This window comes from Podarcis tiliguerta (genome assembly GCF_965153285.1).
Source record: "Podarcis tiliguerta genome assembly, chromosome: 17".
Taxonomy (NCBI): Eukaryota; Metazoa; Chordata; class Lepidosauria; order Squamata; family Lacertidae; genus Podarcis; species Podarcis tiliguerta.
The window spans coordinates 4444496-4588674 of record NC_139550.1 but is presented as its reverse complement, the minus strand read 5'-3'; the positions used below and the strand labels follow the sequence as shown (position 1 = coordinate 4588674).

Sequence of the window (144179 nt, the reverse complement as noted above, 5' to 3'; positions counted from 1 at the left end):
GGGGTGGTGGTATTGGGTTACTGCTTTTGGTTTGATTTTATACCGTATTTTTTGCTCTATAAGACTCACTTTTTCCCTCCTAAAAAGTAAGGGGAAATGTGTGTGCGTCTTATGGAGCGAATGCAGGCTGCGCAGCTATCCCAGAAGCCAGAACAGCAAGAGGGATTGCTGCTTTCATTGCACAGCGATCCCGCTTGCTGTTCTGGCTTCTGAGATTCAGAATTTTTTTTTTTCTTGTTTTCCTCCTCCGAAAACTAGGTGCATCTTGTGGTCTGGTGCGTCTTATAGAGCGAAAAATACGGTATGTTGTGGTCCTGTTGTGAACCGCCCTGAGACCTCCGGGTACAGGGCGGTGTATAAGCTGAATAAATAATAATACAGTGGTACCTCGGGTTAAGTACTTAATTTGTTCCGGAGGTCCGTACTTAACCTGAAACTGTTCTTAACCTGAAGCACCACTTTAGCTAATGGGGCCTCCTGCTGCCGCCATGCCGCCAGAGCACGATTTCTGTTCTCATCCTGAAGCAAAGTTCTTAACCTGAAGCACTATTTATGGGTTAGCAGAGTCTGTAACCTGAAGCGTATGTAAACTGAAAAGTAGGTAACCTGAGGTACCACTGTAAAATAATGAAGCCTTAAACGGCTCAGGACCTCAATACCTCTAGAACCGCCTCTTTCCATAGGAACCTACCCGGACCCTGAGATCACCTTCTGAGGCCCTTCTACGTGTGCCTCCTCCTTTAGAGGTCTGGAGGGTGGCAACAGGAGAACAGGGCCTTCTCTGCAGTGGCTCCCCATCTGTGGAATGCCTGGTGCCTTCATTACACACCTTTAGGCTCCAGGCAAAAACATTCCTCTTCAGCCAGGCCTTTGGCTGATAGACATGCGATGCCCTTTTAAAATGGGGAAGGGGCTTTATTGGGTAGCTTTTGTTTTTATTATGTATTTTGGGTTTTTATGTTGTGATTTTATGTTGCCACTGCCCTGAGACCTGCAAGTATAGGAAGCTATACAAATTTAATAAATCATAAAATAAGAAGAACTCTGCTGAATCAGACCAAATGCTCATTTAGTGTATCATCCCGTTTTTCAGGGGAGTGTGAACTCTGAAGGCTTGCTGCGATTCAGTTTGTCTATCATTTTGGAAACCACAAATTAGGCAGGTGCAAACTTTAAATGTGAACTGAATCGAATTTCTGCCGCCTGAGGTGGTTGGCACACTCTGCCTAATGGCAGGACTGGCCTTGATGTAAAAAAATTATATGCCTCAATTTTATTTGAAGGTCTGAAACGGCGTTGGTAAATAAGGGGAAAGGGAAAATAAATGCCGTGGACAAGCCTACATATCAAGTATGCACAGGGCTTAAACAATCCTGAATCCAGGGGGCCATTTTTCTGTTTTCCTACTGCTGTTTTGAAAGCCTTACATTTGTAATTGTTTCATAGTTTACAATTTCCGCCACAAAAAAACCCATCCTTCTAAACACCACAAAGATGATACATTTCCTTTCAAAATATGCACTCCGGACCGAAAATTATATTCCCGGAGACTCGAAATCATTAAGGTGACATTAAAATAACCTTTTGGAAAATTGTTCCGTAGAGACAGGCCTAACCTTTCTGCTTCCACTATATGAAACAAAACTCTACATGAGGCCACATTAGTGTTGACATTTTTGATCAATTGAAGAACTGTACAGCAGGACTCAAGGTACCTGGACACAAGGACGCCTCACTTACCGCAGGAGCTCAGATTAGAAATTCGTTAGCAAAGTGCTCTGCCTTTCAAAGAGCAAAGGTTTTCTCCATTGACTAAGCAGTCGCAGAAGATTGAGGAGAGGCTCAGAGATGCCATGGGGGATTAGGGTAAGCAACCAGTCAGGTGGACTGTGGTTACCCAGTAAACCATCCACTTCAGGGATGTTTGAGGAAATGGCTCTCTTCTCTAGGAAGCTAAGGTAAAGGTAAAGGTACCCCTGCCCGTACGGGCCAGTCTTGACAGACTCTAGGGTTGTGCGCCCATCTCACTTAAAGAGGCCAAGGTCCAGCACTGTCCGGAGACACTTCCGGGTCACGTGGCCAGCGTGACATCGCTGCTCTGGTGAGCCAGAGCCGCACACGGAAACGCTGTTTACCTTCCCGCTAGTAAGCGGTCCCTATTTATCTACTTGCACCCGGGGGTGCTTTCGAACTGCTAGGTTGGCAGGCACTGGGACCGAACAACGGGAGCGCACCCCGCCGCGGGGATTCGAACCGCCGACCTTTCGATCGGCAAGCCCTAGGCGCTGAGGCTTTTACCCACAGCGCCACCCGCGTCCCATCTCTAGGAAGCTATTTCTGCCTAAATAACTAGCATTGCATGCTCAGGACATGCAGAAGTGGCTGTGCAGCTAATCCAAGGCAGGGCATGGATTATGCATTTTTCACCACAATTGACTCATATGCAAAGTATGTTCCCCATTTAAAAAGCTCCGGTAGTACAATTCAAAAGGACCAAACTGCACATCGGCTTGTGTGTCCCCTTGTTACTCCCACCCCCACATGCGCACTGGTCTGATATGCTAATGCTGCCATAGTTATCAACAACAATAAAAAGCAAGTTTTCCATTAAAAAGTTAAAACTCATGGATATCTGCAGCAGCACCCATTGAAGTCAAACAAAGTCTTAGCATTAAAACAAATTCTTCCTAAAATATGTAGGTTTTTAAAAACATCAATTTTCTTCCCGAATATCTATCTAGAACCTCTCTCTCTCTCTCTCTCTCTCTCTCTCTCTCTCTCTCTCTCTCTCTGATATTGTGTGTGTGTGTGTGTGTGTATGCACACAAATATACATACATATTTTGAAAGATTTCAGATATCACAGACCCTCCAAGTTCCCTATTTTCCAGGGACGTCCCTGATTTAAAGAAGCCATTCCAGTTTCTGATTTGATCCCGGAATGTCCTACTTTTCCTTAGAATGTCCCTATTTTCACAGGAGAAATGTTGGAAAGTATGGAATTATCCGACCCCCGAGCTGTCTGAAGGGAATATTGTATAGGGAAGGTTTTTTTTAATGCTACGTGTTTTATTATGTTTTGATGTATGTTGGAAGCTGCCCAGAGTGGCTGGGGCAACCCAGCAAGATGTGTGGGATATAAATAGTAAAATTATCATTATGGAATGGGACCTCCCTATTTTCATCGGAGAAATGTTGGAGGGTATGATATCAAGAACTACATTACAACATTTAGAGAAGTGCTGAACCAGTAGATAGATAAGTTTTGATCAGCACATTAATCAGAGATGTGTAGACTGGGTCATTTCATACAGGAATCTGCAAAGATCAAATTCATTTTTTGGTGGTTGCTTTGGTCATTTGATAGAAAATCATGTATTGCTTTTTTGAAGATGCCAACGGTCACTGGAGAATTTCTAGGGGAAATAACAACAGCAAGCCACCTAATAAAGAAATCTATGGTGGAGAAAGCAATGTAATAAAAAAAGAACATGAGTAGAAGACTCTTTCAACAACTCTCTTTCCATATCTGGTGACATTTACTGTTCATCAAAAATTGATACGGCTGATTTTAAAGCACACTGAGAGAAGGATTCCCAGTGACACTGTCATACAATATGCAAAAAGAAAAGGAACAGGGTGATGGGCTGTTTGCAAGGTGCAGCTATTAAGAACAACTGGGCGCCAATTAAGAAAATTGTCATGAAACAGTTAAGGAAAAAATGAATGTAGTGCATATTCTTAAATAACTTCTTTATATATGGAGGCGAAGGGGAAGAAAAATAGTTCCAAGCTAACCATCTCTTTGTAATATTTTTGCATGACACAAAAAACTGGGTGTTGTAGCTTAGGCCAACCACCAACAGTCAACAGCGTTGTTGTGAAGATAAAACAACTCTTTGAGCACCTAGAAGGAAAGCTGCAATAAAATAAATATATGAATAGGTGGGTGGCCTCATTTCCCAGTGATTTTATAGGAGAAAGTACTTAGGCATTAATCTGGGACAGATTTGCAATAGGGAGGCCTGACCCCCAGGTCTTGGGATCACCAGGCACAAACCTGGCCCTACCAGTGGTTTTTTTCAAACTTGGGTCCCTGGCTGTTATTGGACTACAACTCCCATTACCACTGGTTCTGCTAGCTAGGGAGGATGGGAGTTGTAGTCTAACAACAGCTGGGAACCCAAGTATGAGAAACACCTCACCTACCCTCTCTTTGTCCCTGAGAGTAGGTTATAAAGGTAAAGGGACCCCAGACCATTAGGTCCAGTCATGACCAACTCTGGGGTTGCGGCGCTCATCTCGCTTTATTGTCCGAGGGAGCCGGCGTACAGCTTCCGGGTCATGTGGCCAGCATGACTAAGCCGCTTCTGGCGAACCAGAGCAGCGCACGGAAACGCCGTTTACCTTCCCGCCGGAGCGGTACCTATTTATCTACTTGCACTTTGACGTTAAGTTGGCAGGAGCAGGGACCGAGCAATGGGAGCTCAACCCGTCGCGGGGATTCGAACCGCCGACCTTCTGATCAGCAAGTCCTAGGCTCTGTGGTTTAACCCACAGCACCACCCTTATCCCTGAGAGTAGGTTATAAAAGGTAAAGGTAAAGCTACCCCTGCCCGTACGGGCCAGTCTTGACAGACTCTAGGGTTGTGCGCCCATCTCACTCAAAGAGGCCGAGGGCCAGCGCTGTCCGAAGACACTTCCGGGTCACGTGGCCAGCGTGACATCGCTGCTCTGGCGAGCCAGAGCCGCACACGGAAACGTCGTTTACCTTCCCGCTAGTAAGCGGTCCCTATTTATCTACTTGCACCCGGGGGTGCTTTCGAACTGCTAGGTTGGCAGGCGCTGGGACCGAGCAGCGGGAGCGCACCCCGCCGCGGGGATTCGAACCGCCGACCTTTCGATCGGCAAGCCCTAGGCACTGAGGCTTTAGCCCACAGCACCACCCGCGTCCCTGAGAGTAGGTTATACTTTTCTTCAAATGCTTTAATTCGCTCCTGTGGGCGCAGTGTCAGTGTAAAGCATTGCCGAGCTGGGGGTTATATCGTTGTGCTGAGTGGAGAGGCAGGGAATGATGGAGGGCTGCGTCAAGGTGCCGTATAGCTTGCAAGTCTCGAGCAAGCTAAGTGCGTTTGAGTGCTGCAAGCACACTTCAAGAAGGAGTACCTGAAGTGGTTATCAATCAACCAGACATTCTGAAGTTGTCGTGATGTCCTCTTCCTCTTTGGCCAAGCTCTCCTTCTCCTGGAAACAAGGGACTTTTCAACCATCACACCTACTCGGTAACTTCTGGTTGAGATTGAGTAATGCATTCTACATGGGGCTGCTTTGAAAAAAGCAGCTTTTATTAAGGATATTTGCTGTTACAAAACAGATAGACAGGGAAACGTACATCTGTCATCTCCACTTCTTTCAATTCATAGAGCCTTCTTCACAGTTCATTTACATTTAGTGAGAGACACTTTTGTCATAGACATCTTGCAACTGGGGGGAAAGAGAAGGGGGTGGAGAGAGATGGGAAGTGTGGGTCTCTCGTTTGGTTGCCAAGTGTTAGTATAGAGGGTTGTGGCAGCATCACATGCAGGCATAGGCAAACTCGGCCCTCCAGATGTTTTGGGACTACAACTCCCACAATCCCTAGCTAGCAGGACCAGTGGTCAGGGATGATGGGAATTGTAGTCCCAAAACATCTGGAGGGCCGAGTTTGCCTGTGCCTCATCACATGAGTATGTCCTTTGTTTGTTCCAGTGTTAGAAACTGAGATATGAAAGCCAGGAGCGAAATGGCTCTTTAAACCTAGGTTATTGGGGGGGGGGGAGAACGAATTCCTGTGCCCCACAAATAAGAACAAAAGAATATTAGGTTTGATTAATGGATTTATGGGGGGATGGGGAGATGTGGTGATGGCTTTGGTTTATTTATATTGTGATGTAATATAATATGGAAAAAACCAATAAAATATTGTATTAAATGCACCCCAAAAAAGAAATTCAAAATCTAAATATGCAATGAATGAAACTTCATTCATACATAAAATCCCCCAAAGATTACCAGTTGTAAAAATATTGCAACCATCAGGTAATCTCTTAAGAAGTTTCTTCTTCTTTTTTTCAACCTCCAAGACGGCATCAGAATTATTTGATCTTCTAAATGTAGCTACAGCAGTTCCAGGCAATGACGTCTCGGTTCAGTCCTTTGCTTGAAACCCTTATTTTTAAAATGAATTTTAATCCCCATCTGCCGAAGGTGCTGTGCAGATTTCCTTTGAACAGAAGAACTTCAAGATCAACAGGCTCCGTGTAATTTTCCATTGCAAGTACTTATTCTCGCCTTCCCTTACTGAAAGCTTAAAAGGAAAAGGCTCGTGTGGAAGGAAGGAAATCACTTTATTATTATTATTATTAAATGAATTTTATTAGTATTTTCCACACAACAACAACACGAAAGATATCAAAAAATAACAATACACAACACACAAAAATCAACATTCAAAAACTAAAAAAAAACAAAAACAAAACAAAAAAACAAACAAATCCATATCTTACAAGTTAATATTATAAACACTAAAACAACAAGACAATGACTTCCACCAATCCCACAGCACCTCCTTTATCTCTCATTGTATCTTCCTGTTTTCCTGTTTTCTTTATCCTCTCTAGCCTAACATCTAGATAGAAATCCTTCTTTCATATCCTTTCATTTCACAAGGTTATTCCAGACTCAGCCAGATTTCTGACCTCGAACCTTGACTTTTGAGGAAATCACTTTTCACATGACTGCGGAAGGGCTCCCAGGAACTGATGGGCACAGGCCCCAACAAGCTCCTAACATGCCTAGGCTTCAAGGTGGGGGAGAAAGGAACTAGGGGAAGTATCTCTGTGGAATAAATGGTAAGCATTTGCTATTGAATTGTAAAAGGTTTTAAGATTCGATATTTAGCAACATACAAAATGCACAGCAAAGTGGCCACACACAGGGTTTTTTATTATTATTTTATTTTAAACATTTGTAACCTGCTTGCCCTGTTCTACATGGAGTTGCTCAAAGTGGCTTAGAAATACAAACTAAAATGTAAAAGCAACAATGGTCCATCTGTCAAAACATGAATTATCAAGCTAAAAATAGCAGCAAAACAGACACACAAAGTGGGGGAGAGATAATGACCAACAGTTATTATGCAGCAAACAAAGGAAAAGCTGTTGTTGTTACTACTACAATTAACTTCGTATTCTGCCCTATACCTGTAGATCTCAGGGCAGTGGACAATACAAAGTTACAATATAAAAACACGAAATACATAATAAAAATAATTAAAACAATTAATAATGCTAGTGTATACAAACTAATAGGGACGCGGGTGGCGCTGTGGGTTAAACCACAGAGCCTAGGACTTGCCGATCAGAAGGTCAGCGGTTCGAATCCCCATGACGGGGTGAGCTCCCGTTGCTCGGTCCCTGCTCTTGCCAACCTAGCAATTCGAAAGCATGTCAAAGTGCAAGTAGATAGATAGGTACCACTCTGGCGGGAAGGTAAACGGTGTTTCCGTGCGCTGCTCTGGTTCGCCAGAAGCGGCTTCGTCATGCTGGCCACATGACCCGGAAGCTGTACACCGACTCCCTCGGCCAGTAAAGCGAGATAAGCGCCGCAACCCCAGAGTCGGTCACGACTGCACCTAATGGTCAGGGGTCCCTTTACCTTTACCTTATACAAACCAATAAGAAATACACTCCCCCAACAAATGCCCCTAAAAATCCCCCAGCCCGCAAATACAACATTCCAAATTAACATATAACTTTTAAAGCAACCTCACCCCCCATTCTTTTATGCAGACTCGCCCCGTTCCAAAAATGGGAAGGAAACCTAACTTCTTGCAGCAGAAAGTTCTATATGCAGGGAGTCGTCTCAGAAAAGACTCTCTTGTGTGTTCCCACCAACCTTCCCCCAGAAAATAACAGCATGCACAATAGGTGTGCAGCAGCTAATCTTAAACAATGAGCAGATTGACATGAGAGGAGAATAATAATAATAATAATAATAATAATAATAATAATAATAATAATAATAATAATATATTATTTATACCCCGCCCATGTGGCTGGGTTTCCCCAGCCACTCTGGGCAGCTCCAACGGAATATTAAAAGCGCAATAAAACATCAAACATTAAAAACGTCCCTAAACAGGACTGTCTTCAAGAAGCTTATAGTCCTCTTGGAATGGAAAATGTGCTTGGAGGTGTATGTGCGATGTCTGGTGAAGTTATATAAAGATTGCATTTAGCCCTGGAAGTGTTAAATGTATTTTTAAAAAATAAAATAAAAATCATTCCAGCACAAGAAATCTCAGAAACTGGAGAGACGGCTGAAGAGAATTTCTAGCAAGTGGGAATGAATGATTCATCGCTGCATCACTTCTTCCTTGTCTCTTCCCAAGATTAGCAAAGGCAGAACAGCAAAGGCCGCAATCCTGTTGCCACTTACCTGGGAATAAGCCTCACTGAACTCATTTATACATCCTTCTGATGTACAGAATTGCACTGTGAATTGTGCAGAGACAAGGATATCTTAATAAGGATATGATTAATGTTTACAAACTGACTGAGCTTGCTTTCTGTGGCAAAATAGGACAACGTATGCACATAGCCCTAACTAAACTTTAGTAATGATACAAAGGCAGAAAGGGTCTCAGTGATGCTGCAGAGTTTTATATTGAATGACTGACTGACATTCTCACAGCTCCTTCCAAGGGAAGAGCGAAGCTTAGTATGAAGGTCTCTTGGGGTTCACACATCCGCTGCTAACCTTTCACTCTTGCAAAAGCCTTTTTATCACAATGAGAGGTTGCCAAGTTCTTGATACTTGGGGAATGGAACTTTTCTGTTTTTGTAAAAAAAATCAAATCTGCCTTTTCTCTTCTTATTATTTGCAACTGTAAACCATTGGTGAACAGAACAAGTTGAATGCCTGGGGTCTCTACTCCTCAAGCTCTTCCTGACCCCAAGCACATACCACCTCAGGTGAGAAACTTCCCAGCCATAACCTGGTGGCTCATGAATTTTCAGCCCTTCTGCCTCAACTTGTGGACACTGAGGACTAAGCCACATGAGTTGCCAAATAATTACTGTATTATGCACCACTTTCTGTACTACAGTAAGGTTACCAGATGTCCCCGTTTCCCAGTGACAGTCCCCGCATTTACAAATCAGTCCCCATATAAAATCCATTGAAGTTGAAAAGTGTCCCCGGATTCATTGAAAAAAATCTGGTAACCTTATACTACAGTGGCACCTCAGGTTACAGATGCTTCAGGTTACAGACTCCACTAACCCAGAAATAGTACCTCGGGTTAAGAACTTTGCTTCAGGATGAGAACAGAAATCGTGCAACAGCGGTGTGGCGGCAGCAGAGTCCCCCATTAGCTAAAGTGGTATCTCAGGTTAAGAACAGTTTCAGGTTAAGAACGGACCTCCAGAACTAATTAAGTTCTTTACCCAAAGTACCACTGTATTTCACTTCAGACTGTAGTTGGGGCTGGCCATGTTATTGGAGGCTCCATCATATTTGACAAAAATATGCAAGCACATCAAAAACTGGCATGCCAGGGGAGAAGAATGCCAGCCTCTCCTCTCTGCTACATTTGCTTGCTATGTCCAGATAGGTAAAGGGACCCCTGACCATTAGGTCCAGTTGTGGCCGATTCTGGGGTTGCGGCGCTCATCTCGCTTTATTGGCCGAGGGAGCCGGCATACAGCTTCCGAGTCATGTGGCCAGCATGACTAAGCTGCTTCTGGCAAAACAGAGCAGCGCACAGTAACGTCATTTACCTTCCCACCAGAGTGGTACCTATTTATCTACTTGCACCTTGACGTGCTTTCAAACTGCTAGGTTGGCAGGAGCAGGGACTGAGCAATGGGAGCTCACCCCGTCATGGGATTTGAACCGCCAACCTTCTGATCAGCAAGTCCTAGGCTCTGTGGTTTATGAGTTATATGGAAAAGCAGGCTGCGTACAACCTGACCCATTTGTAGCACAAAAAGGTAGTTTTTCCTCAATCATAGTCATTCATGCTCATCCTCAACATGCTGCTTTCAATCTAGATTGAGTCTAGGTGCTGCCTTGCACAAGGGCGAGTGTGGTCGCTTGATGCATGTTTCAAAACACTCTTCACAGGAAAAGTCATGCCTTTTCCTCCCAGCACATGTCCCAGGTGAAGGTAGAAGGAAGTGGTGATTGCAACCCACAATGTCATAGTGGATACATCCCCCATTTCCGGGACTGCATACTTTTGTCTTCAAATTGACACGCTGCATGGTAACACAGAATCGATCAAGCTTTTACTCTCAGAATGAAACTGGTTTCTCAAGAAGCGTTTCCGGGGGCAAAATAAATATGCAATAGATCTAGGTTGTGTGAGGACTGTCTGGAAAAAGCAAGTATTCAGTCTCCATTGATTCTAGAATAAAATGTCAAGCACATGGGTCCAAGAGCTCTAATGTCCACAGATCATGCAGCTTGATTCTTTGTGCAGTGTTGTCTTGCAAGATGGTAACTCATTCCTCAGCCACATTACCCAGGGCAATCTAAAGCCCTCCTTGCTACAATGTCTATTTACTCTTCATTGCAAGAGGCAATATTCCCCGGCAACAGCTGCCGCTGGCTTCACCGCTGCGGCTGCCATCCCACTGCTCCTCAGAGGCAAAAGGAAGATACAGAAACATTCAGAAGCTGGAAAGCAGCCAATGCAGGAAGGCAGATTTGCTGCTCGCTGAAATGAAGGAGCTCAGGGAGCCTCACAGGGGTGCTGTTTGCTGTGCAGGGCACTAGTGGGCTCTAGCATGCATCAGAGTGCTTGCCTCCTTTTCCCCATGCATCATCATCATCATCATCATCATAATTTATTATTTATACCCCGCTCATCTGGCTGGGTTTCCCCAGCCAGTCTGGGCAGTCCGAACAGAAGAAGAAGAAGAAGAAGAAGAAGAAGAAGAAGAAGAAGAAGAAGAAGAAGAGGAGGAGGAGGAGGAGGAGGAGGAGGAGGAGGAGGAGGAGGAGGAGGAGGAAGAGGAGGAAGTGATCAAAAAATCAAACATTAAAAATTTCCTAAACAGAGCTGCCTTCAGATGCACAGTGTATATATTTGTAAATAAGCAGCACTAAAGGGATGGGGGTGGCGCTGTGGGTTAAACCACAGAGCCTAGGGCTTGCCGATCAGAAGTTTGATGGTTCGAATCCCTGCAACGGGGTGACCTCCCATTGCTCGGTCCCTGCTCCTGCCCACCTAGCAGTTCGAAAGCACGTCAAAGTGCAAGTAGATAAATAGATACCGCTCCGGCGGGAAGGTAAACGGTGTTTCCGTGCGCTGCTCTGGTTCGCCAGAAGCGGCTTAGTCATGCTGGCCACATGACCCGGAAGCTGTACGCCAGCTCCCTCGGCCAATAAAGCGAGATGAGCGCCGCAACCCCAGAGTCGGCCACGACTAGACCTAATGGTCAGGGGTCCCTTTACCTTTACCTTTTAAGCACCACTAAAGCAGGATCTCTCCAGGAAAACAGACCCTGCATTGGCTCTCTCCAGTGACCTTCCTATCAATCAGGGAAGAACAGGGCCCAATATATTTCTGGGTTTTTCAACCACCAAGACATGCACAGTTTCCAGCTGAATATTGATAGTGCCTTACAGGCAGAGTACCAGCCGTCCCAGATAAGAAAACTGCAAAGTGAGCATATTACGTGCCCAGAACCATCAGCGGACTTTCTCCTCAACTCATCTTGTTTACAGCGTGTCACCCTGCTTATTGCAAGGGAGCGAGATCCTAGAGGAAGGCAGCGAGGGTGAATCTCTTTGCTGTTTATCTTACTCCATCTGCTGGGATCTACTGTTCCTTGTATGAGCTCCTGCTCTTAGTGAGCATTAGTGAATCATCACTCTTCTTTAGCCAAGAGTCGGGAGAAGCCAGTGCCAAAAATGGGACTCAAGCTTTTTCCACGGAAAGCCTCATAAAACTAATCAATGGGACACCTGCAACTGAAAACCTCCAAAGCCAACTGAGGCTGCAAAAATGGCTCACAGGATTGAGCTCTCAGACAGCTTATCAGATCCGAGGGGCCAGTTGTGCCAAGTGTACATATGCCCTGGACAGCACACTTTGAGGCTTAAGCTATGAAACTTTAGCCAGTGCGGAGAGCGCTGGGAGAAAGAAATAAGCTGATTGCCATGAGACAAGCAGAGGCTGACAAGGAGATTCAATGGGAGTTGACCACTGACAAAGGATGACAGGGAAAGGAAGAACAATTTCCAGGACTGGCCCATCATGGAGAAAGTGGACCAAGAACCAGACAAATTGAGGATGGCATCTAGCTAATTCAGGGGCAGTGTGTGCAGACCCACACTGGTTTGGGGTATTTTGGTTAAAAGATAAAATACAGTCATACCTCGGAAGTGGAACGGAATCCATTCTGGAAGTCTGTTTGGCTTGCAAAATGTTCAGAAACAAAGGCGTGGCTTCCGATTGGCTGCAGGAAGCTCCTGCAGCCAATCAGAAGCCACGTCGGACATTTGGGTTCCAAAGAACATTCGCAAACCGGAACACTCACTTCCAGGTTTGCGGCGTTCGGGAGCCAAAACGTTCACGTCACAAAGCGTTCATCAACCAAGGTATGACTGTACTAGGTGTAATAAAAAGGAGAATTCCCTAGATGCCAAGATCAAGGTTTGAGGCAAGTACGCTTTGATGAAAGAACCCCAGCAGAGATTTAAAATGACAAAGCATGCAGCAAAGCAGAGCATGGAAATATAGGCTGTTAGACCTTTAAAAGATCTCCTTCTAAGTTGCTTCCAAAGTTCCCCACTTCTCTTAGTATAGAAAAAGACCACATGTTTGGCAAGCTCAAAAATGGTTTACTTACAAACTCTTCAAAGGTCAGATTTATGTGCTCTTCCATACAGCAGCAAGAAAACACAGGCAGTATAACTTCCAAAACAGTAAAGGTTTCTAAATTATTTGTATAGAAAAACCAAGATGGCTGGCTTAAGCTTGGAGCATCCAGCTTAGATCTCCATGCTGGTAAGGTTCACATGGTGGAATGGGAAGAACAAAGGCTTGATAACCCTTCCTTCCAAGGGCTAACCTAGCTAAGCCTGGCAGGACACCTTACTCTATGGTCTTAACCCCCATCATGCATTAATTAGACTTAAGCATGTTGGTTATATGAAGTTGGATATTCCACACAAACCTTACCAGGTCTTTGGCCAATTAAAAGTGCACTCTATATGACAGCACATCAATCTTAGTTTCATCTTCTTTACCCTAATATGCAGATATCTTTTGGGCTAGAAAGTTACACTGCAAAATTCAAAGAAGTGCAAATTTATAGGACAGCTGTGTTTTGAGTTTGCATGAAACATGAAACAATTTTCATGAAGTATGGATGGGGTAGGCTTGTGTTAGAATCCAAACCAGAGCAAATTTCTATCCCATGCCTACCTATGACATAGCACTATACACCATTATACTTGTACTTGGGCTATGTGTGGAGGAATTATTTTAATTAGTAACATTATGCTAATGAGTGGAAACCAAGCACTGAAAATTTTAACAAATCTATCTCCTCCTCGATAGCCATTGACTTGCCAGCATTTTTCCTCCTCCTGTCTCTCCTGATTCTAGTGATCTTCTGCATCGATGCAATCAAGGAAATTCTCCTCTGTTAATTAAAAAATAATTGCCATTTATCATAAATTGCCAAGTTTTCTTAGAACAGCACAGACTGCTTCCCACATCCAAGAGTCCCACAAACTCATGCACACAATAAAGGCATCAAATCCCTTGTAAGGCTTAGCAAATTGCGCACTCTGTCTCTCATTAGGTTTTTGGCGTTTTTTTACCTCCTCTTGTTCCAGAAAAGCTGTGTTCTTGAGTCAAATACAGCACATCAGTGGCTGAGACACACTAATTAAATTTCTGCAGTTGCAGTTGGGAATAGGAAGCCGAAGACTCTACATTAACTAATTCAGATCCAAAATGTGAAGGGATGCTAATTATTTTTGCTATTCACTATTCAAAAGGGATGATGAGCTACCTGGTATTTCTGAATTTGCTGTTTTGTTGATTATGCTTCAAGTGTGCTCCACACATCAGTGACTGATGCAAACCTAATGAAGTCAAAAGGTGCCCAAGTAAATTGCAGTCACAAGATGAAAATCCAAATGCAAGTGTTCATCAGCGGAAATAAATATCCAATTCTGATTTGTCAAAACAACTTGTGACTTCCCTCTCTTTTCAGACTTATCAACTGGTTTCCCTTGCTCATTGACCTCTTTCTGCCTAGCTGAAACTCCCTGGCCCCTGCCCCTTTCCCCTTCCCTCTCTGAATCCCACCCATTGGACTGTAAAGCCTCGGAGCTTTGCTCTTTACCAGTGCCCCATTCATTGAGAGGGAGGAGGAGGGAAGTGAGCGGCAAAACAGACCATCTAGGAGATGTGCATCACTCTACCTGCAAGGTTGGCAAACACAAAGCCCTCTGCACAGCAGCACACAGAGACATTTCCAGGTCGCCCCTTCTGCACATCACCAGCCATTGGTGCCAACTCCAGAGGGCCCTGGGTGCCTGGGCACCCATAAAATTTTCACTGTGGGTGCCCGGCCTTGGCTGCCCCCCCCCCACCACCTGCTGCCTTACCTCTGGCTCCACAGTGGTGACTGGGCTGGGGCTGGGGCCTCCACCGTGGGGTCTCTGTTGGAGCCCACTGCAGCCTCACCACCAACACAGAAGCAGGGAAGCGGCGCCTGAGAGCTGCTGGAGCTGGTGGATGAAATCCTGCCATTCTGAGATCCTGGAGCTGAAGCCTGGATACACGGTGCAAGGCAGCAGTGCGGCTGGTGGCAGTGCTGCAGTGCTGTGGGTGGCGGTCAGCTCAGCGGGATCCCACCTTCGTCGCCAGTGAAATATACTCAGAGTCGAGAGTGGATTTCATGCTCTTTATTCAGCTCATAGTGGTGAGCAGGAATGAAAGTTTCCCCAAAGTATCTGCTTTATATACATTATTTACACAATGGGCTGCACATGATTGGCTAATTCCAGAATTCTCCTGTAGGCCAATCAGGTTGTGGATTCACTTCCATCTGGAGCTGGATTGGGTGGCTCCTGCAGACCAATCATACTGCTGCATTGTTCTAGGACCAATCAGACTGCTGCATTCTGAATCCTATTGTTCTAGAACCAATCAGACTGCTGCATTTTGGGTCCTATTATTCTAGGACCAATCAGACTGCTGCATTTTGGATCCTATTCAACTCAGTACATAACACCCGATCTCTCCACTGCTTTGCCTGGCTTTGAACCTGTGAAGTGGCATCCTTGGTCCTACCCAGAGACACCTGTGGAGGGGCTCCACTCGCAGCTTCCCCTCTCAAGGCCCAGCAGAGTGGGACTGATCCATCCTAGAGAGCGAAGCGGCTCTGTCTTTGCTCACTTGCCAGGCCAAAATTGGGCAACCATGCAAGCATCATCATCATCATTTATTTATACCCCACTGATCTGGCTGGGTTTCCCCAGCCACTCTGGGCAGCTCCCTACAGAATATTAAAAACACACCAAAACATCAAACATTAAAAACTTCCCAATACAGGGCAGCCTTCGGATGTCTTCTAAAAGTCAGATGGTTGTTTATTTCCATGACATCTCATGGAAGGGTGTTCCACAGGGCAGGTGCCACTACCAAGAAGGCCCTCTGCCTGGTTCCCTGTAACCTCACTTCTTGCAGTGAGGAAAGGCCCTCGGAGCTGGACCTCAGTGTCCGGGCTGGAGGGTGGAGATGTTCCTTCAGGTACACTGACCCAAGGGCGTTTAGGGCTTTAAAGCCTGCATGGTTTGCTGAGGTGGGCAGGGGGTGGCAGGAGCCTCGGAGGGTCTCTTGGGTGGCAGCCTGACCTTTGGCTGGCAACCTCTGCACAGCAGCGGCGCACACATGTGATGTCACGACGTCACCACATGCATGCACCACTGAGCACCCACTGGCTGGGGCCCAAGATGAAGTCCATGATGAAATGGCTCTGCCAAATAAATTCTCTGTTCTCACGTTCAGAAAAGGGTTGACAAGCCCCTTTTTCTGAGCCTTGGTTTGTGCAGGAGAAAACAGTGGAGGTTCCTAGTGAATTGTGGTCCATGCAAACCCCTTTGATTGGAGACTTTGCTGGGGGAGGGCAGGAAGAAAGCTCTCTTAGGACTGTTGAGAATTCTGTTCCACCTTAAGGAACAGACATGGGATTGTTACGTGTCACATGTCTGTTTACATTCCAGCACAGCTTGCTGGGAACTTCCGTTTGTGTATAGCTTTTTGCTTTTAGCTGTTCTGTCTGAGACGACAAGAGAGAGAGAGAGAACATGTTTCTTTGTCCTGATTTATGATTAAGAAATCTGTAGTTGTAGTATTGCGGGAAGCGGGTGGCGCTGTGGGTAAAAGCCTCAGCACCTAGGGCTTGCCGATCAAAAGGTCGGCGCGCTCCCGTTGTTCGGTCCCAGCGCCTGCCAACCTAGCAGTTCGAAAGCACCCCCGGGTGCAAGTAGATAAATAGGGACCGCTTACTAGCGGGAAGGTAAACGGTGTTTCCGTGTGCGGCTCTGGCTCGCCAGAGCAGCGATGTCACGCTGGCCACGTGACCCGGAAGTGTCTCCGGACAGCGCTGGCCCCCGGCCTCTTGAGTGAGATGGGCGCACAACCCTAGAGTCTGTCAAGACTGGCCCGTACGGGCAGGGGTACCTTTACCTTTACCTAGTTGTAGTATGCTTCCACAAGCCTCACGCCTATCTGCTGATAGTGTGCCCTGGCTGAATATGTCACTGATTTATGTCGGTGATGGTCTTTGCAGCGGGATGGCTGGAAGGAGATGGCCCAGCCGGGGCTAGCCAGCTGGCCTCCTGGCCCTCTGCATGTCAACAAGGACCTGAGTTTAACTTCCAAGCTGCCAGTGGTTCATCCCAATGCTAAGGCTCCTGCCCAAACCAGGACTGAGCGGCAGAAAGCATAATATACCCTGTCGATCCAGGCATGCTCTGCTAATGAGCTAAGCCCTCTAGAGGCACAGTTAGAGCGCAACTTGTGGAAAATGTAAGCCACGTGACAGGCCCAATCAACCTCAGAGCTAGACCGGGGAACACTGAGATACCAGAGGGAGCCAATCAGCAGGTTTCCATCATCACCAGCTTCCTGGAGGGATTCGATGTGGAATGAAAACAGTCCAATGGGAAACAGCTAGAGAGCCTGTCGCACATCAGCATATCTATGTGGCAGGCAGCTTCCTCGAAGGCGACTCTCCACGCCTGGCATCTCACGCAGCTTTGCACATGACTCTTTTCCCTTTCAGTCATGCTGATCCATAGCTGGCAGATACCCTCCCTCTCCGGGTGGCAAGCTGCTTTCATCACACAGACGGCATTCACCGCTTCCCAGCAGCAGGCCTGCTCTTCCCTGTTCCTCACCCGACAATACAGTAATGGGGCAAAGACCCAAGGAAGAAAATGGGGGGAACAGAGTGCCTGCATCTTCACTGAGTGCTCTAGAGGGATGGTCAACCTGAGAGTAGCCTCGGTTATTTATTGGGAAGCAACCAAGTGCCCCACGGAAGACCTTACATTCTTCAAACAAAAACATCTTGGAGGTCCCAGGCCACAGGGAGGTTAGGCTGGCCTCAACCAGAGCCAGGGCTTTTTCACCTGTGGCTCCAATCTGGTGGAACGCTCTGTCACAAGAGACCAGGGCCCTGCGGGACTTGACATCTTTCCGCAGGGCCTGCAAGACAGAGCTGTTCCACCAGGCCTTTGGCCAGGGCACAGCCTGACCCCCTCCTTTGGCAATCCTCACAGAACTCTAGCCCAATGGTTGCCATTAATCGGATTTGAACTGATTTTATAATGAAATGATTTTAGAACGTTGTATTATTTTACTGTTGTTAGCCACTCTGAGCCCAGCTTCAGCTGGGGAGGGCGGGATATAAATTAAAATATATATATTATTATTCCGTCCAACATTTCTCCGATAAAAATAGGGACATCCCATTCAATAAGAATTTTTTTTTTTTTTATTCACCGCCCATCTGAGTGGGTTGCCACAGCCACCCTGGGTGGCTTCTAAAATATATAACAACATAATAAAACCTTAAACATTAAAAAAGAAACTTCCCTGTACAGAGCTGCCTTCAGATGTCTTCTAAAGGTTGTTCAGTTACTTATCTCCTTGGCTCAGGGGTGGCATAACTCCATACCCTCCAACGTGAACCAATGAGTCTCCATTCAGTTTGAAGAAGCTTGTTTCGTTCCTATGCTTGTTCTGCACATACTTACGTATCTACCAGGCTACCAGGCTGGGGCATAGACCTGCTGCACAAAAGGATATATACACAATGGCTCCCGCTTTGCAAAGACCAGGCTGGATTAGAAGGGATGGTATTATTCTCTTGCCCGCTTTGGATCAGGTTTAACGTCTGGGGCTTTCAAATTACAGGGCTCCTGCAGCCTGCCATTAGCGTGCAGCAGGAAGACTCTGGTTGACTGCAGCAGTGAAAATGCAGAAAAATCAAGCCCACCCTCCAACACTCGGAGGAATCGGAGGGAAGGCAGCAGGGCAGGAATGGGAAGAAATAACCACCAAAGAACACTAACAGTGCAATCCTAATCAAGTCTACCCAGAAGTACGTACTACTGAATTCAGTTGGGTTTGCTCTTAGGTTGGGATTGCATTCATTCTGGCCTACATGTTGTGTAGACATGTGTTCCATTGAAAGCTGGAGGCCAAGGGCAGCTGCAGGCAAGGGCTGGTGGCAGGCCTGGTGGCAGCACAGATTCACGGGGCAGGGAATGGGAGCGGATCTGGGGTGAGTTGGGGGAACTTTGCCTACAGCAGCAAATAACCAGCTCATAACCAGCCACAATGGCCATGACCAATGCAGTAGGTCAAGGATACTTTAGTTCTTCTCCTGTAGTCAAATATTATCAAGGAGCTGTCAAGGAGCCAGGTCAACCACTGGACAGGCCCACGGGATGCAATGATGCAATGAGCTTTTTATTAGCAGAAAATAACAACAAAGTACACTGGTACCTCGGGTTACAGACGCTTCAGGTTAGAGACTCTGCTAACCCAGAAATAGTACCTTGGGTTAAGAACTTTGCTTCAGGATGAGAACAGAAATCGTGCAGCAGCGGTGTGGCAGCAGTGGAAGGCCCCATTAGCTAAAGTGGTATCTCAGGTTAAGAACAGTTTCAGGTTAAGAACGGACCTCCGGAACGAATTAAGTTCTTAACCTGAGGTACCACTGTAGTGTGCTCTGGTCTGTCTTAATCCAGCTGAGATGTTGCTGAAACTGACTGCTCCTACCTCCACCCTTCCTATGCTAGCCTTTCACTCTGCATCCCTGCCAAGCAGACAATGGCTGTGTCAAGGGGGTGAGCTTCTCTGGGCCTGTGTGGCCCGTTGCTCAGCAACGTGCAGGACTCTTCTCGAGTGGGGTGTCAGATGGGGAGGAGAGCCTGCAGGACTGGGGCTGTCCTGCTGCTGTGTAGCAGGGGCAACCTCTGTCTGAATCTGCACTCACACTATGACTCTCAGCCTCTAACCTTGTTTTGAGAGCCAGTGTGGCGTAGTGGTTAAGAGCAGTAGACTAGTAATCTGGTGAACCGGGTTCGCGTCTCCGCTCCTCCACACACAGCTGCTGGTGACCTTGGGCTAGTCACACTTTTTTGAAGTCTCTCAGCCCCACTCACCTCACAGAGTGTTTGTTGTGAGGGAGGAAGGGAAAGGAGATTGTTAGTTGCTTTGAGACTCCTTTGGGTAGTGATAAAGCGGGATATCAAATCAAAACTCTCCTCCTCCTCCTCCTCCTCCTCCTCCTTTTGGAAGGGCCTTGATCACTCAAACTCCCTGCTACTAACACATGGGTAGGCAAACTAAGGCCCGGGGGCCAGATCCAGCCCCATCGCCTTCTAAATCTGGCCTGTGGACGGTCCACGAATCAGCATGTTTTTACATGAGTAGAACATGTGCTTTTATTTAAAATACATCTCTGGGCTATTCGTGGGGCATAGGAATTCTTTCATTTCCCCCCAAAAAAATATAGTCTGGCCCCCACAAGGTCTGAGGGACAGTAGACCGGCCCCCTGCTGAAAAAGTTTGCTGACCCCTCTTCTAGCACCTCTCAGCTTGCCCCTTCTGCAGACTGCCCAGGAACGCCCTCCCACCAGCTCTACCTCTCTTTCAAATCAGAACCAATGAAGGCGGTGAAGGTCCTGTGTGAGTGTCTGGAGGCGGTTGGAGGATGGATGGCAGCTAACAGATTGAGGTTGAATCCTGACAAGACAGAAGTACTGTTTTTGGGGGACAGAGGGTGGGCAGGTGTGGAGGATTCCCTGGTCCTGAATGGGGTAACTGTGCCCCTGAAGGACTCACAGCTGTCCATGGAGGCACAGGTCAAATCTGTATCCAGGGCAGCTGTTTACCAGCTCCATCTGGTACGTAGGCTGAGACCCTACCTGCCTGCAGACTGTCTTGCCAGAGTGGTGCGTGCTCTGGTTATCTCCCGCTTGGACTACTGCAATGCGCTCTTACGTGGGGCTACCTTTGAAGGTGACCCGGAAACTACAACTAATCCAGAATGCGGCAGCTAGACTGGTGACTGGGAGCGGCCATCGAGACCATATAACACCGGTCTTGAAAGACCTACATTGGCTCCCAGTACGTTTCCGAGCACAATTCAAAGTGTTGATGCTGGCTTTTAAAGCCCTAAACGGCCTCGCTCCAGTATACCTGAAGGAGCATCTCCACCTCCATCGTTCTGCCCGGACACTGAGGTCCAGTTCTGAGGGCCTTCTGGCAGTTCCCTCACTGCAAGAGGCCAAGTTATAGGGAACCAGGCAGAGGGCCTTCTCGGTAGTGGCGCCCGCCCTGTGGAACGCCCTCCCATCAGATTTCAAAGCGATAAACAACTACCTGACATTCAGAAGACATCTGAAAGCAGCGCTGTTCAGGGAAGTTTTTAATATGTGACATTTTAGTGTATTTTTCATCTTTGTTGGAAGCCGTCCAGAGTGGCTGGGGAAACCCAGCCAGATGGGCGGGGTACAAATAATAAATTATTTTTATTTTTATTTTATTTTTATTTTTTTTATTATTATTATTAGTCATCTGTGCCCTCCCTGGGGGGCTCTTCAGTGGGTGGCTCCCATTACTCTTCCTTAGCCAGCCTGTCCCTGCCATCTATGTAGTACTGGCACCATCAAGTGCAAGTAGCTCAAGCTGCCACATCAAACCTCTTCCCAGGTGAGAGCTTATATAAAGCCAAGACAGCATCAGTGACAACAAAAACCTTCCATTGATTTATCCTTTATTAGCTCTCCTTTAGCAATAGCAAACAGGCACTCGGCTTAAATTCTGCAGGGCCGGTAATACAGGCATACCCAATTTGAAGCACAGATGTGCAGTGGGGGGCAGGGGGCAGGGAGGAAGGGAAAGGGAAATATGGATTGCAGTTTTCCCCTCAATCGATATTGTTCCATCCTGCCAAGACAGCATGAATAACATGCCTGCTGGGAAGCACAGGGGTTAATTACCACTGGAAATGTACGAACTTCCCCGAGATCTATGTGACCAGGTTAGCCCAAAGACTGATTACCATGATGAAAAAGCCATTAAGATCAAGACAGTCTGTCTCGTGGCCAATCCCTCAGACAGAGTTCTTGGGTTCACCTTGACGATACACTGTTGATAAAGATGATACTTTCTCCCTTTTTCCCCCTAGCACACTCATTCGGCTTCTGCATTTTCTTGTTGGGAGTTAAGTGGTGATTTATTGCTTAATTAGGCACCATGAGCCTGGCATAATACAAAATTATGTGGGAATGCCTGCTGGACTTTGTAGAGACTGTTTACAACTGGAATCTACCATGGCCATAATTTTCTTTCTTTATATATATTTTTATTAGTTTTACATAAAAGGTATACATCATAAACATAATATTTTCACACTTTTTAAAAAGAGTAATTTCAAACCTTGAGACCTCCTCCCTTCCCTCCATGGGTTCCTATTCTAAATTTTATTCCTGCATCTTTTACTGTAATCTATATGTTATATGGAAGTGAGAGCTGGACCATAAAGAAGGCTGATCGCCGAAGAATTGATGCTTTTGAATCATGGTGCTGGAGGAGACTCTTGAGAGCCCCATAGACTGCAAGAAGATCAAACCTCTCCATTCTTAAGGAAATCAGCCCTGAGTGCTCACTGGAAGGACAGATCCTGAAGCTGAGGCTCCAATACTTTGGCCACCTCATGTGAAGAGAAGACTCCCTGGAAAAGACCCTGATGTTGGGAAAGATGGAGGGCACAAGGAGAAGGGGACGACAGAGGACGAGATGGTGGGACAGTGTTCTCGAAGCTACCAGCATGAGTTTGACCAAACTGCGGGAGGCAGTGGAAGACAGAAGTGCCTGGCGTGCTCTGGTCCAGGGGGGTCACGAAGAGTCGGACACGACTAAACAACTAAACAGCAACAACAATCCAAAATCCATGTTACATTACAAGTGTCATTGTATTCCTGCCCATGATTTCAAATGTTTACACAGTTATCTCTCAAATATGTTAGAAAGTCATTCCATTCTTTTAAAAATACTTGGTCTTCCTGATTTCTGATCTTTACCACCAGTCTTGCCATTTCTGCATATTCCATCAGCTTGGCCTGTCACTGTTCTCTGGGCGGTATTGTTGGGATACTGCCAGGGAGACAAAGTCCATCATAACTCCACGTTGTCTCCGGACGTCCATTGATCTCCCGTAGACACGCAGTATCGGCAATTAGCGACACGAGCTCCAGAAATAGCTTGTGACATTCCAGAGCCGTGCACGCTCTATCAGCTGATAATGCACAGCGAAAGATGCACCCAGGAGAGCATTATTTACAAGTTTATTTAGCGTTGATCAGAACAAAGAAAAACATGACTGCCTGCTTCAGTGTTCCGGCAGAGAGAGACAGAGAAACAAAAGCAAAAGCACAACATAAACATCCTGTGAAACAGGAAATATGCAGGCTGTGACACAAACATCCTGCTCCCTTTTAAGGTGGAACAGAAATATCCTAACAGGTTTATCTTTTTCTTTCCATCTCTGGGCAAGAAGCATCCTATGGCCATGGTTTTCAGTTACCATTGTCTTTCATGAATTTGTCTGTACCTAACTATTGCCGATTATTCACCAAAGCCAGACTAAATGTATTTCCATCAGAAGTACTAAACAGCAGACTGTCTGGAATAGGCCCGATCAGAATAGGCTCTGCTTATGATCCAAGGGTGTCAACTCCATGAAGCACATCGTACTGCACTGTGAGCAGTTCAAACAAGCCAGGGATCAATTAATTAAACCCCTATTGGTAAACCTAACTGGAAAATCCAAAACCTTCCACCTTAAGTACCTCCTTGGAGATATGTCAAATGATACTACCCTGGTCATGGCTCAGTTCGTCTCGGAACAGAAACATACATGCTCTGGATAAAACATAGTGACCGCCTTAGAATCCTTTCTTTGCATTTCTGTTTTACTTTGCTTTTGAAAATGTTTTTGTGAGTCTTTGGACGGAAATAAAGAAACCAGATCAGGTTATCATTGGTAAAGGAAATGCTTTGCTGGTCATAAACAGAGGTTTCACAGGACCCAGGACCCACATGCAAACAGTTAAGGAAATACAGTGGTACATCAGGTGAAGAAGAAGAAGAAGAAGAAGAAGAAGAAGAAGAAGAAGAAGAAGAAGAAGAAGAAGAAGAAGAAGAGTTTGGATTTGATATCCCGCCTTTCACTCCCTTTAAGGAGTCTCAAAGTGGCCTACATTCTCCTTTCCCTTCCTCCCCCACAGCAAACACTCTGTGAGGTGAGTGAGGCTGAGAGACTTCAGAGAAGTGTGACTGACCCAAGGTCACCCAGCAGCTGCATGTGGAGGAGCGGAGGCACGAACCCGGTTCCCCAGATTACGAGACTACCGCTCTTAACCACACCACCACACTGGTTAAGAACTTAGGTAAAACTTTAGCTAATGGGGCCTCCCACTGCTGCCGCGCCACCAGAGCACGATTTCTGTTCTCATCCTGAAGCAAAGTTCTTAACCCGAAGTACTATTTCTGGGTTAGCAGAGTCTGTAACCTGAAGCGTATGTAACCTGAAGCATATGTAACCCGAGGTACCACTGTAACACTGTGGCACTCCCTTTGGGGGCCCCTGCTTCTTGCAACTGGGACCTAAGGGAAAGACTTACTATAAAATCAGTAATTGCACAGGATTTTCCAGCCAGAAAGCACACGGAATCCTGTTTGAGGGTGCTCTGTCCTCAGCAATATAAACTTCATTATGAATGTAAGTGCATGCAGCAGCCTCATTATAGCACTGCGGCAGTAAGAGGCGTCTCTCTCCCTTCTTCTCTGCTGGAGCAGAGACAAATCTAAACTGCAGGCCTCTTGAATAGCCTGCAAACAGAAAGCCATGCAGAGATGAGGTCACATTCAAGCCGATTCACACTTTTTTTAAAAAAGCTGACATTGGTTTAAAAGTTGCTGAGTCCTCAGCAGTCAGCTGGAGCAGTAAGCAGCTTCAGAAGGGTGAGGTGGTCCAAGCAGAGTCTTACGTCAATACAGATAGAGCATTAGCTTAAAATCCTACAAATTAAAAAAGTTAAGAGCCTCAAATAAGTGAGTTTGAGAGGGCATTCAGATGAACGTTTTAAACAGCTGTTTGCACAAACCTTGCTTTCAGCAGTAAGGTAAAGGTAAAGGTACCCCTGTCCGTACGGGCCAGTCTTGACAGACTCTAGGGTTGTGCGCCCATCTCACTCAAAGAGGCCAAGGGCCAGCGCTGTCCAGAGACACTTCCGGGTCACGTGGCCAGCATGACATCGCTGCTCTGGAGAGCCAGAGCCGCACACGGAACGCCGTTTACCTTCCCGCTACTAAGTGGTCCCTATTTATCTACTTGCACCCAGGGGTGCTTTCGAACTGCTAGGTTGGCAGGCGCTGGGACCGAACAGCGGGAGCGCACCCCGCCACGGGGATTCAAACTGCCGACCTTTCGATCGGCAAGCCCTAGGCACTGAGGCTTTAACCCACAGCGCCACCGGCGTCCCCAGCAGTACAGGGCCCTAAATATCAGGAACTGGGAATAAATGGTAGGGCAGAATTATTATTATTATTATTATTATTATTATTATTATTATTATTATTATTATTATTTATATGCTGCCCATCTGATTGGGTTTCCCCAGCCACTCTGGGCAGCTCCCAACAAAGTATTAAAACACAATAAAACTTCAAACATTAAAAACTTCCCTGTACTTCTGAAGCTGCCTTCAAATGTCTTCCAAAAGTCATATATTTGTTTATTTCCTTGACATCTGACAGGAGGGTGTTCCACAGGGCTGGTACGACTACCGAGAAGGCCCTCTGCCTGGTTCCCTGTAACCTCACTTCTCACAGTGAGGGAACCGCCAGAAGACCCTCAGAGATGGCCCTCAGTGTCTGGCTTGAATGATGGAGATGCTCCTTCAGGTATACAGGGCCAAGGCTGTTTAGGTCTTTGAAGGTCAGCACCAACATTTTGAACTGCAACCTTTAACTGCTCTCTGCATGCATTTGTTTTTCTCTGTATAGAAGCTCAGCGTTGACAACTGGTGGGCTTAGGAATGAGGGAGAAAAAGGATTTTTGTTAGTATTTTAATGAGAAACTACCTAAATCACACTTTTTGAAACAATACATGAGCCCAAAACAAGGCTATCCTTCGAAATTTGCAGTTCACCACATTTTGTGACGCTGTTCTACAACCAAAGAATACATGCAAAAATACAGTGGTGCCTCACAAGACGAAAAGAATCCGTTCCGCGAGTCTCTTCGTCTTGCGGTTTTTACGTCTTGCGAAGCAACCCGATTAGCGCTATTAGCAGTTTAGCGGCTATTAGCGGTTTAGTGGCTACTAGCGGCTATTAAAGGTTTAAGGGATTAGCGGATTAGCTGCTAAAAGGCTATTAGCAGCTTAGTGCCTTAGAAAAAGGGGGTGGGGAGCGGAAAAAAATCGCAGGAACTCGCAAGACATTTTCGTCTTGCGAAGCAAGCCCATAGGAAATTCGTTTTGCGAAGCACCTCCAAAACGGAAAACCCTTTCGTCTAGCGGGTTTTCCGTCTTGCGAGGCATTCGTCTTGCGGGGCACCACTGTACTTATATTTGGGGAAAATGTACATAACAATGCCTGCATTCGTGAAAATAGCACCCACATTGCATTATATATGGGGAAATTGCTTGCAAAAATGCTTGTTATGAGATACACACTATGAGATGCATAAGTATGGAGAAGGAAGTGTGTCAACTGTCTCATGAATGTCACGGCTACTGCATCAACAGCACGCCAAGCAAGAAACTTGCAAATCACATCAACTGGAGCTAAGTTTCACTATTCTGACATCTGACAGGTGTCACAAAAGGCACAAAACCAATCTTTTCCCATCACAGCAATTATAAGTAACTGGTGACTGGGAGTGGTCACAGAGACCATAGAACACCAGTCCTAAAGAATCTACATTGGCTCCCAGTGTGACCTAGTCATTTTGACACTTTGGCAGCCTATTTGCAAATTAACAATTCCAAAACACAGATGTGATTTCACCTTCACAAGATTGAATATACTGCCTTCGGCTGTACTTGAGGGTTAATTTAAAAAAAATCCATTGGAAAAACGGATATGTCCCTGTGGAAATGGCAGTACAGTCGTAACTGGGATCCCACTCGTATGTTTTGGCATCCGAACACCAGAAACCCAGAAGTGAATGTTCCAGTTTTCAGTTACAGGTAGGTAGCCGTGTTGGTCTGCCATTGTTGTTGTTTAGTTGTTTAGTCGTGTCCGACTCTTCGTGACCCCCTGGACCAGAGCACGCCAGGCACTCCTGTCATCCACTGCCTCCCGCAGTTTGCTCTAACTCATGCTGGTAGCTTCGAGAACACTGTCCAACCATCTCGTCCTCTGTTGTCCCCTTCTCCTTGTGCCCTCCATCTTTCCCAACATCAGGGTCTTTTCCAGGGAGTCTTCTCTTCTCATGAAGTGGCCAAAGTCTTGGAGCCTCAGCTTCAGGATGTGTCCTTCCAGTGAGCACTCAGGGCTGATTTCCTTCAGAATGGATAACCAAAAAAAAAATTTTTTTTTATCATACCAACAACAAACTTAGTTGGTCTCCAAGATGCTACTGGAAGGAATTATTATTATTATTATTATTATTATTATTATTCTGGTTTGCAAACGTTCTTTGGAACCTGAATGTCTGGCTTGGTTTCTGAACATTTTGGAAGTCAAATGGACTTCCGGAACTTATTCCATTTGACTTCCGAGGTATGATTGTATTGAGTCAGTGGCTCATGTGCTTCTGACTTACATTCTTTATAAAGATTTGAGGAGTGAGGTTATTATCCCTCTATTATTGTCCATACCGGATCACTCAACCATTGCTACTGTGTCCTTACTTTTGAGCATATCACCATGATCAGGGGACAGCAAAGACTACAAGTTTTTAGCAGGGACAGTTAGAATAAGATCTATTATTTGATTATTGATGTAAAACCTCAAATGTATTTTCTATAGTTAAGTTTTTACCTCTATCTTTAGTACATTTTATTTTATTGCTATGGCTAGTGGCTGATGCAAATAAAGAGTCTTCTGATTCTGTTTCCTCTATGTTTCTGAGCGTGAGTTGCTGGGGAGCTTGGTTTTGCTGTTTGTAAGATATTTTCCCCAAACTTTCTGCTTTTTAAAAAAAGATACGAAATAAAAATCTGTATTATATTTCACTGCCGCTAGCAGCCTTGCATTTGGGTGAGAGGAGGGGAGGGTTGTTCAAACCGGCATTGTTATTAAAAACTTGCTTGATGTTCAGCATTCCCAGCTTCAGAACACGCTGTCTGAACAGCTCCTGCAGTATTTGAAGTTGGAAAAAAGAAAGAAAAGAAGAATCAGCTTCCATTTCTGAAGCTTTGGCATTCTTTGCTAATTCCAGGTCCAGGCTGAGAAAATGTGCCTTCGTTAACATCACAAGGCAGGAAGATTCCCGAAAGTGCCTGTCACTCACTGGCAGCTGGCATTGTACCAAGTGGGATATTTATAGCTCATGTATTTCCTATGCACGATTCTTTTCTCTCTTAATAAAAAGGAATGCCAAAAGGGGGGAGGGAGTAGAATGGGCGTTGGGCGCAAAAGCATCTCTCTCCCCACCCACGTATAATGTTCCCCACCGGTGTTTCTGCTGTGCTGCCTTTTACTCCAGCAGTGAAGAACAAACCGCCTTTATGATTCCCATAGAGGAACTAATTGGAATATCCCCGGCTTCTCCAACATGGTGCCCTCTACATGTTGCTAGAGTCCCAATTTTCTTCATCGCCCACCAATGGCCATGCTGGTTGGGGCTGATGAGATTTGTAGTCTGTCAGGGAACTGCCATCGGAGCGGGAGGCGGAGAGGAGGCTCCCGGACGATGGAGGAGAGGGTCCTAGTAGGAGGAGGGATAGCCCATCCGCTGGGGAAGGTAATCAGCGTAACACCAGCGGAGAAGGGGAGGAGATAGAGGAATCGGAGAGGTGGCTCCAGGACTCTTCGCAGGAGACCAGCGGGGAGGGCACAAGTGCTCCTTTGCCCACACCCACCTTGCGCAGAAGGCTTTCGCGCAGGCAACGGGGGAGGAGACTGGGCGTCAAACAGCTTTTATGTTGGAAGCGGTTTAAGAAACGCCCACTGACGGATTCTGCCAGCGACTGATGCAGCCACGGAATAGAGGCTGTCCTGACAGAAAGGGTTCAACCATGCAAGCTAGCCATGAGTAAAGGCAACTTACGCACAAGCAATCCCTAGAACCATTACATAGTCCAACAACATCTAATAGGTACCCAGTTGGGGAACCCTGAATTAGACTATGTGCCCAAGACAGTGTGGTGTAATGGTTAGAGTGGTGGACTATGACCAATAAGCAGTGATATATTTTTTTTAAAAAAAGGCAATACCAGGGTCCTTTATGGCAGTCTGGTGGGAATGTTTAGGCTTTGTTTAAAACCATCAAATGCATTCACCTCTTCCTCCAGCAGCTATGGACCTCTGGGGTAAGGTAAAAGGTAAAGGACCCCTGAGTGGTTAAGTCCAGTCAAAGGCGACTATGGGGTTGTGGCGCTCATCTTGCTTTCAGGCCGAGGGAGCTGGTTTTTGTCCACAGAGAGCTTTCTGGGTCATGTGGCCAGCATGACTAAACCACTTCTGGTGCAATGGGACACCATGACGGAAACCAGAGCATTTCTTCCCACCACAGTGGTACCTATTTATCTACTTGAACTGGCGTGCTTTCAAACTGCTAGGTTGGCGGGAGCTGGGACAGAGCAACAGGAGCTCACCCCGTCACGGGGATTCAAACCGCCAACCTTCTGATTGGCAAACCCAATAGGCTCAGTGGTTTAGACCACAGCGCCAACGGTGTCCCAAGTAACATGCTCTACGCTCATCTTCCTCCTTATTTAACCCTCAACTTCTTAGTTGTCATCTTAACCATACTGATCTATTATATCCTTTATATATAGTATAGCAATATTATGAACAACTGTTATTGCCTTGTGGCTGTTAATATCTTTGCAAAATATTTCATTTGAAACTCTTAATAAAAAATAGTTTAAAACCATTTGTTGAAAACATGCCTTACTAAATCCACAAAGGATTTTTTAAAAGAGGATTTTCACTTTGTTGTTGTTGTTGTTGTTGTTGTTGTTGTTGTTGTTGTTGTTGTTGCTTTTGGCCAGCCGACTCATTTCAGCTGTGCTGGGAGCCCCCATGGGCAAGCAGGGGCTTCTCCCAGTGTTTACACTGGGGGGGGCTGGTCCCCTCAAATATTTTGGAATGTAAGAGCCTGCTGGGTCAGGCAAATGAATGACCCGTCTTTTTTTCTATAATTTTTATTAAATCTTCTGTTTTACATTTTAAAATATTCATTTAAACAACCTTGAAATATCAGTGACTCCCCTTCCTCTCTCCCTGGTTCATTTTGCATAACATAAATCCTTGCATGTTTTACATAATGGAATTCAGAATTCCATTACTACATCCATCAAAACTTATTTACACTGTTGAATTTATCTTAATGCTGCCCACGTTTTCAAATATACACAATTTCCCCCATATATTCAATAAACATTTTCCAATCTTCTTTAAACGTATGTTCTTCTTGTTCTCTTATTCTATATGTTAGGTCCGCAAGTGCACATATTCCACCAGTTTAAGTTGCCATTCTTCTTTAGTTGGGACTTCACTCGTTTTCCATTTTGGGGCTAACAAAACACAGGCTGCTGTAGTGGCATACATAAATAACATTTTTTGACACCTGACAAAAAGGACTCTGGGGGTTTTTTTGCAGGGGAGGGAAAGTACTTTTAAACATTTTTTCAATTCATTATGAATTATTTCCCAGTGCTCTTTTACCCTTTTACAGCTCCACCACATATGATAGAATGCACCCTCAGCCTCATTGCATCTCCTGCACTTATCTGATTCAGTCTTATACATCCTATACAAGTCCACTCAAAGTTAGATACCATCTGTAAATCATTTTCAGGTAGTTCTCCTTCAAGGAATAACATGCCGTAAATTTCAGGTCGCTCTTCCAAAGTTTCCCCCAGAGATTAAAAATCTATATTATGTCCTATATCTATTGCCCAGTGTGTCATATCATAGAGGCTTTGACAAGCTGCCTTTTGTTTCCCCGTCTAATCCAGGATCCTGTTCTCTCACAATGGCCATTCAGATGCCTGCAGGAAACCACATTTATCCAATTAAACTTTTTATTGCACTAGCCATAGGCCATGGCATCATTCAGAAGGAGAACAAAAAGAAAACAACAACAATCACCATAAAAATCATCGGGCACAGAAATAAAATAAAATAAAATAAAATAAAATAAAATAAAATAAAATAAAATAAAATAAAATAAAATAAAATAAAATAAAATAAAATAAAATAAAATAAAATAAAATAAAATAAAATAAAATAAAATAAAATAAAATAAAATAAAATAAAATAAAATAAAATAAAATAAAATAAAATAAAATAAAATAAAATAAAATAAAATAAAATAAAATAAAATAAAATAAAATAAAATAAAATAAAATAAAATTATTATTTATTTATTTATTTATTTATTTATTTATTTATTTGTACCCCGCCCATCTGGCAGGGTTTTCCCAGCCACTCTGGGTGGCTTCCACAGAGACAAAAAATACACTAAAATGTCCCACATTAAAAACGTCCCTGAACAGGGCTGCCTTAAGATGTCTTCTAAATGTCAGGTAGTTGTTTATCTCTTTGACATCTGATGGGAGGGCGTTCCACAGGGCGGGCGCCACTACCGAGAAGGCCCTGTGCCCGAATCCCTGTAGCTTTGCTTCTCGCAATGAGGGAACCGCCAGAAGGCCCTCGGAGCTGGACCTCAGTGTCTGGGCAGAACGATGGGGGTGGAGACGCTCCTTCAGGTATACTGGGCCAAGGCCGTTTAGGGCTTTAAAAGTCAACACCAACACTTTGAATTGTGCTCGGAACTGTACTGGGAGCCAATGTAGGTCTTTCAAGACCGGTGTTATGTGGTCTCAGCGGTCGCCGCCAGTCACCAGTCTAGCTGCCGCATTCTGGATTAGTTGTAGTTTCCGGGTCACCTTCAAAGGTAGAGCACATTGTAGTAGTCCAAGCGGGAGATAACTGGAGCATGCACCACTCTGGCGAGACAGTCCGCGGGCAGGAAGGGTCTCAGCCTGCGTGCCAGGTGGAGATGGTAGACAGCTGCCCTGGATACAGAATTGACCTGCGCCTCCATGGACAGCTGTGAGTCCAAAATGACTCCCAGGCTGCGCACCTGGTCCTTCAGGGGCACAGTTACCCCATTCAGGACCAGGGAGTCCTCCACACCAGCCCGCCCTCTGTCCCCCAAAAACAGTACTTCTGTCTTGTCAGGATTCAACCTCAATCCATTAGCCGCCATCCATCCTCCAACCGCCTCCAGACACTCACACAGGACCTTCACTGCCTTCACTGGTTCTGATTTGAAAGAGAGTTAGAGCTGGGTATCATCTGCATATTGATGGACACCCAGTCCAAACCCCCTGATGATCTCTCCCAGTGGCTTCATATAGATGTTAAATAGCATGGGGGAGAGGACGGAACCCTGAGGTACCCCACAAGTGAGGGCCCAGGGGTCTGAACACTCATCCCCCACCACCACTTTGTGAGCATGGCCCAGGAGGAAGGAGCGGAACCACTGTATAACAGTACCCCCAGCTCCCACGGTCACGGCTCCTAAAATTATTTGTTGCATTAAATAGAATAGAATAGCAGAAGATTCTCAGGTAAGATGTGCCAAATTAAATATTGCAGGAAAGCCACAAGCAGAACCCGGGTGCAAGAGCAGTCTCTGTTCCTGCAGTTCAAATAACCACGCAAGCTTTTCCTTTGCATGTCAACATTTTGTGCCGTGAGATCTCCTTTTCCTTTGGAATCTGCCGCCCACCTTCTGCCTGAAGCCTTGTGAAAACAAAAGGCACAAACACCATGCATAATTTGCAATTAACCACAGCAGATCATGTTCTATTCCCCGCCAAAAGAAACCATGTGCCGTGTCCTCCATTGCACAAATGGCAGTAAATAAGATATTGAGAGAGCGAAGGACAGTCTAGGTAAGCAGAAAGGTTTAGGGCATTTGCTCCCAAAGTAATAGTGACATATCTTTTGGCATTTCTGCTAAATCCCTCTCTTGAGTTTTCATTTTCCTCTCCTGAGATGAAGCTGTGCTCTGGCAATGCAGGAAGAAGAACCAATTTCCCCACTTAACTGTTGTTTCAACCGAAGCTCTAGTAAGAAAAATGCTCCTGCGAGCTTCTTTTATGCATTCTCACAAAGAGGATCCAGTCTTCATTTGGACGGATTACATTTACATCCTGTCACATCCCGTTAGGTTGTTTACAGCCTTATGCAACTTTCTCACCTTAGCTGCCTGTATCACATCAGCATGAAATAATATAAGGCAACTATTAAGCGGGGGGGGGGGGGAGAGAATATTCTCTATAAATCAAACTCCCATCTAGGCAACAACTGAAGCAGCCTATTCACTTTTGTGAGGCGTAATATTCTGATAAATCACAGGCTCTATCTCTTTTATCCTACTTGCCAAGCATTCTCTTTTCTCCCTCAAGTCTCTCCTCAGATGTATTTTTTAAAAAACCAAGGCTATTTGAAATCACAATGGGGGTGTGCAACAAAAGTGTTCCAGTTTAGGCTTCCGGCCAATCAGCCATCCCCTTTTGCAGGATACCCTATTCCAGCTTTCCTGAATGCAGTGCTGTCCATATCAGTGATAGTACGACTCATGCAACACTTTGGTGATTAATATACACAGAACAATAATGATACATACTTTATCAACCTTCTGAGAAAAATACAAAACATTAAACAAAGCCACAAAGACTTGCAAACTACCCACCCTAAAATGAACTTATAATGTCTGGTCTCAATAGAGTTTTCAAATGCTTAACTCAGTCTTTTAGATAAGTTCATGAAGATACCAACAAAAGGTAAGTTCAGTGATATTCACAATACCGAGAGATACTAATAGAGTTGTACATAGATGTTAATAAAGTTGTAGACAATGAAATTGTAGACAGTTGGTGCCGGCATTTTGCACCTGTTTTACCCTGGCAGTCCAAGCAATCAAAAGGCCGCTGTTCGCCCCTGATGGGGCTTGCAGGTAGCACACTCCCAAGATAGTTTTCCCGGCTTCTTCAGTGGTCTAATCTCAAAGTCTAGATATGTATATTGATATTCACTGATAATAATTCAAACCAAATCTTATTAGAAATAGCTTAATGCACTTCTAAATAATCAATTAAATAAAAAATACATATTCATTATAAATAAAATCAAACTTAGAATCATAGAATCATAGAGTTGGAAGAGACCACAAGGGCCATCGAGTCCAACCCCCTGCCAAGCAGGAAACACCATCAGAGCACTCCTGACATATGGTTGTCAAGCCTCTGCTTAAAGACCTCCAAAGAAGGAGACTCCACCACACTCCTTGGCAGCAAATTCCACTGTCAAACAGCTCTTACTGTCAGGAAGTTCTTCCCAATGTTTAGGTGGAATCTTCTTTCTTGTAGTTTGGATCCATTGCTCCATGTCCGCTTCTCTGGAGCAGCAGAAAACAACCTTTCTCCCTCCTCTATGTGACTTACTACAGAGATTTACACATATCAGTGATGGCTGGTGCTCCTTGGGACCGGAAGGGAGGCAAGGAGCTCTAAAAGCAGATATAGCCAGAGCCAATGGCAGGTGGAGCCAACTAATTTTGGTTTTGTCCCCCTCCACCTCCCTGCTAAGTCCCCCAAGGAGAGACACTGAGACGGAGGAAGAGGACACTGTCCATGGTGCTGTCAGGAGTGGGAGTCAGGAGGAAGTTGGCAGTAAATCGTCTGGCATCAATGAAGTTAACTCTTCATTCAAGGAAACAAGGAAGACTCAGGAGGCTAGGCCTAGTGAGCACAAGAACTCGTCCCAGTAGATTTTGCTGCTGGGAGGCAGTTGTGAAGACTGAAGTGTCACTGAAATTCTACTCAATATTGATCCAGAGTAGATTCCAATGTATAGTTAGCAGAGTAAAAACTTAAACACGTTGCAGGATTCCCCAAAAATAGACCAGAGGCAATTGTCTTTCCTCCAGCAGAGCTTTGCTGCTACTGAAGGCAAATGAGCATAATGGTCACAAATCCAATACATTCAGGATTGGCACTGTCCTTAAGAAATCCAGTTGCAGCAGTCTTAACTTAAACTGACAATATCTTATAATAAGTCTAAAACCTTACACTAAGCATACAGAACACCACACCAGAAAGAAAAAAGAGAGAATGAAACCCAGGCTCCTTCTGGCCTCACTATTATAGTTAGCATGACCTTGACAGAAAGAGATAAGAGAACCAGTTTAAACCAGCTGTACTCAGCTTCTCTGAAGGGTTAACTCAAATAATAACCCCAACATCATGAAGTTTCTTTCACACAGAGAAGCTTCCGGGACCCTCTTGAATTAAGTAGAATAGGAAAGATCTCTGCACATCAGATCAATAATTTCTGCGCTAAGAAATGCAAGCTGACCTGAAGGCCCACACCTTCCCACAGTTGCCCAAGTGTCATCCTCACCTGGGTCCTTCCTAAGCAATCTGAGACTTGGTTGCCTTGCCTCTTTTTGCTCCGCCCTTTTCATGCGTCTTCTGGTTCTGGGAGACGAGGGGAAAGGAGCTGGTTGCAGCAGGAGGAGGAGATCCCTTGGCTTCTTCACCAGCCAGACTCATCTCTGCCTCTTGGCCTCCCTCCTCTTCTGCTTCAGCTTCTGCCTCTGATTCTAGACTGCTCTCTGTCACAGACTCTCCCTTCTCACTAAGTCCTGTTACCTCTTCAGCTTCTGACACCTCCTCCTCACAGTCTTCTCCCTCTTCTCCCTCTGACCACTCATCATCATCCCACCACCCATTGCCACAGTGAGTCCACTGTGAGATGCATGAGGAAGCTGTGTGGGTTCTGTGACCTCCCCTCTGATTGGAGTGGGAGCAGCAAGATTGCTTTAAAAAATACAGGCTGGGAATTACAGGTACCGAGATTCCAAGGGACCAGAAAATACTTTTTATGTACGCGACAACAGCCGCACGGGTGTTGCTAGCTCAGAGATGGAAGGAAGAAACAATTCCGACCAAGGAAGAATGGCAAACCAAGTTGATGGACTATTTTGAAATAGCAAAATTAACTGAGAAGCTCAGAAACCAAGAGGACAAGAACTTGAAAGAATGGGAAAAAATTATAAAATATTTAGGAGACCATTGTAAGCCGATGAATTTAATCACACTTGTATTTTAATCACACTTGTAAGGTAACCAAAAATATGGACAATTTAGATGGATAACAAAAAATGGATAACAAACTGATATGCAGTCGTAAACATTGTCATCAGGACCCATGGAGGGGATGGCGGTGGGTCCTGAGAGTCAGAGTAATCTCTTTATATGTTTCTTAAATTGTTTTTGTTATATGTTTACATTTTCTTAAAGTCAAATAAAAATTATTTACAAAAATAAATTTACAAAAATAAAAATACAAGCTAGCATATAAGCAGATCGGTTAGAGGAGGAAAAGTGTCCATAATTGTGGGTGGGGAATGCGATACCTTGAAAGGGCACTGGGGAAGGAGGCTTTTGGCTGAGGGCAATGTAATGATAGGGTTTATAATTTAGAGATATTCCCTTAGGATCAATGCATGGGTAATTTGAGGACTTGCCTTGAGGTACCATCACTGAGGCAGCTCCAAAGGCCTAAAGGTTGTTGCAAGAAGTTGGTCTTAGAGGCCCTGGTGAATAAAGTTGCATCGAGCAATTTCTCGATCCTCTAGTCTGTCTGCGGGCCTGGAATCATTACTGGTAGAATCTCCTATTTTATCCCCGACGGGGGCTCCCCTTCTAGAGGTGAGATGTTTTCCTAGCATGACGCGCATTACGCATGCACAGGAAAAGAATTATGAGGAGAATCTTCCACGGTTGCAAATACCACCGTCTCTCCCTTCCTCACACCCACCCACGCACGAAAGCATCTCTGACAGTCCCCGAAGAGATCTCCGTTCAGCCAGCCAGTGTAATCTGCTTTGCTCGCAAATCCCAACAGAGAAAACGATTGGGAAGGCTTTACGTGGTTTCCGCCAAGAAAGCTAAACACAAGCAGAAGAGAGGCCTTTGCAATTAAGGCCTTATTAAAAGGAACATGCTGCTGCCACAGATCAGCCACAGGCTTGACAGAAAATGTACAGGAGACAAAAAGGGGTTTTGTTTTAGATTAAGCACTCAGGTAAGTCTTGAAAGGGGTGTGGGGAAGGGGGGGATAATGCAGCAGTGTCAAAGACACAACTCTGTGTTACGGGTGCCACAATTCCTGTTGACAAATTTACATTATATATATATATATATATACATATATATATATATTTAAAATTACCCTACTTTTCAGATCTACTAATAATAAAAAGAAGCATGGAGGTGGGTATCTGTTGATGACACACAGCCAGAATTTGGGCTCTTGGTCAGTAGTCATGTGTAGGTTTCTTTATCTCCTCAGACTTATCCCACCCAACCTCTCAGTGGGAGCCCAGAAGAGCTAACCAGTGGTTTTTTTCTGGGGGGACGAAGGGAGACGCACACCGCTAAACATTTTGTGAATCTTTGTACTTTTGTTCATTTACTGTACAGCGGTACCTCGGGTTAAGTACTTAATTTGTTCCGGAGGTCTGCTCTTAACCTGAAACTGTTCTTAACCTGAAGCACCACTTTAGCTAATGGGGCCTCCTGCTGCTGCCGCCCTGCCGGAGCACGATTTCTGTTCTCATCCTGAAGCAAAGTTGTTAACCTGAGGTACTATTTCTGGGTTAGCGGAGTCTGTAACCTGAAGCGTATGTAACCTGAAGCGTATGTAACCCGAGGTACCACTATTTATTATTCCCGATTTGAACTAGAAAATGGTGGTTTTCTTGAGTCAAAATGAGAGTACCCCTAAACATATTTTTTTGTGGGGGGGAAGCACTGGAGCTAATGATGCGGAGCATTACAATCACAAAAAACCCAGTTAAAATAAAAATATCAAATAAAAACCAGAATAAAACAACATCAGCAGGATGGGCAGAATCATTAGTTGTGTCCCAAAGGCCTTTATGGACAAATAATCAAGTGTTTAAGGTAAAGGTAAAGGTAAAGGGACCCCTGACCATTAGGTCCAGTCGTGCCTGACTCTGGGGTTGCGGCACTCATCTCGCTTTATTGGCCGAGGGAGCCAGCATACAGCTTCCGGGTCATGTGGCCAGCATGACTAAGCCGCTTCTGGTGAAACAGAGTAGCGCACGGAAACCTTTTACCTTCCCGCCGGAGCGGTACCTATTTATCTACTTGCACTTTGATGTGCTTTCAAACTGCTAGGTTGGCAGGAGCAGGGACCGAGCAATGGGAGCTCACTCAGTCGCAGAGATTCGAACCGCCGACCTTCTGATCGGCAAGTCCTAGGCTCTGTGGTTTAACCCACAGCGCCACCCGCGTCCCTTAATCAAGTGTTTACATTGTGCCTAAATGAGGCAGTGGAGGGGGCAATTGAGCATCACTTAGGAGTCCCATAATCCCATGGCTACCACTGAATAACAGAGTCATATAATTGTAGAGTTGGAAGGGACCACAAGGATTATCCAACCCCCTGAAATGCAGGAATCTTCTGCCCAACATGGGCTTTGAACCCACAACCCTCAGATAGATGAAGAGTCTTGTGCTCTGCTGACTGAGTTACCAAGGTGGATCACACAGGAGACATGATGGAACCTTCTGCCACTTCGCAAGCAAACAGGGACTTTCTGAGACTAGGTCTCTGCATCGCTCTATGGCTTCATTTCCACACAGTGACCTAGATTAGCTGCAAGGATGTTGCTTGCCTAGAGTTGGGGAAACACTAACATCCCTACCATGGTAGACTGGCAGATTAAACTATTGGATTATGCAGAGGTGGCAAGAATGACTAGGAAAATCAGAAACTAGGAGGATCAAAACTCCAATAAAGAATGGGAGAAAATTATATTATATTTGACAGACCACTGTAAACACTTGAACTCTTTGGCAGGTTTTAAATAACTCTTCTAATGTTACATAGATTTTGGAGACAATGGAGGATTGAAAATTAGAAGGACTTATAGTATGCAGTTGGTAAAGTTAGTTGAAGAACCCACGAGGGGGAAAGTCTTAAGATTCGTAACAATCTCGTGTAATTTTTATTATTTGTGATTTTGAGTGTGAATGAATCTGTAAAATCAATTAAAAATCTATTTTTTAAAAAAAGATATAATGATTGCTGGTATCAAAATACAACTATTAATTCTCCTAACCCTTTTTGAAATGAGTTTAGCCCAGGTCATCGACTAAGAAGTCCACTAGAAGAGGAAGAATGTGCAATGGACCCCATAAACCTTTATGCAAAAATTGAATATTTATTTTATGTGCTTTGTTTGTGTGTTTTATCACTGCAATTCCATGCAAAATACAAAGGCTTAAAAACCAAACTAACAGCTAAAAGGGATCATACACTAGTTCTATGAACAAGTCCTTCTACTGGTGTAGCAATAAAAGTACTAGGACCTTTGCAAAGCTAAGCAAGATCTGATATGGTTTCAAATGGGATGGGGGAACTATGTGTTGAGATTCCTGCATTGCAAAGGGTTGGGCTAGATGACCCTTGGGGTCCCTTCCAGCTCTAAAGTTCCATCAAGAAAACCCCCCTCCCTTCAGCGGCATCAGCTCAGCCACCCAAAATATGGAGGGTCTTGAAACATGCTGCCTTTTCTCAAAGTTATTATTCTGCCTCTGCCAGAAATTATTCTGCTGCCTGCTATTTTACATTTTCCCCTGGGAACAAAGGAATTTGATCGTTTTGACTCCCACTCCACACTGAACAGTTCCTAAATAAATGGTGGGAGACCACAACGCAAGGCACTTAAGGCAGATTTACGCATGCAGAGAAAATCAATCGCACGCTGCATGGTGTCTCTTTCCTGGAGCTGCAACGTTGCAGAGAAAGGGGGGGGGGCGAATCTGGTGTCTGAATGTTTCCCTGTGTGGTTTTAAAAAACCTGCATCTTTACACAAGGGGAGAATGTCAAGGAGAAGACAAGGCTAAACTAGACCCCTTCTCTCCAACACAGTAGCTTGCCCTGCGCAAGAAGATGTTTTAACGATAATGAAGCCTTCATAGCATAGTGTGTAACCGCGTCGAGACCAAATCGGAGTGTGATGCTCCAGGCATCCCGCAGGGACCTTTCCAGGATTAATTAAATGATCACAGTGCTTCACTTACATCTATCCATTATCTCAGTCATGTTTACAACGGCCCTGCTAGTTTAGTCCAGTGCTACCATCAGCTCTATTTTTCAGAGGGGAGGGAGGTTGTGGGGAGAAGCATCTTCTTTGCATACAAAAGTTCCCACCATCTCCAGGCAGGGCTCTCCTCCCCCCCCCTGCCCCCACCCCCAAATCAGCTCTGGGGTTTGGGAGCTCCTCTGAGGAACTCAAAGACAGTGGCAATTGAAGAATAGAAGGTCACAGCTAGCTGGTCTGGTCTGGACAGCGGGCCAAGTTAAAATTGCAACTTTGCTTAAAGTTCCCCATTGGCATGGCATTGTTTAATGAAGGTAGGAGCATGCTTCTGTAACTGATGAAATGTACATATGCGCTGATCACGCCTCAGGTAGCTTATGCATATTCATAACTGTGGCGATCACACAGGGTCCCCGGATGTTTGAAGGTCTATTGACCCTTTGCCACCACTGTCATTGCTTTCTTCGCTGCCACCAACCCGTTTCGCACGGGTACGCACGGAGTCCAGACAGTTGTTAACATTAACAAATAATCAAGTTTATTTTTATCAGCATGAACAAGCTTATGGTTTCAGTTAATTTTTCTTGTCTGTTTCTTAATCTTAGTTTCTTTACTGTCTTATATGTTCCTAACAACTTCAAACTGATTATCCCAACTCCACCTCTATCTGACTCCACCTAACAGTTCCTCTCACTCCCTCACAACACAACTCGACCAACCCACAGACTATTCCTCCCTCTTCCTTCTCCAACTCCCAACTCTCAACTGACTTCCACACAACTCCAACTCTCACTCTGACTCCTCCCCTCTGTTTCCACTGGCCAATCACTTCACACTCATTTAACCCTTTCCTCCACCTAGGAGGCAAACGCCCCAATAACACGCAGTGTTCATGTGAAACTTTGCAGATAAAAATGAGCTTCGTGACTATGTATGGTGCGCAGAATCCCGAAGTGTTAACTCTCAGTGCCTCTTTCTCACTTAATCTTGAAATAAACTTTTAAAAAAAATCTCTCCACTCCTGGAAGTGATTTTATCGGCTTTTAGGTCACCCCAGGAACAGGGTCCTTTGACCCCCCCACTACAATATCCTTTCCCTGTCTGTTTCTTTTTAAGAAACAACTTATTACATCCAATAGGCCCAACCCCACCAAAAGTTATTTCACACGGCACATATTTTTGACACTGCAGAAAATGTGCCTCGCCGCGCATTAACGCACATTCCTAATGAAAAGTTTATATGCAGAAGTGCCTTTATGCAAATTTAACTATGCATCTTGAAGATTATTCTGGTGAGAGAAGAGCGTCAAAATGCTAGCAGCATAGGCGACTAAATGGAAGAGGGTTGCATTTTATATTTCCTTTCCAGCTGTGTCACAATTCTGTAGTGCCCATGTGCAGATTGCGCATGAAGAAAGAGAACTGGATGGCGCCACATATGGCCAGTGAATCATTGATGAGACTGAAGCACCCAGCCTTCTTTACATCCCAAACCCAGAAGCTGGATTTTTCTTTTCACAAGCTGGATGTTGTGATTCAAGGACCCGCCACCCGCTTGGGGATAAGAAAGACACATGGACACAGTTGTTGTTGTTGTTGTTTAGTCGTTTAGTCGTGTCTGCCTCTTCGTGACCCCCTGGACCAGAGCACGCCAGGCACTCCTATCTTCCACTGCCTCCCACAGTTTGGTCAAACTCAATCTGGTAGCTTCAAGAACACTGTTCCACCATCTCGTCCTCTGTCGTCCCCTTCTCCTTGTGCCCTCCATCTTTCCCAACACCAGGGTCTTTTCCAGGGAGTCTTCTCTTCTCATGAGGTGGCCAAAGTCTTGGAGCCTCAGCTTCATGATCTGTCCTTCCCGTGAGCACTCAGGGCGGATTTCCTTCAGAATGGATAGGTTTGATCTTCTTGCAGTCCATGGGACTCTCAAGAGTCTCCTCCAGCACCATAATTCAAAAGCATCAATTCTTTGGTGATCAGCCTTCTTTATGGTCCAGCTCTCACTTCCATACATCACTACTGGGAAAACCATAGCTTTAACTATACAGACCTTTGTTGGCAAGGTGATGCCTCCATTAAGTTAATGGGCTAAAAAAGGCCACAACTTTATTGATTACAGCATGTGAGAGGTATTGGCTTAGGCACTGCATAAAACAACAGAGCGTGACTCCACCCCCTGAGGGAGGGGTGAGTCTAACAAGGGTTAATCACCAGTGGGAGGAGTTTGTTGATGCAAATACAACTGTAAGCTCCTCCTGATGTCACCAGGGGTCGTCCCATGGCCCTAGCCACCAGCAAGGGCATCGGACAGAATCCGCGACCGCTGGATTCCTTTACCGGAATGCCCATAAAGTGGAGGAGTAGGCGATGGCCACACCCTGCCCTCCAATACACAAACATATTCCAATGCCTAACCGCCAATACCTAAAAGTTGTGACAATTTGCTACGAGGTAGGCAAAACACCAAGTGGCCGGTGCCAATTCGCCAGTTGGATAAAAATTCCTACCAGGTTCCTTGGCCAACCAAGGCGACCAACCACTGTCCATAGCAAGTGTTAGGTTGCGGGTTGACATAGCAGACGACACAGCGATTTCTCCAAAGCAGCTCCTTATTTTGTAAGCTGGAAGAGAACTAAGCTGAGGAGCTCAGTCAGCCTGCTTATATAGAGCTCCAGAACAATGTAACTGTTGCCATTTTCTAAAACTATCCAATCACTGAACGTCACTTTTCGATCCTTCATTTGCATAACTATCTACAGTATCCCCCTGCTGGCCCAGGGTGAGAACTTCAGTACATAACAGCAAGGTCAAGAACGAAGCAAAGAACTAAAGGGAGGGTGGGTGGGTGATCCGACGAAAACCAGCAGCGGAATGAAAGGGAAGTGCTGCTGCGGCTAAACCCCGCCCCAAGCCTCCACCTGATTGGTTGGCTACCTGGGGACGTGGCACGGCAGCCAGGCCAGCTGGAGAGGGGCTGGAACGGCCCCTGCCAATGTGGGAAACGGCTCCTGCTCACAACTCCTCCCCTCTGTAAGGAGGAGAGGCTTTGTGATCAAAAAGAGAACTGAAAATATCAGGTGGACGATGCACAGGCTAAAATGCCCTTGACACCCATTTTGAGCACAAAGGCCTTTGGTGATGCTGGCAACCCTGCTTTGCTTTGACCTTAAAACGCTCCATTATTTCTCCAGAGCAGGACCTGCCTCTGTCTGAAAGCCCCGAGGAAGGCTATCGATTCTCATCTTGGCACAAATCAGCGTGCTAAGTACAGAGAAATTGGGTCCAGCCTTCCATTTGACCTTGCCTTGCCGGTAATTACAAACTGGTTCCATAACACAGTCTCTTTCCTATCGATTCATGCCATGTAGACATAACCTTTAATCCCAGAACAGGGACCTTCTCCTTCTCCCTGCAAACTCTTATTAAGATACATGCCACTATAGCTGTTGGATAAGTAGTCAAAACATGAGATGGTCGAGCCTTAAAACAGCTTCCACGCATAGCTAGCGGTCGCCATTTTATTGCATGTCCTGGCTGGTGAATATAACTTATTAATGTAATCAAAAGGACCCGTAGCTGACAGGATGCCTTTGTGATCTTTCCATGTAGTAGAGGAGCTTCCAGATTTACCATCCAATTTGACAGAAAACCCATAGCAATATGAATTAGGCCTCAACGCAAAACTTCTGAATTTCCTTAAAGTAGGACAAGAGAACATATCACCAGGCACATGTGAAACTATGCACAAAACCATACACCAGTTGGAACTTAGGTCTCCCTAGTCCTAGTCTAATACTCTAACCATTACACCACAATGGCTCTCCAGTGGCGGAGAAAGGGGGTACGGTGGGGGTGGTCCACCCCGGGTGTCATCCTTGAGGAGGGGTGACAAAATCCCCCCAAGGCGAATCACCGCCGTGCCCATATGGATGCCCATAGGGACAGGGCGTGCTGCGGGGCCTCAGCCGCCCTACAGCTGGGGGGGGAGGCAGTGGGTGAACAGTGGGTGGGACGTCCCTATGGGCGCCGTGCGCACTGTCCCTATGGGTGGTTCGCCCCGCCCCTGGGCACGCCACCCCAGGTGCCCGAAATGTTTCCTCTGCCACTGTGGCTCTCACCAGATATTACCACAATATTCTGGACCAGTGATAGGTCCCTTAGAATGTTTATCGACTTAGGCATGAAAATAATTACATTCATTCTGGCTCCATTTACCCTTTCCTGTCCAAAGAACATCTCCACTGCCACCGGAAAAAAATTGATATGTGGTCCCAAGGAAAGGGAAGCATACTTGATTGACAAAATGACCAGATGACAAGAGGAAATGTACAACTGATGTGAAGTGATATGAAAAAGATCACAAGTTGGCATGTCATTTCTTCACCATTTAATTTAAAGCCATCAAAACGGAAAGTTATAGCCAAGATGGTGACAGCTGAGCTAATGAAATACAAATCAATCAAATATAAACCTAACACAACCTATTACTTCTTTCTTTCTTTCTTTCTTTCTTTCTTTCTTTCTTTCTTTCTTTCCTTCCTTCCTTCCTTCCTTCCTTCCTTCCTTCCTTCCTTCCTTCCTTCCTTCCTTCTTTTTGGACCACCAGAGGTCCTGGGTGTCCCAAAGCAATAGCCTAAAGTGCTAAATATAGAAAACAGACTCATTGACCCAGCAGTATAACGTTTCCAGCACTTTCCACTCATTGTGTGGAGACCACCAAAGTCCCATCATAGGAGAGTACAGTATAAACATCCATTCCTTTAATTACTCCCACGGAGTGTTTCCTCAGAAACGCCACGTCTCGTAAACAGAAACTATATTTTATACCAGTCATTCTCCTACCTAAAACCAGATCAGATTCCCCCCAATACACCAGTCCCAGCAGCTGCCCAGAGGCACAATGCGCTATCATTCTGCAAGAGAAAGGATAGTTGCAAACATTGATTCAGAAGAGGAAATTTCTGGTTTACCTGCAACAGAATTGTTATTTTTGCTCTGCACCCTTGACACAAATCATACAATATGTCCGGCTGTCAGCAGCACTTAACAGCAGCAAACCACTAAAGGCTCGTTAGTAACACAAGCTTAAACCTTTGAGGTTTGGGGCCCCAGGAGAGCAAACGCAGGTTTGCCACCAAATACCCTCAATGGGGAGTCAATCAATCCTGAATCTCTGACAGTGATTGCACCTGTGGCGCACCTGCTTGTCAATCATACTCTTCTTTTTTAGGTGTGCACTTAAAAAATAATAATTTAGGTGTATACCAAAAAAACACAATTTACGAAGAGAGCTCTTAATTTTCTTTCTTTTTTTAAAAAAAGTTTTTATTAATTCATTTATCACTGTTACAAAAGTACATAAAGCATCTCTGCTTTCAGTTCATAGAGTTCTTTCTACAGATCAGTCATATTTGATACGAGACACTAATGTTATCGACAGTATATGTTATAGACAGTAAACTTTCATTCAGCTACATAGTGCATGTGTGAGGTTTTTGTGTCAGTGTCACATGGGTAGGTCCTGTTTCTATCCATTTAGTAGTTTTTTGTTAGCGGTGAGAGAAGATTGGGAGACCCAGGGCAAGGCTGGTTGCCTTTACTTGACCGCAGTGAGTTTTGTTTGTGTGTGTGAGGGGAAAGGTGTTGTTAGGTCAAGTTAGCCATATCGATTCATATGCTGTCTGTGGGTTCCTGTTGTCTTGTTGTTGGGCTGTGTATGTAATAAAGGGGAGTCACACCAGGGTGAAGGCATCTTTCTTTGTTTGTCCCCATGCCGGTTTCAGTTTGTAGGTTAGTTTTTCTAACATTTTCTGAGTCAACCTATGATGAGGCTGACCAGAGAAGATTGTTCTCCTGTGATTTCACTCAGTGATTTTTCCTGGGGGTAAGCAGGGGTACGCATACCCCTAAACATTTTGTGAATCTTTGTACTTTTGTCCATTTACTGTATTTATTTTCCCCAATTTGAACTATAGAATGGTGGTGGAGAATGGTGGAGAGCCTCCACCTCCATCATTCTTACCAGACACTGAGGTCCAGCTCCGAGGGCCTTCTGTTGGTTCCCTTACTGCGAGAAGTGAGGTTCCAGGGAACCAGGCAAGAGGGCCTTCTTGGTAGTGGTGCCCACTGTGTGGAACACCCTCCCATCAGATGTCAAGGAAATAAACAACTATCTGACTTTTAGAAGACATCTGAAGTGGTTTTCTTGAGTCAAAAGGAGAGTACCCCCAAACATTTTTTTAGGGAAAAAAAGCACTTCCATGTACTTATATTGGAGGATGCCACCCACCACTGCCCTCCAGAAAGTTCCCCAGGAGGAAATGCAGCCTCAAGAATGAAAATGAAACCTTAATACCAACCTCTGCTGCAAGGTCACTGTCTCACCAGAGTGGTGCAGGCTCTAGTTATCTCCCGCTTGGACTACTGCAATGCACTCTACATGGGGCTACCTTTGAAGGTGACCCAGAAACTACAATTAATCCAGAATGCAGCAGCTAGACTGGTGACTGGGAGTGGCCACTGAGGCCATATAACACCGGTCCTGAAAGATCTTCCTTGGCTCCCAATACGTTTCTAAGCACAATTCAAAGTGTTGGTGCTGACCTTTAAAGCCCTAAACGGCCTCGGTCCAGTATACCTGAAGGAGCGTCTCCACCCCCATCGTTCAGCCCACACACTGAAGTCCAGCTCTGATGGCCTTCTGGTGGTTCCCTCACTGCGAGAAGTGAGGTTACAGGGAACCAGGCAAGAGGGCCTTCTCTGTAGTGGTGCCTGACCTGTGGAATACCCTCCCATCAGATGTCAAGGAAATAAACAACTATCCGACTTTTAGAAGACATCTGAAGGCAGCCCTGTTTAGGGAAGTTTTTTATGTTTGATGTTTTATTGTGTTTTTAATATTCTGTTGGGAGCTACCCAGAGTGACTCAGGAAACCCAGCCGGATGGGCGGGGTATAAATAACAACATTGATGATGATGATTAGGTAAGTCAGTATGCTTACTCCCCACCCAGTGTTGCAGACTGAAAATGAGGATGAGTGGAAGCCCACTTGGGGTGTTGATGGCAGTGGTAAGATTCAACCCAAACACTTTCACATTAAACGCTGCAATGGTGGATGCAGCCCATTGGCACAGGTAGGGCAGGAAGAGGGAGAAACCAGTGACAGGGAGAGCCAACTACTGTATTTTTCATTCTATAAGACACACCAGACCACAAGACACACCTAGTTTTTGGAGGAGGATAACAAGAAAAAAAAATATTCTGAATCTCAGAAGCCAGAAAAAGCAAGAGGGATCGCTGCGCAGTGAAAGCAGCAATCCCTCTTGCTGTTCTGGCTTCTGGGGTAGCTGTGCAGCCTGCATTCGCTCCATAAGACACACACACATTTCCCCTTTTAGGAGGGAAAAAGTGAGTCTTATAGAGCAAAAAATACAGTAATTCTTGCTTCGTCCCCTACTGCGTTCCACAAGGGGCTACACTGAGGCTAAGGAAGTAGAAAGCCACAGGGAGGGACACCCATTGGAAAGGTTGTGAGTAAGAAGGCAGGCAGTTTGGCGGGGCCTGGCAGAGAACAGGCTGAGGTGATGGGGCAGTTTGCCCTCATGGACCAGCCTCCACTGCATAGCTCAGCCTCTCAACCACTGCACTCTCTTTGCTCTCAAGTGGAATACAAAGCGAGCAATTGCAGCCCAAATAATACAAATGCAATGCTTAACCACGATTTGCAAGCATTGCCTGTGAGCGTTTGGGGATAAATGTCTAGAACATACGGCATTATCTCGCACAAAGGCAGAAATCACCCACATCCGTATTAATTACGCAGTGACAAGGGACATTGTCAGCCAGGCGAGAGATCTCTGCATGCTGCAGTTTCTTCTACGGAAGCAGGAATCATAATGTTTTGCTCTCGGTCCCTCCTTCTCCTTTGTGGAGGAGGCGTTCCTACATGAAGTTTCCTTTGCAGGCCAAAAGCAAACAAAACATCTATTCTTTTGGTAATTAGCAGTTCCGAAATAGTCACTTTCTCCCAGTGTGAGAATGCTTTGCTTAGGAACTGGCCATTTGGGGATTAATCAATAACATTACATCCCAAGTAACACAGTGGCTTTAAACCAGGCTGAAGAACGAGACGTTGGGGTTGTGAGTCACACTACCGAATGCAAGGAGATGACATTGTCTGTGGTGGAAAATTTCCCACTGTTTTAATGCAGGGGTCCAACAGAGATTTTCAGATCAGCCCAGAAGGCAGCAAATGCCAGAAGAATCCTCACTTTTTCTTAAGGGTATAAATTGCACAGTACAGAACTGAATGCTGTGATTGCTGTGTTCACACTTCTGTGGATTCACTGCAATCATTGCATTTCCAGTGCTGGAAAATGTTCACACAACCATCTTATTTAAAATGCATTTGTGTCTTATACCTTGTTAGGAGTTACTACTGTCTGATGTGTTGTTCCTCAAACCAGCTTCATACAGACCCTCCAAGTGTCCCTATTTTCCAGGGACATCCCTGATTTAGAAAAGCCATCCCAGTTTCTGATTTGATCCCAGAATGTCCTGCTTTTCCTTAAGATGTCCCTATTGGAGCTATCCAACCCCCAAGCTGTCTGAAGGCAATCCTGTATAGGGAAGGTTTTTTTAATGTTTAATGTTTTATTATGTTTTCATGTATGTTGGATGCTGCCCACGGTGGCTGGGGCAACCCAGCAAGATGTGTGGGGTATAAATAGTAGAATTATCATTGTGAAATGGGACGTCCATTTTCATCGGAGAAATGTTGGAGGGAATGGCTTCATACCCAATGGGGTCCTTACACCATTCCTAATTCCTCTCTAGCCGAGGTGCGAACACTTTTGCATGTTCAGTGCCCCCAGTGTGAACACAAACAGGAAACAACTGAAGCTGGGACCCTCAGGTAGCTCATGTAAGCCCATGAAATGTCCTTGCTGGATGAGTTTTAAACTGCTTTTATTACTGTATTTCTTGGGAGAAAAGCAATGACAAACCTAGACAGCATCTTAAAAAGTAGAGACATCACCTTGCCAACAAAGGTCCGTATAGTTAAAGCTCTGGTTTTCCCAGTAGTGATGTATGGAAGTGAGAGCTGGACCATAAAGAAGGCTGATCACCAAAGAATTGATGCTTTTGAATTATGGTGCTGGAGGAGACTCTTGAGAGTCCCATGGACTGCAAGAAGATCAAACCTCTCCATTCTTAAGGAAATCAGCCCTGAGTGCTCACTGGAAGGACAGATCCTGAAGCTGAGGCTCCAAGACTTTGGCCACCTCATGAGAAGAGAAGGCTCCCTGGAAAAGACCCTGGTGTTGGGAAATATGGAGGGCACAAGGAGAAGGGGACAACAGAGGACAAGATGGTTGGATAGTGTTCTCGAAGCTACCAGATTGAGTTTGACCAAACTGCAGGAGGCAGTGGAAGACAGGAGGGCCTGGCGTGCTCTGGTCCAGGGGGTCACTAAGAGTCAGACACGACTAAACGACTAAACAACAACATTACTGTAGAAGAAGAAGTAGAAATAGAAGAAGAATTTGGAGGCAGAAAAGCCCACAAGCACCACTCCCTGGGAGTAAAAAAAAAACCCTGTAGCAATAAATTAAGTTATTTCATGACACATAATATCAGCTGCTGCCAAATGACAGGGCCATCTCTAACAACTCACCTCTGCCTCTCTCCCTCCACCCCACTAAGCAGAACTCAGTGGCATACAAACCTCTATTTAATATTTTTTGCAGATCTAATGTGCATGACAAACTTCCTTGGAGCACTGCCTTTGACTTATTAGAAGGGAAGCCACATGCTGAAGAGTACAATTCCTTGGCACGGTGGTTGCAGACGTGCCTGCCTTTGGCTCTTTGGAAGGGCTGCTGTTTCTTCCCCAGGCAAATGGCAGAAGCTTAGGGTGAACCAAACCCATCAGATTTCGCTGAGCAGAGGCATTCAAGAGAATCCACACCATAGCCAAGCTAAATTGTTTTGCACAGCGATTCATGAATAAAACAAGCACAATCCACGTTGCCCCCCTTTCTTTTTGATCCTGCTTTCACTCCCTGAAATATATTTACCGGATTTACTTTCATTTCCTTTCCTTTGTTTCCCAGGAACCAACGTGGAGAAGATTACCGGGGCCAGAAGGGTGTCACGGCAGGGGGTGGGGTGGGAGGAAGTCAGCCCCAGCAGGGTAAAAAGTCTGGTGTTTCATCAGCCTGTTAGGGTGGCAGCTGCAGAACTAACAAACAAGGAAACTAAGGTGCTTGAGCAAAAGCCCACAAAAGAGAAAATCCAACAAAATGTTTAAAAATATGATTTGCCCCCAAAAAAGTCATTCATAATTTTGCATGAAGGGAGAGAGACACGCACCTGAAGAGCTGCTTCCAGTTAGTGTAGACTGTACTGAGGTAGCTGGACCAATGGACTGACTTAGTATTGCATCTTGCTATGTTCCTAGTCCCCCTTCATGGATCACTGCCTTGCCGTGGCGAAGGGGCTTGAATAACTCAGAGAAGCAATGAACTATGCCAAGCAGAGCACCCAAGATGAACAGGTCATAGTGGAGAGTTTTGACCAAACGTGATCCACCTGGAGCAGGAACCGGCAAGCCACTCCAGTATCCCTGCCAAGAAAACTCCATGGACAAAGACAACAGGCGTATAAAAGTTATGACGCTGTAAGATGAGCCCCTCAGGTTGGAAGGCGTCCAACATGCTACTGAGGAAGAGCGGAGGACAAGTACAAGTAGATTCAACAGCCATGTGCCTATGGCGATCCCAACCAACTTGGATACCAGTTTCTTCACATGTACAGTGGTGCCTCTGGTTATGAACTTCATTCATTCCAGAGGTCCGTTCTTAACCTGAAACCATTCTTAACCTGAGGTACCACTTTAGCTAATGGGGCCTCCTGCTGCCGCTGCACCGCCACCACACAATTTCTGTTCTCATCCTGGGGCAAAGTTCTTAACCCGAGGTACTACTTCCAGGTTAGAGGAATCTGTAACCTAAAGTGTTAGTAACTCGAGGTGTTTGTAACCCAAGGTACCAGTGTAGAGGTGTTTGTGTAGTTGTTGATTTGTACAACTGAACTGTAAACGGTACCCAGACTGTGAACTCCTTCAACATCCCATGCAAACATAGTTGTACGTGTGATACTCAGCTGCAGGTACACACAATGTTCTGTCATGGAACGCAACGTGTTAACCCCCCTTTTGTTGACAGTGGCCTAAGGAGGCAAAAAGGGGGTGGGGGGCCCCACCCGGGAAGAATGGCAGATGAAGCTGATGGACTACATGGAAATGGCGGAAATGACTGGCAGAATCCGAGACCAGGGAGAAGAGTCGATGGAAGAAGATTGGAAAAAATTTAAAGTATATTTACAGAAATATTGCAAAATTAATGAATGTTAGAAGAATACTGGAATGAAGTTATATGGTTTTAGCAGAAATGTTATAAAGAATTAAGCAAAAACTGGTTGTTAATGGGCCAACGTGGAAAGTTTAAAGTTAGATTGTGTTAAGATAAATTATAGAACAAAGAATTGAGAAAGAGGGAAAGGATTTGCTGAATTAGCTAATTTGAACTAGAATACAAAAAAGGGAGGTGTGAGGAAGTCGAGGAAAAAAGCAAATGAAAGATAAAGATATGGAAATTGGATGTGTTTTTTAAATGTTTTTGTTTTTTCCTGTTGTTTTGATGTATTGTTCTTTCTTTTTATTATCGATGTATTGTTTGTTAAATTTTTTATTGCTTTTTTCCCCTCTCATACATTTTTTTTGTAACTATAAAACTTCTAATAAATATTACTAAAAAAGGGGGTGGGGGGCAAGCCTGAGCAGCAATGTATGAGCAGCATAGTTTCCGACCCACTTGAAAGCTTTCTCCTTTCTTAAGATCATAACAGTTGGTCCTAATAAAAGGTATGTGACACAAAGAGAGAGCCAGAGTTTCAGTTTGGGAATGTGCTTGTGTCAGGGCTTCCTCCTCAAGGCTACAGAATTGGTATGCTTGCCGCGCAGCATTTTCTATCTTTCTCTCCGGCAAAAACTGGGACCTTTCAAGTGTTCATGATAAATACAGAGAATTATTTATAAATCATTTGAAAATAAACGCTGGGGAAATAATTGCACTCGCCGCTTCGCAGTCTTTTCAAATATTATGAACATGCCCAAGAGACTTTCGCTTTTGTGCCATTGTGATTCAAAATAACTTCAGTTCAGAGAGTGCTGACAGATACAATGCAGAGAGGGCTTCCCGTATGAAAATTAATAGCCCAACGTTGCGTTGTTTTCGGCGCCTGATTACATTGCATAATTGCTTCAAGCAGTGAAGGCTGACGTGACCAAACTGTTGAAATACCCCGGACAACAGAGCCCTTCGGATCTTTACAATGTTTCTTTTAAAACAAATCCTTAAAATCAGCTTGTACATTGAAATCAGATTTGGCACATTTTTTAATATTTAATATTGCACCATTTCAGATGCTTCAGAAGACTTGCAAGCAAGACTAGCGTCATCAAGAGGCACCCTTCATCAACACCTTCCAGGCCCCACCACAGACAGCTGCCCTTTTAAGAAAGTTTCCCCCACAATGCCTCCAATATAGTGTAGAGGTTGTAAAAACAACCCCTCTGCAGTGCCACAAATCCAACTCAATCCAACTCAGTGTTGGAAACTGTTGAGCACTTCTCCTATCTGGGCAGTTATCTTTCCACAAGTGCCGACACTGATGCCGAAATCCAGCATCGCCTGAGCTCTGTGAGTGCAGCTTTCTCCCGATTGAAGTGCAGAGTGTTTGAGGACTGGGACTTTCGCAGGGAAACCAAAATGCTTGTTTACAAAGCTATGGAACTACCAACCTTACTGTATGCTTGGGGACCACTTATAAACGCCATCTCCAACTCCTCAAAAGATTCCATCAACCGTGTCTCCGGAAAATGTTACACATCACTTGGGAAGACAGGCGAACTAATGCCAATGTACTGGAAGAAGCAAAGACCACCAGTGTTGAAGCAATGATCCTTCAACATCAACTTCATTGGACTGGTCATGTTGTGCAGATGCCTGATTATCATCTTCCAAAGCAACCACTCTATTCCAAACTTAAAAATGGAAAGCGTAATGCTGGTGGTCAACAAAAGAGGTTCAAAGACTCTCTCAAGGCAAATCTTTAAAAATGTAGTATAAACACCAACAACTGGGAAACACTGGCCAGTGAGCGCTCCAATTGGAGAACAGACTTTACCAAAGGTGTCATGGGTTTTGAAGATGCTCAAACTCAGGACAAAAGGGAGAAACATGCTAAGAGGAAGACATGTTTGGCAAACCCTCACCATAATCAACTCCTGCCCAGAAATCTTATGTCCCCACTCTGGAAGGACGTGTGGATCCAGAATTGGCTTCCATAGTAACTTACGGGCTCACTTTTAAAACCGTGTTCATGGAAGACAATCTTACTCAGCTACAAGTGATCACCAAAGAAGAAGAAGAGGCTGTAGCTCCAGAGCAGAGCACATCCTATGCATACAGAATATCCCATGACCCTCTGCCTGGGACCCTAGTGGGCTGCTGCGAGCCAAAGTAGACAATGTGGGGAGATGGATCAAGAGCTTGCTGCAGTGTGAGCCTGCTTAACATGTCATTGAGGACTGTGCCTGTTCTGGGTTTTTAGAACACACACACACAAAGTGTTTAGCCCTGATGGCTGAAAATTTTGCTTGAAAGTGTGTAAGCCATTGGTACTCAAAGGGTGTGGCACACCACACCGGTGTGGCAGGAGAAGATGGCAAGTGCGGTGGGGAGATTCAAGGACAATGAAAGAAACATTTAAACATTTCAAGGTAGTATAGTCAGGGATTTTTTTAGCTGGAACTCACTTCCAGCACCTCTCAGGTGGGTGCCATTGCTGTTATAAGAGAACAAGGGAGGCGTTCGTGGTGAGTTCTGGCACTTCTTTTTCTAGAAAAATACAGTGGTACCTCGGGTTAAGTACTTAATTCAATCCGGAGGTCCGTACTTAACCTGAAACTGTTCTTAACCTGAAGCACCACCTTACCTAATGGGACCTCCCGCTGCCGCTGCGCCGCCAGAGCACAATTTCTGTTCTCATCCTGAAGCAAAGTTCTTAACCTGAAGCACTATTTCTGGGTTAGCGGAGTCTGTAACCTGAAGCGTATGTAACCTGAAGCGTATGTAACCCGAGGTACCACTGTAGCACTGAGTATAGTACAATATATATACTAACATATTTATTTTGCAGGAAATGGATAGATATCTTTTCCAAATGAGAGCAAGGGCATCACATGGTAGCATCTGGCAGGGCTGAGCCTAACGATGCCTAATTTGGGAGTAGCATTTTCAGCTATGCCCCCCCAAAAGATCTTCAACTCCTTACTTCCTTCCCTGAACAATTTACAAAAATGTTTGCCCGTTGGTTGATATTTTCTGACACTGCCGACTCTAGCTTTTTCTCAGCCAGCTGCTTCAATTGCTCTGTTAGTGCCATGCAGTCAGACTGATTGGTTATATAGTTTTACCACAACATTACAGGATTCTTTGTTGGCTGGGATCACCCGTGTAGCTAATTGAGAAAGGAGAAGGAACAACTACTGGGGGGGATGGGATGAAACACCAGCAGTTGGAAGGACCAATGCTACCAAACTGGATTATTATTTTTTAAAGAGTATTCTCACAAAACATTGCAGTAAATATTTTTACACCACTAGCTCAAATGGCTTTCTTCGAGCTCAAAACTTAAATTGGTGGATGTGCTCCACAGCCGTAACACTAACACAATTTGTGATTTTCATCCAGTGGTGGTGTTGCGTGGTAACCTGAGGACCTTGTTCTGGGTGGACTCAAAGATCACGAACGCAGCAGTTGGAGAAATAGAAAGCAAGTTTTATTGCTGACAGCAATAGACCCAGTGGAGTTGTCTCCCAAAAACTGGGCCCCTAGCAACAGTCTGCTGGGCTTATATACCTTTTTCCAACCAGCTTTAGGTATTGCATATTCATATATTGCAGCAAAATTAAACCAATAAGCTTGGACATCGCCCTTCCTAAATCCTCCTATGTCCATATAAAGATTACTTCTGCTTTCCATATAAATGCTCATTATATTAGTAATTACTCATATACTGTTATCAGCAAGCAAAGCCAAAAATCCGCTTTTGGCAGGCGAAGCCCAAAACCCCTCTTGTTACCAGACATCCTGTGTCCCATGTGGAAAGCACCCAACGTGGATATCCTCTTTCACTGAACATCGGGTTATGATGACCGTCCCATGACTATGATGGCTGCCTTCCTTACAGACTGCAAACACAGCTAAATTCATATATGTTTTCCGCTAACACAGCAATAAGCAATAAGGCAGAGTGAAAGACACAGAATTTGGATCTTAGAATCAGGCACAATGGCACAATGTAAAATAAGGCATAACAAGGCAATATACTTTCAGGTGGTATTTCAGTTGGCCTTGACACAGTGGAAATGAATTTCTGTCATTGGCAAATTGCTAATAGTATGGAATTATTGCCAGTTATTACCAAGATATCCAGACCCTGACACCAGTCACTTAAAGCAGATACTGTGTTGCTTTTTACTGCTTCTATTTCAAACACCTGGCATAAGGGTGATTGCATCTCACATTAGAAATCTGGATACCTTGGTAATAATAAGCTAGTGCTTAAATAATTATTAGCTGGCAGAAAGATCAAAGCGTATTAATTAGAAACTCACACATGGGAGGAATCTCTTATGAGGAATTAAAGGAATCAATCTAAGCAGCACGCAACGCTTAAACATCTATTCGGAAATGGATAGGGTGGGGAAACAAGCCCCTTCGCTTCAATTTATTGACATTTGGAGTCGCCGATCTCAGCCAAGGGCAAAAGGAAATGCAATTGATGTCATGGTTCCAAAACCAATAGAAAAATAACAAGACTTCCAAAACCAAAAGCTGACAGTTCTAAGCCCTTTAAACCAATGAGTGGCAACAGCGCTTACAAACCAGAGTTCAGCCAAAGGGAAGACAATGAAATTTCCTTCTCCCTGAGTGTGAAAATCATAGAATCATAGAATCATAGAGTTGGAAGAGACCACAAGGGCCATCGAGTCCAACCCCCTGCCAAGCAGGAAACACCATCAGAACACTCCTGACATATGGTTGTCAAGCCTCTGCTTAAAGACCTCCAAAGAAGGAGACTCCACCACACTCCTTGGCAGCAAATTCCACTGTCGAACGGCTCTTACTGTCAGGAAGTTCTTCCTAATGTTTAGGTGGAATCTTCTTTCTTGTAGTTTGGATCCATTGCTCCGTGTCCGCTTCTCTGGAGCAGCAGAAAACAACCTTTCTCCCTCCTCTATGTGACATCCTTTTATATATTTGAACATGGCTATCATATCACCCCTTAACCTCCTCTTCTCCAGGCTAAACATGCCCAGCTCCCTTAGCCGTTCCTCATAAGGCATCGTTTCCAGGCCTTTGACCATTTTGGTTGCCCTCCTCTGGACACGTTCCAGTTTGTCAGTGTCCTTCTTGAACTGTGGTGCCCAGAACTGGACACAGTACTCCAGGTGAGGTCTGACCAGAGCAGAATACAGTGGCACTATAACTTCCCTTGATCTAGATGCTATACTCCTATTGATGCAGCCCAGAATTGCATTGGCTTTTTTAGCTGCCGCATCACACTGTTGGCTCATGTCAAGTTTGTGGTCAACCAAGACTCCTAGAGTGGCTTTGGAGTAATAAGCCTTTGCTTCATACCCTTCAGTAATTAACCCTGATGATGTTTAACGCTCTTCCTTACAAGCAATGAAGGCAACAAAACAGAACAGAGTAGCTGATTCACATGTCTGGAACGACCCATCTTGATTACTGCAACTTGCTTTACATGGGACATCCCTGGAAGACGATTCAGAAGCTGCTGTACACCTTAAGAGAGGCACTGGAAGATGCAACTATTCTGTAGGTGCAACTGCAAAGTTTGTGTGGAATGTGAAACACAAGAGCAGTCAAGTACAACATTTCTAGAGTGAACATGTTTACACATGGGGAGGAATGTTTGTCCAGCCAGCAGGTAAACTTCCTGTTTCCTTCTGGGCTGGGACAGACTTCCTCTGCATGTGACTGGAGGTGGGTGTGGCCTCACCTGTGCAGGTAACGACAAAAGCACAGGGCAGGGCAGCCATCTCTCTCTCTTTCACCACATGCATGGAAGAAACAACATCTACTGACCCAAAGATGCCCTCTTGGCTTCCAGCCAAGAGAGGACAAAGGGACTGTCTTCCTATAAGATAGATTCCAAATGTATGTTACTTCATTAAGCATAAGTCTGCCTTCTGGGATCTGATTGTGAACAGAATGTGAGTAAACTCTTTTTATACTTTTGTAAAAGACTGTCGTCTCTTATATTTTACGAGGGAATAAGGGGGAAATACCAGAACATTTATTATAGAGGCTTTAGCGAGCCTGAGCAAACGCATCCGTTGCAAAGTTTAAAATAAAGGGGAATGTTACTCTGCTGAAATTGTGCAACACAAGTTGGATAAGGATATAATCAGACAATATATCCTCTCCTGCATCCCTGAACATTCCCACAGTTTGGAAATCCTCATGCCTCAAAAAATCTCCCCACTCCCTTCTTAAGCGCCAGACAGTAGGTTTTGTTGGTTGTGCCACCTTGGCACCAAATACAAATAATGACAGCCCAGAGCAGGGCTTTTCTGGTGGCTGCTCTGAAGCTCAGGAACCAGCAGAGCTTGGGACAGCTGCATCTTGCTGTCTTTCCTTAAGAGCTGGCATGTGGTTGAAGTCTTTGGTGGTTGCATCGTTTTGTCATTGGACTGTCTTGTGGTTTGTTTGTTTTATCTGTATTATTAAGAGTTGCCTTGTCTTAAACCACTTTGAACAACTGGGAAAGCAATATATGTTAAGTTATTAAACAAATGTTGATCTTGGGCCTAGTCCTTCAGCCTTCGGAAGCATTTTACTTGCCATAGATATTGCTATTCTGATATTGTGTCAAGTGCATTCTGATTCTTTTCCCCCCTCCATCTGTTTTCTTCTAAAAGTTCTATGCTGTTCCGTCCCCAGGATAGAATTGCACCCACTTGATGTTGCAGCACAATCTTGGAATGTTCATCTTTTAAAACATAATTTGTAAAATAGTGTTGACTTAAAAATAAAATAAAATACACCACTCGCAAAGAACTGTACAGGCTTTGTACAAAGGGTGTGTGTGTGTGTGTGTGTGTGCGTGTGTGTGTGTGTGTGTAAAAGAGAGGGAGGGAGGGTGTTTGTAGATTTAAAAAGTAACATTAAAATAGAAATAAAGAATATGAAGCCCCAAAGAGAGATCAAAGGGGAAGCATATTAAAGTTAATCTTCCCAAAGTCAGCTCAGTTATATAAAATTTAAGTGAAATGCAATTTAATGATTCAGAGTTTCTCCATTTTTCAGCAACATTAAAATCCCCACTCCAGAAATGAAATAATCACTTTAAGAGAGTCGGCCTGAGAAGATTCATTTGCTGATCGAGATCAAAGGCATCCAAGCGCACGATGACAAACTTAATTTCAAAATGAGCTGTTAGATCGCAAGCTGTTATGGTGCGTTTTATCCAAATGAAGATATCTATGGGTTAACCAGCAACATGTCCATTATTATGATGGGCCAAGGAGGAGAGGGCCTGTAGATTGCAAGGACCTCTTGTGGGGGGGGGGGGGAGAGGCAGTTTGTGTCTGCGCAACTACACACAAAGACACATCGCATTGAGACATTGGTCTCAGGGCCAAACTAGGCATGACTGTAAAGACATGGTGGGCAACCACATCAGGAAATCTTAACATTTTAATACCAGGCATGGGGAGCAGTTTTCATTGGGATCACATGGGGAGGGGAGATTTAACCCTTCCATCCCCAGCTATCATCCTGAGACCCACCTCTCCCCTGCCCAACCTGTGCTGCAGTTAACCTTAGGAGCATTTCGCAAGCATTTCCAGCCACAACAGACTAAAAATGACAGCATTGTGACAGCCAGGGCCAGCCCACCTATAAGGCAAGGTGAGGCAACTACCTCAGATGGCAAGATCCACAGGGGCAGCAAATTCCAATGTGGATCTTTATTCACCACCCCCTTGTTGCTGCTCAGGACTGCTCAGAACTACAATACTTCAAGGACATCCATATTAACCTAACCAGATCCAGAGATAATCCTCTGAGATCCTTATATAATAATAATAATAATAATAATAATAATAATAATAATAATAATAATGGTAAAGGTAAAGGGACCCCTGACCATTAGGTCCAGTCGTGGCCGACTCTGGGGTTGCGGCACTCAGCTCGCTTTATTGGCCAAGGGATCCGGTGTACAGCCTTCGGGTCATGTGTCCCGTATGACTAAGCTGCTTCTGGTGAACCAGAGCAGCGCACGGAACGCCGTTTACCTTCCCACCAGAGCAGTACCTATTTATATACTTGCACTATGACAGGGTGAGCTCCCATTGCTCGATCCCTGCTCCTGCCAACCTAGCAGTTCAAAAGCACATCCAAGTGCAAGTAGATAAATAGGTACCGCTCCGGTGGGAAGGTAAATGGCGTTTCCGTGCGCTGCTCTGGTTTGCCAGAAGCGGCTTAGTTATGTTGGCCACATGACTCAGAAGCTGTACGCCGGCTCCCTCAGCCAATAAAGCGAGATGAGCTCCGCTACACCAGAGTCGGCCACTCTGGTCAGGGGTCCCTTTACCTTTACCTTTATTCAGTGGCGTTGCGTGGGTTGTCAGCACCCGGGGCAAGGTAAGTAATTTGCGCCCCCTAACCCGGGGCAAGGCAAGTAATTTGCGGGGGGCCCCCCCGCTGCACTGTCCCTCCCCCAGATAGTCCCTCGCTCTCTCTCCGCACCGCATCGCATGCCTGGCACCCTCCCCTCCACAGTGGGCGGTGACCCGGTGGCTCGGATCAGATTCGCACAGCCAGCACTGCAGTGAGAGAGAGTGAGTGAGCCAGGTAGGGGCAGAGAGCTGCGAGTGCGAGCGCACCCCCCCCCAGATGTTGCGCCCGGTGCGGCCGCCCCCCCCTGCACCCCCCACGCTACGCCACTGCCTTTATTCCACAGAGCTATGGTTCTCAAATGTGGTTAACAGTCAATCCCTTTTCCCAGAGAACTCTGGGAAGTGTAGTTCTGGGTGGGGAATAGCCCCCACCAGCACCTCTCAACACAACAACCACAACAAACTCCAGCTCCCATAATTCTTTGGGGGAGGGGGAGTCATGACTGTTTTGTGAAGTATTGCACTGTTTTAAAGGTAGGGTGTGAATGTAGCCTGAGTAGAAAAGAATAACTGAAGACAGAGAACTTTTCACACACACACACACACAAACCAAATAGGTAGAAGGAATAATTACGATTATTTTTTTTGAAAAAAATATGAAGTTGCCATTCATTGAAGACACACGTATTTCACAGCTTCACAGCTAATAAGAATGTGAGTCATTGCATGTTTTGAGGGTTAAACTAAATTACCAGAAGCACCTGCATTATATGGCTATGGAGCGTGACTTCATTTAATTTCATAATACAAAGTTAGAAAGAGAAAGATACAATTACTGGAAAACTGAATACACATATAAAAATGGGGAAAGGACAAAACCAGCAATTAGTGCTTTCCTACGCTAATTATGTTGAAAGATACCATAATTTACATAAAAAAGGAAACAAACCGAGAATAATGCACAACTGCTCTCTGTTAAAATTATATATAAATATATATATGTGTGTGTGTGCTCCGATGCGCCAGCAACGTCTTGGCACTGCGGCACACCTTCAGCTAGGAGGGTGGCGCCTGGGTTTTTGCTAGCAGAGAAGAGGGAGGAAATATTCTTGTTGCTTCTGTTCCTAAGCGGAGGAGCGTTTGCTGAATTACACAGTGTCGCAGAGCCGATTCGCACATTACCTTGCTAGTGGAGGAACACACATGTATGTCTGAGGGCCCTTCCAGTCTAGGGTGTGGTCTATTCTTCAACATACAATTGGAAGGCCCTCGGCGTGAATTGTGCTCAGAAATATCCTGAGAGTCAGAATTAAAAAAAAAAAATGTTTGGAGGTTTTCAGGGTCATCTCACACCCCCAGGAGCGATATCTATCTATCATCTATCTATCTATCTATCTATCTATCTATCTATCTATCATCTATCTATCTATCATCTATCTATCTATCTATCTATCTATCTATCTATCTATCTATCATCTATCTATCTATGTATCTATCACCAGAAGTGTTCTTCCACCTAAGGCAAGTATTCAGCACAGTCCTGGATATAACAGTTATGGCACCAGCGAAATAGCAAACGAAAAGTAACAAATGTGCATTTAAACAGATTAGGAGTTTTCTTTTGGAAGCTCATCTATCAACATTTATTCCACATAAGAATCTGTGCTACTTAAAACTCGGCACCGCACAAACACACACGCCGTATTTCAGGCAAGTGCCATTGTAATGATTAATTGCTTTGCATCACCATGGAGAGCTCCGCAGCTCGCAAAGACCTGTTGTGGCCCATTTCACAACTGCACTTCTCAACTGCTTCACACACACACAGAGAGAGAGAGAAAATAACAGCCAAGGAACTACTGAGCCTATTGCAATTTTTCGCCTTTTGGGTTCACTTTGGACTATGAAGCTTTAGAAGTCCAAATGACCTCCAGCACTGGTTTTAGAGCTTTGCAGGGGTGCGTTGTTTGTGCCCAGATGCTGCAAAGGAGACTGCCCTTAGCAAGGGCAATTTCTCTGCCCAAGCTATTCTAGCTAGAAATGTCAAAGCAATTGCCTTTTCACCCAAACGCAAACATTACGTAGGCGGCTTTGTGATCAAAATCCACCACCCACCCTGATTGCTCTCCCCCACTCCCTGCTTGCTTTGGGTTAAAACAGGAGTCCCCAAACTAAGGCCCGCGAGCCGGATAAGGCCCGAGGGACTCGTTTATCTGGCTCGCAGAGCCCCCCGCCGCCCACTGCCACCACCCACTCTTACCGGCGCTGCGCTGCGCTGCTGCCCACTTCTGGGTCGGAGGAGCACCAGAAATAGCCATAGCTGTCAACCGTCTCTTTTTTGGCGGGAAACTCCCTTATCTCAGGGCCGTGTCCCGCTGCTGTCCCTTACTGATGATGTCCCTTAAATTTCCCGGGTTTCAAAGGAAGCAGCTCCTCTCCCTCCCTCCCTGCTGGCCAGGGAGGAGGGAGGCTCCAACTGTGTTGCTTGGCTGCGTTGCTCACCCAATAAGGAGTCTAAGAACGACTGGGGGGTGGAGCTTGCGTGCTTTGTGCCAATCAAATCGCCTTTGCTCAGCGCTTCCCAGCAGAGAGCTGACGGTGGTTTTCCTTGCTGCATCCCCTTTGCTGGGCTACTGCGCTGTGGGAACCACCGCTTGAGACTTCGTTTGGCTGCTGGCTGGGCTTTCTGCCTTTGGCTCGGAGGGGCTCAGAAGTTGAACATACCTGGGCTCGGGAAAGCCCTTATTTTGGCTGTTGATCCCTTATTTTTGAGGCTGCTGGTCCCTTATTTTCAAATCTGTAAGTTGACAGCCATGGAAACAGCTTGTGCACATGCGCAAGCATTATGTGCGCATGCGCAAGCATTATTTGTGGTGCACATCCGGCTCGGAGGAGGCCCGTGCACATGTGCACAAGCTATTTCCAGTGCTCCTCCGACTCAGAAGTGCGCCAGAAATAGCATGTGTGCATGCAATGGGCACGATCTCTCCCACCCTCTGGCCCGCCGCGCAATCGGAGCTGGAGACACCGGCCCGAGGCGCGGTAAGTTTGCTGACCCCTGGGTTAAAAGCTGCCACTGGGGCCCCAATTTGGAGGAAGGTCACGTAACCTGTTGCTCTTTGCCATTTCTCTACCCTAACTTACCTTTCTAAGAAACTGCATGCTACAGGGGTGTAGCTAGAGTCCTGTGTGCTAAGGATGCCTGGTTTTTTTAAAAAAAAAATCCTCAGCAATTAATAGCATCTTGGAAAGTAGGCCTCTAAGTCAGAGAAAACAGCAAGATAGAGTAAGGGGAATAAATCCCCTTGTCTCAGCATGATAGTCCCCAATCCAAATGCAGCCCTCCTTGATCACAGATAGGTAAGAGGGAGAAAATTTGACTCAGTCCATATTTATAGGTGAAACTACCTGACCTGCACTTTAAAAAACAGTGCATAAACTGAAACACAGCCAAGGGCACCGACTTGCCCCCCACATTCCCCCCCCCCCATAATGCATGTGCTAGAATAAAGTGTGCCTTAAAAAATGATGTAGTGATGTATGGAAGTGAGAGCTGGACCATCAAGAAGGCTGATCGCCGAAGAATTGATACTTTTGAATTCTGGTGCTGGAGGAGACTCTTGAGAGTCCCATGGACTGCAAGAAGATCAAACCTCTCCATTCTGAAGGAAATCAGCCCTGAGTGCTCACTGGAAGGACAGATCCTGAAGCTGAGGCTCCAATACTTTGGCCACCTCATGAGAAGAGAAGACTCCCTGGAATAGACCCTTGGAAAATAGGGACAATTGTAGGGTCTGTGTTTCCCTTTAGAAGGACACACACAGGCATACCCACTAAGATTTGCAGCAAGAGAGAGAGAAGGATAATCTAGGTCAAAGCATAATTCAGAGTGCTGTGTGCTGTCTCTGAGCAAATCAGCCATCAGCCTATAGCTGGATGAAAATACAATAAAGCACTCCAGACATGAAATGACCCTTTGATCTGGTTGCATTACAGATGCAGGAAGAACAATATTTCCCACAGATAGGTTCCTTATGCAGAACATAATTGATTCTTCTCTTCCAAAATGCATTTCCATTGGACAGCAGCTCAGATGCTTCCATTCTGTATTTTGCCTTAATTACCAAAATACTTTATTACAAAAACACTCATTTCCTTTCAGGACGTTCATTGGATACTTTCCCCAAGACAGGAAGTTTAATGGAATTTGCAACGAACTAGATTATTTCTCTGAAAAGCAGTATGACTGAGTTTGTATAAAGAGCGGTGGGGGGGGGTGTTGTGGAGTAGGGGGTATTAGGACAAGGAATAGAAAATACCAAATTACTTTTAGTGACTGAAGTTATTTAGAACATTTTCACAACCGTGAAACTACCGTCAAGACTAGGCAAAATTCAGATCCTGCGGGAACTGACATCGAAAGGCTCAGGGCGAAGCAAAACCTCCCATCCTACGACATCAGAATATTTGTGGGGTCGATTTTATAGAAATGCTCCAACAACCAGTGGAAAACATGTGAGGCTGTGTACATGCAGCCATTTTAGAATGTCAAAAGTTCACCAAGCAGCTGCCTGAAAAGCTAACCAAGGCCCATAGCCTCCCACTAAGCCATCATTTGTCAAATTTCTGCTTTTTACAATGGGACACCCTTGAGCAAAACACGGTGGATAAAGACTCTCAAGAGCAGAGTTAGAGAAACGATGACTCTTCAGATTCTGCTGGACTACATATCCCATCATCCCTGTGAGAGTCAGTGTGGTGTAGTGGTTAAGAGCGGTAGTCTCGTAATCTGGTGAACCGGGTTCGATTCCCTGCTCCTCCACATGCAGCTGCTGGGTGACCTTGGGCCAGTCACACTTCTTTGAAGTCTCTCAGCCCCACTCACCTCACAGAGTGTTTGTTGTGGGGGAGGAAGGGAAAGGAGAATGTGAGCCGCTTTGAGACTCCTTAAAGGGAGTGAAAGGCGGGATATCAAATCCAAACTCTTCTTCTTCTTCTTCCCTGACCATTGATTGACTGGACTACATATCCCATCATCCCCGACCATCGATTGACCATGGCAGCTCAGGCTCACTGGCATAGCATAACTGGGGCTCTGGGGGCAGCAGCCTTGGGCGCATGATTCTGAGGGTGCGAGAGGCCACAACCAGGCACTCCCATGGCAAGCAAGCACCCTGAAGGGAGGCAACCTGCGTCACTGCCTGCCCATCTGTCTTCCCGGCACGCACGGAGGAGGAAGCCCAGCTTCCACACTCTCCTTTCTCTGTAGGAGAAGGAGGCACTGTCCCAGCCCCAAAGGCCTGGCCCTGGCATGGTTTGCATCTCCTTGAATACAAGAAGCTACTAGAAGCTTCTCTGTGTGAGAGAAGCAGACAGAAGGGTTGATGATTGTTGGGGTTATACCTTCTGGGACGCTGGTTTGAACTGGTTCTCTTATCTCTATTCTATTCTATTCTATTCTATTCTATTCTATTCTATTCTATTCTATTCTATAAATATAGGCCAGAAGGCACCTGGGTCTTTACTTTTTCTCTTCCTATCTCTCTTTCTTCTGGCGTGGTGTTTCTGTTTGTGTATGCTATAGCATTAAGGTTTAGTCTTGTTGTACCTTTATAAGTTTTGTAAGTGCTGCAACTCTGTATGGACTGAGCCAATCCTGGTTGTATTGGATTTGATAACCATTACGCTCATTTGCCTTCGGCACAAGTAAAACTCTGCTGGATGAAATATTGCCTCTGGTCTATTCTGGGGGACTCTGCTGAACACTGTGACATGTTAAAAGTTTTTTCCTCCACACATATGACGCACGTATGACAGCATGGTTGTGCCATCTCGCACCCTCTCAGAATCTGGTGGCATTGGTGTTGGAGAGCTCCATAATAATAATAATAATTAATAATAATAATTTATTATTTATACCCCGCCCATCTGACTGGGTTTCCCCAGCCACTCTGGGCGGCATCCAATTAAATATTAAAAACAATACAGCATCAGACATTAAAAACTTCCCTAAACAGGGCCGCCTTCAGTTGTCTTTTAAAAGTAAAATAGTTGTTTCTTGCCTTGACATCTGCTGGGAGGGCGTTCCGCAGGGCAGGCACCACTACCGAGAAGGCCCTCTGCCTGGTTCCCTGTACACTCGCTTCTCGCAGTGAGGGAACTGCCAGGAGGCCCTCAGAGCTGGACCTCAGTGTCCGGGCTGGATGATGGGGGTGGAGACACTCCTTCAGGTATATTGGACCGAGGCCATTTAGGGCTTTAAAGGTCAGCACCAACACTTTGAATTGTGCACGGAAACGTACTGGGAGCCAATGAAGGTCTTTCAGGACAGGTGTTATATGGTATCGGAGGCCACTCCCAGTCACCATTCTAGCTGCCGCGTTCTGGATTAGTTGTAGTTTCTGGGTCACCTTCAAAGGTAGCCCCACGTAGAGCCCGTTGCAGTAGTCCAAGCGGGAGATAACTAGAGCATGCACCACTCTGGCGAGACAGTCCGCGGGCAGGTAGGGTCTCATCCTGCGTACCAGATGGAGCTGGTAGACAGCTGCCCTGGACACAGATTTGACCTGTGCCTCCATGGGACAGCTGTGAGTCCAAAATGACTCCCAGGCTGTGCACCTGGTTCTTCAAGGGCGCAGTTACCCCATTCAGGATCAGGGAGTCCTCCACACCAGCCCGCCCCCTGTCCCCCAAAAACAGTACTTCTGTCTTGTCAGGATCCATTCCCCTGGATTCTGCAATTGCAGAAGTGCAGCCGAAATGGAAGGGAATAAGGCAGCCTGTTCCTAACTCCCTTGCTCTTCTGCCCCTTGGAACGAAAAGCGTTTGCAGTGCTTGGGTAAAAACTGAGGGAGACAAAGGTGGAACGGATCAAAATGAGAAGAAGCTGAAGACGGACAGAGATCTGAGAAAACCTCTGAGCAGTCATCTCCACTGTGTATACAGACACACACACAGATTGGAGTGCATTCAATTGCAATTGGTTCTCCCTTGTTCCAGAAGCAGCAGTTACAGCTCTTGAAGAAAAGGCAATAAGCAGGAATAGACTTCTTTGCCATCGCTGATTCATCTCACTATTGATTCCGCTCTACTTGGGATACAAACATTGGTTAGAGACTTAATCTACTTTGCTCCATTGTTTTTATATTGCCTCTAGATCGGGGTTCTTTTATGATGAATCACAACAACAGCTCAGACTAATGCTTTAAAAGCTTTTGCAAGTGTTACGCAGCATCTTTCTTGGCCTACTTCTTTCCGAGACAAGGAGGGACCAATATTTTGAGTGTCTTGTCCTCCCCGATGTGTTGTGAAACATTGTTAGCATTTGCAGAGGATCCCAGCATTAGTCTTCCTCAGAGGAGGATGCTGGGAAATAAGCAGGGCCAGCCCAAGACGTTTTTGCCACCTGAGGCGAAGGACAAAACCAATGCCATCCGTATATAGAAGCTGGCTGGACTGGCAGTAGAAACTCCAGTACTGACAGCAGGATTGTGTACTTCACAGCAAAGTCTAGATGGGACACATTCAGCTCTGCCCGCCAACAGAGGGGTACAGCTGGGAGTTCAGGAGATGGACACATACACACACACACACACACACACACACACACACACCTGTATTTGCTGCTGAGGCACTTGCCTCATCCCAGCTAATGGTAGGGCCATGAATTGTGTTTCAGTTCATGTATTGCGAACCAGAGCAGCGCACGGAAACGCTGTTTACCTTCCCGCCGGAGCGGTACCTCTTTATCTACTTGCACTTTGATGTGCTTTTGAACTGCTAGGTTGGCAGGAGCAGGGACCAAGCAACATCCCCTGTCATGGGGATTCGAACCGCTGACCTTCTGATCGACAAGTCCTAGGCTCTGTGGTTTAACCCACAGCGCCACCCGCGTCCTCAGCCCTAATCTCCCTCAAATCCGTTGGATGATCTCTTTTATTATAATGGTTTTTAATTTTTTTTAAAAAAGCTTCTCCCCTCCTCTCTCTCCATACCATTCAGTATTTTATTAATCTCTATAATATCTACCCCGCTCCACAATTGCCATCATTCTTCTATCCTCAATTCCCATCTCTATCTCTTCCAGCCTTTAAGCTGTAGCTGTTTTTCTGTTTTTCTTTGTAACGAATTTAATTGGGTTGCTGAAATCAGCAGTGCTGTTTTGCTATAATGTTTAAGTTCTCCAGGGGACGGTTGCTGCTTTAATGTACTTGCTGGCTATTTACTATATTTATTCAATTTATTACTATAGTTTTAAAGTATGTTAACCATACATATTTAGCCGAAGATTAATGTCTTTTATATGTTATTGCATTACAACCGTTTCACCTGGGTACCATGTGAGAAAGTTCGTTTTTAAATAATATTTTAAAGTAACTTCTGAGACTTGCCTACAGGCCCAACCAATTATCTGTACTGGACAATAGGTGTGGTGTGAATAACACGCCTGGAGGCAAATTTAAACCAACAACCAATTTTGCTTTTCCTAAAGGTGTTTTCTTTTTTGTAAGGCAGTCATTTACACATTTATTATAAAGATATTAAAGAGGAGGGCCAAAACAGTTTGAACAATTAACCATAAGAGCAAATGAAAGTAGCCTAAGAAAACATGTGACGCGGCAGCTAAAAAAGCCAATGCAATTCTGGGCTGCATCAATAGGAGTATAGCATCTAGATCAAGGGAAGTAATAGTGCCACTGTATTCTGCTCTGGTCAGACCTCACCTGGAGTACTGTGCCCACTTCTGGGCACCACAGTTCAAGAAGGACACTGACAAACTGGAACGTGTCCAGAGGAGGGAAACCAAAATGGTCAAAGGCCTGGAAACGATGCCTTATGAGGAACGGATATGATAGTCATGTTCAAATATATAAAAGGATGTTACATAGAGGAGGGAGAAAGGTTGTTTTCTGCTGCTCCAGAGAAGCGGACACGGAGCAATGGATCCAAACTACAAGAAAGAAGATTCCACCTAAACATTAGGAAGAACTTCCTGACAGTAAGAGCTGTTCGACAGTGGAATTTGCTGCCAAGGAGTGTGGTGGAGTCTCCATCTTTGGAAGTCTTTAAGCAGAGGCTTGACAACCATATGTCAGGAGTGCTCTGATGGTGTTTCCTGCTTGGCAGAGGGTTGGACTCGATGGCCCTTGTGGTCTCTTCCAACTCTATGATTCTATGATTCTATTCTATGATTCTAACATGTCCTGCTACACTGTTTGCAAGCCCATGTGCTAACTCCCCCGGGAGCCAGCCCATAAATAAGGAGACACGACAACGATGTATGGGATAAAAATAGGCCACAACTTTATTGATTTCAGATGTCTGAAACCTTGGCCTAGGCATTGTTGGGTCTGAGGATGCACAGGGCAGACAGGTTGTGCTGGTCCCGGGGGGGGGGGGAGTACCGTGCGGCGTGGTCTGAGTCCGGTCCTAGGTTGAGGGTATGGAGGCTGTATGTCAAGGGCGAAGCGGGGTCCAAGGCAAGGAGCCGGGCATGGTCAGGAACTCTGGAAGAGCAGGACAGGGTGCTGGCAGGAACAGGTTTCCAACGACGTTGCTTCCGCAACCTGGGACTGGGCTGACTGGCCTTTATCTCCTCTGAGGCATAGGGTGGTACCGGCCCACAGGTGACCCGCCTCTCCTGGCCTTAAGGCGAGCACGCCTCCTGCAAGAACTTAGTTCCCTCCGCCTCTCTGCCCTGAGCCTCTGCAGCTCCGGAGAGTCTGGAGAGTTACTGGACCCAGAGGCAACCTCACCTTCCCCTGACAGGGCTGGGAGAGGAGCACCTGCAGGCAATGGGTCCTCCATCACCTCAGGAGCCAGAGCGGATTCAGCTGGTGTCTGCTCCTGAGGATCCGGCACAGGTGAGGGCCCTTCAGGTTTAAGCCCCTGCCCCAGCTCAGCCGGCCCTGGAGGTGGGGACTCATGTGCAGGCTGGGATTCCTCAGGTTCAGCCTCTGAATCGGATTCCCAGGCCATCACACCGGTGTTGTGAAGGGGACTGCAAAACGAGAATTTGCACAGTGTGCCCCCCACTTCACCCAACGTAGGGAGTTTGACCTAATGCCACCACTCAGGGCCAGTGACTCCTGCAATCAACCCTTTAAAGGACCCTGCAAACGGCGCCATTTGGGGGTGCATAATAATGCTACCCCCCCATTCCAAAGATAGACCATAGGATACCGTCCAAGGCCTAAAAACAGCCAAAGTTGTGACAATTGCTACGGGGAAGGCAAAACCTGCAGAGCAGGGAAAATTCCTTCTCGGCTCTGGGAAACAGCAACCACCGTGCCACCGTAGCAACAGCCGCAGACCTGGGAAGGAAAAGGTTAGCCTGCAAGAAAAGCACATTTGGGTTAGAGGGAGAGGTGGGTGGGTGGGTGACGCTCCAAAGACCGACTGGGAGAAAGGGCGACTGGAGCCCTCCTTACCTGACTCTTGCTCCACCCCCCCCCCAGTCTGCAGCCGATTGGCTAGCCAGAGAGGGGGCCAAGTGACGGCCAGCACACAGAGGGGTGTCACCCTGGCACAGGAAGCTTGTGCCGGGTCGCAAACCCCGCCCACGGCTTGATGTGAGCGGTAATTCCCTACTTGAGCCACTAATAAGAAATCAAGCCGTTTTCAGCCCTTTCCAGTAAGCTTCTGTCACCTGGGTCCACTGCAGCCCTCTGGCCTCACTCCTCTGATTTCCTTTTCTCTTTCTCCAGCCATAAGGTAAAGGAAAAGAGACCCCTGACCATTAGGTCCAGTCATGGCCGACTCTGGAGTTGCGGCGCTCATCTCGCTTTACTGGCCGAGGGAGCCGGCGTACAGCTTCCGGGTCATGTGACCAGCATGACTAAGCCGCTTCTGGTGAACCAGAGCAGCGCAAGGAAACGCTGTTTACCTTCCCGCCAGAGCAGTACCTATTTATCTACTTGCACTTTGATGTGCTTTTGAACTGCTAGGTTGGCAGGAGCAGGGACTGAGCAACGGGAGCTCACCTCGTCGTGGGGATTCGAACCGCTGACCTTCTGATTGGCAAGTCCTAGGCTCTGTGGTTTAACCCACAACACCACCCGTGTCCCTTCTCCAACCATATTCTAACTCTAATCCTATTGGCCAACTTTATTCAGAGATATTATTTCCATTCTCCCTCCCAGTTAGACAGGGACGGGTATCCTGTGGCCCTCCAGATGTTATTCAACTCCCATCATCCCAAGTCAGGACGAACAATGGTCAGGGATGGTAAAAATTGGAGCCTAATGACAACTGAAAGACCGCAGGTCCCCCATTCACCCTCTTGGTCAATCAGAAGGGCACTAGTGTGCCATTTCCTTTTCTCAAATCGCTTTGGATTCTTTATCTCCCTTTTTAAACTTCAGGTTTCAATTCCCCCTCAAGTGTCACACGCCCATCGTAGGCCGAACTTTTAGCTTTCCCGTGCAAAGCAGTCTCCCATGCACTGAGAGCCAGTGTGGTGTAGTGGTTAAGAGCAGTGGACTCGTAATCTGGTGAACCGGGTTCGATTCCCTGCTCCTCCACATGCAGCTGCTGGGTGACCTTGGGCTAGTCACACTTTTTTTTAAGTCTCTCAGCCCCACTCACCTCACAGAGTGTTTGTTGTGGGGGAAGAAGGGAAAGGAAATTATTAGCCGCTTTGAGACTCCTTAGGGTAGTGATAAAGCGGGATATCAAATCCCAACTCTTCTTCTCAACCAAAAGCAGCCATTCTTCAACAAAGAACAAATCTCAAAATGGTGGAACAAGTTCCTCCAACACCGAGTGACAGCAACTTGCCAAGCTCTCGGACAGAGGGTCCTTCCCAGGTATGGAATCTGGAATCCTTTAACTGGTGATACAAACGACTGGAACTGGGATCTTTGGTATGCAATTCATGCCCTCTGCTATTAAGCAGTGGCCTCACCCTGATGCTTCTGAACCTTCCACAATCCATTCATAGCAGGAGCACTATTGGTCAATGAAGTGCTGAGTGCTCTCAAAAAAACTAATGTATTAATGTTACTTCTACGTTTATTAAAGTGTACACCGCTACCAAGTTTACCAGCTAGCTTATTTGAGCCCTCTTTGCCTATTAAACAATTGCTTTGGCATATCAGTCTTTCCAAACTAATGCTTACCTGCCCCTCCTCTTAATTTGAAATACTTTGTAAGTACCAACTTCATTACACCCTCTATAATAGGCTACAGAAATTGTTTTTGTCAATTGCCATCTTGCAGACTACTTAGAAAATATACAGGAGATTTATTCAGGCTGAAGCAGCATTAAAATGTCATAGAATATAAATTATACCCTGCATTGTTCAAGTAATTTAATTGGGTGTGATTCAGTTGGACTAAAATAGCTTGATTTGTGGGTGAATGTACACGACAAATAATCTATAACAAAGGAGAGTGACATGCAAGATAAATAAATAAATTATAAATCCAGGTCTCCTGTGCAATTCTAAAGACTAATTATGGAATGAGGCAAACGGAAACATGTTTGAAGTGGACCGGATTACACACCTGCATTTACGGATGTAAGACATCGAATTTTGCATATCCATATTAGAAAGTTGCCGCAGAAGGACAATCATGCACTATAATCCCAGGAAAGTGAGCATTACTGGTAGCCCACTAGCGCCACCATTTGGGAAAATAAAATATCACCAAATATTGCTACATAAATGCAGAGATTCCCAAAACACATGCCAGGCACATGAGTGTGCAACCAGAGGGGCTGAGGTGTTTATCTGCATAATTTTTAGGTTTCATAGAATTAGGGACCCCCTTGCCACCCTCAAATAGTAAGCAGATGTTTGATTTATTACCTGTCCTCCAGCATTAGTTGCAGCAACTTAAAAATACAACATTAAACAGCTCAAAACAAATTACAGTCGTAAGAATAGGGTGAGCCCTAAGAATATATATCTCCAGCAACAAAGACCAGGGTAAAGAGGAGCAGCCTGGTGAACAACATAAACTATATAATGAAGGGCAAAAGCTGCCTTTCAGATTTTTGGTGCCTACATCTTTAAGGGCTTTAAACATCAAGGTCAGCATCTTGAATTGGGTGCAGAAATGAGCTGGCAACTAATGCAACTGTTTTAAAACGGAGTTATACAAGATGGAAAGGAAACCTCAGGAAATCCACTCACTGCATTTTGTACCACTTAAAAGTTTCCAAGTCACCTTCACATAGAGTGCACTGCAGTAATCCAGTCTGAAAGTTACTAGCGCATGGAGTACTGCGGCCAAGTTGTCTCTTGTCTTAAAGGTGCTCAAAGCTGGTGAACCAGCTGAAAATAGCCCCTTCTGTCCACCGATGATAATAATAATAATAATAATAATAATAATGTATTATTTATACCCCACCCATTTGGCTGAGCTTCCCCAGCCACTCTGGGCGGCTCCCAATCAAGTGTTTAAAAAAGTACAGCGTTAAATATTAAAAACTTCCCTGAACAGGGCTGCCTTCAGATGTCTTTTAAAGATAGGATAGCTGCTTATTTCCTTCACATCTGAAGGGTGTTCCACAGGGTGGGCGCCACTACCGACAAGGCCCTCTGTCTGGTTCCCTGTAACCTCACTTCTCGCAATAAGGGAACTGCCAGAAGGCCCTCGGCGCTGGACCTCAGTGTCCGGGCTGAAGGATGGGGGTGGAGACGCTCCTTCAGGTATGCAGGACCGAGGCCGTTTAGGGCTTTAAAGGTCAGCACCAACACTTTGAATTGTGCTCGGAAACATACTGGGAGCCAATGCAGCTCTCTCAGAACCGGTGTTATGTGGTCCCAGCGGCCACTGAGACCATCTGAGCCTCCAGGGACAACATTGAATGCAGGAGGAGTCCCCAAGCTAGGACCTGCTCCTTCTAGAGAAGTACAGCTTCATCCATAACATCTTTTCAGGATTCGGTTTCATTTTATTGGCTCACCTCCAGCCCATCCCTGCCTCTGGTCCAGCATCTCAACCACCTCTCCTGATTCAGATGAAACAGAAAGATTGAGCACAGTGTCTCCTGCATTCTGGTGACACCTCACTCCAGATCTCCTGAGGACCCTTCCCAGCAGCTTCAGGTAGATGTTGAATAGCATGGGGGACGAGGTGGAACCTTGTGGACACTTCAGGACAGTATCCATGGTGCTGAACAGGAGCCTCCTCCATACAGTGGTACCTTGGTTTAAGAACAGCTTAGTTTATGAACAACTTGGATTAAGAACACTGCAAAGCTGGAAGTAGGTGTTTTGGTTTGTGAACTTTGCCTCGGAAGCAGAACATGTTTCACTTTCTGTTGAGTGTGTTCCATTTGTAAATTGAGTCCCTCGCTGCTAAAGGAAAGCATGCCTTGGTTTAAGAACGGACTTCCGTAACAGGTTAAGTTCGTAAACCAAGATACCACTGTAACTACTTTCTGGAAACAGTCCTGGGGGTAGAAATGGAACCAATGAAGTATGGTGCCCCCAGCCTCTATCTCCCTGAGCTGCTCTATGAGAATACCATAGTCAATTACAGTGGTACCTCAGGTTAAGTACTTGATTCGTTCTGGAGGTCCGTTCTTAACCTGAAACTGTTCTTAACCTGAAGCACCACTTTAGCTAATGGGGCCTCCCGCTGCTACCGCGCCACCAGAGCACGATTTCTGTTCTTATCCTGAAGCAAAGTTCTTAACCCGAGGTACTATTTCTAGGTTAGCGGAGTCTGTAACCTGAAGCGTATGTAACCTGAAGTGTATGTAACCCGAGGTACCACTGTATATTGAAATTCACCCAGAGGTGGATCACACTCTATGCGATCTCCCCATCTCTCTCTTGACAGATGTCTTCAGCCAGGATGACCAAGGTGGTTTTAGTACCATGACTGGGTCTGAAGCCAGAGTGAAATGGATCTAGATATTATCCTCCCAAGAATGCCTCAAAGTCGACTGCCAGTACTCTCTTTAGCACCTTGTCCAAAAAGGGCATATTTGCCACTGGGCAACAACAATGATGATGACGATGATGATGTTATTTATACCCCATCTGGCTGGGTTTCCCCAGCCACTCTGGGTGGCTCCCAACAGAATATTAAAAAAAAAAGATAAAACATCAAACATTAAAAACTTCCCTAAACAGGGCTGCCTTCAGATGTCTTCTAAAAGTCAGATAGTTGTTTATTTCCTTGACATCTGACGGGAGGGCTTTCCACAGGGCGGGTGCCACTACCGAGAAGGCCCTCTGCCGAGTTCCCTGTAACCTCACTTATGGCAGGGAGGGAACCGCCAGAAGGCCTTCGGCGCTGGACCTCAGTGTCCGGGCCAAACGATGGGGGTGGAGACGCTCCTTCAGGTATCCTGGGCTGAGGCCATTTAAGGCTTTAAAGATCAGCACCAACACTTTGAACTGTGCTTGTAAACGCAACAATTGCTTAACATTTAAGAGTCTAGGGGGGGTCCTCTTGAGGGGATGCACCACCAGCTCTTTCACAGCGAATGGTAACTCCCCTTCCTCCAATGAAGCATTAACTACTCTCTGGACACTGGGAGACCTTCAACCTTCCCTGGTCCACAGTTTGGCAATCTCTGGTCTCATTGAAGGTCTGTATGGCCACTCAGAAAATCTTGTCTCACCAGATATTGCTCCTAAAATCTAAAAGACGTAATATTGCTAATGGTGTTGATAGGTTTATTTGTGGACTGTGCTGCTGACAATAACACACTTTTCCAGCTTTGATTGTGAAAAGATGAAAGGAGTCTGAAGAGCAGCATGCAGAGAGAAAAACCAAGCGAAGTCAAGAACATTCTTTGCTCCAGGATAAGATATTTTGTGCTACATCTATGCACTGATGTAAGGCACAGCAATCAGATCCCTCAAAAAATGAGTGTTTGCCATAGACGATAAATAGAGGTCAGCAAAAATCTGTTCTATTAGGAGATGAACTTCTCAGTACGGCTGTACAACTTGCAATACACCAGGCCAAACATGGTTCATCAGTCGTGGATGGCGGCCGCACAAGCCCTTCGCAATTCCCCCAGGATAGGTAACCTAGAATCCTCCAGATGTCATCCTCCCAACTCCCATCAGCTCTGGTCACCATGGCCAATGGCCAGGGATGATGAGAGTTGTAGTCCAACATCATCTGGAGAACCACAGGTTCCCAGCACCTGCCCTTCCCTCTCATTCAGGAATTTGTTGTTATTCATCTGCTATAGCAGAGAGAGATCAATGCAGAATGGGGACCCCTCTACACAAATCTCATTTCTTGCGTTCCAGGAAAGCAGCAAAATTAGGTAGAACAGCAAGCTTCTGGGGGGCCTCCACCCATTGCTAGTGTCCTGCATTCAGCTTGGTAGCTATGCTCATAGACTCATAGAATAGAAGAATTTGAAGGGACCCCAAGGGTCATCAAGTCCAACTCCTTGCAATGCAGGAATTTCAACTAAAGCATCCATGACAGGTGACCATCCAACCTCTGCTTAAAAACCTCCAAGGAAGGAGAGTCCCAAAGGAGTCCATTCCACTGTTGAACAGCTCTTACTGTCAGAAAGTTCTTCCTAGTGTTTAGTCAAAATCTCCTTTCTTGTAACTTGAATCAATTGGTTTGAGTCTTACCCTCCGGAACAGGAAAAAACAACATACCCAACTGCCTGAACCATTCCTCTTGGTTTCCAGACCCTTCCTTGATCATCTTGGTTGCTCTCCTCTGCAAGCATTCTAGCTTGTCGATATCCTTATTAAACTACGGTGCTGAGAACTGGACACATGCAGTGATGTTGGGACCAGAGGCAAAATACCTCGGTTTTCGAATGCCTCCGTTCCTGAACATTTTGGTTTTCGAACGCTGTAAACCTGGAAGTAAATGCTTCGGTTTTCGAACATGCCTCGGAAGTTGAACATGCCACGCAGCTTCCACTGAGTGCAACAACCTGAATCCCAGCTGTCAACTACTGAGTTTTCGGTTTTCGAAATAGCTGTCGGCTATTGAGTTTCTGGTCTAGTTTCTACATACATTCGCCTCTGTCCTCCAGCCTGACAGGCAAGGGACATTATCAGAGCTTACTGAACACAAAACTGGCAATAGTCACACAAACCAAGCTTGCTGTCATTCTCAGGGGTGTGGATTTATCCTTCTGCGAGCTAAACATTCACGTTCTTGAAAAACAGGCAAAAAAAATAGCCTTTTTTTTTTTTTTTTGCTTTTATTACAAGCATATAATATTAATTGGCAGAACACTGAATACAAGCTTCACTATCATAAAATCAAAACATTAAGCAATAATCCCCCAAAAGGCTTATCCAGACAAAAACTAGCCACCAATAGTACAAAAGTTACACAGCAACACAAAGCGTAAAAAAAATTGTAAACTTTCAAATGAAACCAAGCCAAAAAATATGATTTATTTGTTTTTAATACGGCAAGAATTTTCAGTAACTTAATTATGCCACAAAGTGAGGATAAAGGCTTAAACGGTTGCACTGGCTTATTGTCCCATAACCCTAAATTTATCTCGTTGCCAGCGAATTGTATTCTTGACACTTGCCCTGTCACTTGGCTGTTATCGCTGCCTTTTTAAATAGGGCATTTTGCAATACCCGAAGCCCAGCGGGTGTGCACAGGGCACCTTAGGTAACTTTCCTCACCCAAGTAAATGTGCCCATTCACACAAAACATTAGGAGGAGGAGGACCCATCGTAGCTTTGACAGGTTCAACGCTCATGGGCATTCGTAGAACTCCAGACAGGTGCAGTGGTCAGAACAACACATTCAGCAACAGAACAAGGCCTGGAACCCAGATCTGCCACAGAGCTGCAAAACAGTAGGGTTAAGGGAACCTATTGCAGCAGAGGAGTAGGGTGGGAGAAAGTGCTTAACATTTCCTAAACCATTTCCCTCCTGCAACCTCCACTTGACCCCAGCCAGGGCTCCAGAAGCATGTTTGTAGGATTGTGGAGGCAAGTGGTCGGTAGGGGAAATGGTTAAGCAACACACACAAACACCCTACTTCCTCCTCTGCAGATCTCCATCTTCTCTGCCAATTTGCAGCTGCTCAGCAGAAACCCTGGATCTTAAGGACCTGGTAACCCTGGCCTCTGTGAGTCACCTCCAGGGCACAATTTGTGCTCAACGAAGAGGGGAGGAATTCAAACGGCAGCAGCCAGTTTTTAGGGTTAGAAACCAATTCCTGGAGAATGTGCATTCAGCCACCACTTCCACTGAAAGCGGAAACTGCGTTTCTAAGCCAACAGTATGCATCTTGCTAAAAACGTTGCATTTCCTGTGCACATTTTGACTATAAGGTGAATACGTCCACTTGCAATTCTGGCATGCAATGGGGTCTGCCTGCGCACCTCATCTTTTTACATTTGAAATTGGAGGGCACGTGTATATATGTTAAGTTAAGGTATCACGTGAAGTGTTTAAAACTGGAGCAATTACCTGAGGAAATACAGAAACAGATTTTTTTCTGTAAAATACAGTTTTAACCGTCTGCAGTAAATGCATTTCTCATGTCCTGGTTAAAATATAAAGTTATCAAAGTTATTGTGTAGATGTACAAACTGGTTGGCTTTCTCCTGTTGCATTTAAATTTACAGCTCAGTTTCAAATCATTGCAAATAGGCTATGCTAATAGAGTTGTCATCCACTGGAAAAGAAACAGGACAGTGAATCTCCCAAGACTAATTAGATTGTTATGAAAACAATAAGAGCCAGATAAGCTTTCAAAAGGCTCAAATCCTGCTGAGGGGAAAAAAAGAATAGCACCATCATATTTTGAAGTCTGATATTTTAAAATGATTGCATTTCCCTTCCAAGGTTACAGTTTGCATCTGGAGCATTGCACAACCACTGAGAAATAAATTATTTCCAGGTTAAATGGTATACAAATAAGAGAGAAATACCAGACATATTAATGGCACACAAAAAAAGATTCGGATAGGTTGCAAGTCTTGCCGATTTCTTGCACATTTTACATTTAAGAGTTTTTGCCAAATCTTTTTGTTAAAAAATATTGCTGACAGGTAGTTCTTTCACACAGACACAACTCCCAAATGTCACTCTTAAAAATCCCAGGAAGGAAGGAAAAACAAAAAACAGAAGAGCCCATTTGAATGTACACTTAAATCCACCTACATTCCTTTTCAGATCTGTGGTTAGTAGATGCTACATTTAAAATCTTAAAGGTATGCCTAACAGAAGCATGTTTCAAACCTATTGCACAAAAAGCATAAAGTAATGCTCTTTATCCATACAAAACAAAAACATACTAAAAAAAAAATCAAAGAAGGGGCCAAACTAAATATTACGCTAAATATGCAGCTGCTGTCATACATTATCACAGCTGTATCCTCCCTCTTTACTGCTCCGTAATATCTAGTACAACTTACCTGTGCCTCATGTAAGAGCATTCACCATTTCTCATATCATTGTCTGCCTCCGGAAGAGTGCAAAGAGATGCAAAATGGCAGGAGAGCACAAATAAGTAATCATAAACATTACGGGGGTGGGAAGAAGGCTTGACACACGGCTGCCATTTTTGGTTGCAGCCACCCATTCAGCACAACATCCAGTCTGGCCCCCACAAAAAGAAGGAAGAAGCTTGTAAAAAACATCTCACAATTTCATTTTATATGCCCATAAATAAAGCTGGACCATCAAAACCAAAAAAATACTTAGATGGTAAAAAGTAAGATAGAATGCTTAAAATAGAATAAATAATTTTATAAAGTTAACTTTTAACCCCCCCTGCCCCAATCTTATTTAAAATTCAATATTATATATTCTGATTTCTCTATTTTAAAAGAAAATTATACCAAGCGAGAACATGAACCTGCGTTATGCTCGTCTCTTTTGTTGCTGAGGATAATGCAACAAGATAATTTTACTGCATTTATTTACCAGCGGTAAGCAGTCGTTTGAAAAAACAAAACAAAAAAAACCTCGAAAACCAACTTCACAGTAACTTTTATAGATCACTTATTCAACCAAATTGTGTGGCCTGAGCCACTCAAGCTGAAAATGATTCCAAGACCTAAAGCCAGAAGATCAACAGAATGTTTTGCCAACATAATCATTGTGCAACCTGCCCCTTAAAAACTTCACAGAAGAGAGACAATTTCTATCACAAGGATCTGCTCTGTTGGTATTCACTGTGGTTGTGTTTTTTTCTGATAAAACAAGTCAGCTAGGTCTTTGGAACAAACACACCCCAAGGAACTGAGTTTCCACAGAAAAAGAAATGTATTCTAAGAAGCTGTTGAGAAAGAAAGAAAAACCCAAACATTTTCTGCCAAGGTTGTTTTCATCAGGCTGTTATAAAAGCAGAGATAAATACTCGCTGAAGAGCCGCAAAACCAGCTTAGGTGTCAACTGCTGGCTTTGGTTCCATGCACCTGCCTAGATATATATTTAAATATATTTATATAGCACCGTATCAAATTCAAGTGATTCAAAAATTTGCTAGAAACTTAGCAATACAGATTCTGTAGACTGCTGCAGTCAAGAGTTGTGGGGTTGTAGTTTGCATCTTGATACTATTTAATCCCTCAGTTTTAAGTTACACAGGATAACATTTATATTCCGTATTTTAAGATGGCATTGGTCATACAATTCAGCTGTGTATCTAGTCTGAGGTAGACTGAATAGTTGTATATGGTCATTTAACCCTCTAAAAGATTAATTGAATCAAGTGGGTATTGGACAAGGCTCCAAGCTTAAGGCTCACTAAGCAATGTTAGCCAATATGTTTTCAGATAGCACCATATGGCCTGTGAAATTGGGGGAAACCTTAAAGTTAAGACTCTTCTTTTTCCTGGGGCCTCATATAGTCCTCTACACTCCACAAATCCATAGTCTTCCATTAACCAGTGCTTTCATTTTTAATATTGGAAGATACTTTCTGAACAATGGCAAGCAATAGCTTAACGTGAAATGGGAAATTGCTTTTCACAGAAATATGGCCTTCTAAAGAAGTAGAAGCTACAAATTTAAGGGAAATTATCCAGTGGGAAATTCTCCTGCGAACAGGATAAGTGCCCTTAATGTTTAGTGTAGTCTTTGTGGTGGCCATTAATTTCAACAGGGCTTGCCCTGGAAGACTTTCCACAGAAAGTGTCCAGGGCCGTCTACTGCTAAGCCAAATCTCATCTAGTCAACTCAACATTTCCTACTTGCTCCCATTTCCCCTTCATTCCTCTAATTGACTCCTTTGACTCCCACCTATTCAGATTTGCCATGATAAAATCTGAGGTAACGAAGGCCACACTGCTCACCTTAGAAAGATGGGCTCCCATCACACTGACAGAAGAAGCCAAAGGCATAGAGGAGGACAATGGCTGAAAGAAGCTGGGTGATGAACTTTAATTCTAGTTGATGACAATAGAAAAATCAGGACTAGGGAAGGAAATGACTTAATCCCTAACTGAAGAGGTGGGGGAGGTCTAGCGCTGCGAGAATCTTCCATTCAAGATGAGAACAGTATTTTAACTTGAGTGTATGCTATTAACACAGATACTTGATCTCAATGTTATCCAGCAACTACCTGCTTCGGACTTCAGTTTGGTAAGGATTTGTTAAATGGTCCACATTTACACCACCCCCTTGTTGCACCCTATCTGGGCTTCTTCCACAAAGGAAAGTCATTAACCGGCCCCCATTAATATAGAGCAAGAATGCTCAGAAAAACAAGTAGCAAAGATGGGCAAATTGCTATTGGCTAAGAATATTGGCTACTCAAGCATGTCTCCCTAAGTGGGGGGAAACCTTCTACCACGTCTGGGGAAACATCATCGCCCCCTCAACCTTCTTGCCGGTCTCTCTGAAACTCACCGCCTGTACATGACACTTGTTCATTTGGCCGCTCTGTGCTTCTCGTCAAGCCCAAATCCCGCCAGCAGCAGGTTTATAAGCAACAGAGATAGGAGAAACCTAACTCAAGGCAGCGTACTGCAAAACGGCAAAACATCATGGAAAGTGATGTACCCTCTTCCCTCCCAGTCCCTGGGACAAATACAAGTCCCAGCCAAGCTGGTGCCTGATGGCGGAAAGGCAGGTTTGTGTACATGCAAAGAATACACATGCCTCTGTGCATGTATGTGCATGTGGCAGAGGGAAAACATGCCAGTACGTAGGGTTACGTGCAACAATGAGAGTATGCACACATGTTACTGGGTGCAGCCCAGACTGGACCATTTAAATGGCCCCCGGTGAAAGGGCCTCACGTGCCCTTGACCAAGGAAGGCTAGCATGCAGTTTGTCACACACCCACTTTGTGCGTGGTGCAAACTTGCAGAAGTCACATCCGAACGCAAACTTTAAAAATAAAAAATCTCAAGTTGCTTAAAGTGGAGCAGCATTTATCCTTTTTTAAGCTGTTCAATCCTCTCTTGAGAGAGACAGTACTTACATAGTTTAGAGGGGCTAATGCATTCCTAGGGGGCTGGATTAAAAAATAAATAAAGATTTATAATTAAGGCCAGGAAGTACCACATTGCCATCTAAATCTGACCCCCATAAAGTTAATTCAGCAGAGAGTCAGGTGGACAGAACTGACTTACTAGGGAAACCAGAAACCAGAAAGAAAGTCAATGTACTAACGCATGTCGCCAAAGTGTGCTGTAGCATTAGTATTAGAGTGTTGTTCAAAAGGAACAAGACTGGAGTTCAAGTAGTTAAGGCTGCCAATGGCTTATTTCATTTACTGAAAGGCAAATCCCTCAGTCCAATATCAGCCCCAGCTCTGCAAGATATATGTTCTAAATGCTCAGCACTTTTGATGTGACTGATAAAACCACGAATGGAAACAACTGAAAGTCTTCCGATAACCTCATCCAATGCATTAGCAAAGGAACCAAGGAGAACAGTCTAGAACAGTGAAACGTAGGAAATTCACTGCCAGCCATTAGATCTTTGTCAATGTTAAATAATCTAGGAAGGGCTTACTAACAGACAAGATGGTCGTGAGGTATAAAGAGACAGAAAATCTTGCAAAAAAAATGTGCCAAATTTAAGTTACGTTGTGAAGCAACACAAAAGTGGCTTAGGGGCAACAAATTCAAAATTCATCTCCTTCACAACACTTTAAACCTATTTTGCGTCTTTGCAAGATGATGACCAAGAACTGAGCTACACACAGGGAACTGTGAAGTGTTTTCAATGTCTGTAAACTTCGTGCTGGTAGTGTCCTCTCGAGTTGCGATATCCTTTTTTTTTTTTTTTGTAGAAAAAAGTATAAATATTTTTCTGTCCAGAAAGTCAGGTTAATGCATCCCTCAGAGAAAGATTCAGGGTGGCTGAACAGGAGAGCACTACTGTTCTCGGGAATGAATTCTGCTGGTCTGTGTCACGGGTCAATTGCGTGATGCACTAAGAAGGTGCCCGATGATAGTCTCTGCAAAAAACCGTCCAGAAGGACAAAATAGTTCTCACAGCAAGTCCATTTTGGGTCTGTAATGTAGCAGTAGAGGTGCTTTCTGAAAGATAAAACAATACACCTGCTTTTAGCAAATAGCTAATGCAATCAAAGTTTAGTGTAGAATGTAAGCAATTTATGTATCAAAATGGAAATTAATTTAAACCAATCATGGCCAACTTCTTTTGCATGTGTGTGTAGGGAGGTGGGTTTCTTCCCCAGTAAGTTTGTTTGGAGGCTTTAATCTCAAAAGTTAAATGCATCAAGCTAACCACAAATATAACATACCTTAAATCTCCATCTCGTAACAACTACAAATTTGAGAGTGTGGTCCTTGCCCAGAATTTCTTCATTGCATAATATATCCAGCTAATAAAAACAGAAGTATTTCATTTATTTATCAAACACAAATTGGCACAAATCCTGACACAACTTTAAACAGTTAAATTAAAGAAAATGACGGTTTAAATGTAAACTGTAATCCCTTTATAGGCAAAATAGATGTTGCTTCAAAGAATCCCTATAAGGATCTTCAGAAGACAATTTGGAAGTCTTTTCCAATACAGTAAACCCATTTAGAGCTCAAACTCTAGGCCACGGGACAAATTACATAACAAGGATATGTCTCTATCTGTCTCTATCACTGAGCTTGCCAGGCTGCTCAGGGATAATATTTGGGCACCTACTGGGGTTGCATGACTCAAGGCATAAACTGCATTCTATAGTCTCTGTTGGTGTGCGGAACAATAAAGGGATAGGTCACAATCTGTGTTGTGCTCTACAACAGAAGCTCTGCCCTTGTGGAAAATAAACTAAAGCCAGAGTGTGTGGAAGTTATCAAAATGAGCATGTGCAAAGTTCTGAGCGTGCCTGCTTGAAGCAACTGTGAAAGGAAGGGATGAGGGAGGTCTGAATGAAAAAGCAGATAAAAAGAGTGTCATTTTAGCTCCCAGACAGGATTCACTAGAAACAAAAAAGAAGTTTGCAGAAGTCACCAGTAAATACCCAATTGTCCAGGGGCAAACTAGACCATTACTAAGCATTTAACCCTATGTATGAAGCAGTTGATAAGAAACAGCAATAAAAAAGGGAGGTGGAAGAAACTGGTAAATTGTGCCTCATTAGATATTTGACGGCCAATTTTGATTGTCTGGCTGCCTTCATCAGAATCAGAGCGTCTCATACATCCATATCATGAATATTAAGATGTAAACTATTATATGGTCTCAAAACATCCAGCTTAAGATGTTTCAACGTAGGTCTGGTTATACCTTCTACTTTATCCTTCTGTCTGTCACTTTTGTCTGGCTTTTATTAGACCTGCAAGACCAGACACACAGGGCACACACACAATTTATATAGGGACCACCTCAGAAGTAGCCACCCAGCCACAGGGAAAATCTTGTTCAATAGGTTTATCCAATGTGAAGCAGGAAATCCATTCCCACATCCTAGGAGCTGATTGGACAAGCTCAGCCACGCACTTTCCCCTTGTCAGGTTACCTGCACCACTCGCATCCACCATGATCTTGACTCCACCCTTAGAGGAGATGGATCTCAAGGGATGTCCAGAGCACTGCCTAGTCCTGTTCTGTTGGATGAGTTTTGGTTGGTAAGGCTCAAGGATGTAGACAAGATGCTTGGACTGGTCTGGGTGACCGCTTGCGCTCTGGACCCTTGCCCCTTGTGGCTGATAAAACTAGCAGGGAAGGGGAAGCTGGCTGGACCAGGGAAGTGATGAATGCCTCCTTGTGAGAGAAGGTGATCCCTGCCTGCTTGAAGGAGGCAGTGGTAAGACCGCTCCTTAAGAAGCCCTCCCTGGATTCAAAAATCTATGCAATTACCGGCTAGTTGCCAATCTCCCCTTCCTGGGCAAGGTTCTTGAGCGGGTGGTTGCGGACCAGATCCAGGCACTTTTGGAGGAAACTGATTTTCTAGATCCATTTCAATTGGGGTTTAGGCCCGATTTTGTCACAGAAACTGCTTTGGTCGCCCTGGATGATGACTTCTGTCAGGAGAGAGACAGGGGAAATGTGTCCCTGTTAATTCTCCCCAACCTCTCAGCAGCTTTCGATACCATCGAGCATGGTATCCCTCTGGAGCGACTGTCGGAGTTGGTGATGGGTGGTGGCACTGCTCTGCAGTGATTCTGGTTCCCTCGCTGCGAGAAGTGAGGTTACAGGGCCTTCTCGGTAGTGGTGCCTGCCCTGTGGAACGCCCTCCCAGCAGATGTCAAGGCAATAAACAACTATTTTACTTTTAAAAGACAACTGAAGGCGGCCCTGTTCAGGGAAGTTTTTAATGTCTGATGCTGTATTGTTTTTAATATTCGGTTGGAAGCCGCCCAGAGTGGCTGGGGAAACCCAGCCAGATGGGTGGGGTATAAATAATAAATTATTATTATATTGTTACTATTCTGGTCCTACTTGGATGGTCACTGCTAGAGGGGGATGCTTGGAGAGTGCTCTTTGGCCCTGTAGACCCTTCAATGTGGGGTTCATCAGAGTTCAATTTTATCCCCTATGCTGTTTAACATGAAACTACTGAGTGGGGTTATCCAGAGCTTTAGAGTCCACTGTTGACAATATGCTGATGACACATGGCTCTGTTCTTCCTTTGCATCTGCAGGTGGGGCAGTGAATGTGCTGGACCCTCGTCTTGCCTTGGCAATGAACTGGATGAGAGCCAACAAACGGAGGCTCAATCCAAATAAGGCTGACACACTGTTAGTGGCCGTTTCCCTAGGCCAGGTGGATGGGAGGTGGCCTGCTCCTGATGGGCTTACACTGCCTCTGAAGGAGCAGGTATGTACTTGTCATTTGAGGCTCAGGTGGCCTCGGTGGTGCGGAGTGCCTTCCATTAGCTTCAGTTGGTGACCCAACTGCTCCCCTACCTGAGCAGGGATAGTCTAAATCGGGGTCTGCAACCCGCGGCTCCGGAGCCGCATGCGGCTCTTTTACATCTTTGCCGCGGCTCCGGGGCAGATACTAGTGAGGGGAGGAGGCGCATTGTGCACCCCGACACTCCTCACTGTGGCGGGCGCTGTACTGGCTGTGACGTCGCATGGGGGCGGTGCGTGCGTTATTCACGCAGTGTCCCGACGTCACCTTCCCGCCCGCTGTCAGACTGTGGCTCCGGAGATATATTTGTTTTAAATGTCGCAATGGTTTTGTGGCTCCCAGTTGTTGTTGTTTCTTCGGAAACGGGTCCAAGTGGCTCTTTTTGTCTTAAAGGTTGCAGACCCCTGGTCTAAATTCTGTGGTCTATGCTCTGGTAACATCTAGGTTAGAATAGTGCAACACAGTAGGGCTGCCTCTGAAGACTGTTCAGAAACTTCAGGTGGAGCAGAATTTGGTGACCTGGTTGCTCAGTGAAGCAAGACGGTTTGAGCATATTACACCGACTGCACTGGTTGCCAATTAGTTTCCTGACCCAATGCAAAGTGCTGGTTTTGATCTATGAAGCCTTAAACTGCTCAGGACTACAATAGCTCAAGGACACCTCTCCCCATATGAACCAACTCAGACCCTGCCATCACCATTTGAGGCCCTTCTTCGAATGCCCCCCCCAAGAGATCTGGAGGGCAGCAACACAAGAATGGGCCTTTTCTGTGGTGGCTCCCCGTTTGTGGAATGTTTTCCCCAGAGAGGCTCCATGGCCTTTTAAATGTGTTTGTGGGAGGAAGGTTATTGGTTTGTTTTTGTCCTTATTTTATTACGTATTTTGTCATTTCATGTTGTATTTTTATGTTGCGATCTTCGGATGAAGGATGGTAAACAAATTTAATAAATAATAATTATAACAAGCTACGAAGCCACCTAAATTCTAGAGGGTGAGGAATCAAATTGTGGCATTCAGCTTGCACAGCAGACTTCCACTCATGCAACCATTACTTCCCTTACTTCTCACCCCCCCACACAGCACTCTGTGTGCCCCTAAAATCTGCTCCACAAGTTTAGGGGACCTACTGGAGCAGATTGTTTTGTTTTTACAGCACATTTCTAGACTGCACAGTATGAATGAAAGCCTGAGGTTATCTCAGCTGTTTTTGCTCAAAAAATCTTGAAAAAGTAGAGAAGGCCTGGGACTTCAACAGTCAGGACAGGATGTGACTTAGCACAAGCCTCTGCCCCAAACCTCTTAACAGCCAAGTCTCCCTATAGATGCTAAAATGAATGGTTCAAATGGAAATAGCAGAGGAAGGCATAATAGAGAAATATGACGAATACCGAAAAGCTTCAGAACCAATTCTAAGAGAAAATATCATTTGTTATACCTAAAGGGACTATTTCAAGATACCAACACTTTCTATTCATCAAGCTATTTCTGTCTCAGGGGGAAAAAAGCAACCCTATCATTTGTAAAGTGATGTTCTATTTTTTCAAAAAAAAGAGTTGCAAGATCATTTTAAGAACACAACACAATCATATGTTTGTTCTTGGTAAGGATAATTTTTTTATAAAGTTTACCTCATTAAAAGAAGAAAGATTAAGCTTTTTGGCAATGAACTTCTTTAGATGTAAGACTGTGGCTTGTGCAGAGCAGCGAATCCATTTTCTCTTCAATCCGCGCAATTTGCTGCTGTTGCATTCTAAGCAGATGCTTACCTTTTGGGGGAGGGAAACAAGCAGCCAATACAAGTTAATAGGGGTTCCCTTCTACGTTCCCCTTGTTTCAGTGGCAAAAAGGTTGAGAAACTGAACTAAGCAAGGATTCATTTTGCATAAGATGAAAGTACAAATAAATCAGCTGTAGAGCACATTTTTGGAACACAGGAGAGATCCCAGTTTCCACCTCTGACATCTCTTGCTTTAGAAGAGTCAGGGAGCAGGTGATGACAGAGAGCTCAGTCTGAGAGCATGGAGAACCACAGCAAGGCGGAGTAGTCAATAGTGGGATAGATGGAGAAACAGTCCAACCTCCCTAGGGAGCTGCTACATCATGGGTACCAACTGACAGGTACTTATGGAAGCATGCAACTTCCACATATCAAAGAGTCATGCAAGAGATCTATACCTTCCAAGACCAGAACTGCTGTTCACCACCAAACTGGGACAGGTATGTGTTTTTGTCGGTGGAGGCTCCACATATTGGAGGCAGCTTCACATGGTGATGTTGTTCAGGTGGTTCGGTGAAGACCGTGCTGGCCTCCTACCTAGGTAAAGCACTGCATCTTTAGTTTTCCTCTACAGAAACCAAGAAGTTTCTTACACTGGGATGTGCAAATTCCAAGACCAGCTTCTCTACATTTATCCACTCCTCTACGGTGTACTGCTAAATCCATGTCCGTTTGGACCTATAACTCTTCCCAGGATTTATAGCTGTCTTGTAAAAGGTAAAGGTACCCCTGCCCGTACGGGCCAGTCTTGACAGACTCTAGGGTTGTGCGCCCATCTCACTCAAGAGGCCGGGGGCCAGCGCTGTCCGGAGACACTTCCGGGTCACGAGGCCAGCGTGACATCGCTGCTCTGGCAAGCCAGAGCCGCACACGGAACGGCGTTTACCTTCCCGCTAGTAAGCGGTCCCTATTTATCTACTTGCCCCTGGGGGTGCTTTCGAACTGCTAGGTTGGCAGGCGCTGGGACCGAACAATGGGAGCGCACCCCGCCGCCGGGATTTGAACCGCCGACCTTTCGATCGGCAAGCCCTAGGCGCTGAGGCTTTTACCCACAGCGCCACCCGCGTCCCTAGCTGTCTTGTACATCTAAACAAAAAAACAAAGAAGAAATGGCCCTTCCAGTTCTACCTCTATGATCCATGGAGACAAAAACTGGAGTCGAGGGATTTGGCTTTCAGCAAAACCCTGAGCATATGAGGCTGCCTTATGATACCAGACTACTGCTCCATCTAGTCAACTGTTGTCTGTTCTGAGCAGCAGAGGTTACCCAAGGTCTCGGGAGGCTATCCTTCCTGCGCCTGCTGCCCAAGGATCTATTTCAGCAGGAGATGCGGGGGATTAAACTCAAGACTTCCTGCGTGCAAAATGTGCTCTACTGCCAAGGTATGGCCTCTCCCAATTTCAAACATCAGAGATACTCGAAACAGTCACATCGTTGTCTTCTTCAAAATGAACTCAAATAGCAAAATTATGAAATGCTTAAACAAAAAGATTCATTGTTTTTCCTTGCAGTAGGAAATGCTGAATTCCATTCACAAGAAATGAAAGTTAGGGATGAAATAGGAGTTTATCTAAGTGGCTACATTTTCACAGCTGCCGAAGCCAGGTGACAGACCAGCTGGCAGGAATAAACTGCACATGTAGAAACAGTCCTAAAAGGCAGTGATTTGAAAAGCCAACTTCTCCAGAGCAGAAACAGAAACAAAATGTACAGAAGATTGCATCAATTATTCAACTGGTATATGGAGTTTTTGGAGCTACAACCAACCAGACTAGGATGACAGAAAACAAAACCTAGCTACAGGTGATTGCAACAAAGGGTTCAACACTTTCAAAGAATCATAATACCCAGCAAGAATAGCCTGCTTTCGTTTTAGAAACTGAGTACTCACTTGATGAGAAACTTTTGAAACTCTGGGCAGTATCCAAATAAGTGTTCCACTAGCAAAACGATTAATGTGTCTGCAGTGGAACTTCGCCTCCTCGCCCCACATGCCTTCCTGTTCCCTCCCCAAATTTGCTCCGGAAGATTGGGGGGGGACCCGGAATACATGCAGGGGACACACTGAGCAGATGGAAAGGTAGGGGAAATTCCACTGCGCAGCATCTTGTTGGATACCACTCTCTCTTAAAAATGGACACACCCATCGTAGCATCTCTAGCTACTCACACAAATGCCTTCTTTGAAAAGGTGCAACGTTATCTCCTAGCTGGTTCTATCCTGAAACCAAACGCTAAACATCTACTTAATTAAAAGGACATATTTAAACAGTACCTGCTCATCACTTCTATGATAATCATTATCTTCTTCCTGTTTCTCTTCCGACGTTTCTTTGTTTGTATTCTCATCTGCTTTTGTTTCCCCTTATGAAAAAAGCAGAGAGCATCTGTGACAAAGCTGAAGACTCTAAAGATATCAAATTCACATATGAAATAAATGCAAGAAGTCCTCAGCCCTTTCAGATGTAGCTCTATCAGCTACAATAAATTCATTCATATTAAGAGCAATTCAAGCTACACATGGAAAACACTATGTGTCTATTTGAAAGTTTTTTTAAAAAAACCTCTCAAGATTCTGATAGGTTATAAGATCTTTAGATAATTCCACCAACAACCTGATTGTGCTCTTGCTGCTTTTAATGAAAACAGTTTACCAGCAAAGCCACCCAAACTCAGACTTTTCATCCCAACATAACATTTGCACATTCTTCTCATTGCAACACCTCGGATATTTCAAAAGATCAGGCTAAACTGCACACAATTTCCATTTCCTGTTTCTGACTGAAACATCTGGAGATTTAAAATTAGAGTATACCAGAAAGAGAGAACAGGAAGCCAGAAAACAAATCTGGTCACAATTTGCCCCTGATCATAACCACTATCAGCTAATTTGTCCCCAGCAGAGATGTAGGCAAAGGGTTCTTTATTCTGCTCCTCTTCAGAGGAAGAGGCTGTGTAAGAGTTCTCTCCTTACAATCAAGCCCTTCATGAAGCTAAGTCGTTTGGGGTGGCATATTTACCTGCAAAGCCATGAAGGTGCTTGCAACACTAGCATTCTGTTTTGACAAGCTGTACTGGAGCAGCACAATCAATCCCAAACACAAGGTTATATGGCACAGCCAATTTTACACTGGATTTATTTTAAAGCTCCCCAGTTAGTGAGATGCAGACAGCCAATTCTGCCCTGCTGCCAGGAACCACACACACACCTGGCCCCTAATGCCTTGTACTTGTGTCGCATAAGAACATCCCACAAGGTGAACAGAGAGAAGAACTCCACTATATCCACATCAGATCTTTCTGCAGTCCTTTGCTCAGATGCAGCAAGAGCATGTGGCATCCACTGGCACTAGGGAACTAATGGACACCCCCACACTACTGTCAAGACTAATATTAGGATACTACTTGTGTCTTTGAATCAGTAACACATTCCTTGCTCTGAATCCTAGGCGTTTTATTTCTTTAAATAAATTTCTGCATTCTTGGCTGATGCATCTGAAGTAGGTTCTTAACTACAGTGGCTCATGTCACAATTATGCCACTTAAGGACTGTAAAGTTCATTCTGCAACAGCAGAAAAACGTGCACCACTCAAATTCACTTTGATGAAAGCAGCTCACAGTGAAGTGTATCACAGTGAAGTTGTTTTATTGCCTCTAAAGACTTAAAAATTGGCTATTGATCTGGCATCCTTAGTCAAAGCTGTAGTCATCTTTATAAACCACTAGGCATTCTGAATGCCTACACAGCAGAACCCATATATGTACAGATGATGGGTCCACTTGCTACATTACACGAACAGGTGGACCATACAGGTGAAGATCATCAATTGTGGAAAATGGCATGAATGTAAAATCTGCTGCGAATATATAGGTCAGGAGGCTGTAGCCTTCCAGCTGCTTACTTGTGGGAAAATATCTATTTGTCCCACATTTCACAAGCAACAACATACATATTCTTTAGGAAACAGAATATATTGGTAATAAGCATACTATAAATCAATAAAGAATGTTCAAACAATCTCCTTTCGCAAGCACAGGTGTAGCAAATACATGCAATGTCTATTTACCATTACGGTGGGAATCTAAATGTTGCTTGGCTGAGCACGTCTCCCCTTTGATGTCACCTGGTACTTCCATGCCCAGTTTGTGGTAGAAATCCCTCTGCTTTCTCATTTCCGCTGTTTAACATTTTAAAACAGTGTCTTTAGCTAAGATCAGTGGACTTCATCAACTTAAGCAAGCAATTTACTCCTCTCACACTTTTCAGCAAAATGTATCAAGAGCACCCTCTAATGTCCGACAGCTTTTCTGTGACTCATTACACATCATCTTAATAAGATGAGAAATTTCTTTTGTGCTACTTTTGGATTTCAGTTTCTACTTTAAAATGGCCCAGCACTTGTTTCATGCACTTGTTAGTGACTCTTGGCAAGATTTAGGATTGAGGCAGGGACTCATGTTTTACAAACTGTGAAATAAAGTCTTTCCCACTCCCACTCCCATGCCTGGTTCATTTATGAAATAAGTTTCAGTCAAAAGTAATGATGTTATTATTGTAACCACATCATATGTATAAAGTATCCATATTAGTGAAACAGGCAACAGCAAAATCTAGGACTGCAAATCGCAGCATATCGACAAGGAATTTTATGTTAGTATGCATTGCAGGAAACGTAAGCAACTATGTGGATATTGACATTTACTGGTAATTTAGGAAGCCCGCTGGGAAACGTTAGAAATGCCTGAACCATGAGACTTGTTTCTGAAATTTACTCATGTGCTTCTTACGTAAGTGTCCTTTATCAGTTATATGCTAGAAAAGGGGAATGGCATTTAGACATTTAGGTGCCAGGCGAAAACATTCCTCTATAACCAGGCCTTTGGCTGATTAAAAAAATCTATGGTCTTCCAGATGTGTTTGTGGGAGGGGAACTATTGGTTTGCTTTTGTTTTTTGGCTATATATTTTGTGTTATATATTTTCAGGTGAAGGGTGGTTATATATATATTTAGCTAATAAATAAAATAAATTTCCCAAAGGCATTTAGTTATCCTGTCATTTCTCTCTGGGCCCATTCAAATATCAGTAAATACCAGTAAATATCCCCACTTGCTAAAATTTCTCACATTCACATGTGCAAATATAAGGCACCCACACTGTAATGAATTTTCCTGCCTACAGTATCTTGAGGGCCAAACTACATTATTACATTGCTGCCTCATGTCTGGAGCTCCCAACATAACTTTCTTTCTGTAAAATCAACCAAGAGATTAGTTTTCTCTTCTACAAGTTAACAGCAGCTCTGCAGAAGTGATCTGGCTTGGGGCCACAGGGGGACCTCCCCTCTCTCCCAGTCCAAACTTGAAACCACCAAAACCATCCCAGTAACTTTTACAAGCATGGAGCTCCACTGTAACATGCCAATTGGCCCTTAGTTGCCAAAGCAACCCCATAAAAACAACCTAGAACTACATCATGCCATCCATTATTCCATGTTATTTTATTTTTAAAAATCGAACCATTACCTCCAAACACCACATTGAAAAGTTTTAATCATATGTAAATGTTTACCGAAGAGTATATTGTTCACTTACCTTCCTGAAGACCTGGAACAAGTTTGTAAACAATATCTTGCATTGTTCTGTCATGACTGGCCAAAAAGAGAGAGAAAATAACAAGAAGTAAATTTCACTATGAAGCACTTCCATGCTGAATTTGTATCGCTTAACACTGGATGGTGGGATGAGCGTTGAAATTTCCCTTGGGATGAGCGCTGAAACATCAACTCATCCCTCACATAAAAGTAAAGTCAATGAAGGAAGGCTGGATGGCTCTCCATAATTTTCATTGTGCTATGCAATCAAGTGATGTGCAGTCAAATTATGTACATGCATTTCTAAAACAGCCCACTGATGGAAAAGGCATACCTAGCAGATCTCTGTACATATTACCTTAAAACGTTACTTACCCAATATATTGTAGTGGATGGCTCTGGTGTATAACTATCCTGCATGTGGGACAGGTGTTATTTTCTTCCAAATACTTTACCAAGCAACTCCTGCAGACTGTTTATAGAAAGATTTGGTTACTACTGTCCTAAGAACAAACATGAATGTTGCAGATTTAACACTGTTCACTTAAACCAGGGGTGGAGAACCTGTCCTCCACCCAGCCAGAGGGCCACATTCCCTTCGGGGTGACCTGCTGGGGGCCACATAGAGGATGTGGGTGGGCCAAGGCAAAAGTGAACAGAGCCATAAATGTGAACATCACCTTTGTATAGTAGGCTAGTTTCTTCACACTCACACATTCCTCTCTATCCTCCATCCATCCAAGCAAGTAAGCAGCATTATTGGGGTTCACTGGACACTTTCCAGCCAGTCAAAAAACACTCAAGAGGGGTGCAAAGCTGGACCATGGGCATGGCTCTCCAGGGTATGTGACCTAGAGAGATTTATGAGGGCCAGAGAGCCCTGGATGGCTCCAAGCATTCGGCCTCCAAGCCTGAGGTTCTCCATCTCTGACTAGAACATTTCATTCTTTACGAAACTGCTTTCTCAATACAAAAAAAGTTAAATGTAATCTAAATGCATTATATAATTTAGCATCTATTTGTATTCACTGTCTAGCTTTAACTAAATTATCCCCAAAAAGGATGTACTGTCTAACATACAAATGTTAAGGCATAAATTCAGGCACTTCTATTCATCTTCAGAGGCTAAATTCAGAGAGTAAATTCAGAGAGTAAACTATCTTCTGAAAGATCAGAAGAACAGCAATATAAAACTGGGAGGGGTTTTGTTTGCTTGCTTGCTTTTTTCAACAGAATCTGGCATGTGTTTGGAATTCTAAGCTGATTTAAATTTTAAAGTACACATTTATTTTTAGGTTGTTTGAATGCAGAATATGAAGTTATGAAAAAGTTGTTTCCTGCTTAAGAACAACATGGTCTTTAGAGTCAAACTGAGGTCTGAATACATCGGATGTTCCTTATAAACATTTATTTATTACATATCTGACAGTGTGCCATCATTGATTTAGAGTTGTCTAAAGTTGAAATTGAGGTTATTTCAGTGATGTTACCAGCAGAGTGGTAGGTACAGCAAAAGGATACCTAGAACACCGTCCGCTTGCATATAGCCAACTGCCCTACAATGGCTTTGAAACCTTGGCAATACTGGTGCCTGGCTTCTGCAGTTAAACAGTGCCATCTACATCTCACAAAAAAATGATGCACATTTTAGCAGAAACAAGCTCAAGGTAGTGCTTAATAACAGCCAGGATGAGGCACTGTGAGCCTTTAGAGGGAAGCCTGGTTTGCAAGGAGGGAGGGCAGAGAGATATATGCAAAGCAATGAGGACCAATTGACATAACAAAGATTCACACCCACACGATTACCCAGCTATCCTATTGCATTAAAAGTCAACAGAAAGCATATGACTAAAACCATGAAAGAGGGACAGCAAGGTGAAAGTCCAGATAGACCAAGACGATGGTTCAGTTTTATTATTTATTAAAATATTTATTGCTCTCTTGCAAAGAGTAGAAGTTCCTTGGGAGGGAAAGGAAATGGGGAAAGAAGAGGATATTCTGAGTAGGATAGGGGGAAAGTTCAGTGTTTTGGAAGCACTGTATAAATGGCAAATTCTATGAAGTTTAAATGCACTTATAAGCCATCACCTATCAAACGGGGAGGGGGGTCCTTTCAAATGTCATAAGGACCTTAGCACTGAAATGGAATATGCCACAAGCACCCAAACTGGGAATGATTGTGACCTAACAAGGGGCAGGTGGCTACATGTTATAGCTACATGAGCAAGAGGTACAGACCTATCTTGTCTCCTTCTTGTCCAGAGTTATGCCTTGTACAGTTTCACACAACAGTTTCTGAAAGTCTTCAGTTTAGGTTTAAATTAGGAGTATTAATCTAAGGCTTACAAATTGGCACAGCAATCAACTCATAATTTAGTATGTATCACATGAACTAAATCTCCATGTTTCTTTTTTTTTTTTCAAATACCATTTGCAAAATATTAACAAACTCCCACTCGTCCTTCCTATTAGATCTACACTACTGGTTTGTATGAGGGAAAGAAGAGCCTGATTTATTGCCAGCAATAAACCTTGGATTATGTGCCGCTTCAAACATCATCACCACCATCATTAATTCTCCAATACACCTTATCTTTCAAAAGAATCCTACTTTTCAGCATACCTAAAAGCCTACCATAATATACCATTGCCCTCACCTTCAAAGTAAAGTAGAACATTACTCGGCATCATTCATTTACACTCTCCCCTACCACTAAAAGAAGGACCATAGCATATGCTTTGTATTCACATGAGAGTTAGCCTCAGGCTTACGGGGACCCCTGCTATGTTCTTCCCAGCAGAAAGTAACATCTTATCCAGCCAGAATATGGATTTTATCTGTAATCAGAATCTGTCTTCACCCACGATCTGATCCTGGATGGGGGCGTGGGTGGAGAGAAGCTTGGTATTTGACATTTGACTCTGAAACATTACAGAGCTAGAAGAAGCAGGCAGAGAGGATGTATCGAACAATGAAAAATACCCAACCCACTAATCTTAACATCTGATGAAACATCACTATGGGTAGATATATTAATACTCACAGGTATGCAAGCATTCCGTTACAGTGGTAGCATCAATAAGATAACCATTGCAAAGGCGGCAGGTTATATGGGCATTGATGTCCCAAAGCTTAATCTTCCTCGTCAGCATCTTTGGTGTCTGCAAGAAAAACAGGGCCATCAGTTTTTCCAAGTGTGGGTGTAAGTGGCCTTTGCAAATTTAAATATTTGACGTTCATGATAAGCCTGCAATACAGAGAGTGATTAGGTTTTTCAATGTAGCTTTCTTCCTAACAATATTTTACTTGAAAAGAAGGGTCCTGGTTTAAGAAAATGAGAATGAATATCCACTGAACTATCCAATCCAATTACTAAAGGCAAGTTCAAAATTTGGCATTCTAGACCTAATGCTGCAATATTTATTTGCAACTAAGTTTGTGACATTCTACACAATCAGGTTTAACTGGGGCCTAGTTCTCAGAAGGAGCAGGTAAGGTTAGTGGACTGCACCACTTCAGATTGCAGTTGGGGGCAGTGATGGAAGTATGGATTGTAGGATCCCAAATTAGAATGAATTACTAGCATAAATTTCAAATACTTCCAAAAATCCCCACGTTACTGGGTAGAGTCTCACATGATTCTATCACACAAACACACACCTGTATTTAACCCTGGAGTCACAGTAGACAATTCTGAGCTAGGTGGGTCAACAGTCTAAGTATAAGGAAGCTTCCTAGGTCATGATGTTGTAATGGAGCTTACCTCTGAGTAGGAACGTATACGATTGAACTGAGTAGGAATGTATACGATTGAACTGACCTTAGACTGATATAACCTGCAGCTGACTTCAGGTCAGTTAAAAAGCAGCATGATAGGAATCCAGTATCTAGGAATTTGGAGTCGCTCGGTCTGCAAGGAATTGTTGAAAGTCTGCCTCAGGGGACAGATGTTACATATTTTATTATCTATGAATCAAAAGTCTGTGTAACTTTGGGGGTGGGGACTAATGTGTATGTTGGTAGCGTAAGACAATAAGGAATGGTTAGTCATCTTCCTTCTTTCAACTGGGGCCTTTGAACAGAAGTTAAAAACAAGTCTCCATGTAATCTGTGCGTAATGCATGCATGTGCGCTTTCATCAAGAATAAATCCCTGAACCCTAAATTTGGAAGGGAAGGGGTAGAGGGGACCCTGACAAAACAAACTGTTAAAATCTCTCAAGAACGTTATGAAAACACCCAAATTTGATGAGCAAGTTTGGCTCATAAAAAATATACAAACTCAAACTTCCCAGAAAGCAGCTGAAGTATGACATACTAAAACTTATAAGTAGGATAAAAACACCTGCTCACATTTCCTCACTGGGAAAATCTGCACTGGAAAAAGAGGAGTATAGCATTGAATAATTAAAAACGGGGGGAGGGAGCTAGTTTTACCATCTGTTGCAACGGTATCCTACGCGGCAGGTGTCACCAAATTAACATGCTTTTCAGTAAGAACTGCTGAGACACTTTGGCTCAGAAAACATTTTAATTAATTTTTATTTTGGAACACATTTCATTGCAGTAAGGGTAATTCAGTGTACTTGCGTCTTCAGATTACTTTAAGATAATGCTGCACTGACCATTTTCCTTTGGTTTCCTGATAAATGTACATGTCATTCAATAAAACTAGCTAACAAGAGCCAAACTCAAGATTCTTAGGGGAGGGGGGAAATTCTTTTTTTTTTTTATGATTAACTATTCTCTCCCCTTAAGAGGCCTTCTACAAATTATTGTTTAGATTGTTAGAAATGAATCATTCATATGTTTTTATGTCCGATGAAGGTACTGCATATCCATCAAAGCCAAGCTTTCCAAGAAAAATCAGCATAGGCAATTCTCCATATGACAGGTCCTTAACGCAGGGGGAGGGGGGGTTGTATGCCTCAAAGTATGACTGATTCAACCGTCTCCTATGTCTTTCACCAACCCACTTTGCTATATATTAATACTGTGTATTGCCTGAACTGTATTGCTTCCTCCCCACCCACCCCCATAGCCAGAGTAGCAAGAAACAGTCTCTTCCATACAAGGCATCCGCACATATAGGTAAACTATTTGTTGGTAAAGAAGAAGAAGAGTTTGGATTTGTTATCCTGCTTTATCACTACCCTAAGGAGTCTCAAAGCGGCTAACAATCTCCTTTCCCTTCCTCCCCCACAACAAACACTCTGTGAGGTGAGTGGGGCTGAGAGGCTTCAGAGAAGTGTTACTAGCCCAGCAGCTGCATGTGGAGGAGCGGAGACGCGAACCCGGTTCACCAGATTACGAGTCCACTGCTCTTAACCACTACACCACACTTGCTCTCCATTCCATACACTGATACTGCTGGCCAAACACTTCTGCCTTGCTGGATCACAGCCTGGACACATGGATCACGACGAGCTCTTTGAGCACACACACAGTTCCACTGCAAACTCCCATGAAACAAGGAGAAGGATGGCTCTCCCCCATGGCGGCACTCAGTCTTCTCTTACAAACAGCAACTGTGCTTGAGGAGATGCAGGTACTATAGTCTGGCAGCAGATGCCTCTTGCTCTCCATGGGCCACTGCCCACAGGTACCCAGCTTTCATGGGGCGGGCTTTCCCCACGGCCTACAAGGAATGGGGTATCCATTCCACGTAGGCCCCAAGGAAGAGCACCCCATGACCAGCAATCAGGATGCCCCTGCCTGTTCCCGGCCTACTTCTTCCAGCCACTCTTTGTTCTCAGTATCAACATGAAGCTGTGAGCCATGAGGGGCACCGCAGCAGTTACCTTGCTACTGAGCAACTGTCCAAGGCACAGCAGCCCTCCTGGAGTACCTGGTTATGCCACAGACCTTTCTTTTCAGGCTCTCTTCCACCCCAGGTGCTATTCACTACGATTTGGCTGCAATCCTAACCCCCTTTCCACAGGGAAAGCCCCACTGAATTCAATCGGACTGACATCTGGTCAAGATTGTGCACTTATGCTCTTTTACTGCCAGGAAGCAGTAAATCCCTCTCCCTGGTATGATCTACTTTCAGACCCCCTCCATGAGAATGCCACTTGTTCCACCAGGCTTCATCTGCAACCTATGTGCTTCTGGCACATGTGACTGGGTCTCAACGCTGAGGGAAACCAATGTGTCACGACACATCTGTTTCCTGTCTGCTGCCAATAGGGAACTAATGAGTAGTGTCTCTGGTGTTGCTCATCTCCTCCCTATTCTCCCTGGTGAGGTTCAAACTCCAGTTTCCCTACCTTGTGCCCTATACAGTGAGCGGTTGCAGTTTCCTTTGTCCTTTATCCTGGTACTTCCCTTTTCTCCTGCTTGGCAAAAGACACTTCTACTCCTTCAGTGAGTCTTGAGCGCTTGCTCAAAGAGGGCTCTATGCTCTCTTCTCTGCAGGCCTCCTTCCAAGGAAGCTCTCAGGGCTCTGTGTTATATGGCCCCTCCTTCCTTCTCTTTACATGCTGCAATCAAAAACGTACTTGCAAGGAGTATGTGCTGCCAGGGCAAACTGTACTTCTGAGTGCAAGGATGCCAACAGCTTTGGGTTGCTGGTGTCTTCCTGCTCACATGGTGGAAGATGCTGCCTTTACCAAAGGTATCGTGGACTTTGTAAACACTTGAACTCAGGAAAAAAGGGAGAAAAGTGCTAAGAGGAAGGCACATTTGGCAAACCCTCACCATCATCAGCTCCCATCCAGAAACCTATGTTCCCACTGTGGAAGGACGTGTGGATCCAGAATTGGCCTCCACAGTCACTTACGTACTCACTGTGTTCATGAAAGACAATCTTACTCGGCTACAAGTGATCACCAAAGAAAGAAGAAGAAGGTTTCATTATGTCTGAGTTGAGAGTGAATTGAGAGAATGTGAGTTGAGAGAATGTGTAATGGGGCACATCTGTGTCAGCATAAGTAGCCCCCCATCGCAGTATCCAGCTCAAACATCCATTTCAAACTTTGCCATATCATCTCCACAACATTGCCAAACTGGCCAGCCATGATGGCTTTGTGGTGGGGGTGTTAGTTTTGATCCATTCTGTGCTTTTCAGAGAGTGTGTTTCTCCCCTTCTACTCCGGGCTGGACGAGTGTAAAATATGGTAAATGCTGCAATAGTATAATAGCAGTTTATCTCTCCCCTTGGTGTATCTGAGTGTATTTGCCCATGGAGGATACTTTCTAAATCACGTAATGGCCACATCTGTACATCACACTAAGCCAAACCATGATGACAACATGACAATAGCCAAAGTTCAGTCCTTTCACAGCTCTGGAAGTTGTACACTATCTCCTCCTTAACAACAATTCTGGGTTCAGACAACACAATAAGCAAAACTTTGGCTTATCTCCTGTCTTGTGCTGACCTAAAAAAGCCTGGGAAGGAGCAAGGTGGGTGTGGGACTCAAAACATTCATGGTAAGCCATACTCTGGCACCATATAAAGCAGTGCCCCAGAGATCTGAGATATCAGATGCCGAGAAGTAATGCTAAACAAACCCATCTAATCCTCAAAATAAACAGCATAATCTTAGCTAATAAATGCAAACAGAAAATTCATGTGCTTCAGAGGAAGTGGGGCACTAACTGTGGTTGGAAGAATGAACAGCAGCTGCAACAACAACCAGGACTGCAGTATTCTGCAGTTCCACGCCTGGGGAATCCTACACAGAATATGACATTTGTCAAAGGGTTTGCATGACAACAGAAGATCCACGAGAGCATATCCAGTGTACATACTTTTACAGTTTAACAACAGTTGCAGGGGTACATTGGGGATATTGACTGGAACTGCAGTGGGGTGGGTATGTTAAACCCTTTACTCTGTGCTGTTGTTTAAGTGAAAATCATCTTCTGAAGCTATTAATAATATGGATACCTGTACGCTTTGTTTTCTCTTGCAGGGCAAATAGCAGCCTAATAGGAAAATGTTACAGAGAGAACAGGGTTAACACATTGCCTCAAATGGATGCCTACACTTCTAATTATATTTACATTGTTATTTTAAAAAATAATAAAAAATAAACAGTGGGAGAGCTAATACTTACTCTCCCCTGGTCATATCTAGTTTGGCTCCAAGATAACATCAGGCTTTTCTGCTTCTGAAAACAGCAATTTCCTAGCTCCCATGGCATAGTGCTTTGTGTTGGTATCCATCTGTCTCGAGAGACAATGGAATGCACCTCTGGGGGTGAAGTCAAGCTACTGCACTAGCAGAACTGAAGTGACCACCCCGGGGTGTAAGCCTGGGCAGTGTGTAAGGAGGTCCTGGGCTGCCCAGAAGACAAGACACCACCACCCCAGCCTCACTGATGGGGTTTCAAAGGAAAGAAGAGCAATATGTCTGGCACCAACTTGGTGGCAGGAGTTGCCAGGAGGTGTACAAGTCACTATCCAATTGTCTTAGGGTCTCCGCTCTGGATTTGTGTTGGGTTTATTCCGAGTTCCTTAGCAGTGCTATTTTTCAAAAAAAAAAGACATGCCAAAACTCACCATGAAAACCTCCCTCATTCTCTTAGAATGGCAATAGCACCCACTTGAAAGGTGCTGAAACTGACTTCTGGCAAGTTCCGGCTGAGAAAAAGCCCTGCTCCTTAGCCTTTTCTTCTCCTGAAGATATTCCACAAAGCAGCAGAGATTTAGCATCAGATTCTTCCTTCTCCTAGGTGGGCTACCTTTCCAGGTGGATGAGCCCCATCTGCCCCTCACTTCCCTCTACAGCATGTACAGAAACCATCTTCTGGACTGCTGAACCCAATACTTGTCTGCTCAATGTGCAGGAGTCTGTCTTCGCATGCAAGAGAAGTCCCTAACTCATCAATGGTTGAGTCCCATCGGCTACCCTCACCTGGTTTAGCCAGCTAGCCAAAGCCGTTCCCAGGGTGTGGTCGCTGTTGCGTGCTGACAGCTTCTAGGATTCACAGGTGAGAGATGAGTGCAGGGTGGTGGACAAACTACCCCAGAAGAAGCAGGGTTAGCTTAGAGTTTGGGTGACTCTCAGTAGCCTTGTAAGGATAACTTAACCACTCAAAGACTCTTCTGTGACATTCCAGAACTTTGAACACATTAAACATTTCTTGTGGCAGGAATCAGAGCATGAATGAGTTCTTGCCGCTGACAGGAATTCCCTAGTTCCAGTTAGGAGGGTAAGTTCAAATATTTTATAGTGATGCAATTCAAACAGATTTGGGGATCTCCATTGACATTCTTTATGTGAAAGAGTGTTGAGATATTTCAGTTGAATAAAAAGGTATTCCTACATTTAAAAAAAACCTCAAGATTGCAACAGTTACCTCATCCTCCCTGAGCTTCAACACAACTGTCAAGCCATAACACTAAAGGCTAACATTAAAAGCAACTTATATTGGACCTATAACAAATCTGATGTTGAGGCTAAAACAGGTTCTATCTGGTGGGACAGCAGCAATTTTATTGTTTACAGTAAAACTAAGCGTTTTGCAAATTTTAATTAAGACTATAACTTCAAAAGCACCGATTTCAATTTGGGTGTGCTTGTATTTTTCAATCCCTGTTTCCCCTTTCATCTATTTAAAGTAAGAAGCGAGAAGTCCAATTCCATCAGTAACGCGCTCTTTTCCCAAATAACTCTGGAAGCACACGTGGTCAACATACCTCTTAAAACTGCATTTCTTTTCAGAGTCTGCCATCCAGAGACCTGAAAAGAGAGAGGAAAACAATCTGTTAGGTAACACTACAATTGCCAGAACAAATACCAGAGATTTAAGGAATATAGGTAAATATTTCAATGCATACATGGGATGGGCTGACATTAAATGATGGGTGCCTGTCACAGTGCAGAGAAGAAAAATTAGACATATGAGGCTAATAAGAGATACATGAACTGAAACAAAGTGTAGATGTCATTTTCCCCTGCCACCACAGGGTGACAGAAATGAGAAGTATTTCTGATCCTTTTCCAGTGAACTTATTTCTGTCAGCATAAAATAGTCAAGCTATCAAAAGACTAACTGCTTTCCTGCTTAAAATAGGTCACTGGATAAACTCCCTAGATCCACAAGATCTAGTAGAGCAGGTACAAGAGTGTAACCTTTCACAGAGTTAAACCCACTAGTCTGACACTGTTTTACTTTTGCTGTTTCTGCTGCCCTGGGCTCCTTTGATAGGAGTGGCCAAATAATTATGATATTGATATCATAATTATAAAAAATGGATGGCAGCATCAGCCAGCTCTGCTCACTTCTTGTTTCTTAATCCCCAGTTTTTCTGGGACAAAACTGGACACAGGCTTCAAAACTTGATTCCTAATACATGCATTACCTGTCTTGCGATCCACATGCAATCTGCTATTGAGTCTTTCTTCATCTACTATTCTGTGCCAAATTTCATGATAAGATCCAAATCTATTCTATTTCTACACATGTACATGAATGCCTTTTTTCAGTATTTTCCTGCCAGAGGATAAAAAGCATTTTCTTGCTATAAGAACAAAAAAGAGATGGCCACTTGGGAATTCATTTTTAAAAGGAACAAGTTCAAGAAATCCAAAAGGCACTAATTCCAGCTCACCACCATCCAGTTCACAGTTCAATTCAAATTCAGCTGAATCACTGTTTCCCAACCTATGGGTCATGACCCACAAATGGGTCGGGATCTGAATAAACACATGTCTCTGGAACATCCGGATGGCTCAGGTCTTACACTGTAACACTTGGGAACTGCTGTCTGCTGGCAGATCCGGTGACAGTTCACCACAAGGCGCTCCTTTGGCAGCTGTGCATCACGGATGAGCTGTAATAATCACTCAGAAAAACTCCCTGTACAAGTGAACCATCACTGAACCTGCTGCCAAGTTTAGTTAAGTCAATGGTAATTTGAAGTCTGCTTAGAAACTGAGAAGGTTGAGTAGGTGCAAAACCCATCTGCAACTGATGTCCCAAAGTCCTCATTGTGCAAAAAGAACAGCTCCTTCAATTGTCATGTGATAGGACCATCTAAGATAACTTTTGTAAATGAGGTGCTCTGAATTTTGCTTTCATGTTGCCACAGATTATCTAGAGCTTGCTGATGAAGAAATATCTGTGCTGCTTGCCATTTGGTACTAAATATCTTTTTGATACAGATTTTTCAGGAATGGCTGCTATGAAGCCAAAATACAAAAACAGGTTATGTATCCATAATGATATGAGAACCATGTCTGACAACCATTAAAGCCCACATTGAACTACTCTTTGGCAAAATGCTAGCTTAGCAATCCCACTGTTATTTGCTGAAATGGACTTCATTTAGAATAAAAATATTTAAAATGTTAATATGTTGTTAGATATAACATGGCTTGTGTAACTGTATGTTTTAAAAACAAATTTCTACAGCTTATGGAGGCATATCCTGCAATCAGATGGTTGGTGTTCTTACATTCCCATAAACAAAACTATGGGTAACTTTTAAAGTACTATAAACAATTCAACAAATTCCACATTAACAAGGATATTAAGTAAATTGTTGCTTGGATGCCTCAAGGTAATAAAATACACAAACATGCAATTAAAATGCACAAAACCAATGCCTGCCAATGACCTGAAGTCCAAAAAAAACCTGATAAATTTATGGGTCACTATACCAAGTAAAAAGGTTTGGAACCACTAATGCAAATGATTGCAAACAAAAATTCAGCATTCACAAGCTGTTGTGCTGAAGAATAAAACATACTTAAGAAGACTAAGAAAACATCAAAACACACACAATGGGATGTGAATTGTTTAATTTCCACACACGCCACTCAGCAATTTTGATCTCTAAGCATAAAGGCTCAAAGGGTCTAAAGAGTACAAAACACATGTAAGAGAATGAACCTGAACTAGAAATTGTTCAATGTTATACCCCAAATGAACTTATGCAGAGCACTTGACAATTATGGGCACTACTTTCAGGTGTAGTTCAGAGATTTTTGAATTTAACTAGCATTTCTTGCAAACTGCTTTGAAATGTTGTTGCAGTTACTCTACCTCCCACCCCGTGGGCACCAACATGCAAAGGAGGAAGCAGAAATGAACTCATTTGGGAACATGTGTACTCTGTATCCACGGGGGCTTTTTTAAAGGACTCACCCTGTACATGCTGAAATTCCTGAAGGCCTTCACATGCTGGGGGCTGAATGTCTGCAGTGGGACACCTGCTCTACTTGACTAGATGTTCTATGCAAGCTAGAGTCCTCAGTTGTAAATTGCCTCCAACACATGGACAGTAGAAATGACCACGGAAACATAAAGTGGGGGGGAGGGCTAATGGGCTCACCCGACTCTCCCTCTTGCACAGTGGTAACTACATTGAGGGAATAATGACTGAATAAGACTTAAGAATATGATTTTTCTGAAACAATGAATAACCGACACTTATGGTACAGTAAACCACTGCTGCTACACATATAGCTGTAAATTAACTACTGTACAACCAAATACTAATTGGCAACCCTTCCAAAAATCCTTCAGCTTCCAGAGATGAATTACCACTCCTAAATTAGAAAAATCAGTTTAATCTTCCAAGATTAGCAAGCTTAAATATCCTAGTCAACAATTCATGCCTTTGAGCTCAAGTAGCTCTAGAAGCATGTTCTCAAGTCAGAAGAGGAATGCAGTATTACTGGTGTCTTAAGCCCTCTGTTCACACAACACAAAGGCAGGGGCTGCTCCACTCCCATATGCACTTACTTGCACACCTCTCACACACTACATTTTGTAGTTGTATACACATCTAAACATGTAGTGTAAAAATATTTCAGGACTCATGTATCATACAGGTACACTCAGCAAGGAACCAGGACTCGCTGCAGCTCCCTGTTGCAAACCCAGGTTTGCTGCTGAGTATATGTTTCCATGCGCTGCTCTGGTTCACCAGAAGCAGGTTACTCATACTGGCCACATAACTCGGAAGCTGTCTGCAGACAAACGCCGGCTTCCTCAGCCTATAGAGCAAGATGAGCAGGCTACCCCAAGTCGTCCGTGACTGGACCTAATGGTCAGGGGTACCTTTACCTATATGAGATAAAGTACCACCGCTTACAGAATATTGCAAAATGATCAAGAGGTTGAAGCATCTTTCCCTTGAGAAAAAGGTAAAACTAATGGCAGCTTCCTGTGCATATATTGCACATAAGTATGAAGTGTGACTATTTTCTGAGCATACTTATTTTTAAAAGAGTATTTTAGACATCTTTGCTGAATCCAACACAAGATTATTTGCTAAAACAACTACTGATTAAGAGGTGGTTTCTGTAAAAGAAAATCAGTTCTCTGATCAGTGTTTTGGCAGGTTTAGTTTACAGTGAGCTTTATACTACAGACCAATTAAATGTAAATTTTTGAAGGTATTAAGACTGAATATTAGGCAATCACCAGTGACAAATTAAGCATCATTCATTCAAACACTCATCAGTGTGAGCAATCTCTTTCACCTTCCTCCTCAACGTCATTTAATGAACAGATGGCACAAAAGGAATGAATCAGAACTATCTAGTTAATGAAGTTGGGTGCAGAAGTCCAGTCGTAACTTGCTGGTAATCATGCAATGAGAAGGGGGAAGCATACACTATTCTAGTCCATTCCTGCCTCCTTCACCGACTTCAAATTGTCATATGATTCAAGACACTGCATTTGGCTGCTAACCTCTCCCTGTTTTAGATTAAGAGAAGAAACAAGCTCACATGCAAGACTGGGATGATTATCACAATGATTTTGTACACTAAGATGTTCAACTCATTGTATAATGACTCAAAGCTAGTGGGCAATTTGATAAAATAATGTAGACCAAGGGTGGGAAACCCTCTGTATGTTGTTGAATTTTAGTTCCCATCCGTTCCAGATAGCACAGGCAAAGGTCAGGGATGATGGGAGATGGAAAATCTAGAGAGTCAAGGTTCCCCACCCAATGCAAACTTTTGATTATCCCAAAAATCGGACTGTTCCCTTTTTGGACAGATTGGTAACAAGCTAAATTCAAAGAATGGCCTTTGACTATGCCACACTCAAGAGGAGACCCAGTAAAATCAATGGATTTAAGTTAATCATAATTCATTTAAGTCCATTCATTTCAATGGATCTACTGTCAATATGACTTTGTCAAACGGTACTTAAGACACATAGATAGAATTATAGAGTTAACAGAAAGGTTACGATCTGGGAATTTCCGATCCATAGTGTCTCTGTCTTGTCACAGTTTATTTGCTCTCATTCAGCCTATGACTGCATCTAGGGCTTCTAGGCACCAGTTTTAGGACATACACAGCCTCTCCTAGTTCAGATGTTCCAAAGAAATATAGCAGGGTATCATCAGCATACTAGTGACACTTTTCCCCAAATCTCCCACTGACTGCCACCGCTGGCTTCATATAAATATTAAATCATTTCGGGAGGAAACTGTTGCCTGTGGCTCTCACAAATCAATTGCCAGGGGGCTCAGACACAGCCATCCAATACTATTTTCTGGAACCAACCCCACAAGTAGGAGCAAAACCACTGTGAAATGGTGTCCCCAACCTACAAAGATGGTCCAGGAGTATAATGTGGTGAATGGTATCAATGGTCACAGAGAGATCCAAGCAATCTCAGCATGGTCACACTTCCTCATCCCGAAGGTCATCTATCAGGGTGGCTGAGACCAACTCTGCCCCAAAACCAGACCAGACTAGAAAAGCATCCACAGCTGAACCAGCACCACCCTATCTCAAAAAAGGTGTGTTGAAAGTAGTTTGCATGCAATTGGCATAAACCTCTGCTCCCAAAGTGGTTTTTCCCCTTGTATGGCCACACTACCACCTCATCCAAAGCAGCAGGGACCATCCTATCATGCCACAAAGCATTCATCACACCTTGGAGCTACTCAGTAAAGCTTCAAGGGCTGGCACTAATCAGCCAGGATAAATATGAATCAAGAGAGCATGTAATAGGCTGTGAAGTTGCAAACATCTTGACCACATCCTCAGGCTTCATTAACTTTGCATTTCTGCTAAAGTCAAAGTCAAAACCTTTATTGCATTAGCAAACTGCCATAGCAAAATAAGACAATACAAAAAAGAAAAAAGACAAACTAGAGACAAGCAACCCAGCAAAATTCAGGTGTTTTGGCTGGCGTAGTGACATTTAAGTTACCCGAAGACAATAATGCAAAGATATAATAGCCAGCGCCCAAAAACTAGTATGCGGGTATATATAAAGCACAAAATGGCCCCAGAACAGACTCAGCATATTGAGTTAAAAGTAATAAAAAGATTAAAACAGGTCCAGGTCTAGGGCACGCTACCCTGTCAGAGTAGCCCTGAGTTTCAGAGCCTGCACTATGAATATTGCCACCCCACGTGAGATTTGGGGATTTGCGTCCACAAGAAGCGATTTCAAACAGTCTTCCTTAGATGTAATGGTGGACGGGATCAAAAGGAGGAGCTTAGATCTTATTGGCTCATAAATAGGGCAGTAGAAAAAGAAATGTATGAAGTCCTCTACTTCATTCATTGTGCATGGACATAGACGCTGGGTAATAGGGGTCTTAGAATAAATCCCCTGCAGGAAGGCCGTGGGTATAGAATGGAAGCGGGCCATAGTAAACGCTCTTCTCAAGTTGGGCTCCGTCAGGTCTATCAAGTAGTTGGCAAGTGATCTTACCACTTTCACTTTAGGGAGCCACATGGAGAGGCGAGCTGAGGTGGACTGTGCCCGGTCCATGGCCTCGTCTCTTGTAAGAATCCAGGCCCGGATTTTATGTTTGTCCCAAGAGGACAGCGAGTCAAGATTTGGGAGAGAGTAGCGTGCAGTAATAGTCACCATGGCCTTGGACCATTTATTGCTTTGAGAACACGTTAAAAAGGCTTGCCTGGCTAGTAGGGGACCTGGGGCATTGATTAATTTACAATAAAAGCTAATAATTCTAATGTGGGCTCTCGCAACAATGGAGGGGAGGCCCAGTTCTGTTCTTAACTGTGCTGCAACCGAGCCCTTGGGGAGACCCAGTATCTTCCGTGCAAAAGAGTTTTGTAGAATCTCCAGCCGTTGTAGTGTTTTTAAATTCCACCCCCAGATTTCAACCCCATACAATAACATCGGGAGGACTTTGCTGATAAATGCTTTTCTGATTGGTGGAACCAGCTGGCCGCCTTTTGCATAGTAGAATTTCTCCAAGGCTTTGATGGTTCTGCGGGCAGCCAGGATGGTTGTATTTAGGTGAGCTGACCAGCTAAGCCCATGCTGAAAAATGATACCCAAATACTTGAATGCTGAACAATGTTCAATAGAATGGCCCTCAAAATTCCAGAGTGACTTCCGAGTTTTCATGCCAAAAGTAAGAATTTTGGTTTTGGCGAAATTAATTTTAAGGGAGTTGGTATCACAATATGTCATGAGCCCTCTGAGCATGTTGTTTAAGCCCAGCTTGGTTAATGACAGTATCACCATGTCGTCCGCATAGAGTAATATGGGGATCTTGAGCTGTTGTAAGGAGGGGGCAGATTGATTTAGGGCCTTCGTAGTTGTGACGATGTCATTGATATAGAAATTGAATAGAAAAGGGGCCAAGAGGCAGCCCTGTTTGACCCCTTTATTCAGAGGGAAAGAATCAGAAAGAGCTCCCAGAGGGCCGAATTTTACTCTGGCCGATATGTCATTATGAATTTCCATAAGAAGGAGGAGGAGTCTCTTATCTATGCTGGTATGACTAAGCTTCTGCCATAGCCTATCTCTGGGAATGGAGTCAAAGGCGGAGGTCAGGTCCACAAAAGCCGCGTGTAGTTTGCAGTTGAACCTGTTTAGGTATTTATCAATCAGGGTAAGTAGAACAAGACATTGGCCAGATGTGCTGTGACCTTTGCGGAAGCCAGCCTGTTCCGGATGGAATAGCTTTGTTTCTTCTGCCCACTCAATTAATTTCTCTAGCAAGAATCTAGAGTAAACCTTGTATGATATGTCCAACAGGCTGATAGGTCGGTAGTTGCGCGGATCTTGTGGGTCCCCCTTTTTATGTATTGGGATAACTATGCTCTGTTTCCAGTTAGGTGGAATCTTAAGAGTAGCATTAATGGTGGTAAAGAGAGATGCTAAGATAGGGGCCCACCACGACTGGTTCGATAAGAATACCTCAGGTGGTATCATATCCTCCCCCGGGGATTTATCCCCTGATAGCATGCTAATTAGTTGAGTACATCTCTCTGGGGAGACTGGCTCCCAGGTGGGCAAGGCAGATGCTGGAAGGGTGGTGACTACATTTACGTCAGAATCTGAGGTGGAATACAGCTGAGCAAAGTGAGAGTGCCAGCTGGCTGCTGTGATGTTATTAACAATGAATGAGGGGGGTCTTAGACCTGCATTAATTAAATTCCAAAATTTCTTGTCGTCACGGGTTTTAATGGCCACTGACAGAGCCGACCAGCGTTCTTTCGCAAAGAGCAATTTCTTATGTTGGAGCAGCTTCTTATAGTATGAACGAAATTGGGCTAACTCCCTGATTTTGCTCTGAGTGCTGTCTGCTTTCATGTCTGACTGGAGAAATCTAAGCCTACTTCTGCACTGTTTGCATTCTTGGTCGAACCAGGTTTGATTCTTCCAGGATAGAATCGCACGGGAAGGTTTCGTAAGCGAAGGGAGCAAGTAGACTAGAATTTGCTGGAAAATTGAGAAATGATTCACATTCGTTGTTAACAGCTGAGCTTTCAGGGCTAGGATCTCAGGGGAATTTAGGAGGACTTTTATGTCTTGCTCCAGGTAGATGTCCCACTTCTTGCGTCCGGGGGCCAGGGTCGATGAATCCTGGGGGTGTGGTGAGCTGGGAGGCCCCAGCTGTGTGTGGTGAAAGGAGATGGCAATTGGAAGGTGGTCACTTTCGGTTCTGTTGAACACATTGAAACAGTATGCCTCATCATTAAATGCTGAGGAGGACCAGATGTAATCTATAACACTTGCCCCTCTAGATCCTAGAAAAGTATAGTATCCCCCGGACCAGTCTTTGGGTGTGCCGTGCAAGCTGTGCAGCCCGCAGTTTATAGTGAACTCCAGCAGTATGATGCCAGCCCTATTAATGGTCTTGTCCTGTGAATTCCACGTAGGAAACCACTCCTCTTCTATGAAAATTGCGACTTATCGGTGAATAAGCTTATATCTGCTCCGATTCTGGCATTGAAGTCCCCCATTATAAGGATCTCTGACTTTGGAAATTCAGCCCCAGATTTATCTAGAATAAATCTTAAATCCTCCCAAAGCTGATTTGAGTGAGAGGAGGAGTAAGTAGATGGATTGTACAAGTTTACACATATGAATTCCCCAAGCGAGCTGTTAGTGATGTGCAAAGTTTGAATGTAATTACTCTCTAACCAAAAGATAGGAGAGATATTAAGCTGAAGCTCCTGCGAAACAAATGTTACCAGGCCTCCACTAGGGCGCCCATACAAGTGTGTTTTGGTCGCAGGAATCACAAAGGCGTCATAGCCCGGTAGGGATGGGGGGGGTGAAGATTCTAAGCACCAGGTCTCTTGTATACCCATAATCTGGAATTTCGCTAAAAACTCTTTCATATCCCCGTCATCCTGTTTGGACGTCCATCCTGCCACATTCCAGGATAGCACATTAAAGCAATTTGAGGAGGGACTATGTGCTAGTCAATTGCTCTGGTTGCTGGTGGGAAGGACATTACCAGGGGTCTGAGACAGCTCCAGGCGAGGTACTACCGAAGGTATCGAAGGGGTGGTGAGTTGATTGATGTGACCAGCAGGGTCTTCAGTAAAACCTAAGTTGTCTCTTTGCACAGTGGGTTCCTTAACGTTTATATATTGGCTTGAAAAGGTTGCGGATAAATGAGGTTCTATCAAAAGAGGTTGACTGGCAAAGGACGAGGATATAGAGTCATTTGACTGGACCGCACTGAATGAAGACTCCAGGTCAGGCATAGAAGAATAGGACATTGACAGATTACCAGGATGAGGTGTGTTTGGCGCGTTACTCTTTAAGGCGGAGGACGAGGTAGTTGATTGCAGATCTATTAGTAGAGGTGAAGGGGGTCTGCGTTGCGACGGTGTATGAGGAGCTTCCGCCAGGCAAACTGCCAAATCATCCGTTATTGGAGTCCCAGTATTTGGCAGGGGTTTCTGTGGTGTTCGCCCCTTCATAACTGGTTTCCTTTGATTTAATAGGTTGCTATGTCCAGGATTTGAGGAGATTTTCTCTTGAAGTACATGTGTAAGATGCTGCTTGAGTGTATCAAGCCTGTTTATAACTTCCTGCTGTTCTACTAATGGCAACTCGCCATAGGATGAAATAAGGTCCCTCTCCTCTGAGATATCCAGATGGCTGGGCCCGCTTTGGTCATGCTTCTTTGTTGCTGGAGTAGATAAACCAGGAAGCTTGGGCTGAGAGGGAGGGTGAGGTTCCCGGGTGGACAACTTGAGTTTCAAGACTGAGTCGCGCCTGTCTGGCGGGCAGCTACCTTTTTGTACGGTGCTGCGGAAGAGAGGTTTAATCCTGGTGTCATTAAAGACTCTTGTTGGGAAGATGCCCCAGGTGGCCAGAAACGCTTTACGCCTAACCAATATGGAGGGAATTTTTGGAGACTGGAAGGAGAGCAATACTTTTTGGAGCCGATGGTGGTAGTTTAAAAGTTTCACTGTACTGAGGTCTATTAGCGGAGGCCAAATCTGAAGGAGTTGCCTCAGATGATCTTTGACATCTCTCGAATTATTCCACCTTGGGGACCTGGGGTCCCTACTGTGTATAGTTAGACATATTTTGTTTGGTTGTAAAATCAGAGATTGAGAGTCCAATTGAGTTTTTAGGAGGTGACCACCAGTACCACTTTCATGTCTAATAAGGAAGGTATACCTCTGTCCCTTTAAATCCCTCGGAGGCAGAGTGTGGTTGAGCTGGAGCTCTAGCAAATGGGCCTCAAGCTTTTGGTGGAGATTATCCACCTGCATGGAGATCCCATTTATGCTCTTAAAGATGCAGCGCAGGGTCCTGGTTATTAATTGGAAATGATCGAGTCCCATGCCATCGCCGAGGGCCAACTCGGGCTCCCCCTTCGAGGTGGCTCTCACCTCTTTGTCATTATCGTTGGCATTATTCGTTGTCTTCGAGTTCACCCCCTCCACTTCTATATCGGCTGCGAGGTCAATTAAAGGATTAAAACGATTGTGAGTTTCAACCATGTAGCTAACTTCCTCATTATTTCTATTACAGTTAAGAAGAAAAGTATCAATCTTGGACTGTTTGGGCCTCGGGGGAGGCATTGCCTCATCCAGGTCCCTTGGCCGCTTGCCATGGCCCATAGTGGAGATTAGAAGCAATATCCACAATAATTGGAAGTATCCTAATACACCTTAGAGAGTATTGTAGGAAGCAGGGGAGTGGAGAGCGAAGAAGAAAGAAAAGTAAAGTTCGTTGCTTACTTACAATTCTCAGTCATTTCGGTTCAATGTCTTAAAGGTCAGACTTAGCAAGAGTTATTTTTGTGAGTATGCTTCTCTCCATTTTACCTCCGACTAAAAGGCCACCATCTCCATGATGCCTAGATCTCCATACAGTGACAGCTTACATTGCCTCAGTACTCAAAGCAATGGCAGGCTTTGCATTGCATTCATGAAAGCTATAGAAAGATCCAAACCGATTTGATTTTGAAAAATTACCAATACTATTTTTTAAATGTAAGGAAATTTCCGCATTCTGTTTTAGAACCCCATTACACTAAAAAAAAAAAAAAAACTTTCCCAAAAGAGTAATGAATACAAAATATGAAGTACACGGAGCCATCAAACAACAACAGAAGCAAATGCAATAGTGAGAACGCTAGAGGGATTTTAACAACAACAAGAAGAAAAGCTTCAGTATGAAAGTAGTCTTAAAGTATTTCTGAACTCCAGGGGACCGAGCTGTAAGGGGACAAGTATGCCTATGAGCCAAAGCAAAATTCCACCAAACCCAAATATCTTAACAATGGACCTATATTAGGCACACATAAGAGGTTTCTAGGATATATAAAGACTAAAGCTTGCAGAGCTTTTAGAAACCATCCTAACAGTCTTGAACTAAATCTGAACTTTATTAGCAACTGCTATAAACTGCAGACAACGGGCATACTACACCTGGGAGCCCACATCTCAGATGTCTCATCAAGTTTTGAATCAACTATTTGTTCAGGGAAACTGGAAGCACAAAATTTGGCACGTCTCACCATTATAAGTTAAAATTCAAGGTTAGGGGGATCTGATTCCTACCCTAAGCAGCAGCTCACAAATATATCTCACAGTAATCAGAATAAAACAGTAGTCTAAAAGAAAAAGGTAGCGCAAGCAGAACAAAGTGGTGTCAACACTTATGGGCCTTCCCATAAACTCATAAGCTCAGACATAAACTTCAATCCATGGTTTATTGTGATGTCCAGGCCACCATCATCTGACAACCATTGTTTGCAAACCCAGATCCGAAATTATGCTTTGAGACCTTAATTTGGGCAAGCTGTGACTTGGCATTACTGTACATCGAAATCAGCAAAGGACGGCTGGGAATGTTGCTCCAACTTCAGTGGCTGCTTTTTTGATAACCTATTCTCAGACAACATGGACGAAGAGGGTAACAGCACAAACCAGAGATGTAGTTTTCTAGAATGCAGGTACATGAGCAGTGGCCGCACATCGTGACTTCCATCACTAGACACAGGAGCAAATGAAAAGCTTAGTTATTCACTTAAACTGCAATCCTATACACACTTACCTGGCGATTAAGTCCCATTTAACACAGTAGGACTTACTTCCAAGCAAACATGATTAGCAACTGCACTGTTAGTATATTTATATCCCGCTCAACCAAGATTGGTTCCCAAAGCAGCTTAGAGCAGTTAAATGCTTCACAAAATCCAAGGGTTAGTACACAGCAAGAGTACTAATTAAGAATCACAAGCCAATTATACTAAACTCACAGAAAATAATAATTTGAGTGCAATAAACAATAAAACTCAACTGACTACCTCCCAAAATATCTCCAGAATGTCTCCCCAACTCTGTTCTACTCAGCGCAGTGGCAAAAGGGAGGCAGGAGTGGGGGGCAGTGTTCAATTTTTAAAATAAATAAAAAAATTATTGAATTTATATATCGCCTTATACTCGGAGGTCTCAGGGCAGTTCCATGTCTTCATCTCATTCCTCCTGGCATTCCAGCTGCTGCTACAACTTCTACTTCTGTCCACTGACTTGCCTGGACCGATCAAGGTGCCCACATTTTTTAAAATCAGAAGTTGTTAGCCCTGTCAGCACATGAACCCATGTAGCCAGGGTTAACTGCATTTCCCCCTTTTAGCCCTGATTAAATTTCTTAAAACCCTGAAAATAAAGAAAAGCTTATAGGCTAAGCACCTGCTTTGGGAAGAAAGCTCCTGCATGACAGGTCACTCGTTTTCTATACTGAAAACCCACTGAAGTCAAGAAGGAAGAATCTGCAGGCACCAGAGGCAAAATCAGCTTGAGGGGAACACAATTTAAACATGCATTAAGTGTAGAATAGACCGCCCTCTCAGCCATTAATGAAATCCACCTTTGCACAGTTTGACCTTTCAAGGCCCAGCTGGTAACAGGTAGAGTTCCCTTTGCTGCTTACCTGATAACCCACACATACGAACATCCTTTTCAAAGTTCAATGCTAATTAAACCTCTGGCAAACTGATTCCGAGCATAAAGTATGCCCAAACTGGATGATGAGTCAGTAATCATGAAATATGATTTCAGTGACTCTGTTCTCTGCTTCCTTCAAAATTAGCATTTTAGAAAACAATGAGGCGAGTTTGGGCTTCTAATTACTCTTAATAGTAGCAATAACCTATGATACGAAAAAGGTGCTGTGCATGAACACAGCACAGCATTAAAGAGTAGCTTGGCACCTTAGATGAGGTGTGGGGGGGCATTTGCCCCCCGATGTTGCTCAACTACAACTCCCATCATCCCTGGCCATGAGCCATACTTGCTGGGGCTGATGGGAGTTGTAGATCGGGAGCATCTGAAGATTCAAAGGTTCCCCACACCTGACCAAACCAACCATCTCTGCCTTGAGAAGAGAAGTTTTATGTGTTTTGAACTTTGCATTTATAGTGCAGGCTGTGACTTGCCAACAGTGGAAAGTTGCCCTCCAGTGGGGAGAGAAAACGCGCAAAGCCCTAACTTGGAGTAAGGTCAAGCTTGGATAATAACGCCCAGTTGCAGGCTTCTCAAGAACAGCCCTTTTAATTTCTTCAGCATTTTGAAACTGTCTCTAAATGCCCACTTCACACTTCCTACAGAGACAACTTGAAATATAACTGGAGAAGCTTTATTTTTAATGGCAAATATACCACAAATGCCTTTTATACAGCCTCTAAAAACATTATTTCTTTCATTTGCATGAAAATATGCAAGGCATGCTTTAAGCTATGGAAAAAATAAAGTACTGATTCATGCAAGACTCAGTATTAAGCTGGTTATTAATACCCTACAACTGGAATCTTTTAGTGTTGGATGGGGATTCCCAGTCAGTGTTTTGTTTTGTTTTTGAACAGGCAAACCATTAAGTCAGAACTTTGGAAGAGAAGTAGGAGCAGGATTTGTATTTTTAATTCACTGGAATGGTGCTTTGTTTTGTTTTTCTAAGTTATTCCCCCAACCATTAGCTGTTTCATAGGCTGACTTCTCAGCATTTACGTATCTAAGTTCTGACTGTTCCCCTTTTGCTGCCCCTAATGCCTAGAATGTAGTTGCACAAGTAAGTAAGTAAGTAAGTAAGTAAATTTTTATTTATACCCCGCCCTCCCCGGCCAAGACCGGGCTCAGGGCGGCTAACATCAAATATCAAATACATTAAAACACAAGTTACATCTGCACGCTGCTCCCCCTCAGGGCCTCTTCAAACTCCCCTCTTCTGTTGCTCCTAAATCCTAATCCCCAGTGAAATAAAACCTAAGCACCTCTAACTGCATTTCATTTGCACTCAGCCCTGGTTTCCCCTGCCACCTCCTGCGTTTCTTTCCTGCATGTCCCCACATTTAGACTGCAATCTCTTCTGAATCAGTGCAGGGACCAGCATTTCATCCATATTATTCTGTAAATTCTGAACAACACATCAGAGGCACAAAAATAATGTTGAGGACAGCTCAGCTGGTTAGAGCATGGTACTGATAACATCAAGGTTGCAAACGCAGTCCCTGCATGGGACAGCTGCATATTCCTGCATTGCAGGGGGCTGGACTAGATGATCCTCTACAATTCTATGATTCTACAATTCTATGAGATCCCAAAACGTATCCAAAATATTCTGTACAAATATCTTACTGGATACGGCAGGGGGGAAGGATTCCATGAAACCAGGTGAGGTGGTCAGACCTCACCTGGAGTACTGTGTCCAGTTCTGGGCACCACAGTTCAAGAAGGACACTGAAAAAATGGAACGTGTCCAGAGGAGGGCAACCAAAATGGTCAAAGGCCTGGAAACGATGCCTTATGAGGAACGGCTAAGGGAGCTGGGCATGTTTAGCCTGGAGAAGAGGAGGTTTGGGGGGTGATATGATAGCCATGTTCAAATATATAAAAGGATGTCATATAGAGGAGGGAGAAAGGTTGTTTTCTGCTGCTCCAGAGAAGCGGACACGGAGCAATGGATCCAAACTACAAGAAAGAAGATTCCACCTAAACATTAGGAAGAACTTCCTGACAGTAAGAGCTGTTTGACAGTGGAATTTTCTGCCAAGGAGTGTGGTGGAGTCTCCTTCTTTGGAGGTCTTTAAGCAGAGGCTTGACAACCATATGTCAGGAGTGCTCTGATGGTGTTTCCTGCTTGGCAGGGGGTTGGACTCGATGGCCCTTGTGGTCTCTTCCAACTCTATGATTCTATGATTCAAGACGCCATCTTTGACTCTAATTAAGGACTGTCCCTTTAAGGGCTGCTCTCATATCAATTTTGCCTACCTGAACGTAAGCTTACTGAAGACTAGTGCCAAGCTGTCTCCCTGCCATGCAGTGGTCAAAGACATCATTTCACTTATTAGTCTTCCACATCAACACACAAGTCGTAGTTGAGATCCCTACACGGAACTAGCTCACCAAACGCAGCCCCAGAGACCCTGAAAGTAGGTGGGCATTAATGCAGCCTTGTCACAGGGACCAATAAATAAATGGGAAACTCCAAATATGGGTTCAAATGAAATTAAAAGATAAGCAGTTTGCTCTACAAGTGAATAAAAGTACAGTATAAAGAAAGAGGAAGCTGCCAGTTTCTTGAAGCTGACAAAATATAGGAAGCATTGCCACATAAGCCTTTTGCTCAAGCTGCCTAAATTAAGAAATCTGACACTAGCTCTCATGTAACCTTGCAGAAGCGCAACCACAAAAATGTACTAGCCCTTCCTCCAAGTGGCACACCTACTCACACTTGGGAGCTCTCACACACACTCAGTGGTAAAGCACCTGCTACGGAGAACATTCGTATCATGAACCTATTTAGAGTTATTTGAGAGTGTCAACAAAAGCATACAGATAGAGGTGATCTGGTTGACATAGTGTACATGGAGCTTCAAAAAGCTTTCAGCAAAGTACCTCACCAAAGACTCCTGAATAAACTTAGCAGCCAAGGTATAAGAGGTTTAGGCCCTCTTGCAAATCAGGAATTGATTAAGCTGCAGGAGACAAAGAGTAGGGATAAATGAACAGTTTTCCGAATAAAGGTATAGAAAGTGGAGTCCCTCAAGGATCAGCATTGGGACCTTTGCTTTTTAACATGTTCATAAACAATTTATAGAGTTAGCAATGAGCAGTGAGGTGGCCATGTTTGCTGATGGTCACTACAACAAAGAGAGATTGTGAAGAGCTCCAAAGGGAACTCTCCAAACTGAGTGAATGGGTGGTAAAACGGCAAAAAACATGAATTAGAAGCAGGGGTTTTTTTTGGATTCTCATGATTTTTACAAAGTTTCTCCCCATACCTCAGGCAAATCATAGGTAACCTCAGATATATTATGTGACATGATGGTTTTATTGACATATCTAAAAATCATGATAATTCATCAGGATCAATGTCGTGGGTTCATCTTTTTGTGTGTGTCATGTAACTGCTGGCAAGTGCTGGATCCATGATTTTTAGCATGCAGTCTATAGACACCAATGTAAAATCTCATTTGATTGTGGTTCTGAGTGGATCTTATTTTAAAAACCATATAATAAGATCTGTTTTCTGATTTTAGTGGAGCTGACTTTTACCCAGATCCTGTGGAAAGGCAAAATGTGAATGAATGGGAGCCCTTTCTTGGGGGGGGGGAGTATTTAAATCATGCACATTCAAGAAGATCTGTTTTAATTCTGTTGTATCTGACTTTTACTAAATGGAAAAGCAGTGTGGTGTGGGAGCAGCGGGGTGGGAATCTAGCGGAAAAGTCAGTATTTCTTGGCACTGTTTCAAAATTCCACAATGTCCCCATAAGTTTGAGAATCCCCACCTGCGAGTTTAGCTGGAACATCGACTAATGAACGTTTGAAACACATTGCAGGCATTTTAGGATGCTGTAAATCAAATCCGGGCAAAATGTAGCTAAATTTAATTAAGGTAGTAAATGTTTTATAAATGTCCAAAAGCCCTCTTTTTTTAACTTTTACAATTTCAGCTTTAAGTAAAGTCCCAATACTGAATATGTGGTACTAACAATTCTACAAGAATAATGGCATTAGGACCGAATTATGGCTTCACAGGGGAAATCCGTTAGATTAAACAAGCCTCAGTGAAAACTTCAAAAGCAGCCAAACTCAGAAGTCGCTAAATCTTACAACAAAACCAGTAAGGTCAACTTGCATACTGAAAAAACTGAGTAAGATTCTACCCAAAGATTTCTAGCCCCAATGCAGTTATCTTGGCACTTTCCATATTCAACTGAACATGATCATTTGGGTCATGCTTTAATGCCAGGCAAATAAGGTTTACTCCACACAGATGTGGCAGTACAAAGTCTCCCCATCTGTATCATGGTCCTACCATTGAAATGGCAGTGTTCAAACTGTGTCACTCCAAACTTGTTTTTTAGCTCTGATTCTACCTGAATTTCATTTTGAGACAGAAACTAGGTCCCTAGAAATGATGAGACACCTTCAATGAAAACTGGGGGGGAAAAGAAAAAAGAAACATACACCAGCTGGGGTTTTTTGCACCAGGTGAAGCTTCCAAATTGTCAAAGATAGGCCTACTTAAAGTACATTGTTGTTGTTGTTTAGTTGTTTAGTCATGTCCGACTCTTCGTGACCCCATGGACCAGAGCACGCCAGGCACTCCTGTCTTCCACTAAAGTACATCACAGTAGTGTAACCTTGAAATTATAAAAGCATAAACAATAGTTGCTTCCTGTGTGAAGTTGTTTTAGGTTGCAGAATAAAATGTAAGTGCTCTGGATATTTCAACTACTCCTAGCAAACATGTATTTTATACATGCAACATTTGTTAACCCCACTTTCCATACTGACAACTTCTTTTACTAGAAATCCTGGGCTTAAGTGATTGTTGTTGTTTAACTGAAATGGGATGGATGAAGGGGGATAAACATCACAGCCTTTGTAGGACTGATTAAGTTGCCAACAGAACTACAAGGAGAACCTGTAGGGTAGAAGGTTTTCCAGTGTTTATTTTTTCCACCGAAACAATGAATGGTGCCAGCTGCAAATAAATATTAGGTAAGCTTGGCAGTTTCAAAGTTTTTAGCTTTATTTACTTTATTTACATGCTAAATAAGATCGCTCTCTAGGGCGTCATAATTTTTTCCATTGCAACTTACCCTAATTTTTTTTTGGGGGGGGGGTTAAGAAAAAATACCAATTCAAAACATTCCAGAAAACTGACACCACAGCCTATCAGCAATTTGATCAAATTGGGAGTGGGAGAAATACAAAAGAGGAACATTTCAGATAAATATGCATGTTGCTAAACAAAACACGAGAAGGAACAGAATCCAGTAAATCACTTATCCACAGATGAGCAGTTGGGGTTTCTCAGACCTGTCTGATCTTACAGTCTGGGCTGGAGTGCAGCTAGAGGCCTCAGTCTCAGTCACTCGCCTGGCAATAAACTGTGGCTGGATTAAAGCTGAGTCAGGGCAGAAGACTGCTCTTTCTGTCATCTGAAGGTACCGTAGTTCAGTTTTGTTCACTATCTCTGCCATCTCCTCAGTATTTTTTCCTCATAAACTCTTGGCTCTCCCTCTCAACCTCTTCACCATTCCTTCTTTCAATCTCCTTGGGGGAGAAGACAAAAAAATTCAGTCCCCCTTGGCACAGGTTTTTTTTTGGGGGGGGGGGGTTAACAACAAACCCCAGTTTGATTACTCAGTTTGATGAGGGGGCTGCAAAACGTGAGGTTTGCTCTGCAAAACCCTGCAAAACAACTGCAAAACTGTGGCACAGCTTTGGAGGGGATCCCAGATTTCGGGTTTAATGAAGTTCCTCTTCAGCAAAAATGTTTTCATTCTCAGCATCCCACGGGGGTAACTTTGTGACAAACCATTTGATGAGAGTCTGAAAAAACTTACTGCAGGCTTGACCTAACAATATCCACTCAACTATCCACCTGATGACAACTAGGAATAACCTTTAGGTGACCAAGTTAAAGAAATGTGTATATTGAGGCATTCAGGTATAGGTATAGGTGGGTTAGTAAAAATGTATGCAGATTCATAATTTCATAGACTTATATGCAAGGCTATGGGGGGGGGGCGGGAGGAAGCTGTTGAAATCAGCACTAGCAACTTCCTAATCAGTGCTAGTTGACTAAAATTGAGAGAAGTGGGCTACTTGTATCTAGTCTGAAAACTTATCACAGAAATGATATTGAAATTAATATAATGCATTTAGAACATGGGTATCAGGCTGCCGTAATACCCAGTGGGGGAATGTGCTAATTTTGCTCTTTCGTTTTTCTCAGGAGCAAAGGGGAAAGGATGTATTTTCAACTTCTAGTTGACTTGTCAACTTCAAATGAAATGTCCAAATTAATATTTATGTGGCAAATAAATTTGCTATAGGTAAACAAGGATTCACATCTGACATTTAGCCTTCCACATGTTTGCTAAAGGAAACAAACAACAAGCTCAACTTCTGCGCAAAATGTGCAGTTGTCTTTAACTGTGGGGGCTTCACAGTGTTCCCTACTTTTACCCTCAAGGATGTTTTCCTGTATTGTGGCTCCTCACCTAGTGCAGTGAAAACCTCTTTCTGACTTCTCTACAAACCAAAGATGTGAACCAGCCACGCTTCTCCCATCCCTCTCTGAGTGATCTCCTTCCCACACCCAATTGCCCATTGTTGCTTTATAATCCTTTGCTTTCCGTTCATCATCAAACTGAAGAGACAGAAGATGTAAGTGCCCCCACTTGCCTCACCAAAGGTTCTGAAGTAGGTTGAGAGGTGTTAAGATCTTTTGTTTTTGTTTTTTCTATGATCAGTTTAGTCTTCAGGACTATCACTCTCTCCATCTTGACAAGAGGATCTTTGTCCTTTTAACTGCTTCATAGCAAACAGAAATTCAACAGGCACAGCTTTTTCTCGTCACTTCAACAACTTGCCAAAAATTTTTCACTTGTTGAATTTCTGCTTCTAATGCAAATGCAAAGCTCTTCTGTTAAGAGAAAAAGCAACAACCCTAGAGGCCGAACAAAAAGAGTGTTCCTAGCCATATTGACGAGATACAGGGTGAGTCCTTTAAAAGAGGCCCCGTGGATACAGAGTACACATGTTCCACGGGGCCTCTTTTAAAAGACTCACCCTGTACAAGAGGTACAATGGCACTTCCAGCTCTAGCCTATTATGAAAACCAGATTTAAAAGGCTGCAATCCTAAATACCCTAGCAAGGGAGTAAGTCCCACCGAACAAAGAGGAACTTACTTCTGAGTAGACATGTACAGATCACAATGGAAGGCCAGAATCAGATGCAAGACCATGAAATGGGTATTTTCCCTTATCTCCCCTTAATATCTTATGGAAATAAATGACAGTATGACATCGCACTGTGCATTCCTCTACCACCTCTCAACAATACTAAAGGTAAAGGGACCCCTGACCATTAGGTCCAGTCGTGACCGACTCTGGGGTTGCAGTGCTCATCTCGCTTTATTGGCCAAGGGAGCCGGCATTTGTCCGCAGATAGCTTCCAGGTCATGTGGCCAGCATGACTAAGCCGCTTCTGGCAAACCAAAGCAGCGCACGGAAACTCCGTTTACCTTCCCGCCAGAGCGGTACCTAGATAACTACTTGCACTTTGACATGCTTTCAAACTGCTAAGTTGGCAGGAGCAGGGACCGAGCAACGGGAGCTCACCCTGTCGTGGGGATTCGAACCGCCGACCTTCTGATCGGCAAGTCCTAGGCTCTGTGGTTTAACCCACAGCGCCACCCACGTCCCTGGTGGGTGCCTGGGCCTGGGGTAAGAAGAAGAATACATAACATAATATGCTTCCATAAGTATATCTATATTAAGCAATTAACAAAAATGTATCTTTTAAAGATTTGTTTCTAAACTGCTGTGCATATATTTATATCTATTATACATTCTGTTTTTTGTACACAGCTGTGCAAACATTTGTTGAGAAGGAAATTTGTGTATTCTTAAATATAATATTATTGAGAAGAGGAGGGTGAACTTGTCACAGACTCTGAGTATTTAGCAGCAACCTATGTTTGGCATGACATTTAGTTCTGTCTCAATCCTAGGACCATTTTTTTCTCAGGCACCATTTACAGGCTCAGATTCTGAGTGAAAGACTCTGGCACCCTTCAAATATGGATTGTTAGCTTTTTCATAATGTCAGTGAAACCTTGATTCACAAACTGTCAATCCAGATTAATATCCAGTATTAGTTGACTACCAACCTAATAAACTGTGTTAGTAGAAAATCTGAATGAGCTTCAACCACTGTGATGCTATGAACCTTCGATCACTTCACATCACTTCACACCTAATTAGGAACGTGTTAAAAACACTGAGATTTGAAGTGCTATTGTGCAGAGTTACTGTTAGCATGCCACATTATTTGCTGCCAAATCAAATACATGGCTGGCACATTTATAAGGATATTCACTCCATGTTTCAAATATTCTGTTTAAATTATCTGAAGAACCCACAGGAATCGTTCATTATACAAATTGGCTTATTTAACTGGTGTTTTAGATTTCTAATAGGATCTGAAAAAACAATTAGCAGAAACTAGAGAATTGTTAGATTTGGCGGTAGAGAGGACCCACCAGCCTAGGAGGCCTGAGCCTCTTTACTTTTTTTTACATAAAATACTGAACGAAGCTTGTGTTTGGCAAACAAGCATCCAGGTTTCTCACTCTACTCAAATATAACTAAACTCGGCTTTCTTAAAGGGCCAGCCTTCCAGACAGGCATTTTTGCATTCTATGGTGTGTTACCGTCACCTTGAAATGGCAAGATACTGTGGGAGGCAGTATCGTGTTCCTCTGGTTGAGGGATCCAGTTCTATGGACTCTGGTGCTGTAACATCAGAGAGACCTCTTTGCCATCCTCTGGTTCAAGGAAGAAGAAGAAGAAGAAGAAGAAGAGTTTGAATTTGATATCCCGCTTTATCACTACCCGAAGGAGTCTCAAAGCGGCTAACATTCTCCTTTCCCTTCTTCCCCCACAACAAACACTCTGTGAGGTGAGTGGGGCTGAGAGACTTCATAAAAGTGTGACTGGCCCAAGGTCACCCGGCAGCTGCATGTGGAGGAGCGGGGAAGCAAACCCGGTTCACCAGATTACAAATCTACCGCTCTTAACCACTACACCACACTGGCTGTACTGCCAGGGTTTTTCTTCAGCTGGAACTCACCAGAACACAGTTCCGGCACCTCTCATGTAGCTACTATTGCCATTATAAGAAAACAAGGGAGGAGTCCACGCACCTCTTTTTCTAGAAAAATTGCACTGGGTACCTTCATTCACAGCATGAGGCTCCTAGTCAGGAACCAGATCTTACTCTAGCCTCCGACTTGGTGCCTTGGTAAATGCTAGACTGTGGGGTCATGACATGAATGTGTGGTTCCACCTCAGAGAACCCCTAGGTAAGAGGGTAACGACTGCAGAACTTCTCATACTTTCCATCTAAAAAAGCTGAACAGTAGACCTAAAAATTAGGTTTCCACTAGTAAAATGCATTAGAAAGATGGTAAATTAGCATAAATCTAGAATTCCTGAGAGTGTAGAGATATTTTCAGAAGACAAAAATCATCCCAATTTAGCTGCACCCTCATTAAATGGAGCTGCTCCAGGCAGCCTGCTTTCTTAAAACTCATTTCTCCCTTGATGTTAATCACCACAGAACAATGCTAAGCAATTGTCCAGGTTTGTAAAATCCTAGCTGTTTCACAAAGGATGAATTCGGTTCACAGTCATCCTTGTTTAGCAAGAAGGCAATACAATCTGGCCAATTATTAAATGGCAGAAAATGAACGAGAATCTTATATTAAACTAATAAGGAATAAGAGAATAAAGAAACTGAAGGTTGTAATAGCGCTTTCAGACAAATACTGTATTCTGGAATGGTGATGGTTTGAAGGCACATGACACAGTTCTATAGCTCCTAAGTTGCTTGGATAGGAGACCACCTGGAAAGGGCATTTGAGCTATGCTCACATATGCCAGGAAGACATACTATGAATTATTGTTTCCAAAATCACATATATAATTGATGCAATACCAACTTAAGCAAGCTACTTAAGAAGTTTATAAGAAACTGACCCCCTGATTTAAAATTTGGACACAAATGGAAAGTTCTATTGTACTTAAATTCCAGTTTGTGGCATTTAGTTGGCCACTGTGAGAACAGAACACTGGACTAGATAGCCATTTCGTCTTATCCAGCAGGGCTCTTCTTACATTCTTAAGGCTGCAATCCTACATCCACTTACTTGAAAATAAGCCCCACAGAACTCCATGAGGCTTACTCCTGCATGGTACAGTGGTTAGAGTGTCAGACTAGGACCTGGGAGACCAGGGTTCAATTCCCCACAGGCCATGAAGCTCGCAATGCACCTTGGGCCAATCACTGCCCCTCAGCCTAGCCTACCTGACAATGTTGTTGTATAGATTAAATGAGGATGGGGAGAACAATGTGTGCAACCTTGCGCTCTGGGGGGGGGGGGGGGAGAGGTGGAAGAAATAAAAACAAAGCACAGGTTTAAAGCTGATTTTAAAAGGAAATATTCAGTTTGTCCAGAAAAAAAGAGAGGCCCTACTCTCCTGCAGATATAGAGATTTCAAGAAACAAAAGGCTTGCAAATGGCCTTGCACCAAGGGCGCAGCCCACCAGGAACCTCTCCTGTGTAGCTTAATCACTTAATGATCCTTGTGCAAGACAATTTTCCAGGAAAGCGTATTCTAAGAGCAGTGTTATAAACTCAGATATATAAGCTAGGCGCCAATTGCCAAAACGAATGTCTAGTTCTCATTTTGGGGCCAGGCGGCTTGAAGGTCGATTTTTTCAATACAACTTCATGGTTCTTAAAATTTGTTCTGATTGTGCAGATAAAATATCACAGACTTCTACAGGATGTGTTTTAAGTGTGTGAAAACAGGCAAGATCCAAGGATCACCAGGCATGCACCTCCAGATAGTGGAGAAGAAGAAGAAGAGTTTGGATTTGATATCCCGCCTTTCACTCCCTTTAAGGAGTCTCAAAGCGGTTAACATTCTCCTTTCCCTTCCTCCCCCACAACAAACACTCTGTGGGGTGAGTGGGGCTGAGAGACTTCAGAGAAGTGTGACTGGCCCAAGGTCACCCAGCAGCTGCATGTGGAGGCATCAGGCGCCATCCTGGCAGCAGGGCATCTTCACTTGATCGCAAGTGGCGCTGGTGGGACCTGGTGCCTGGTGAATTTCAAACACTGCCTACAAGAAATCCAAATTATCTCATGCTGGACCTAAGCATCTACCACGCCTTTTGCATACTGGGTCTACCTCATGAATAGACACCAATTCTTTCCACCAGCCAAACCATCTTTAAAAGATAAATGTGCATCCCAGGCAAACTAAGCACCAATGAAGAGGTAGGCCTACCATACAAACAATGTCATATGTAATCGAAGGAGTATGTGGGTACATCATCAATTAGCATCTTTTCAGAGTGCAACATTTCAGAATTCACGCTATGACAACTAACACCACCTGTTGCTTGCTAGGACATCTCAAACTCAAATGGCTATCACTGAGTACTTTTTTTTTTTTTTTTGTATCCTGTAGAATCTCTGGAGAACGCAATAGCTTTGTTTGCACACATAACACTTTTTCAACCCTGAAGTTTGAGATCAATTAACATACCTGACACTTGCATGTGGGTAAAACCACCTAACCCTGAATAAACATACTCTCCAAAAACAATGGCACATGTTAAATGATCAGCAGCAAGTTACTCAAAAAGTAGCATTCATACTTACGAAGAATGAAACTGAGCAATGCACTTAAAACATGTAGGTTTCTATAGTGTATTCAGAAATCTTATCTTGGCAACCGAAATTTTTAACTATTGCAGATCAAAATATTTTTGAGCTGAAAAGTAACACTCATGCATTTTCCTAAAGATGAAAGAGCAGTTTGCATTAGTTCTGAATTATATATCACTGCTATTAATAAGTAGGTAAAGCAGAATGCTCTGTTTGGTTTTACCAATTGACCTGATATGAACCCATGCATATGGATATATGGCAACCTACTCACCCGAATTAAATATTTCTGATCCTAGGATTGAGCAATGGGTGTTAAAAGTAGCTGCAACAGAAAAAACTGTCAATTTTTTGGTATTTGATTTTAGAATGTGATTTGCCAGGTAAGCCTCCATCAAACAGTGCTTAATTGCGGGGGAGGGGTCCCCTAAAAGCTGACGACTTGGAAGTAGATTACTGGGGTGCAGATGTGGTCAACATCAATATTTGCTGTGGCACACAGGAAGGCAACCATTTTCAGGCGGAAGAGGAATAAAGAAGACTATATTTCAGCCTCAAGCACTCTGTTATAATGCATAGGTTTTGAATCAAGCCCTTAGGGTAGCTTCCCATGAATCCCTCCCACCTCTGGAAAGTATCAAGAACATACAGTATTGACCAACCCATGCACTCAAAAACTGCATCTTACTAATTCGTCAATACCCTTGGCAACAGTTTCTACTTCAGAGTCCTTCTATTCACAGCTCCCAATGTGGGCTGAAGCGTTCAGGTTTGGAGTACGTGGCTCCAGATTTCACACTATCAGACACACGTAAATAGAAACAATTGCACAGCTTTGGAACAGCAGCAGATAGAAGCAGATTTGTGTGCATTTGAACTGTCTGATGACTCTTAAGAACAGCAAAATGTCGGGGGGTGTTTGGTTTGAAGGATATGTCTTCCAACATGGTATAACTGTAGAAGGCTTTCAATTGCATTTAACTGGTACAGCAGTTTCATTCTTGGTAGGTTTTATAGCCCTCAGCAGTTATGTTTAAACAGAACCACCCTGAGAAAGCACCTTGAGGGCAACAACTCTCTAAACAAGTGTTTCCCTAACTTGGGTCTCTAGCTGTTTTTTGAACTACAACTCCCATCATCCTAGCTAGCAAAACCAGTAGTCAGGGATAGGGGGAATTGTAGTCTGGAAACAGCTGGAGATCTAAGTTTGGTAAAACACTGCTCTAAACCGAAGTCCACTGCCAAGACTAATGGGTTCTTCTCTTTCACCTATGAGACTAGTCTGGATGACCTTGGCTGCTCATCCCTACTTTATAGTCACTGACACACAAGATCATTATAAAAGTTCAGGTAACATACAGCATACCAGTAATTTATTGATGAAGTTTCCTGTCCTTTATTGTGACTAACCCATTGGTAGTCAACTTGTGGAGTGGCATGATCAGCTTGGATCTGTGGCACTCTTGGATAGGAGCAAGTCATCTCATGCAACCAGCTGTGGCACAGATATATCTGATTAATATCTAAACTAATAAAAAGATAAAAACGGAGTCAGTCCGGCACTTCTGCCAGCTCCCAAGATCAGTAGAGGCAGCAACAGCTCAACATACATGGGAGGGAGGCTGTATATGTACTTTGGTGCGTAGCAGAATGGTACCATTTTGATCTTGACTTGCCACACTATTGCCAAAAAGGTTGACAATCCATGAAAGCACTAAAAGCTCAAGGCCACTACAAACAGGACAAGAGTCCTACATGAGAAGCACTTCAATCCTGGAAATAGAATGCAGCCTGGGTATATTTCACTACACACATTTGTGGCATATAGACCTATGATCAAACAGTGTAAAACCTTTTTGGTAACTCTCTCTACAAACAAGTTCAGAAGTACAAGAAAACTCTACTGTGTGCAAAACTACACATGCTACACGTACAGCCACACACTCTGTACTTCAAGTTGATCCATCAAGCTAGGGAACTGACAGGAGTCCATGCATGATAGTTGCATGTTGTTTCATATTTGGAAATGTTTCTCACGTAGAAAATTTCTCACATTTGATGTGACTCCTGCTTTCTGACTATACCTGGTGAGATGACAACATTTGTTCTACTTCCATGAACGACAAATAATTACAGTGACGAATGACACATCTGTGAGTGGCACCTTACTTAACACCACCACTTCATTCCCACTGAACATTAAATTCATTTAAAATAAACTGGAGGTGGACAAAAACTTCCTTAAAAATAATCTCAAGTGGAATAAAGCTTCTCAAGCATTTTTTTAAAGAATAAAACTCTCTGATAAGAACTTCCCAAAGCGTAATCGCTGTTATCTTCCAAACTCACAGAATTTTTAAAAGCTGGTGTTGCTGTTAGGAGGTTGATCTTAACTTTATAAACACTGGAATCAAGGGCCATTCACAAGGGTCATATCGGAGGGGATAATAAAAGGTATCTGTTCACAGCAGCTCAACCACACATCTAAGAGAGGAGCATTCATCCTTGTCAAAGCGGTGACAGGGTTTTTTTAAAAAAAAAATATGATGACAGGGTTAAGGACATCAGAAAGGAAAAAAGTTGCAACTGTCTGGGGATTGGTTCTGGGAGTGAGAAATTATACTCTACTTTTCTCTCAGTTTATTTGAAGAATGAAGGCGCAAGCCAGAAGTAAGTTTTAGCACTTCATACTGCTGATGGCTTACATTATTCCATCAACCGAGAATTGCTGAGGAAAGTGGTGCTAAGATCACTTGTTGGAATGGGGAAAGTTATATGACATGGAGGGAAATGTTCTACCAGGAGAGGTGCTCTGCTATGGGGTGTTCATATACATATACATATACATATACATGTACAAAAGTATTTGTATTGTGAGCACATGGGAAACAGTGGCTCATTTTTAAACTTACTTTTTACATGTAATAGCTGGAAAACCTGTCTTACTCGGAATTTGAGGGGGAAAAGTGAATAAAGGTAAAGGTACCCCTGCCCGTACGGGCCAGTCTTGACAGACTCTAGGGTTGTGCGCTCATCTCACTCTAGAGGCCGGGAGCCAGCGCTGTCCGCAGACACTTCCGGGTCACGTGGCCAGCGTGACGAAGCTGCTCTGGCGAGCCGGCACCAGAGCAGCACACGGAAACGCCATTTACCTTCCCGCTATAAAGCGGTACCTATTTATCTACTTGCACTTAAGGGTGCTTTCGAACTGCCGGGTGGGCAGGAGCAGGGACCGAACGACGGGAGCTCACCCCGCCACGGGGATTCGAACCGCCGACCATGCGATCGGCAAGTCCTAGGCGCTGAGGTTTTACCCACAGCGCCACCTGCGTCCCTATAGAAAAGTGAATAAATATGCTTAATTTCTTCCCTCAGTCATTTTTATAAAAAACCAACAACAGGGCATTCTTCAATATTTCTATTTAAGCCAAAAGCCTTTTCATTTTAATGTTACAATACTCTCAAAGTGAATCAACCTGCTTCACAGAAAAGGAGTGCCTTGCAGTCCAGTCCTATGAATAACTGAGCTCTGGCAAGCAGCTTCAATATCAGGTAGAATTTGGTGGCACCAGCAAGACTTTACACCCAAAGAGTTTGGCCACTGGCTGCTGTCGGCCAATCCAAGACACTGCGGCAGAGCGGCAGCCTAACAACAATGCACTAACCAACCATTCCTTAAGAGCAGGGAGGGGTCAGCAAACTTTTTCAGCAGGGGGCTGGTCCACTGTCCCTCAGACCTTGTGGGGGGCCGGACTATATTTGGGGGGGAAATGAACGAATTCCTATGCCCCACAAATAACCCAGAGGTGCATTTTAAATAAAAGGACACATTCTACTCATGTACAGACACACTGATTCCTGGACCGTCCACAGGTCAGATTTAGAATGCGATTGGGCCGGATCTGGCCCCCGGGCCTTAGTTTGCCTACCCATGCTTAAGACACTATGCAACAGCTTCATGCAAATGCCTTTCACAGGTGAAATGTGGCTGAATCTGGACCACAGCAGAGGTGGGCTGCATATAAAATTCAGAAGATTTTATTCGTACAGTCCCCTGTCTGCCTTTGGGGCTACCACAGAGCCAGCTATAGCTGAATAAGCCTGAGTGCCTGAAATATGATAGTAACTGGCTGTAATGGGAGTTCAGCTGACAGGCAATGTTACAAGACAGACCTGCCCTACTTCTCTCACCTAGGATGGATGTCACTAAGCCTACATCGGTCCAAGCCACTTTCTGCACCAATCACAGCTACACAGAACTGAAGCGCTTGAATGTAACAAAAACCAGCATGACAATCACATTTTCAAACATGCGATGTATGGGTGTGCACTTTTAGAGACTTGCACTTTTAATTTCACTAGTTGAAGACACGAAGTTCTTTGTATTAAATCTATCTGAGCCACTTGCCACTCCAAAGCCAGATTACCATGGCTAATATCAAACAGCTCTATTCTATGATTCTATAACTATTTGTTTGTTTATTAAATGTGTATACCTCTCTTCATCCGTAAATCTCAGGGTGGCTCACAACATAAAAAATATATAATAAGAACAAGAACAAAAATAAACCAATAATCCTCCTTCCCACAACACATTTAAAAGTGTATTGGATGTTTATCAGCCCAAGGCCTGGCAGAAGAGGAACGTTTTTGACTTGCACCTAAAGGTGTATAATGCAGGCGCCAGCACATAAATGGTACCTGAAAATGAAGTTAGCATAAAGACTTGCAATGCTAAGTTGAAAGTATTTTCACACTAAGATTTGGCTATTTGGGGTAAAATTGGTCAAAAGTGAACTTTGATCTTTTCTATCACAAAGCAAGCGCAAATAGGCTATTAGTACTACGTATATAGATTAACTCAATGGTTTCATAGGCTTAGCAGAGATTCTTTAATCAGAAGATCAGCAATGACAGGTCAGTTTGCTTAAATAAATAACTTGCCCACTACTGCCGATCTTCCCCTCTAACATGCAGACACAGAACCCTCTGCTAAGAAGTATTCTCTGTTTGCAGAGAACTATGATGAAGCCCAACAGCCCTAACAAATGCTCTTGAAGAACAGATTGTTAACACCAGACACGCCCCAGAATCTTTTGCAAACCAACAGTGGCTCCCTAGTAGACATGTTGACATTGAAATGGTAGAAAACTTGAAAACTCTTGGCTAAGGCAACTTCTGGCATCACTGCAGTATATGTTAGCTCCACTTCTACCCTTGATAAATTTTAGCAGCCTTAAGATCACTTTGCAAGACATTACAGAAAGAGGCGCAGGTTCTGCACTGTATGCATGGATAAAAATCACACACATAATGTTCCCAAACATTATGGAGAAGAAGCAGATACGTACAAAAGTTAACACATACCAGCTTCTGTTATGTGAAGCGGCTGTCAGTATATTTAAATAAGATCTCTCTTAGGTGTAAAGTTTGGCTATGACCTAGCAAAAAGCTTCTTAAGTGTCAGTAATGTCTTCCGCACGGTAAATACCTTTGTGAAACAGGTCATCACAGGTTAGAAGCAAAATAGAGCTTCTGAATCAGGGGTAACAGAAAGCCTGAATTACAGTTTTAGGCTGAAGCTCAGCAAAAGAGCAGGGACCAAAGATGTTGTAACGGCATCATCCAATGCCCTCCCCCCAGGCTCTGCTGGCAGAGTGGAAGTGAATGCCATCCACTTCCAAGCTTTTTAAAAATGTGACTTTTTTCATTTCCCTCCCACTGTTTTCAAAGAGAGGGAGAGGTTCAGACACACTCAGAAACATACAGTATCTAGCTTTCCCCTGGGTTTGGGGGTTTAGTAGGAGACCAGGATGACTTAGGATCTTTTGGATATCAGCAACTTCCCAGAATCCCCCCTTTTTGGTCCTTTCCATGTCAGAGCTCTCATCAGTTGGGCCAGGGCACCAGAGAGGAGGCTCAGACATCTGCTCTCCCCACCTGACATCAGGTAGAGCTATTCCATCCTTCAGCCCCTGAGACACTGTCCCAGGACCGTAGGAATGCATAGAAAGATACTATGAAAATATAATCAGATAACAAGGAGAAATATATATATATGGGTAACTTCAAGGATAAGCAGACATATAAAGTTAAACACTGCTAGAAAAAGGGTATAAAAATACATTTGGAGTCTAGATTTAAAAGTGTAGCTTTACCTTTAAAGCACACATTTTCACACACCATTGCATTTATTAAATAATATAGCAAGCATTTTAAACTAGAAATACCAATTCTTGCAGGAAGATTTAGGGCAATTTATGTGGAGCATATGAAAATCTAGAGCCCACTTGTAATTAGTTATGAAGATGTATCTATTTATCACCAAATCCTAATCACATTCCCACAGCATTTACAAAACTGAAATTCCAACATGATAAAGTGATTTTAACAAATCCAAGTTAAACTGAACTTCAAGCCACAAAAGTGTGTTTCTTCAATTACACCCCAACACCAGAAGTACAGATCTCAAGTTCACAACACACTAGCCTGAGGTAAATCATGTTTGCATCACATTTACTAACACATTATCTCCTACTTTTTTTGACAGTGCACCCATCCCAGAATAGCAGAGCCACTCAAAATAATTTCTGAAACAAAATTCTTTAGTTATCAATAGCACTATAGATAGTTCATCTCAACTACGGATTTGATCACCTCTCCTATTGCTTCCATCAAAGGAGGTCTTAAAACTATTTACTATGTGAGAACATTTGGCTAAATTGCTGGACATGAACTTCCTTAATGGCAAAATCAAGAAGAACTCTGAGAAGTATCAAATAGTGGAGTGGAGAATTCAGAAACAAACGAAAGCAATACTTCATTACAACAAATAACACTCATATAGACACCTGAGGCCATGAACACCTTGAGAGCCCAGGCTGCTCCAATGTGGGCAAGCTTCAAGTTAGTTACTTGCTGATACCAAGCCCAGACTTCTGCAGATCAACTTGAGAGACTCACAACTATGCAGTAACCTTAAATTGCGCCAGGGCGAAATCCCCAATAAAACACAGCAAACCACACTTTCCCCCTTTTTCTTTTCTTTTTGTACCCATGTGGCAGCCTTCCAGTTTAAACTGCACTTGGGCTATGGGAACCACCATAGTACAAGCAAGGCACCGGTGTGAACCAGCCCTTAGTCACCACACAAGCAGAGACTACTCCTTGGCACAACTTGGGGGCGGGGAGGTGGGTTGAGAAAGCAGATAAAATCAATGGTAGCTTTTCAATGCAAGGTATTTGCATTTTAAAAGAGTGTGTGTGTGTGTAAGGGGAGTTACACATTTCTGAAAGATCTAAGGACCCCTTCCACTTCTGGAGGGGTGGGTGGGGAGGCAAATGGGGAAGAAGACTTATTCTTAAAACCAGCTTATGGTTTGTGGGGAGGAGGGCTATAATTACCAGGAGTGGGGCAGAAGGAGAAAGTGTCCAACTCTGGATCAGGAAGACCACCCCCACCCTTTCCCTGGAGGGCATTTGCTGCAGTCTCAGAAAGTTGAGGACGCGCATACCCTTCAAACCCACCTCCCCAATTCCCTCTCCTTTTTCCTTTTCTTAAACCAACACCTCCCCTTGACATAGACAACCCCCCCCCCGAAAAAAAAACCCCAAAATCCCAGAGGTGTGTGGCGAGGAGAGCGCAGGAGCTTTTGGCCCTCCGCACCTCTGGCACATCCACCTGCCCCCCTCCCCACCTGCCCCCCTCCCCAATCACAACCCCCTTCCTGTCGAGGGAAGCAGGGGGCGGCCCCGGCACGCGAGGCATGTTTTTTGGGGGGGTGAGGGCGCGGGAGGTGGTCTCCCCTCACGGCCGCCCCCCAAAACACCTTTGGCCCACAGGCGTGAGGGAGGGAGGGAGGGAGTCAGCCCTCGGCGGGGGCCTCCGCCGTAACTCCGGGCAGGGAAAGGAGGCGAGAAGGGGGGAGAAGACACTGACCTGGCTGGGGGGAGAAGGAGGAAGAGGAGGAGGAGGAAGCAGCGGCGGCAGCAGCAGCAGCAGCAACGAGGACGGCGCCGGCCACGCGGGTGGGGTGGTGGGAGAGGGAGCCCGCTCCCCTCAGACACACTCGCCGGTGGGGGATATTTTTATTTTTATTTTTAATATATATATATATATATATATGCAGATATGGAGACAGACGTGTGTATATGTGTATCTATATATATATATATATAAACAGAGCCCGGAGAAGGTTAGAATGGGGGTGGGGGGGAATTATTCCGGTCGGGAGTTAGTACAACAAAGAGGCGGAAATAGCCGAGCCGAGCCGAGCGCGCCGGAGCGGGGGCGCCGCGAGCCCCGGAGCATGCGCGCTCGGGACGGACCGAGAGCGCGCCGCCTCACTATACCAGCAGCGGCAGCAGCGCGGCTGGTGCCGGTCGGCGGCCAAGTCCCTCAGACCTGGGCAAAGGGAACCTTCGGCAGGGGGAAAGGGGCGGGGCCTGGCAGGGGCGGCGACGCCCACGTGAGGGCGGGGAGGGGGGAGTCGGAGGGCGAGAGGACCTTTAACGCACACGCCCCCCTCCCCACGCGCGCGTGTGTGCGCGCGCACGCGCACCTTCCGTTCCCATGGCGACGGGCTGCTGCTTTCTGGGCCCAGGTCTTGGCTTGCGCCCTGATGGAAGTGGGGCTCCGCATATTCACGGCACCCGCGTTTCTTTGCCACTCGCTTTTCCACGCTTGCAAGAAGGCCACGCAGCAGTGTTAAACCGACAGCTGCTGTTGCCTTTGCAAGCGCGTCAGCAAAATGTTTTTGAAACTCTTAATAAAATAAAATAAAAACTCAGTCACGCTTAGCGAGGTCTTGGGTATCAATAATAAGACTTAGGGCAGAGCTTCCCAAGTTTTTCGTCTACGCGACACTTTTTTTTATAAAAAATAATAATATTTATTAAACGTTTAGAAGTTACACAGAAAAGAAAAAAGAAAAAAGAAGAATACAAAATTACATAATAAAAAAGCAAAAACAAAAACACAATACATCAAAACACAAAAACAATTAAAAACACCTCCAATCTTTATCCTTATCTTATTTCCTCAACCTCCTCACACCTCCCATTTTTGTATTCCAGTTATTAATTATATCAGCAAATCTTTTCCGTCTTTCACTGCTTTCTATCCTTTAGTTATCTTAGTTTATTTTAACCTTATCTTACCATCAAAATCTTAAAATTTATTTATACTTAACTCCATATCATATTTCGTCTCCGTGACACTTTTTAGACATGCACCATTTCGCCACACAGTAATTCAGTCTTACTAACAAATCGGAGGTTAAGCTAATACCCCTTATAAAAGCGTTCGCGCGACGCACCTGCACACTGCAACCGACACACTAATAATGTGTCACCACGCACAGTTTGGAAAGCTCCAACTTAGGGGCTTACAGAGCGATTGCATCCCCACACCAAGATGAACTGCTATTTGAGTCCCACCCCAGTTCATATATATTTCTGGCTACTTCTCTGTGACTACACATAGAACTGTAGAATTGTAGAGTTGGAAGGGGCCCTGAAGGTCATCTAGTGCAACCCCCGGCAATGCAGGAATACAGTGGTACCTCGGGTTACATACGCTTCAGGTTGCAGACTCTGCTAACCCAGAAATAGTGCTTCAGGTTAAGAACTTTCCTTCAGGATGAGAACAGAAATCGTGCTCCGGCGGAGCGGCAGCAGCGGGAGGCCCCATTAGCTAAAGTGGTGCTTCAGGTTAAGAACAGTTTCAGGTTAAGTACAGACCTCCAGAACAAATGAAGTACTAAACCCGAGGTACCACTGTATCAGCAAAGGCATCCCTGACTGATGGCCATTCCACCTCTGCTTAAAAACCTCCAAGGACTCTGCAACCTCCCAAATGAGACCATTCCACTGTCAAACAGATCTTACTGTTATAAAGTTCTTCCTGATGTTGAGTTGGCATCTCCTTCCTTGTAACTTGAAGCCACTGGTTTGGGTCCTACCCTACAGAGCAGGAGAAAACAAGCTTGCTCCATCTTCCACGTGGCAGCCCTTGAGATATTCGAAGATGTCTATCATATCTCCTCTCAGTCTCCTCTTCTCCAAGCTAAACATACCCAGCTCCTTCAACCGTTCCTCATATGGCTTGGTTTCCAAGCACTGCTGTAGTAACGTTTGGGAAAGAGCCACATTGAATGGAACTGATTCCATGTGTCCCCCCCTGCCACTTCTGCATCTGTATTCACTATCTGTCGTGGCAGTGGGTTAATCCTCTGCCAAGCACTCAATAACACCCACTGCTGCTGCTGGCATCCATCTGCCTTGGGTAGGGTTGCCATACGTCCAAAATTTCAAGGGTGAAATTAGTGTACGGTGGGAATTTTGAAAAATCGTCAAAATGTCCGGGTTTTTGAAGGAGGAAGTGTGTAGAGTGGTACCTCTGGCTGCGAACGGGATCCGTTCCGGAGGCCCGTTCGCAACATGAGCAGAACGCAACCCGCATCTGCGCATGTGCAGGTCGCTATTCGCCGCTTCTGCGCATGCGCATGACGTCAATTTGAGTGTCTGCGCATGCGTGAGCGGCGAAACCCGGAAGTAACCCTTTCCGGTACTTCCGGGTCGCCACGGGATGCAACCTGAAAACGCTCAGCCTGAAGTAAATGTAGCATGAGGTATGGCTGTACGTATTTGATTATCACTCTCCGCCTTTTTTGCCTTTCCTCCCCGAAAAGGCTCAATAACTGCTGCGATGCCCTGCACTGAAAGTATAAATTGTTCCACCAAACTAAGGCTCCTCTGTGTGATTGGAGACTTTGACTGGATTTGGCAGGGGAGGCAGGGAGAAAATGTCCCTGGATGTGCCTACAACTCAGGTTGTGTGGTTAAGGAACTGCACTGCACAGTCTGTAGAGCATGAGACTCTTAATCTTAGGGTTGTGGGTTCAAGCCCCACACTGGGCGAAATATTTCTGCATTGCAGGGGGTTGGACTAGATGACCCTCGTGGTCCCTTCCAACTCTACAGTTCTGTGATACTATGATAGCTCCCTTTCCTTTGCCTCCAATGTGATTGCATCTGCTACACCACACAGGCTAGGCATACAAGAGGTGAGGGGATGCATTTTCCCGCCTCGCCCTGCCAGGGATCCAACTTCCCTCTCCTTGCTTTGCAAACCTTTGGCTTACAGAGTGAGTCACTTGAGGTTGCTGCTGTCAGTGGGTGTTTTGCAGCTCCTGTTTCTTGCCTGTCCTGGCCTTTCCCTCGGGCTGGTTGGCAAAAGGGACTTTCCCTCCCGCGGTCCCCTCTTGAACTCTCCTCCCAGCAGGAGCGCTCTGTGAGCTCCGACCTTGGGAGCCATATGGGTGCTGTGTTGTGTAGGCTCCCATTCCTTCCTTTTGGGTGCGTGGGGTCATAAAAAGTGGTTGTGGGTAGCGTGAAGTAAAGGTAAAGGGACCCCTGACAATTAAGTCCAGTCGTGAACTACTCTGGGGTTGCAGCGTGCCTTTGTCTGCTTCCGCAATCAGTTTTTCCGGGTCATGTGGCCAGCATGTCTAAGCTGCTTCTGCCGAAACCAGAGCAGCACACGGAAACACCGTTTACCTTCCCGCCAGAGTGGTACCTATTTATCTACTTGCACTTTGACGTGCTTTCGAACTGCTAGGTTGGCAGGAGCTGGGACCGAACAACAGGAACTCACCCCATTGCAGGGATTCGAACCGCCAACCTTTTGATCGGCAAACCCAAGCGGCACAATGGTTTAACCCACAGCGCCACCTGCGTCCCTGTCGGTAGCATAAAGGGGTTCAAACCCCAACCTTTAGGATTCCTGGGTGTTGACAATACTGGGTCATCGCTGGCTCTGGTATTAGTGAATTTGGGGCACTGGTCTCATTTTTTACAATTATTTTCCACATTTTTATTTTTTACATGTTGTGATGTGTCCTCAGTCTTATGAGTTCATTCGCTCTTTGTGAGCATCATTGACAGAGTTCCAGAAAGGTAGACTTTGGTAGCTTCCAGGGGCTCTGGGATGTTTGTGCCTGAGTTTTCCTGTGTTGCTACATAAGCTGCATCTCCCTTCCTCTGGGGAAAATAAAATTAAATAATTATTATATAGGATTACTTGGAAAGGACACACGCTTACCCTGGCCATGCTTTCCTGGGAGTAAGTGCTCAGATAGACTTACTTCTGAGCAGAGAAACAGAGGATCGCACTGTAAAGCATCTATACGCTGCCTTTTCAACAACTGCTCAAGAAGGCAGCTTGGAAAACCATAAAAACGTACATAACTTTTAAAAAAATCGTAAAAGCAATGGCAGTAATGCAGCTGCATCAAATTTTAATTTTAACATTGATTCACGATGTCGAATCAAGACCTATGTACTACGTATTTGCCTCTTTCTTTTTTTAAGTGGTTAATATGCCCTCCGCCGATAGTAATGTTGCTGCATTAGTGAGCTATTTTCCAGTTGTGTGTTTAATAATTGAAATGGTGTGACACACAAATCATTTCACTAGAGTCACAATGTACGGTACTCCTTGATATTCTGTTTGATAATCCCATTTAGCCCTGTTATACCTGCAATAGACTTCAGCATATTGTGGTGGAGAGCCGGTGTAATTTGAATTTTATCTTCACAACAAGCCAGAGAGGTAGAGTCAGATGGAAGACAGCAATGTGTCTTCTGTGGTGATTTGAATTCAGGTCTCCCTAGTCTAAGTCTAGCCTGCTGTTTCATTAAGCCACACAGGCTATCCTAGATAATGTTATATCTCCGCCAGCCTTGAGATTTTACTTTGCTGAAGAGCAAAGTTTTCCCAGTAGTGATGTATGGAAGTGAGAGCTGGACCATCAAGAAGGCTGATCGCTGAAGAATTGATGCTTTTGAATTCTGGTGCTGGAGGAGACTCTTGAGAGTCCCATGGACTGCAAGAAGATCAGACCTCTCCATTCTGAAGGAAATCAGCCCTGAGTGCTCACGGGAAGGACAGATCCTGAAGCTGAGGCTCCAATACTTTGGCAACCTCATGAGAAGAGACGACTCCCTGGAAAAGACCCTGATGTTAGGAAAGATGGAGGGCACAAGGAGAAGGGGACGACAGAGGACGAGATTGTTGGACAGTGTTCTCGAAGCTACCAGCATGAGTTTGACCAAACTGCGGGAGGCAGTGGAAGACAGGAGGGCCTGGCGTGCTCTGGTCCAGGGGGTCACGAAGAGTCGGACACGACTAAACGACTAAACAACAACAACAACAAATATGCTAAGTTAAAATATTGCAAGAGTCTACAGAGCTATCACTACAATTAAGAAAACTTGAAATGGTTTGGACTGGTTTGGATGCCTCAGTGCAGTCCCTCTACAATTCTGTCTGCACCAACCCCATTACACAATTCCAAAGGTGTAGGCATTCTGCTGAGGAGGACAATACTGAGAGCTGCCAAGTTAATCTCTAACCATTCATTTCCTACCTCTCAAGCCTAAACATTCTCATGGAGTTTGTTATGTTCCCAGGTATTTTATTATTGTTATTATTAAGATAAGAAGCCACAGAGAAAGCCGCCATTCACAGCACTTACAGTGCAACTTCTGCATTATACTATTTTCTCGTTGCATTTCTTGCAAAAGCAATTGATCCTGTTATTTCCTTCCTTTTCTCCTTCAGGCGGCCAAACACTAAGGGCAGAATGACTCCACAAACTAATACTGTATACATTTTCCTCCAAGGGTCCTATACAGCCGAGATGCTGAGTTTGTTTGTCTTTTTTCTATTAGTAACTCTCACTTCACAGAATTATAGTTCCCAGGCTTTCCCGGAAAGCAGGGGAGACAATTAAAGCAGTTTAGGCCTGTCCAATAGAGAGTGTAGTAGATATTCTGTGTAGTAGATAAGCCATTTGACACTACCCCTCATGAATAGTCCTCTCCAGGATAAAAGAATTCTTTACCCAAGAGGGCAAAACTACCTGCTTCCAATCCCATCACCATCTGGCTTTGATTCGTGCCCAGACGCACACCTGGGAATTGTAACTCACACTGGATCTTCCAACACACATTTAAGACGTGAGAAGGAACCTTCTGGGGCTGCTTCCCTGTTAGGATGGTTTTCTGGCAGAAAGTTGGGGGGGCGTTGCCAAATAATATTTATTGGTTTTCCAAATTTTTAGTGAATCAATACCAAATGACATCAGATTTAATACGATTTTTTCCAAAAAGTTGAGTTCCCACTCATCATCCCAGATGTGTCCCTACTTCCACCCATTGCCGCTTGGTATTACATAAAGGTAAAGGGACCCCTGACCATTAGGTCCAGTCGTGGCCGACTCTGGGGTTGCAGCACTCATCTCGCTTTATTGGCCGAGGGAGCCGGCGTACGGCTTCCGGGTCATGTGACCAGCAGGACTAAGCCGCTTCTGGCGAACCAGAGCAGCGCACGGAAACGCCGTTTACCTTCCCGCCGGAGCGGTACCTATTTATGTACTTGCACTTTGTGCTTTCGAACTCCTAGGTTGGCAGGAGCAGGGACCAAGTAACGGGAGCTCACCCCGTCGCGGGGATTCGAACCGCCAACCTTCTGATCGGCAAGTCCTAGGCTCTGTGGTTTAACCCACAGCGCCACCTGCGTTCCCTGGTATTACATATTTATCTCTAATTCACATTTCATTCCTTATATTCGATTCGCCATTATTAATTTTCTAATTTTCATTTGTCCTTGCCCCATATCCATCAGTTATCAATTTATCGATTCCTGCTCGTATATTTACATAACTGTCAGGGCTGGCTCCGGGTCCCAGCTCACCAAGGACCAACGCTAGCCGATAGTACAGTATCAAAGTCTTTATTGAAGAATAGTCTCCATTTACAAGTCTCAGCGTCCCAGCCCTACGTCTGGACTTTAGACCGGCGAAGCTCTGTCTGGATCTCCACCCCCCGTGCACCAGTTCAAGACTCTAATCTTACTCCACCTCTTCCTTCTCTCTCTCTTCCTCTGGGTCTTACTACCCCCCGGGGTCTCATTCCTCCTGGACTCTTCCGACGCGGAGCTAGACCCCTCTGACTCCTCCCCCTCTCTTCGGCGGGCTTTAGGACCTGGCTCCTTACCCGGGCTGCCCACCTTGCCGCCCTCCTGTACATTTGAACTTGGCGCGCGCGCGCGTTTTACTTTCCGGATGACCGTTTCCTCGCTCCCTGACGAGGGTGTGGCCACTCCTGCCTCACGTTCTCCCTCTGCCTGCGCGCTCCCTGATCCCGATGCCTTGGACTCCTCCCCCCTACTGCACTCTGGGGGGGACGCTGGTCCGGATTTCCAGCTGCTACTCTCTGAGTCCCCTTCTTCCCGAGGTGTCCCCCTGGGCACTCCCCTTGCCCTGACCATGGGGGCCCCTTTCTGTGAATCCTCCGAGTCACTGGAGAGACTCAGAGATCTTGGACTACTGTCGCCGCTGACATTTCCTTCCGACTCCTCCCCCTCGCTCTCTGTTTCTTCCCTCTCCAGTGACTCTGCTCCTGAACCCCTGACATCCATCCCCCCCTCGAAGCCCCCCCTTCCCCCCTCCCCTCCCTCCGGCGGGGGTGCTGGGTGCTCCGTCGTTGTGGGGGTGAATGGTGGATACAGTTCGTCCCCCGTGGCGTGCATCCAGTTAGAGAAATCCGGCTCGTCCTCCATGTCTTCGCCGACCTCATTCTCCTCTGCTTCCATCTCCGTGCCGCCATGCTCGAACCCAACGTCCTCCCCCATCACGTCCATGTCCCTCTCACCCTCGTTCCCCTCTGGGTCCGTTGCCTGCAACAGTACGGCGCCCACGGCTCTGTCTGAGGCGTCTGTTTCAACCCTCATCGGTTTGCTGGGATTCACATGCAGTAGCTGCCCTTCGGACGAGAAGAGACGCTTAAGGTTCTGAAAGGACTGCTCCGCTTGCTCCGTCCAGATGAACTTCTTCTTCTTAGAGCTGAGCGTGTCAGTAATGGCCGCCGTCTGCATCGCGAACCCCTTGATGAACTTGCGGTAAAAGTTGGCGAACCCCACAAACCGCTGGACCTCCTTCCGATTGCGCGGGCTCTTCCAGTCCAACACTGCGCGAACCTTGGCGCTGTCCATGGCAAGCCCCTTGTCCGACAGCTTGTAGCCTAGGAAATCCACCTCCGTCCTGTCGAACTGGCACTTCTCCAGCTTGGCATACAGCCGATGCTCCTGCAGTCTCTGCAGAACTTCCTTGACGTCACCTTCGTGGGCCTCCTCCGATTCTGAGAATATCAGGATGTCGTCCAAGAAGCAGACGCATGTCTTGTAGAGGAGACCCGCCAGGACGTGATGCATGAAAGCTTGAAAACAGTGGGCGCCATTTTGTAAACCGAAGGGCATAACTCTGTATTCATATGTGCCCAGGGGCGTGAACATGGCAGTCTTCCACTCGTCTCCTTCCCGTATGCG

The 144179-nt window shown here is 44.5% G+C and overlaps 1 protein-coding gene and 1 long non-coding RNA gene across 8 annotated transcripts; one reads left to right on the top strand and one right to left on the bottom strand.

Moving 5' to 3' along the window:
• Positions 1 to 76909: 76909 nt before the first annotated feature.
• Positions 76910 to 136030, bottom strand: PCGF3 (polycomb group ring finger 3; the record flags this gene model as incomplete). Of its 7 annotated transcripts, XM_083420637.1 has the most annotated exons (12): positions 76910 to 83200; positions 83428 to 83508; positions 87609 to 87746; positions 90033 to 90121; positions 91826 to 91936; positions 93353 to 93408; positions 93727 to 93823; positions 96396 to 96513; positions 101246 to 101283; positions 101860 to 101976; positions 103000 to 103042; positions 135729 to 136030. In XM_083420637.1, the coding sequence occupies 8 exons, from the start codon at positions 96502 to 96504 to the stop codon at positions 83153 to 83155; spliced, it is 729 nt and encodes a 242-aa protein (XP_083276763.1). In that variant the 3' UTR covers positions 76910 to 83152. The 7 variants fall into 7 exon arrangements, 6 of the variants coding, with proteins under 6 accessions (XP_083276763.1, XP_083276762.1, XP_083276761.1 ...); XR_014506342.1 differs by lacking the exons at positions 101860 to 101976; positions 135729 to 136030 and adding an exon at positions 84984 to 85147; XM_083420636.1 differs by lacking the exon at positions 101860 to 101976.
• Positions 98382 to 134645, top strand: LOC310667964. The gene is made up of 3 exons (XR_014506489.1): positions 98382 to 98473; positions 124914 to 126963; positions 127137 to 134645. It is a non-coding gene; the product is annotated as an uncharacterized lncRNA (long non-coding RNA).
• Positions 136031 to 144179: the final 8149 nt, after the last annotated feature.